Raw genomic sequence first — 144,179 nt, forward strand, 5'->3', positions numbered from 1 at the left:
TCTGTGTTTTTAAAATTTTGATTTCTATTTACTGTTTTAATTGATTTTACCCTTTGAAATAGTTTTTAATCATATTTATTTTATATTGTTTTTAATTGTGTTTAATATTGTTGTGCAGCACTTTGGAAACATTTTGTTGTTTAAATGTGCTATATAAATAAAGTGGATTGGATTGGATTGGATTAAAACGCTACTATGCAAAGCCAAAGCCATTTATCAACAACACCCAGAAACGCCGCCGGCTTCGCTGGGCCCGAGCTCATCTGAGATGGACTGATGCAAAGTGGAAAAGTGTTCTGTGGTCTGACGAGTCCACATTTCAAATTGTTTTTGGAAACTGTGGACGTCGTGTCCTCCGGACCAAAGAGGAAAAAGAACCATCTGGATTGTTCTAGGCGCAAAGTTCAACAGCCAGCATCTGTGATGGTATGGGGGTGTATTAGTGCCCAAGGCATGGGTAACTTACACATCTGTGAAGGCACCACTAATGCTGAAATGTACATACAGGTTTTGGAGCAACATATGTTGCCATCCAAGCAATGTTATCATTTCAGCAAGACAATGCCAAGCCACGTGTTACAACAGTGTGGCTTCATAGTAAAAGAGTGTTCTAGGCTGGCCTGCCTGTAGTCCAGACCTGTCCCCCATTGAAAATGTGTGGCGCAATATGAAGCCTAAAATACCACAACGGAGACCCCCGGACTGTTGAACAATTTAAGCTGTACATCAAGCAAGAATAGGAAAGAATTCCACCAAAAAAGCTTGAAACATTGCTCTCCTCAGTTTCCAAATGTTTACTGAGTGTTGTTAAAAGGAAAGGCCATGTAACACAGTGGTAAAAATGCCCCCATGCCAACTTTTTTGCACTGTGTTGCTGCCATTAAAGTCTAAGTTAATTTGATTGATTGATTAAAACTTTTATTAGTAGATTGCACAGTACAGTACACTAAATGGTAACACCCGAATAGGTTTTTCAACTTGTTTAAGTCGGGGTCCACGTTAATCAATTCATGGTACAAATATATACTATCATCATAATACAGTCATCACACAAGTTAATCATCAGAGTATGTACATTGAATTATTTACATTATTTACAATACGGGGGTGGGATGAGGAGGGTTTGGTTGATACCGAAGTACATGTCAAACTACTTCCTTAACGTAAATGACCGCCATAACCACAACACCAGGGGGAGCTCCACTAACCACTTTAAACCCAGATTCCGATCTAACAAAGGTCTTAACTCATTCTCCTTCTATGCCACATCAATATGGAATGCACTCCCAACAGGTGTAAAAGAAAATACATCTCTATCCTCCTTCAAAACCGCACTAAAAGAACACCTCCAGGCAACTTCAACCCTTGACTAACACCCTCCCCTCTCCACATCCCACCTACCCGGATAGTAAATAATCAAATGTATGTACTTGTTCTTATGCTTTCTGAACTCACTATGTTCTCTGCTCGCTGTACATATCCTACCAAGTCAGACCTACACTGTTTCAATGTCCATTTCTCTGATAATGCAATTGTTGATGACTGAAGTGCTGATATCAACTAAACCCTCCTCATCCCACCCCCCGGATTGTAAATATTGTACATAATGTAAATAATTCAATGTATATACTCTGATGATTAACTTGTGTGATGACTGTATTATGATGATCGTATATATTTGTACCATGAATTGACTTACGTGGAAAAACGTATTCGGGTGTTACCATTTAGTGGTCAATTGTACGGAATATGTACTGTACTGTGCAATCTACTAATAAAAGTTTCAATCAATCAATCAATATCAGCACTTCAGTATGATTATTTGCAACAAAAAAAAAATGAAGTTTCTTAGTTGGAACATTAAATATCTTGTTTTTGCAGTCTATTCAATTCAATATCATTTGAAAAGGATTTGCAAATCATTGTATTCTGTTTTTATTTACGAATTTCACAACGTGCCTATAAAAGTGGGTGACATTGTTATCACCAGGAAAGATGAGGTCACCTACCTAGGTTCCATTCTAGAGGCTAATCTTTCCTGTGATAAAATTGCAACCAAGATAATCAAAAAGGTCAACCAACGAACAAGATTTCTCTATAGAATCTCCTCTCTGGTCAACAAAAGCACCATGAGGATTCTAGCGGGAACTCTCATTCAACCCTTTTTTGATTACGCATGCACCTCCTGGTACCCTAGCACCTCCAAAACCCTCAAATCTAGACTCCAAACATCCCAGAACAAGCTAGTCAGATTACTTCTAGACCTCCACCCCAGATCACACCTCACTCCTACCCACTTCTTCGAAGTGGGCTGGCTCAGGGTGGAGGACAGAGTAAAACAACTTGCACTGAGCCTAGTCTATAACATCCGCTACACCTCCCTGATACCGAAGTACATGTCAAACTACTTCCTTAACGTAAATGACCGCCATAACCACAACACCAGGGGGAGCTCCACTACCCACGTTAAACCCAGATTCCGATCTAACAAAGGTCTTAACTCATTCTCTTTCTATGCCACATTAATGTGGAATGCGCTCCCAACAGGTGTAAAAGAAAGGGCATCTCTATCCTCCTTCAAAACCGCACTAAAAAAACACCTCCAGGCAACTTCAACCCTAAACTAACACCCTCCTTTCCACATCCCTCCTCCCCGGATTGTTAATAATCAAATGTAGATACTTTTTCTTATGCTTTCTGATCTCTCTCTTTCTCTTTATGTCCACTACTTGCTGTACATATCCTACCAAGTCAGAACTACACTGTTTCAATGTCCATCTCTCTGTTCTCAATTGTTGATGACTGAAGTGATGATAACAACCAAACCTAACCCCACCCCTCCACATCCCACACCCCGGGTTGTAAATAATGTAAATAATTCAATGTATATACTCTGATGATTATCTTGTGTGATGACTGTATTATGATGATAGTATATATCAGATAGTATATATCTGTATCATGAATCAATTTGGACCCCGACTTAAACAAGTTGAAAAACTTATTTGGGTGTTACCATTTAGTGGTCAATTGTACGGAATATGTACTTCACTGTGCAATCTACTAATAAAAGTCTCAATGCCAACTTCACTGGTTTTGGGTTTTGTAATTAGTATTAAATATGATTATTTCCTTGTTGTTGTAGACTTAAAGCACAAACTTTCGCATCCTACAACAATCCCTATGTATCAAGCTAAACATCATTTCCTAAACAACAGTGATGGCCTTGAGGTAGTGTCATATGTCTACATGAACTCTGTAGAACATGCACCTGGCTCGCTGACAACAAGCTATCCATACACTTGGGTAAAACGGAATCCATCCTATTTGGGTCCCACATCAACCTTAAGGAAGTCAATGACTTCACTATAAAAGCGGGTGACATTGTTATCACCAGGAAAGATGAGGTCACCTACCTAGGTTCCATTCTAGAGGCTAATCTTTCCTGTGATAAAGTTGCAACCAAGGTAATCAAAAAGGTCAACCAAGGAACGAGATTTCTCTATAGAATCACCTCTCTGGTCAACAAAAGCACCATGAGGATTCTAGCGGGAACTCTCATTCAACCCTTTTTTGATTACGCATGCACCTCCTGGTACCCTAGCACCTCCAAAACCCTCAAATCTAGACTCCAAACATCCCAGAACAAGCTAGTCAGGTTACTTCTAGACCTCCACCCCAGATCACACCTCACTCCTACCCACTTCTTCGAAGTGGGCTGGCTCAGGGTGGAGGACAGAGTGAAACAACTTGCACTGAGCCTAGTCTATAAAATCCGCTACACCTCCCTGATACCGAAGTACATGTCAAACTACTTCCTTAATGACCGCCATAACCACAACACCACTAACTAATTAAACCCAGAGTCCAATCTAACAAAGGTCTTAACTCATTCTCTTTCTATGCCACATCAATGTGGAATGCGCTCCCAACAGGTGTAAAAGAAAGGGCATCTCTATCCTCCTTCAAAACCGCACTAAAAGAACACCTTCAGACAACTTCAACCCTAAACTAACACCCTCCCCCTTCCACAGCCCTCCTCCCCGGATTGTTAATAATCAAATGTAGATACTTTTTCTTATGCTTTCTGATCTCTCTCTCTCTCTATGTCCACTACTTGCTGTACATATCCTACCAAGTCAGTACTACACTGTTTCAATGTCCATTTCTCTGTTCTCAATTGTTGACATACCTGCCAACTTTTGAAATCATAAAAACCTAGTAGCCAGGGTCCAGGGGCCGCAGGCCCTGGTAGGTCCAGGACAAAGTCCTGGTGGGGGGTTCAGGGGCCCGACGCAAAATGATTATTAGCATTCCGACATGTTAAAATGTTACTAAAACCATCACTTTTCTATCAGTCTATCATATATGTTGAAACTTTCAACAACTTGAAAGAATAAGATTTTTGAGAGTATTTGGTTCAAATTACACAATTTAAATAAGACATGTCATTATTGATATTGCAGACATTATTGTAACAAGAAACTTCAGGTCGAAATTTTGGTTTATGAAAGAAATATAAATAAATATAAATATAAAACTTCATGACATTTTTCAAATTAATAAAGAGTAATAGAATAGTATGATAGTCACAGTGTCGATTGTCATTGTTGTTACGCGATTTCGTGAATAAAACGTAAATTTTTTTTATTTTTTTTAATGAATGAAAAACCGTATTTTTTATCACTGCAACCATAACCCGGAATAGGTTGATGAAAACCGTACTAATTACGGGAAAACCGGAGTAGTTGGCAGGTATGTGTTGATGACTGAAGTGATGATAACAACCAAACCTAACCCCCCCGCCCCCTCCACATCCCACACCCCGGGTTGTAAATAATGTAAATAATTCAATGTACATAGTCTGATGATTATCTTGTGTGATGACTGTATTATGATGATAGTATATATCAGATAGTATATATCTGTATCATAAATCAATTTAAGTGGACCCCGACTTAAACAAGTTGAAAAACTTATTGGGGTGTTATCATTTAGTGGTCAATTGTACGGAATATGTACTTCACTGTGCAATCTACTAATAAAAGTCTCAATGCCAACTTCACTGGTTTTGGGTTTTGTAATTAGTATTAAATATGATTATTTCCTTGTTGTTGTAGACTTAAAGCACAAACTTTCGCATCCTAAAACAATCCCTATGTATCAAGCTAAACATAATTTCCTAAACAACAGTGATTGCCTTGAGGTAGTGTCATATGTCTACATGAACTCTGTAGAACATGCACCTGGCTCGCTGACAACAAGCTATCCATACACTTGGGTAAAACGGAATCCATCCTATTTGGGTCCCACATCAACCTTAAGAAAGTCAATGACTTCACTATAAAAGTGGGTGACATTGTTATCACCAGGAAAGATGAGGTCACCTACCTAGGTTCCATTCTAGAGGCTAATCTTTCCTGTGATAACGTTGCAACCAAGGTAATCAAAAAGGTCAACCAAGGAACGAGATTTCTCTATAGAATCTCCTCTCTGGTCAACAAAAGCACCATGAGGATTCTAGCGGGAACTCTCATTCAACCCTTTTTTGATTACGCATGCACCTCCTGGTACCCTAGCACCTCCAAAACCCTCAAATCTAGACTCCAAACATCCCAGAACAAGCTAGTCAGGTTACTTCTAGACCTCCACCCCAGATCACACCTCACTCCTACCCACTTCTTCAAAGTGGGCTGGCTCAGGGTGGAGGACAGAGTAAAACAACTTGCACTGAGCCTAGTCTATAACATCCGCTACACCTCCCTGATACCGAAGTACATGTCAAACTACTTCCTTAATGACCGCCATAACCACAACACCACTAACTAATTAAACCCAGAGTCCAATCTAACAAAGGTCTTAACTCATTCTCTTTCTATGCCACATCAATGTGGAATGCGCTCCCAACAGGTGTAAAAGAAAGGGCATCTCTATCCTCCTTCAAAACCGCACTAAAAGAACACCTTCAGACAACTTCAACCCTAAACTAACACCCTCCCCCTTCCACAGCCCTCCTCCCCGGATTGTTAATAATCAAATGTAGATACTTTTTCTTATGCTTTCTGATCTCTCTCTCTCTCTATGTCCACTACTTGCTGTACATATCCTACCAAGTCAGTACTACACTGTTTCAATGTCCATTTCTCTGTTCTCAATTGTTGACATACCTGCCAACTTTTGAAATCATAAAAACCTAGTAGCCAGGGTCCAGGGGCCGCAGGCCCTGGTAGGTCCAGGACAAAGTCCTGGTGGGGGGTTCAGGGGCCCGACGCAAAATGATTATTAGCATTCCGACATGTTAAAATGTTACTAAAACCATCACTTTTCTATCAGTCTATCATATATGTTGAAACTTTCAACAACTTGAAAGAATAAGATTTTTGAGAGTATTTGGTTCAAATTACACAATTTAAATAAGACATGTCATTATTGATATTGCAGACATTATTGTAACAAGAAACTTCAGGTCGAAATTTTGGTTTATGAAAGAAATATAAATAAATATAAATATAAAACTTCATGACATTTTTCAAATTAATAAAGAGTAATAGAATAGTATGATAGTCACAGTGTCGATTGTCATTGTTGTTACGCGATTTCGTGAATAAAACGTAAATTTTTTTTATTTTTTTTAATGAATGAAAAACCGTATTTTTTATCACTGCAACCATAACCCGGAATAGGTTGATGAAAACCGTACTAATTACGGGAAAACCGGAGTAGTTGGCAGGTATGTGTTGATGACTGAAGTGATGATAACAACCAAACCTAACCCCCCCGCCCCCTCCACATCCCACACCCCGGGTTGTAAATAATGTAAATAATTCAATGTACATAGTCTGATGATTATCTTGTGTGATGACTGTATTATGATGATAGTATATATCAGATAGTATATATCTGTATCATAAATCAATTTAAGTGGACCCCGACTTAAACAAGTTGAAAAACTTATTGGGGTGTTATCATTTAGTGGTCAATTGTACGGAATATGTACTTCACTGTGCAATCTACTAATAAAAGTCTCAATGCCAACTTCACTGGTTTTGGGTTTTGTAATTAGTATTAAATATGATTATTTCCTTGTTGTTGTAGACTTAAAGCACAAACTTTCGCATCCTAAAACAATCCCTATGTATCAAGCTAAACATAATTTCCTAAACAACAGTGATTGCCTTGAGGTAGTGTCATATGTCTACATGAACTCTGTAGAACATGCACCTGGCTCGCTGACAACAAGCTATCCATACACTTGGGTAAAACGGAATCCATCCTATTTGGGTCCCACATCAACCTTAAGAAAGTCAATGACTTCACTATAAAAGTGGGTGACATTGTTATCACCAGGAAAGATGAGGTCACCTACCTAGGTTCCATTCTAGAGGCTAATCTTTCCTGTGATAACGTTGCAACCAAGGTAATCAAAAAGGTCAACCAAGGAACGAGATTTCTCTATAGAATCTCCTCTCTGGTCAACAAAAGCACCATGAGGATTCTAGCGGGAACTCTCATTCAACCCTTTTTTGATTACGCATGCACCTCCTGGTACCCTAGCACCTCCAAAACCCTCAAATCTAGACTCCAAACATCCCAGAACAAGCTAGTCAGGTTACTTCTAGACCTCCACCCCAGATCACACCTCACTCCTACCCACTTCTTCAAAGTGGGCTGGCTCAGGGTGGAGGACAGAGTAAAACAACTTGCACTGAGCCTAGTCTATAACATCCGCTACACCTCCCTGATACCGAAGTACATGTCAAACTACTTCCTTAATGACCGCCATAACCACAACACCACTAACTAATTAAACCCAGAGTCCAATCTAACAAAGGTCTTAACTCATTCTCTTTCTATGCCACATCAATGTGGAATGCGCTCCCAACAGGTGTAAAAGAAAGGGCATCTCTATCCTCCTTCAAAACCGCACTAAAAGAACACCTTCAGACAACTTCAACCCTAAACTAACACCCTCCCCCTTCCACAGCCCTCCTCCCCGGATTGTTAATAATCAAATGTAGATACTTTTTCTTATGCTTTCTGATCTCTCTCTCTCTCTATGTCCACTACTTGCTGTACATATCCTACCAAGTCAGTACTACACTGTTTCAATGTCCATTTCTCTGTTCTCAATTGTTGACATACCTGCCAACTTTTGAAATCATAAAAACCTAGTAGCCAGGGTCCAGGGGCCGCAGGCCCTGGTAGGTCCAGGACAAAGTCCTGGTGGGGGGTTCAGGGGCCCGACGCAAAATGATTATTAGCATTCAGACATGTTAAAATGTTACTAAAACCATCACTTTTCTATCAGTCTATCATATATGTTGAAACTTTCAACAACTTGAAAGAATAAGATTTTTGAGAGTATTTGGTTCAAATTACACAATTTAAATAAGACATGTCATTATTGATATTGCAGACATTATTGTAACAAGAAACTTCAAGAAATATAAATAAATATAAATATAAAACTTCATGACATTTTTCAAATTAATAAAGAGTAATAGAATAGTATGATAGTCACAGTGTCGATTGTCATTGTTGTTACGCGATTTCGTGAATAAAACTTAAAAAAAAAAAAAAAAATTAAATTAATGAAAAAACGTATTTTTTATCACTGCAACCGTAACCCGGAATAGGTTGATGAAAACCGTACTAATTACGGGAAAACCGGAGTAGTTGGCAGGTATGTGTTGATGACTGAAGTGATGATAACAACCAAACCTAACCCCCCCGCCCCCTCCACATCCCACACCCCGGGTTGTAAATAATGGAAATAATTCAATGTATATACTCTGATGATTATCTTGTGTGATGACTGTATTATGATGATAGTATATATCTGATAGTATATATCTGTATCATGAATCAATTTAAGTAGACCCCGACTTAAACAAGTTGAAAAACTTATTGGGGTGTTACCATTTAGTGGTCAATTGTATGGAATATGTACTTCACTGTGCAATCTACTAATAAAAGTCTCAATCAATCAATCAATCAATGCCAACTTCACTGCTTTTGGGTTTTGTAATTAGTATTAAACAGAGGTAGGTAGTAACGCGCTACATTTACTCCGTTACATCTACTTGAGTAACTTTTGGGATAAATTGTACTTCTAAGAGTAGTTTTAATGCAACATACTTTTACTTTTACTTGAGTATATTTATAGAGAAGAAACGCTACTTTTACTCCGCTACTTTTATCTACATTCAGCTCACTACTCGCTACTAATTTTTATCGATCTGTTAATGCACGCTTTGTTTGTTTTGGTCTGTCAAACAGACCTTCATAGTGCCTGCGTTTCAACAAATGCAGTCACTGGTGACGTTCACTCCGTTCCACCAATCAGATGCAGTCACTGGTGACGTTGGACCAATCAAACAGAGCCAGGCGGTCACATGACCTGACTTAAACAAGTTGAAAAACGTATTCGGGTGTTACCATTTAGTAGTCAATCGTACGGAATATGTACTGTACTGTGCAATCTACTAATAAAAGTTCCAATCAATCAATCAAAAGTGTGAAGGAAAAAAGACCATTTTTTTATTTTAACCGTACATCCCGTCAAAAGCCTAAAGACTGACTGCACAGTTCCTGTCTTCACAATAAAAGTGCCGCTCCATCGCGCCTGCGCTTTCAAAATAAGAGTCTCCGAAAGCCAGTGCAAACAAGCTAGCAAGCTAGCAAGCTACGGAGTTTGCCGCCAATGTATTTCTTGTAAAGTGTATAAAAACGAATATGGAAGCTGGACAAATAAGAAGCCAAAAACCAACCACTTTCATGTGGTATTAGACAGAAAGGAGGAACTTTTTTTCTCCTCCATTTGAAAACGTGGACGTTATCATCACTACTGTCTGATTACAATCAATGCAAGTCATCAGAATCAGGTAAATACACCAACTTATATTCTTGTTTTCATGAAAGAAAGGAATATATATGTGTTAAACATGCATGTATATTCATTAAAACACCTTTAACATGTAAACAAAAACGGCAAAATAAATAAATATAAATTATATACTGTATATATCAATGTATGTATACATATATATATATATGTGTGTATATATATATATATATATATATATATATATATATATATATATATATATATATATATATATATATATGTGTGTGTATATGTTACTCATCAGTTACTCAGTACTTGAGTAGTTTTTTCACAACATACTTTTTACTTTTACTCAAGTAAATATTTGGGTGACTACTCCTTACTTTTACTTGAGTAATAAATCTCTAAAGTAACAGTACTCTTACTTGAGTACAATTTCTGGCTACTCTACCCACCTCTGGTATTAAATATGATTATTTCCTTGTTGTTGTAGGCTTAAAGCACAAACTTTTGCATCCTACAACAATCCCTATGTATCAAGCTAAATATAATTTCCTAAACAACAGTGATTGCCTTGAGTTAGTGTCATATAAAAAAGGGGGAAATATAGTGGGTCAGATGAAGCAAAACAAGAGCCTCAACCTAACTTAACGGCGCCAACACCCACGTAATCCTGCTTTCCCATTGGCTGCCACGCGATGCGGGCCCGCCTCCAAGCCCGTCCGATTGGCCGCCGCTGCCGTCAGGGCTACTCGCTGCTACAAAATAAAGAGCCCGTGTTCAAGCTAGGTTGAGGTTGAAGATAAACAAGTTGGAGGCCTCCACGGCGGGTGGCCTAAATACAAACACCGAAAAGCGTTTTAGCGACTCAAAAACAACGTCCACCATCCACCAAACATCCACTTAACGTGCGCCAGCAGCCGCCTGCGTGCTGGCTGTTAGCTGTTTGCACCAACGATGACACACTTTCAACTAATGGCCACATAGCTAATGGCTAGCCTCGCCAGCTAGTCGTTTGACGTAAAACGTAAGTATAACTTTAAAACATGTCTTTAATGAAGGTTTTGTGCTTCTTTTTGTATTTATTTAACAACAACAACGAGGGGGGAATACCCGAAGGAATGTTCTAGTCGTGTGTGTTGGGGGGCGTGTACCTGCTGGGGAAAAAAAAAAAAAAAAAAAAAGTCAACGTTTTTGCTTCACTTTAAACGAAAGCAACCCACTTTCACGCACACGTGGTGACTACACGAGTGTTTATGTGCCGTGGGAATTGTTTTGCGTTGTTGATAGTTTAAAGTGGCCAAGTCGCTTCTTACATAAGCGCTATTTTGAACGCAGGAATTAAAGACGGCGCGAAAGTGCTAATGGAAGCAATGATGATTAAGCACTATTAAAAAAAAAAAAAAGAACAAAAATGTGCTTATTTGGAGTGCGTAAGTAAAAGATAACACGCCAAAAAAACCAACAACAACAACAACGGACACGCAACACGCTGTTGTGTTGTTGTATCCACGGTGGACGTTTTTAATGCGGAAATAAGAGGAGCTCGGCTCTGCTCGGCTCAGCTCGGAATGGCCTCTTCCTCGTCCGAGCCGCGCTAACCTCGCGAGCTAACCCACTTCATTAAAACGGTGTGGACCAAAGTGTCGCCAGAGCGACCACTCACCTCCAGGCGGGCGCCGTCGGCGTCTCTCAGCGTGCAAGAAAAGCTCTTTTAAAAAGAAAAAAAAAAAAGTCTTGTTTTTTTTTTTGGTATCGCAGCTTCCAGGCTTTTAGTCCTCACGCTGTCACTGCTCGCAGGGCTTTGTTTTGTTTTTCCTTCTTCCTCCACCACTTCCTGGAAAGCGCGTGACTGCCCCCACCACGTGGTACGCGGCTCGGCCAATGGGAGCGAGGCAGCCTCGGCGACCACTGTAACATTGCAACAGCGAACATCACCGCATGATACAACATGGAGGGGGGCGTGTGTGCGTGTGTGGAGGGGAAATTACTGCCCAAATTCCACAAACACATAAAAATGTTAAAAAAAAAAAAAAAAATTCTTCAATTAAAAAAAGAAAACGGTTCGCAAGTATAATTTTTTTTCTGCAATTAAATTTTTAAAAAAATCCACAAGTATGACAATAATTGTACCGTTGCCGAATTACTCGCTCTTAACTGCATATATGAATGCTAAACAGGAACAACATTGTCATAATAATAATAATAATAATACATTTTATTTGTGGGCTCTCCTATTTCTGGGGCTGAGGTTGCTGAGGTAGTTAAAAAGCTCCTCGGTGGCAAGGCCCCGGGGGTGGATGAGATCTGCCCGGAGTTCCTTAAGGCTCTGGATGCTGTAGGGCTGTCTTGGTTGACAAGACTCTGCAGCATCGCGTGGACATCGGGGGCAGTACCTCTGGATTGGCAGACCGGGGTGGTGGTTCCTCTCTTTAAGAAGGGGAACCGGAGGGTGTGTTCTAACTATCGTGGGATCACACTCCTCAGCCTTCCCGGTAAGGTCTATTCAGGTGTACTGGAGAGGAGGCTACGCCGGATAGTCGAACCTCGGATTCAGGAGGAACAGTGTGGTTTTCGTCCTGGTCGTGGAACTGTGGACCAGCTCTATACTCTCGGCAGGGTCCTTGAGGGTGCATGGGAGTTTGCCCAACCAGTCTACATGTGCTTTGTGGACTTGGAGAAGGCATTCGACCGTGTCCCTCGGGAAGTCCTGTGGGGAGTGCTCAGAGAGTATGGGGTTTCGGACTGTCTGATTGTGGCGGTCCGCTCCCTGTATGATCAGTGTCAGAGCTTGGTTCGCATTGCCGGCAGTAAGTCGGACACGTTTCCAGTGAGGGTTGGACTCCGCCAAGGCTGCCCTTTGTCACCGATTCTGTTCATAACTTTTATGGACAGAATTTCTGAGCGCAGTCAAGGCGTTGAGGGGATCTGGTTTGGTGGCTGCAGGATTAGGTCTCTGCTTTTTGCAGATGATTTGGTCCTGATGGCTTCATCTGGCCAGGATCTTCAGCTCTCACTGGATCGGTTCGCAGCTGAGTGTGAAGCGACTGGGATGAGAATCAGCACCTCCAAGTCCGAGTCCATGGTTCTCGCCCGGAAAAGGGTGGAGTGCCATCTCCGGGTTGGGGAGGAGATCTTGCCCCAAGTGGAGGAGTTCAGGTACCTCGGAGTCTTGTTCACGAGTGAGGGAAGAGTGGATCGTGAGATCGACAGGCGGATCGGTGCGGCGTCTTCAGTAATGCGGACGCTGTATCGATCCGTTGTGGTGAAGAAGAAGCTGAGCCGGAAGGCAAAGCTCTCAATTTACCGGTCGATCTACGTTCCCATCCTCACCTATGGTCATGAGCTTTGGGTTATGACCGAAAGGACAAGATCACGGGTACAAGCGGCCGAAATGAGTTTCCTCCGCCGGGTGGCGGGGCTCTCCCTTAGAGATAGGGTGAGAAGCTCTGTCATCCGGGAGGAGCTCAAAGTAAAGCCGCTGCTCCTCCACATCGAGAGGAGCCAGATGAGGTGGTTCGGACATCTGGTCAGGATGCCACCCGAACGCCTCCCTAGGGAGGTGTTTAGGGCACGTCCGACCGGTAGGAGGCCGCGGGGAAGACCCAGGACACGTTGGGAAGACTATGTCTCCCGGCTGGCCTGGGAACGCCTCGGGGTCCCACAGGAAGAGCTGGACGAAGTGGCTGGGGAGAGGGACGTCTGGGCTTCCCTGCTTAGGCTGCTGCCCCCGCGACCCGACCTCGGATAAGCGGAAGAAGATGGATGGATGGATGGATAATACATTTTATTTGTAAAAAGCACTTTATATTGAGTAAACAATCTCAAAGTGATACAATGTATTAAAAAAATAAATAAATAAAAAGTAGGGATGTCCGATAATGGCTGTTTGCCGATATTCCGGTATTAACCAAACCCTTAATTACCGATACCGATATCAACCAGAGGTGGGTAGAGTAGCCAGAAATTGTACTCAAGTAAGAGTACTGTTACTTTAGAGATGTATTACTCAAGTAAAAGTAAGGAGTAGTCACCCAAATATTTACTTGAGTAAAAGTAAAAAGTATGTTGTGAAAAAACTACTCAAGTACTGAGTAACTGATGAGTAACATACACACTCATATCATATATATATATATATATATATATATATATATATATATATATATATATATATATACATACATACATATACATTGATATATACAGTATATAATTTATATGTATTTATTTTTGCTGTTTTTGTTTACATGTTAAAGGTGTTTTAATGAATATACATGCATGTTTAACATATAGATTCCTTTCTTTCATGAAGACTAGAATATAAGTTGGTGTATTACCTGATTCTGATGACTTGCGTTGATTGTAATCAGACAGTAGTGATGATAACGTCCACGTTTTCAAATGGAGGAGAAGAAAAGTTCCTCCTTTCTGTCTAATACCACATGAAAGTGGTGGGTTTTTGGCATCTTATTTGTCCAGCTTCCATATTCGTTTTTATACACTTTACAATAAATATATTGGCGTCAAACTCCGTAGCTTGCTAGCTTGTTTGCGCTGGCTTTCGGAGACTCTTGTTTTGAAAGCGCAGGCGCGATGGAGCGGCACTTTTATTGTGAAGACAGGAACGTCCTCATGTGCGGTCAGTCTTTAGGCTTTTGACGGGATGTACGGTTGAAATAAAAAAAGTATCTTTTTTCCTTCACACTTTTGATTGATTGATTGGAACTTTTATGATTAGATTGCACAGTACAGTACACATTCCGTACAATTGACCACTAAATGGTAACACCCCAATAAGTTTTTCAACTTGTTTAAGTCAGGTCATGTGACCACCTGGCTCTGTTTGATTGGTCCAACGTCACCAGTGACTGCATCTGATTGGTGGAACGAAGTGAAACGTCACCAGTAACGCAGGCACTTTGAAGGTCTGTCTGACAGACCAAAACAAACAAAGCGTGCATTAACAGATCGATAAAAATTAGTAGCGAGTAGCGAGCTGAATGTAGATAAAAGTAGCGGAGTAAAAGTAGCGTTCCTTCTCTATAAATATACTTAAGTAAAAGTAAAAGTATGTTGCATTAAAACTACTCTTAGAAGTACAATTTATCCCAAAAGTTACTCAAGTAGATGTAACGGAGTAAATGTAGCGCGTTACTACCCACCTCTGATATCAACCGATACCAATATATACAGTCGTGGAATCAACACATTATTATGCCTAATTTGGACAACCAGGTATGGTGAAGATAAGGTCCTTTTAAAAAATAAATAAATAAATAAAATAAGATAAATAAATTAAAAACATTTTCTTGAATAAAAAAGAAAGTAAAACAATATAAAAACAGTTACATAGAAACTAGTAATTCATGAAAATGAGTAAAATTAACTGTTAAAGGTTAGGACTATTAGTGGACCAGCAGCACGCACAATCATGTGTGCTTACGGACTGTATCCCTTGCAGACTGTATTGATATATATTGATATATAATGTAGGAACCACAATATTAATAACAGAAAGAAACAACACTTTTGTGTGAATGAGTGTAGGGGGAGGGAGGTTTTTTGGGTTGGTGTACTAATTGTAAGTGTATCTTGTGTTTTTTATGTTGATTTAATTAAAAAAAAACAAAAAAAAAACGATAACGATAATTTAAAAAAACGATACTGATAATTTACGATATTACATTCTAAAGCATTTATCGGCCGATAATATCGACAGGCCGATATTATCGGACATCTCTAACAAAAAGATAATAAAGAAATAAATAAAGATAAAAACTAGAACAGCCAAATAGCTATAACTAGTATGTATATATCTAAAAAAAAAAAAGGGCTTTTAAGCCTTTTTTTTAAAAAGCATCCACAGTCTGTGCACAATCGAACAGTGCAGTGAATGATGATGACAAAGTCAAGTAACAGGTGTGGTAAATTATGTCCTTAAATCAACCGCTACAGTATGCAATTAAAAAAAGATTCACAAGGAAGAAAATCAATTAAAAAAACAAACAACGTACAAATATAATAACAATTTACTTCTGTTAAGAAAATGATTCGCAAGCATAAAAAAACAACTACAATTTTGTTCAATAAAATTAATTTGCAAGTAAAAAAAAAAAAAGAAAAAAAAAACATTTTCTTCAATTAAAAACGATTCGCAGGTAAAAAGAAACAACTATTTTATTAAATTAAGAAAACAATTCGCAGGTATAAAACAATTGTTTACAAGTAAAAAAAAAAAAAAATGCAAATATGCAAACAGTTTTCTTCAATTAAGAAAACGATTCTCAAGCTGAGATAGGCTCCAGCGCCCCCCGCGACCCCGAAGGGAATAAGCGGTAGAAAATGGATGGATGGATGGATTCGCAAGTAAAAAAAACAAAAAAAACATCCATCCATCCATCCATTTTTCTACCGCTTATTCCCTTCGGGGGCGCTGGAGCCTATCTCAGCTGCATTCGGGCAACAATTTTCTTTAATCAGGAAAACGACTCGCAAGTATATAAGCAATTTTCTGCAATTAAATAAAACAATTCACCAGTATAACAATACTTGTATGCAATTAAAAAACGATTCACAAGGAAGAAAATCAAATAAAAAAAAACTACGTACAAGTATAATAACAATTTTCTTCTGTCGAGAAAATGATTCGCAAGCATAAAAACAAAATTCTGCAAGTAAAAAAAACATTTGCAAGTATGCAAACAATTTTTTTTAATTAAGAAAACGATTCGCAAGTAAAAAAAAAGAAAAAAAAAGTTCAATTAAAATAAATTCGCAAGTACAAAAACAAAACTATTTTCTTCAATTAAGAAAACGATTCGCAAGTAAAAAAAAAAAAAAAAAAATACATTTTCTTCAATTAAAAACGATTCGCAAGTAAAAAGAAACAACTATTTTATTAAATCAAGAAAATAATTCGCAGAAATAAAAAAAAATTTTACAAGTAAAAAAAATAAAAAATTGCAAGTATGCAAACAGTTTTCTTCAATTAAGAAAACGATTCGCAAGTAAAACAAAAACTTTTTTTTTTCTTTAATCAGAAAAATGATTCGCAAGTATAAAAAACGAAATTTTCTTCAATTAAAATCAATTCGCAAGTAAAAAAAAACAACTATTTTTTTCAATTAAGAAAGCGATTCGCAAGTAAAAAAACAACAAACAATTTCTTCAATTAAAAATGATTCGCAAGTAAAAAGAAACAACTATTTTATTAAATTAAGAAAACAATTTGCAGGTATAAAACATTTTTTTACAAGTAAAAAAAATAATTTGCAAGTATGCAAACGGTTTTCTTTAATTAAGAAAACGATTCGCAGGTAAAAAAAAAAATACAATAAAAAATTCCTCAATTAAAAATGATTCGCAAGTAAAAAAAAATGAAATAAAAAATTCCTCAATTAAAAATGATTCGTAAGTAAAAAAAACCAACTATTTTATTAAATTAAGAACTGTTCACAGGTATAAAACTAAGGAAAAAAACAAAACTTTGCAAGTACGCAAACGGTTTTCTTCAATTAAGAAAACAATTCGCAAATAAAAAAAAAGCAAAAACAATTTTCTTTAATCAGGAAAACGATTCGCAAGTAAAAAACAAAACAAAAACAAATTTTCTTCAATTGAAAACGATTCGCAAGTAAAAAGAAACAACTATTTTATTAAATTAAGAAAACAATTCGCAGGTATAAAACTATTTTTTACAAGTAAAAAAATAAATTTTCAAGTATGCAAACAATTTTCTTCAATTAAGAAAACGATTCGCAAGTAAAACAAAAAACTAATTTCTTTAATCAGGAAAAGGTGATGGGGCGGTTGGGAGAGTGGCCGTGCCAGCAACCTGAGGGTTCCTGGTTCAATCCCCACCTTCTACCAACCTCGTCACGTCCGTTGTTTCCTTGAGCAAGACACTTCACCCTTGCTCCTGATGGGTCGTGGTTAGCGCCTTGCATGGCAGCTCCCGCCATAAGTGTGTGAATGTGTGTGTGAATGGGTGAATGTGGAAAGAGATTGTGAGTTCAAACCCCGGCCGAGTCATACCAAAGACTATAAAAATGGGAGCCATTACCTCCCTGTTTGGCACTCAGCATCAATGGTTGGAATTGGGGGTTAAATCACCAAAAATGATTCCCGGGCGAAATGAGAAAAAGAAATGATTCTCACTGCTCCCCTCACCTCTCAGGGGGTGATCAAGGGTGATGGGTCAAATGCAGAGAATAATCTCGCCACACCTAGTGTGTGTGTGACTATAATTGGTACTTTAACTTTAACTTAAATAGTGTCAAAGCGCTTTGAGTACTTTGAAGGTAGAAAAGCACTATACAAGTATAACCCATAACCCATAAAAACATTCACAAGTATAACAAAAATTGTATTCAATTAAAAAACGATTCACAAGTAAGAAAAGCAATTTCCTGCAAATAAAGAAACAATTTACAAGTATAATAACAATTTCCTTCAATTATGAAAACGATTCGCAAGTAAAGAAAACTAACAATTTTCTTAAATTTAGAAAACAAATTACAGGTATAAAACAATTTTTTGCAAGTACAACATTTATCCGCAAGTGGAAAAAACAAACAATTGTCTTCAATTAATAAAATATTTCGCAAGGCCATCAGAGCTACTATTATTTGCGCATTGTGCCGTCCGCCAAAAATAACAAAGAAGAAGAAGCAGAGTGGGGAGTAAAATGGAGAGAGGGGTAAGAAGCTTAACCTGTACGTTTCCCCTCTCTTCTGTCCGCCATTTTACTCCCCGCCCACCCTGCTTTTTCTTCATTGCTATTTTTGGCAGACGGCACAATGCGGAAATAAAAAAAAAATGTTTTTAATTAAAGAACATTTTTACATTCATCCATCAATTTTCTACTGCTTTTCAAATATATATTTTTTTATTTAAAAAAAAAGTTTTTTTAAATTAATTTTTCGAATTAGTGATTGTACTAGTGATTGTATTGCTTAAAAAAAATAAAAATAAAAATAAAGATTACTCCCTATATATGTATATATATATATATATATATATATATATATATATATATATATATATATATATACTGTTTATATATTTTTTATTTTATTTCTGATTATTGTTATTATTAATGTATTATTATTTCTTTTTTGTTTATTTAATTGATGTATTTGTAGATACTACTTTTTTTTGTTGCGGTTTCTTTCTTTTTGGGGAGGGGGGTGGTATGGTTGGGATATAAACAAAAAATATTTTGACATTTAGGGCAGACAACAGATATATGATGTAATGGATAGGAATATATGATGCTGGATGTCAATATGAAAATTAAAAATTAAAACAAATGTTTTTTTTACTTGCAAATCGTTGGCTGTGAGTATGAATTTAACGGCCCACAGCCAATTTTTTAACACATACTATTTAAAAATAAATAAATAAATTGCAAGAAAAGATCAAACTGGTGAAATGTAACTAGAAAAAGCCACACTGCTGACACTAATAAAACATTTTTTCTTTAAAACTGTTGTTGAAAAAAAAAAATTAGTAATTCAAAATCAAAGTTGTTATGAATTATTGACCTATTCAAAGCTCTAATTACTTTGCATCAAATATTCATTTTTGAAATATTTTTGGGGAAAGTATTACACGTTTTGTGCGTTTGCCATATAAAAAACAAAGTTTTCCATGACAAAAAAGGCATAAAACAAACACATAAAAAGAACAACTATAAACATTTAAAATTGACGGATACATTTTAAGTTGACCTAGACAGAGAAAAATGTTGAAAGTAAAAAAAAAAAAAGTAACTTATGTTTAACACCCCATGATATTTTGTGGGACTTTGTTAACTGTAACTTTAAAAAAAAAAAGAATCAAAATCAATGTTTTTATTAATTATTGATCTATTTAAGCACACTGGCCAGATCGCTTCAAGAATAAAAAAATATAAACAAAATGACCTGGAAAAAAAAGCTACCATGCTAACATGATAGCAACAGCAAGCTTACAGTTAGCATTAGTGAAATATATGACACTGAGGTGTGTACCTGCTAAATTGGCTAAAAAAAGCTAACATGCTAATGTTAGCATGCTTAAATGCTAACCTAACCTGCGTCAAGTACCAACATATATTATTCTAAGGTGTATAATTCGTTTAAAATGTTAGACTGCTAACGTTAGCATGCATGAAATACCAAAACAGGACTTAAGTGTATACCTACAAAAAAAGCTAGCATACTAACGTTAACATGCTAACAGGAATCATTTGTCGAGTAACAAAATATTTGACACTGAGGAATATACCTGCAAAATTAACAAAAAAGCTAGCACGCTAACAGTATTATGCTAACATGCTATCAATAACAAGCTTACAGTTAGCATTAGTGAAATACAAAAATATAGGACACTGCTAAATTGGCCAAAAAAAAGCTAACATGCTAAAGTTATCTTTTTTTAACTGTAACCTCCGTCAAGTACCAACATATATTACTCTAATGTGTGTAATTTGTTTAAAATGTTAGTTGCATCAAGTACCAAAACATGACTGAAGTGTATACCTACAAAATAAAAGCTAGCATACTAACGTTAACATGCTATCAAGGTAAAATTTGCCGAGTAACAAAATATTTGACACGGAGGAATGTACCTGCAAAATTAACAAAAAAGCTAGCATGCTAATGCTAATGATTGTGTTAAAAAACTAGCTACGGGCCGCTATCCCTGCTTTAGCCACGCTAGCATTAAAGGCTCCCCATAATGTAACATTTTCAAGGTTTTAATGTCCTCCGGCACTTATCTTTTTTTTTTGCAATCACAGCCTAAAATAAATAATTGGGGGATGGGAGAGTATGCCCAGGAAACACAAACAGAAAGTAAAACCAAATTCAGGAATCATTTTTTCATTGTTGCGCGAAGATAACAAGAGTTACATTTGCAAATATGATGTGCATCAATCATCACATGGATCATTGTGTCACTTACAAAATGTCATCCACTCCACTTAAATAAATAAATACATGGGGACTGAAAAATATGACAAAATTAAACAATTAAGACCTTCATTGCACATCTGTAATCTATTACTAGTCCATGTAGCTGTCGTTCAAAGTAATCTATTACAGAGGTGTAACTTTAGCAATCAAGCCAAAACTACAGAACATTCATGCTTTCTGTTCGAATATTATTGTAAATTTACATTTAAATATATTATATACTGTTTATTTTTACTTCAAATGACTTCAGCTCTGTCCTCACTTCTCAATATGTGAGTAATGGACTACTAGAGTAATAGAATACTCAAGTAATGGACCACTGCATTAATGGGATTAGGGAGTAATGACCTACTGCAGTAATTAAACACTGGAGTTATGAGGTAATGGATTACTGGAGTAATGAACTACTAGTAGAGTGGACCTCTGGAGTAATAGAATACTAACGTAATGGACCACTGGGGTAATGGACTACTATAGTAATGGATTACTGGAGTAATGCCGAAATGGACCACTGGACTACTATAGTAATGTGTTACTGGAGTAATAAACCACTGGGGAAATGGAGTAATGGATTACTGGAGTAATGAACGACTGGTACAGTGGATCACTGGAGTAATAGAATACTAAAGTTAAAGATTAATGGAGCACTGGAGTAATGGACTACTATAGTAATTGATTACTGGAGTAATAAACCACTGGATAAATGGATTAATTGACCGCCAAAATAATGGATTACTGGAGTATTAAACGACCGGTACAGTGAATAACTGGAGTAATAGAATACTAAAGTTATAGACTAATGGAACACTGAAGTCATGGACTACTTTCGTAATGGCTTATTGGAGTAATGGACCACTGAAGTAATAGATTACTGGAGTAATGAACAACTGGTAGAGTGAATCACTGGAGTAATAGAATACTAAAGTTATAGACTAACGGAGCACTGGAGTAATATACTACTATAGTAATGGATTACTGGAGTAATGGACCACTGAAGTAATGGATTACTGGAGTAATGAACGACTGGTACAGTGAATCACTGGAGTAGTAGAATACTAAAGTTATAGACTAACAGAGCACTGGAGTAATGGACTACTATAGTAATGATTACCGTAGTAATGGATTACTGGAGTATTGAACTACTGGTACAGGGGATCACTGGAGTAATAGAATACTAAAGTTATAGACTAACAGAGCACTGGAGTAATGGACTACTATAGTAATGTAATTCTGGAGTAATGAACCATTAAGGAGCAGTGTTGGGACGTTATTTTCGGCGGTAACTAGTAGTCTAACGCGTTATTTTTTTAAATTTAGTAACTCAGTTCCCGTTACTACATGATGCGTTATTTTACGTTATTTCTTGTGTAGTATCGGCTAAAAACAGAAGATCTGAGTGTGTTTTATTGGAGAGTTGCAGTGTCGTCCTTCTGAATCTTCTTGTGTCACAAGGGAGAGAAGAGGCGCGCTCTGTGTGTGGGTGTGGGGAGGGGGCGTGTCGAGTTTCTTAACATGGAGATATTCTCACTACTTTTCTTTTGTCGAGCACAAAGAAAAGAACATTTTAGTTAAATGTAGGTTGTGTCTTGGATCAAAGATCTTGTCTACTGCCCAAAACAGCAATTCAAATCTGCTGAAACAGCTACAAAAGCAACACGCTTCGACGAAGCTAGTAAAGAGAGACACAGACTCCAATGCCACTTCACCTCCACCTAAGGATTTTAACGGAGGGACTGCTAGCCAGGGCAACATTGATAGAGCCATTGCAGCGTATGTGCTAGAAGACATGCAGGCTATTTCTACAGTGGAGTCACCCGCTTTCAGGCAGCTAATTAGCATGATACCGGCGTCAAACAGCAAATGGCACGGAAAACATTTTCACGTACCTGGACAGTGAGGACATAAACATGGAGAGCGAGCTAAAGAAAACACTCCAAACTCTGCCTCTGCTCATCATTCGGCACTGAAGGTACACACTTGCTCTTTCATTCTAGACTTCTAGAGTGTTGGATTATCACATCACTCTAAATGTATGGACTATAAAGTTCACAAACATAAAGAGGCATCCTAGTGGGTCAGGTCAATCTTTCCTTATCTCTAAACTAAAACTGGGGAAATGTGTAGTGTTCTGGCCTTCAGTACAGTGTTGATCTCCTGAAGACATGATTTTATTTCACAATTCCTTGAGAGAAAAAAATGCCTGGTTAGGCTTTGTGTATGTCATGTGTGCCTTCCTTGGGTGAAGCCAGGTTTACAGCTATGTTGTTATTATGCTGTTTGTTACTTATATATGTTTTGTTGCAGCTATTTAAAATAGTTTTGTCAATTTGTTCTGGCCTGAAATAAATTGGCCCTTTGAAACATATCTTTGTCTTTGTGTGTTGTATGTAGATTGCATGTCAAGTTGATCAACAGGTTGTATTATTCTCGTATTATTCTCCAGTGCGATAACAGTACTGAAATGAAGGCCAAAAGGGCATTAATGGGAGCTTTAAAAAAAAGAAGAAGAAAAAAATAAGTAACTAAATAGTTACTTTTCACAGTAACGCATTCATTTTTGGTGTAAGTAACTGAGTTAGTAATTGAGTTACTTTTGAAATAAAGTAACTAGTAACTGTAACTAGTTACTGGTTTTCAGTAACTAACCCAACACTGTTAAGGAGTAATGGATTACTTGAGTAATGAACTATTGACATACTGGACCACTGCAGTAACGGACAACTGAAGTAATGGACCACTCATGTAATGGTATACTGAATAATAAACTACTAGAGTAATAGATTACTGAAGTAATGGACCACTCGTGTAATGGAATGGAATACTAAAATAATAAACTACTAGAGTAATAGACTACTGAAGTAATAGACTACTGAAGTAATGGACCACTCGTGTAATGGAATACTGAAATAATAAACTACGAGAGTAATAGACTACTGAAGTAATGGACCACTCGTGTAATGGAATACTGAAATAATAAACTACTAGAGTAATAGAATACTGAAGTAATGGACCACTTGTGTAATGGAATACTAAAATAATAAACTACTAGAGTAATAGACTACTGAAGTAATGGACCACTCATGTAATGGAATACTGAAATAATAAACTACTAGAGTAATAGAATACTGAAGTAATGGACCACTTGTGTAATGGAATACTGAAATAATAAACTACTGAAGTAATGGACCACTTGTGTAATGGAATACTGAAATAATAATCTATAAGAGTAATAGACTACTGAAGTAATGGACCACTCGTGTAATGGAATACTGAAATAATAAACTACGAGAGTAATAGAATACTGAAGTAATGGACCACTTGTGTAATGGAATACTAAAATAATAAACTACTAGAGTAATAGACTACTGAAGTAATGGACCACTCATGTAATGGAATACTGAAATAATAAACTACTAGAGTAATAGAATACTGAAGTAATGGACCACTTGTGTAATGGAATACTAAAATAATAAACTACTAGAGTAATAGACTACTGAAGTAATGGACCACTCGTGTAATGGAATACTGAAATAATAAACTACGAGAGTAATAGACTACTGAAGTAATGGACCACTCGTGTAATGGAATACTGAAATAATAAACTACTGAAGTAATGGACCACTCGTGTAATGGAATACTGAAATAATAATCTATAAGAGTAATAGACTACTGAAGTAATGGACCACTCGTGTAATGGAATACTGAAATAATAAACTACTAGAGTAATAGACTACTGAAGTAATGGACCACTCGTGTAATGGAATACTGAAATAATTATCTATAAGAGTAATAGACTACTGTAGTAATGGGCCACTCGTGTAATGGAATACTGAAATAATAACCTACTCGAGTAATAGACTACTGAAGTAATGGACCACTTGTGTAATTAAATACTGAAATAATAAACTACTTGAGTAATGGACCAGTGGAGAAATTGATCACTGGAGTTTTTGACTACTGGAGTAATAGATTACTGGGGCAATAAACCACTCAAGTAATGGACTACTGGAGTAATAGATTACTGGGGCAATAAACCACTCAGGTAATAGATTACTGGAGTATTGGACTACTGGAGTAATAGCTTACTGGGGCAATAAACCACTCAAATAATGGATTACGGGAGTATTGGACTACTGGAGTAATAGATTACTGGGGCAGTAAACCACTCAAATAATGGATTACTAGAGTATTGGACTACTGGAGTAATAGATTACTGGGGCAGTAAACCACTCAAGTAATGGATTACTGGAGTATTGGACTACTGGAGTAAGAGATTACTGGGGCAATAAACCACTCAAGTAATGGATTACTGGAGTATTGGACTACTGGAGTAATAAACCACTCAAGTAATGGACTACTGGAGTATTGGACTACTAGAGTAATAGATTACTGGGGCAATAAGCCACTCAAATAATGGATTACTAGAGTATTGGACTACTGGAGTAATAGACTACTTGGGCAATAAACCACTCAAGTAATGGATTACTGGAGTATTGGACTACTGCAGTAACAGATTACTGGGGCAGTAAACCACTCAAGTAATGGATTACTGGAGTATTGGACTAATGGATTACTGGAGTATTGGACTACTGGAGTAATGAACCACTCAAGTAATGGACTACTGGAGTATTGGACTACTAGAGTAATAGATTACTGGGGCAATAAACCACTCAAGTAATGGATTACTGGAGTATTGGATTACTGGAAAAACACTTCTGTACCTCCTTGATGGAGTTTTGAAAAGTGAGCGATAAAGTGTCCTGCTGGAGGTCAAAGTTCAGTCTTGACGCTGTGCATGAGGTCCTTCTGGTCCACCATGTCCGGTTGTCGGTTCCAGCGGTGGTACGCCAGCAGAGCGATGTTCTTGGCCGCCACCGAGCTCATCTCCATGGCGCTGCCGACCCACTCGATGCCATTGAGGTAGTAGAGGTTGGGCTGCAGTTCCACGGGGGGCAGGGCGGGGCTGCTGCCGTAGCGAGGGTACGCCTGCCACTCCGTCACCTGCACCGAGTAGTAGGACCTGAGGACCACCGGCGGCGTTAGCACGGCGGCCGGCGTGCTGGCACGAGCGTGGAGGACACTGACCTGAAGAGCGTCTTCAGCTGAGCTTTGGTCAGCGGCTGCAGGGAGAAGACTTTATAGACGCCCGCCTCTTGCGCTTGTTTCCGCCGGAAGCCCAGCGAGATGTTGACGGGACAAACGCTGGCCACGCTGGTGAAGAACAGGCCGGGCGCCTCCGTGGTCAGGACGCAGGCGTAGGGGAAGAGGCGGGGGTCCGGGAAGCCAAAGAGCGAAGTGTTGAGGTAACCGTGGACGACGGTGGCCACCGTGCTGTGATAGTCGCCCGCCGGCTGGTCCATCGGTGGCGCGAAGCCTCGGAAAGAAATCCCAGAACCCACGCTGTCCTGGAGCGGCGTCGCCAGGACAACGATGTCGTACAACTCCGACCTGGTCTCCCCCGCCCCTGTGAAGCTCAGTCGGTACTGAAGGGTGTCCCCTGCTGGACAAAGGTGGACATTACAGCTCATGTGAGCGCTGATGGCCACGAGGAAGTTGACTTTACAGGCACAGGAAGTTGACAACGCAATGACAGGAAGTTAACGGCATTGGCACAGGAAGTTGACTTCACAGTGACAGGAAGCTGACTTCACAGGCAGTTGACTTCAAAGGCACAGGAAGTTAACTTCACAGGCACAGGAAGTTAGCTACACAGGCACAGGAAGGTGACTTTACAGGCACAGGAAGTTGACAACGCAATGACAGGAAATTAATGTCACAGGGACAGGAAGTTATCGTCATTGGCACAGGAAGTTGACTTCACAGGGACAGGAAGTTGACTTCACAGGCACAGGAAGTTAACTTCACAGGCACAGGAAGTTAGCTACACAGGCACAGGAAGTTGACAACGCAATGACAGGAAATTAATGTCACAGGGACAGGAAGTTATCGTCATTGGCACAGGAAGTTAGCTTCACAGGCACAGGAAGTTGACTTCACAGGCACAGGAAGTCGACTTCACAGGCACAGGAAGTTAGCTTCACAGGCACAGGAAGTTGACTTCACAGGCACAGGAAGTTAGCTTCACAGGCACAGGAAGTTAGCTTCACAGGCACAGGAAGTTGACTTCACAGGCACAGGAAGTCGACTTTACAGGCACAGGTAGTTAGCTTCACAGGCACAGGAAGTTGACGTCACAGGCACAGGAAGTTAGCTTCACAGGCACAGGAAGTTGACTTCACAGGCACAGGAAGTCGACTTCACAGGCACAGGAAGTTAGCTTCACAGGCACAGGAAGTTGACTTCACAGGCACAGGAAGTTAGCTTCACAGGCACAGGAAGTTGACTTCACAGGCACAGGAAGTTAGCTTCACAGGCACAGGTAGTTAGCTTCACAGGCACAGGTAGTTAGCTTCACAGGCACAGGAAGTTGACGTCACAGGCACAGGAAGTTGACGTCACAGGCACAGGAAGTTGACAACGCAATGACAGGAAGTTGACTTTACAGGCACAAGAAGTTGACAACGCAATGACAGGAAGTTGACTTTACAGGCACAGGAAGTTGACAACGCAATGACAGGAAGTTAATGTCACAGGGACAGGAAGTTAACGTCATTGGCACAGGAAGTTGACTTCACAAAGACAAGAAGTTGACTTCACAGGCACAGGAAGTTAGCTTCACAGGCACAGGTAGTTAGCTTCACAGGCACAGGTAGTTAGCTTCACAGGCACAGGAAGTTGACGTCACAGGCACAGGAAGTTGACGTCACAGGCACAGGAAGTTAGCTTCACAGGCACAGGAAGTTGACTTCACAGGCACAGGAAGTTAGCTTCACAGGCACAGGAAGTTAGCTTCACAGGCACAGGTAGTTAGCTTCACAGGCACAGGAAGTTGACGTCACAGGCACAGGAAGTTGACGTCACAGGCACAGGAAGTTAGCTTCACAGGCACAGGAAGTTGACTTCACAGGCACAGGAAGTCGACTTCACAGGCACAGGAAGTCGACTTCACAGGCACAGGAAGTTAGCTTCACAGGCACAGGAAGTTGACTTCACAGGCACAGGAAGTTAGCTTCACAGGCACAGGAAGTTGACTTCACAGGCACAGGAAGTTAGCTTCACAGGCACAGGTAGTTAGCTTCACAGGCACAGGAAGTTGACATCACAGGCACAGGAAGTTGACGTCACAGGCACAGGAAGTTGACAACGCAATGACAGGAAGTTGACTTTACAGGCACAAGAAGTTGACAACGCAATGACAGGAAGTTGACTTTACAGGCACAGGAAGTTGACAACGCAATGACAGGAAGTTAATGTCACAGGGACAGGAAGTTAACGTCATTGGCACAGGAAGTTGACTTCACAAAGACAAGAAGTTGACTTCACAGGCACAGGAAGTTAGCTTCACAGGCACAGGTAGTTAGCTTCACAGGCACAGGAAGTTGACGTCACAGGCACAGGAAGTTGACGTCACAGGCACAGGAAGTTAGCTTCACAGGCACAGGAAGTTGACTTCACAGGCACAGGAAGTTGACTTCACAGGCACAGGAAGTCGACTTCACAGGCACAGGAAGTTAGCTTCACAGGCACAGGAAGTTGACTTCACAGGCACAGGAAGTTAGCTTCACAGGCACAGGAAGTTGACTTCACAGGCACAGGAAGTTAGCTTCACAGGCACAGGAATGTGACAACGCAATGACAGGAAGTTGACTTCACAGGCACAGGAAGTTGACTTCACAGGCACAGGAAGTTGACTTCACAGGCACAGGAAGTTGACTTCACAGGCACAGGAAGTTGACTTCACAGGCACAGGAAGTTGACTTCACAGGCACAGGAAGTTGACTTCACAGGCACAGGAAGTTAGCTTCACAGGCACAGGAAGTTAGCTTCACAGGTACAGGAAGTTGACTTCACAGGCACAGGAAGTTAGCTTCACAGGCACAGGAAGTTGACTTCACAGGCACAGGAAGTTAGTTTCACAGGCACAGGAATGTGACAACGCAATGACAGGAAGTTGACTTTACAGGCACAGGAAGTTGACTGTACGGGCACAGGAAGTTGGCTTCACAGGGACAGGAAGTTGACAACGCAATGACAGGAAGTTAATGTCACAGGGACAGGAAGTTAACGTCATTGGCACAGGAAGTTGACTCCACGGGGACAAGAAGTTGACTTCACAGTGACAGGAGGCTGACTTCATAGGGACAGGAAGTTGACAACACAGGGACAGGAAGTTAACTTCACAATGATAGGAAGTTAACTTTACAGGCACAGGAGGGTGACTTCAAAGGCACAGGAAGTTAACTTCAAAAGCACAGGAAGTTGACTTCACAGGCACAGGAAGTTGACAACGCAATGACAGGAAGTTGACTTCACAGGCACAGGAAGTTGACTTCACAGGCACTGGAAGTTGACTTCACAGGCACTGGAAGTTGACTTCACAGGCACAGGAAGTTGACTTCACAGGCACAGGAAGTTAGCTGCACAGGCACAGGAAGTTAGCTGCACAGGCACAGGAAGTTGACTTCACAGGCACAGGAAGTTAGCTTCACAGGCACAGGAAGTTGACTTCACAGGCACAGGAAGTTGACTTCACAGGCACAGGAAGTTGACTTCACAGGCACAGGAAGTTGACTTCACAGGCACAGGAAGTTGACTTCACAGGCACAGGAAGTTGACTTCACAGGCACAGGAAGTTGACTTCACAGGCACAGGAAGTTGACTTCACAGGCACTGGAAGTTGACTTCACAGGCACTGGAAGTTGACTTCACAGGCACTGGAAGTTGACTTCACAGGCACTGGAAGTTGACTTCACAGGCACAGGAAGTTGACTTCACAGGCACAGGAAGTTAGTTTCACAGGCACAGGAATGTGACAACGCAATGACAGGAAGTTGACTTTACAGGCACAGGAAGTTGACTGTACGGGCACAGGAAGTTGGCTTCACAGGGACAGGAAGTTGACAACGCAATGACAGGAAGTTAATGTCACAGGGACAGGAAGTTAACGTCATTGGCACAGGAAGTTGACTCCACGGGGACAAGAAGTTGACTTCACAGTGACAGGAGGCTGACTTCATAGGGACAGGAAGTTGACAACACAGGGACAGGAAGTTAACTTCACAATGATAGGAAGTTAACTTTACAGGCACAGGAGGGTGACTTCAAAGGCACAGGAAGTTAACTTCAAAAGCACAGGAAGTTGACTTCACAGGCACAGGAAGTTGACAACGCAATGACAGGAAGTTGACTTCACAGGCACAGGAAGTTGACTTCACAGGCACTGGAAGTTGACTTCACAGGCACTGGAAGTTGACTTCACAGGCACAGGAAGTTGACTTCACAGGCACAGGAAGTTAGCTGCACAGGCACAGGAAGTTAGCTGCACAGGCACAGGAAGTTGACTTCACAGGCACAGGAAGTTAGCTTCACAGGCACAGGAAGTTGACTTCACAGGCACAGGAAGTTGACTTCACAGGCACAGGAAGTTGACTTCACAGGCACAGGAAGTTGACTTCACAGGCACAGGAAGTTGACTTCACAGGCACAGGAAGTTGACTTCACAGGCACAGGAAGTTGACTTCACAGGCACAGGAAGTTGACTTCACAGGCACTGGAAGTTGACTTCACAGGCACTGGAAGTTGACTTCACAGGCACTGGAAGTTGACTTCACAGGCACTGGAAGTTGACTTCACAGGCACTGGAAGTTGACTTCACAGGCACTGAAAGTTAGCTTCACAGGCACTGGAAGTTAGCTTCACAGGCACTGGAAGTTAGCTGCACAGGAAGTTAGCTTCACAGGCACAGGAAGTTAGCTTCACAGGCACAGGAAGTTGACTTCACAGGAACAGGAAGTTGACTTCACAGGCACAGGAAGTTGACTTCACAGGCACAGGAAGTTGACTTCACAGGCACAGGAAGTTAGCTTCACAGGCACAGAAAGTTAGCTTCACAGGCACAGGAAGTTAGCTTCACAGGCACAGGAATGTGACAACGCAATGACAGGAAGTTGACTTTACAGGCACAGGAAGTTGACTGTACGGGCACAGGAAGTTGGCTTCACAGGGACAGGAAGTTGACAACGCAATTACAGGAAGTTAATGTCACAGGGACAGGAAGTTAACGTCACAATGAAAGGAAGTTGACGTCACAATGAAAGGAAGTTGACGTCACAATGACAGGAAGTTGACGTCACAATGAAAGGAAGTTGACGTCACAATGAAAGGAAGTTCACGTCACAATGAAAGGAAGTTCACGTCACAATGACAGGAAGTTGACGTCACAATGAAAGGAAGTTGACGTCACAATGAAAGGAAGTTGACGTCACAATGACAGGAAGTTAACGTCACAATGACAGGAAGTTGATGTCACAATGAAAGGAAGTTGACACCACAGTGACAGGTAGTTGATGCCACAATGACAGGAAGTTGACGTCCCAATGACAGGTAATTGATGCCACAATGACAGGAAGTTGATTCCACGGCGACAGGTAGTTGATGCCACAATGACAGGAAGTCGTCATCACAATTACAAGAAGTTGACGTCACATTTACAGGAAGATAACATCACAGTAACACAAAGTTGACTTCCCAGTGACAGGAAGTAAATGTCACAATGACAATAATTGACATCACAATAACACAATGACAGGAAGTTGAAATGGACAAACGAAGCTGAGCAAGGTCAAAGTTCGTACCAGAGTGCAGCGGCTCCACAGACGTGACATGCGCTGGCAGCAGGTTGGCGTTGGCCATCCTCAGAAGACCCGAACACACCAACTTGTTCCCGCCCTCCACCGCCCACAGGTTGTTCTGAGCGCTCGCCAAGGACACGGCGCCTGCAGCAAACACGAGCGCTCGTTACACAGCGCCGAGCCCCTCGAACCAATCGGAAAACGCTCCTCTTACCTACGAAGGCGGGAATGCTGACATTCTGGCAATAGTTGACCCTCATGATGGGCGCGATGACCTCGTCGATGAAGCGCTGAGACACGCCCAGCTCCAGCAGCGAATCGGAGAGCGGCCTGCGCGTCATGTTGATGAAGCCACTCCCCCCCAGAGAGTCCAGGAGCTCCTCCACGGAGCTGAAGGCGTAGCCGTGGGCCTGGTACTTGTAGATCCTGCAAGGCGCACACGCTCAGCACCATCGTTCTGGCGAGGGGCGGCACGTGCGCGGACGCACCTCATGAACTTCTCCATGATCTCCTCCACCCACATCTGCAGGCGGATGAAACTGATGCCGTAGCGCCACCACAAGCGGGAGAGGTCCAGCAGGTACCAGTCGGTCTCCTCCAGGATCACCTCCTCGCTGTTGAACACCGCCGTCTTCCCCGCCACGCTGCGGCGGTACTTCAGGCCTGGAGGGGAGCAAAGACGAGAAACGTGCACGCGTGCGTGTCACCACCTGTGTGTGCACGTGCGCGCGCACGTGCACGTGAGCTCACCCAGCTGCTTGACAAAGTCCTGCATGTGGAGGTTGAGCGAGTGGATGATGGAACCTCCCGACTCGTAGTCGTTGTGGTTGACGGTGACCGTGGCCAGGCGACCTCCGACCTCGCCCTTCTCGTACACGTCCACTTGCACCTCGGGGCCAAAGTGCTGACGCAGGAAATGGGCGGTGGCGCTGCCTCCGATGCCGGCCCCCACCACCGCTGGAGCCAAATGGAATCATCAATGAACACATTCATGTACGTTCTATAGCGTAAAATACTTATGCCATTCATTTCTAATTCTGGTTTCTTTCCATTACAGCAGTGGTCCCCAACCACCGGACCGGGGACCGGTACCGGTCCGTGACGCATTTTCTATCGGGCCGGAGTGAAACATTAAATAATTTATAAAGGACTGCATTTTCTCCATGGGCAACACGGTGGGAGAGAGGTTAGTGCAGGGGTCGGCAACCCGCGGCTCCGGAGCCGCATGCGGCTCTTTGATCACTCTGATGCGGCTCAGCAGCTTACTTGCTGAACCCCCCAATTTTCCTGTGAGACTTCCGGATTTCAGTGCCTCTCGCAGAAAACTCCCGGGATTAATATTCACCGATTTTCACCCTTACGGCTATAATAAGGGCGTGCCATGATGGTACAACATTTGGCGCCCTCTACAATCTGTATTAACAGCGTGCCAGCCCAACACTTGTTATACAATATACATCTTCTGTTTGCACACGTACGTGACAGCAAGGCATACTTGGTCAACAGCCACACAGGTTACACTGACGGTGGTCATATAAAACAACTTTAACACTCTTACTAATAATGCGCCACACTTTGAACCAAAATCAAACAAGAATGACAAACACATTTCGGGAGAACATCTGCACCTTAACACAACATAAACACAACAGAACAAACACCCAGAATCCCATGCAGCCCTGACTCTTCCGGGCTACATTATACACCCTTGCTACCACCAAACCCCGCCCCCACCCCAACTCTGCTCCCTCACACATGTGGGGTGTATAATGTATCCCGGAAGAGTTAGGGCTGCATGGGATTCTGGGTATTTGTCCTGTTGTGTTTATGTTGTGTTACAATGCAGATGTTCTCCCGAAATTTGTTTGTCATTCTTGTTTGGTGTGGGTTCACAGTGTGGCGCATTATTAGTAAGAGTGTTAAAGTTTGTTTTTTTTATACGGCCACCGTCAGTGTGACCTGTGTGGTTGTTGACCAAGTATGCCTTGCTGTTACCTACGTGAGCAAACGGAAGCCCCGTACAACGTGTGGCTGATCAGGCACGCTGACTGTGGTGGGTGCTATATACTGTACCAACACGGTACGCATGACGCTGACAAGCGTCATTCATTTAAAACCCGCGTGCCACACCAGCTTTCAAATTCCACATAAAGGTGTGGGCAGCGTGTCTGAGACCCCTGGTTTATACATAGCACAAAGCAAAAAAAATAATTTGTATGCAGTGTTATTTCATTTAAAATGTAAAAAAATGTTTGCGGCTCCCATTGTTTTCTATAATTTGTGAAACTGGTCAAAATGGCTCTTTGACTGGTAAAGGTTGCCGACCCCTGGGTTAGTGCATCTGCCTCACAATACGAAGGTCCTGAGTAGTCCTGAGTTCAATCCTGGGCTCGGGATCTTTCTGTGTGGAGTTTGCATGTTCTCCCCGTGACTGCGTGGGTTCCCTCCGGGTACTCCGGCTTCCTCCCACCTCCAAAGACATGCACCTGGGGATAGGTTGATTGGCAACACTAAAAATGGTCCCTAGTGTGTGAATGTTGTCTGTCTATCTGTGTTGGCCCTGCGATGAGGTGGCGACTTGTCCAGGGTGTACCCCGCCTTCCGCCCGAATGCAGCTGAGATAGGCTCCAGCGACCCCAGAAAGGGACAAGCGGTAGAAAAATGGATGGATGCATTTTCTCCGACTTAACTTTGGCCTGTCCCACCAGACCAGGGGTGTCAAACTTGCTGTCATTGAGTCATGGCTGCCATTAAAACAGGGTTTTTCACCCTGTTTTGAGCCAAGGCACATTTTTTTCATTGACAAAATGCGGAGGCACACCACCAGCAGAAAACTTTAAAAAATTAAACTCAGCAGCCGATATTGACAGTAAAATTTACTTCTGGCAATTGTTGGATATGAATTTAAACCATAACCAAGTATGCATGACTGTAGCTCTTGTCTCAAAGTAGGTGTACTGTCACCACCTGTCCAATCACACCCTGACTTATTTGGAGTTTTTCGCTGTTTTCCTGTTTTAGTTCTTGTCTTGCGCTCCTATTTTGGTGGCTTTTCTTGTTTTGTTGGTATTTTCCTGTAGCAGTTTCATGTCTTCCCTGAGCGCTATTCCCCGCACCTGCTTTGTTTTAGCAATCAAGAACATTTCAGTTGTGTGGACGCTATCCTTTTTTGTGTGGACATTGTTGATTGTCATGTCATGTTCGGACGTACTTTGTGGACGCCATCTCTGCGCCACAGTTAAGTCTTTGCTGTCGTCCAGCATTCTGTTTTTGTTTACTTTGTAGCCAGTTCAGTTTTTAGTTTCGTTCTGCATAGCCATCCCTAAACTTCAATGCCTTTTCTTAGCGGCACTCGCCTTCTGTTTATTTTTGGTTTAAGCATTAGATACCTTTTGACCCGCACGCTGCCTCCAGCATATTGTGATCATAACCAGGCAATTAGCTACCTGCTGCCACCTACTGATATGGAAGAGTATTAAACGGTTACTCTGCCGAGCTCTAGACAGCACCGACACTCAACAACGGCACATTATTTGCGGATTATAATTACTGGTTTGCAAAAAATATTTTTAACCCAATTAGGTGAAATGACATCATCTCCCACGGCACACCACATTGTGGTTGAAAAACAATGCATTAGAGGGCCGCTTGTAACAGTAAATAATTAACGAATTTGCCTATGAATTTAAGTATTTTACTTCTTTTTTTTTTTCAGTAAAGAGTAAAAAAAAAATCTGCCGATTTTACCACTGTTTTTTACAGAAAGAAACTGTCAGCTTAGTTGCCAGTAAAATATTGTACTGTAAAATATATGGTCCTTTTTTTTTTTTTTATATTATTTTTACAACATATTACCGTAAACAGAAATACAGTACCACTCTTTAAATTTATTTGGGCAACTCAGATGCCAGTTTTTCACCGTAATAAAATGTGGTACCATAAAATCATCAACTGTAGATTTTACAGTAAAAAACAAACAAAAAACTGACAGCTCAGTCGACAGAATTTCACTACAAAAAAACAAACATCAGTCGTTTTTTTTTTCCAACTTACAGTAATATGCTGTAAAAAAAACCTTCCTGAATTTTACAGTAAAATCTATTTGTCATTTAAAGTGTACAATTTGATGGATAACGTGCTTCGAAATTGTAAGTTAAGCAGATATTTAAGTATTTATTTGGATTTTAACCAACAAAGTTAGATAATATAATATTTCTTGCAATATTGGACACTATTTTTTCCCCCAGTCAAACTAGAAAAAAAAACCTAATACCTTTAGTAAGAAAATAAGAAAGTAGACACAGAAAATATAAGGTATTTTATTGAAACATATTATTTCCAGGCCATACCAGACCAGGGGTGTCAAACTTGTTTTAATTGAGGGCCACACCGCAGTCATGGCTGCCATGAGAGGGCCGCTTGTAACAGTAAATAATTAACAAATTTGCCTATGAATTAAAATATTTTACTTTTTTTTTTTTCAGTAAAGAGTAAAAAAAAAAAATCTGCCGATTTTACCACTGTTTTTTACAGAAAGAAACTGTCAGCTTAAAATACTGTACTGTAAAATATATGGTGCTTTTTTTTAAATTATTATTATTTTTACAACATATTACTGTAAATAAAAAATACAGTACCGCTGTTTAATTGTATTTTGGCAACCACGCCCCCCCCCCCCCACCCCCCCACCTCCCGAAATCGTAGGTCTCAAGGTTGGCAAGTATGCCTGTACTCATACTTGCCAACCTTGAGACCTACGATTTTGGGAGGTCAATATACTCCTCCCCTCTTAACCACGCCCCCGCCCTCAACCACGCCCCCGTCCCACCCCCGACCACGCCCCCCACCCCCTGAAATCGGAGGTCTCAAGGTTGGCAAGTATGAGTACAGGCAGACCTCCGATTTCGGGAGGTGGGGGGCGTGGTCGGGGGCGTGGTTGAGGGCGGGGGCGTGGTTAAGAGGGGAGGAGTATATTGACAGCTAGAATTCACCAAGTCAAGTATTTCATTATATATATATATACATACATACATATACATACACACATATATATATATATATATATATATATATATATATATATATATATATATATATATATATATATATATATATATATATATATATGTATATATATATATATATATACATACATCCTGAAAGTATGCAAACAAAACTGTGTTTAGATAATTGATACTTCAAACTTGCATAAATAAATCTTAAGGAATATAACATAACATGGCTTCTGAGAGCTTCAAAATGTAATGAATAAAATGCTAAAGTTGTTGATAAGCAAGTAATTATTTTAATAATTAAATATGGTCATTTTAAATGGACTATTATGATCATTTAAAATTAATGATTTCAAATATGTTTATTTTAATGTATAATTCTATGGCTGGATGTAATAAGGAGTCAGAAAAAATAAATAAAAATACAATTAATTTTGATGTTTTTAGCATAATATAGTAAAAAAAAAAAAGTTTAATTTTTGAATTAATAAATATGTTTATTTTTAGGTAAGATAAACATAATAATACAATGTATCTCTAGTCTGGATGATTTAGTTCTTTCACCCCTGTTGTCATAAAGAAAAGGCTGTCCTCACTCAGGTCCGCATGGAGCTGGAGGGGGCGTGGCCTCTAGCTCCGGCTGAAAATCGGGAGATTTTCGGGAGAATATTTGTCCCGGGAGGTTTTCGGGAGAGGCGCTGAATTTCAGGAGTCTCCCGGAAAATTCGGGAGGGTTGGCAACATTGGCGTTGTTAGGCCTAAAATATTCTTAAGCCCCCCTAAATAATTTGGTGTTATATATATATATATATTTTTTTAATTTAATTTTTTTTACAAATATATCCTGTCATATTCATTATAAAGTGGCCCGAATATGAGTTTAAATAAATAATCATATAACCTGTCATTATTCACTCAGTTTCCCCTCACTTCATAGCGTAAATCACCAAAAATGATTCCCGGGCGCGGCACCGCTGTTGCCCACTGCTCCCCTCACCTCCCAGGGGGTGAACAAGGGGATGGGTCAAATGCAGAGGACAAATTTCACCACACCGAGTGTGTGTGTAACACTCATTGGTACTTTAAGGTAGAGAGCCCCTTTAGTGTGTCGGTATCCAATCCATTCCACTTGTTCATGTAGAAAATGCCCACATCACTCAAAATCCAGTCCGCATGTTCTCTGCGACCTTGCTTGCGGTCCTTGGACTTGTTCATATAGAAAATGCCCACATCACTCTTGTAGAATCTATATAAAGTAATATACATTAGCCTAATGTTAAAATAATGAAAAAAAAATAATTAAATATATTTGTTTTATTGTATTGTTACATTAATAGCTGTTGTATTATTATAGGATGGCTTGTTAAACATTTCATAGGATTTTCAGAGGGAGGAAAAACCAAGACATTTAATATAAAATGTAAAATGAAGGAAAAAAATGGTTAAAAGCCATCGTCCCGGGGAGCAGTTTATTTCGTCCCGTGCATTTTTAAAAATAATAATAATAACAATGAATAATTTTTAGTCTTTGTTAGCCGTTTGTGAAGTTTTTTCGCTTGCGTCCTGTGCATCTCCTGGGGGCTAAGCCCCCCCCTGTCCTTAAAAGCTAGTGACGCCCCTGGTTGGCAAGTATGCCTGTACTTGGTATCATTACAGTGGATGTGACATGATACAATGCACACTAATGAACATATCGGACAGAAAAGTGACTAGAGATGCGCGGATAGGCAATTATTTCATCCGCAACCGCATCAGAAAGTCGTCAACCATCCGCCATCCACCCGATCTAACATTTGATCAGAACCGCACCCGCCCGTTGTTATATATCTAATATAGACGATGCAAGGCATTAGTGAGGTTATAAAGCTTTTGCCTGTTAAAGAAAGGAGACTGATCCAATGCAGCACAGACATTCGCGTGCCACGCTGTCACGACCCAGACGCACACCAGTGCGCAATCATATGGGAGCCGCGCTGAGCGCACCTCCAAGCGCGTCTCGCTGCCGGCGACGGCCGGGTATGGGCCCGACGCTCCAGCGCCATCCATTTTCAGGGCTAGTTGATTCGGCAGGTGGGTTGTTACAGGGGCGGCATGGCGTAGTGGGTAGAGCAACTGTGCCAGAAACCTGAGGGTTGCAGGTTCGCTCCCCGCCTCTTACCATCCAAAAAAAAAAAATCGCTGCCGTTGTGTCCTTGGGCGGGACACTTCACCCTTTGCCCCCGGTGCCACTCACACCGGTGAATTGAATGATGAATGATAGGTGGTGGTCGCAGGGGCCGTTGGCGCAAATTGCAGCCACGCTTCCGTCAGTCTACCCCAGGGCAGCTGTGGCTATGAAAGTAGCTTACCACCACCAGGTGTGAATAAATGATGGGTTCTACATGTAAAGCGACTTTGGGTACTTAGAAAAGCGCTATATAAATCTCAGGTATTATATAAATCTCAGGTATTATTTGATCAGAACCGCACCCGCCCGTTGTTATATATCTAATATAGACGATGCAAGGCATTAGTGAGTTTATAAAGCTTTTGCCTGTTAAATAAAGGAGACTGATCCAATGCAGCACAGACATTCGCGTGCCACGCTGTCACGACCCAGACGCACACCAGTGCGCAATCATATGGGAGCCGCGCTGAGCGCACCTCCAAGCGCGTCTCGCTGCCGGCGACGGCCGGGTATGGGCCCGACGCTCCAGCGCCATCCATTTTCAGGGCTAGTTGATTCGGCAGGTGGGTTGTTACTAGAGATGCGCGGTTTGCGGGCACAACCGCGGAGTCCGCGGATTATCCGCGGATCGGGCGGATGAAATTTAAAAAAATTAGATTTTATCCGCGGGTCGGGTCGGGCGGTTGAAAAAAATAAAAAATAGATTTTAAATAGATTCAGGCGGGTGGCAGTTAAACCAATTCGGAAATATATATACATAGTTAAATGTTGTTACCCACATACGAAAAACGAGCAGGCACCTGCAGCATATGCCACAACAGAAGAAAAAAAAAAGAAGAGATGGACACTTTTACGGAGCGGAGAAGGGACGCCTCGCCGGGGTCCGGGACCGAGGCCCCTTCCCCCGAGAGGGCCCCACCGGGAGCCGTAGCTGAGGCGATCCGCGAGAAGGGCCCGACGCACGTCCAGGGTCACCACTGCACCGACACCCCGCCTCGTCCGCCTTCGCCGCGGCCGGCGTCACGCGCAGCAGGTAAGCAGCTTACCTGCCCGCCACCCCTGTTGCCGGGGGCGCGTAACAGGGGTCACTCCGCGCGCAGTGCGCTCACGAAAGGGGTGGGGCTCACCCTGGTTGATATAGACAGCAGGACGGTGGCCATGTAAGTCGGAACCTGCTAAGGAGTGTGTAACAACCCACCTGCCGAATCAACTAGCCCTGAAAATGGATGGCGCTGGAGCGTCGGGCCCATATACCCGGCCGTCGCCGGCAGCGAGACGCGCTTGGAGGTGCGCTCAGCGCGGCTCCCATATGATTGCGCACTGGTGTGCGTCTGGGTCGTGACAGCGTGGCACGCGAATGTCTGTGCTGCATTGGATCAGTCTCCTTTCTTTAACAGGCAAAAGCTTTATAACCTCACTAATGCCTTGCATCGTCTATATTAGATATATAACAACGGGCGGATGCCGGCGGATGCGGTTCTGATCAAATGTTAGATCGGGTGGATTGCGGATGGTTGACGACTTTCAGATGCGGTTGCGGATGAAATAATTGCCTATCCGCGCATCTCTACTATGTATATATATTTCCGAATTGGTTTAACTGCCACCCGCCTGAATCTATTTAAAATCTTTTTTTTTTTTATTTCAACCGCCCGACCCGACCCGACCCGCGGATAAAATCTAATTTTTTTTAATTTCATCCGCCCGATCCGCGGATAATCCGCGGTTGCGCATCTCTAAAAGTGACAGATTGTAGCCAAAGGCTGATTTCCATCTGCATCTTATTGCAAAGAAACACTAATTCAGCTTCATAGTGACTTGCATTTTTCATGCACTTATTCACAAGTGGAAAGCCAGGTCCCTGAAAATAATGCCTACATTAAAACCGGTCCGTGGCGCAAAAAAGGACTGCATTATAGGACACAAAATACCCCAACAGCTGGTAATAAAGATGTGAAAAAATATATATTTGTTTGTCTTGCCTATTTTAGAGGGCGGAGCTCCATCCACCTGAGCCGACGCCGCGGCGGAGCAGAGCGCCATGAGGCCGGCCAGCAGCAGCCTGGGAGGACCGCCCATGACGCCGGGAGAGCGGCGGGAACTTTCTTCACCGGGCTTACAAAACAAAACAAAAAAAAGACAACGGCGCTCGTTCGCCGCTAACTGCTCGGTAAACGGAGCATTTAAACGGATTCGGGAGGCCCGGCCACCGTGTTTGGTCTCCGTGAGCCTAGCATTGTGTGACTTGCGCAGCGGCAACATCCGGCAATATCACGTGACCCGGAAATCTGGCTCACACTGCCCAATTGCGGTCCGCTAAATGTATGACGTCACACGTGTTTACATCAGTTTGCCTGACATGACTAAACATGCAATTTGATACGAGATGTAACTTCTTTTTTTTTTTTAGCTACAAAACATAGGATATGATTGTAATGTTGTACGACGTCACAATATGAGGGACTGTCACTAAATAAACGTGTTTTTGATTACGTCCACAATGTATGGGTTCTTGCCGCCTGAATGCATACATACTACACCTGACACTTTGAAAAGTATACCTGTGTAGTGAGTAGTGATGGGTCCGGCAACACCGATGCATCGGCGCATGCGTCGAGCTCATAGAGCAAAACCCTGTGTCGGTTTTTAGAAAGTCACGTGACCGATCATGAGCTGTTTTGGTCACGTGACCGATACGCCAACTGTGTCGCACTGACGCCTCCTCTGTGCCCTGTGAGCGGGTCTTTTCTACAGCCGGAGAAATAATAACTAAGAAGAGAAATCGTCTAAAATGTAATACGTCGGAAAAACTTTTTTTTTTTTTTTTTTTAATAAAAATGTGTAAAAAAAATTAAATTAAAACAATTCCCAGTCCACAATCATCCACAACACGTTCTCTTAGATTTCCATGTTATGATACATGTTCACATTATTTATTGACTGTATCTAAAAAAGATCAAAGTATATTTTTTATTTAAATGAAGATATGAAATAATCCTAAATGAAATACAATGACTTGGTTTATATTATTGTATATACTAGGGCAGGGGTCACCAACGCGGTGCCCGCGGGCACCAGGTCGCCCGTAAGGACCAGATGAGTTGCCCGCTTGCCTGTTCTAAAAATAGCTCAAATAGCAGCACTTACCAGTGAGCTGCCTTTATTTTTTAAATTGTATTTATTTACTGGCAAGCTGGTCTCGCTTTGCTCGACATTTTTAATTCTAAAAGAGACAAAACTCAAATAGAATTTGAAAATCCAAGAAAATATTTTAAAGACTTGGTCTTCACTTGGAATAAGCGGTAGAAAATGGATGGATGGATGGGTCTTCACTTGTTTAAATAAATTCATTTATTTTTTACTTTGCTTCTTATTACTTTTAGAAATACAATTTTAGAGAAAAAATACAACCTTAAAAATTGTTTTAGGATTTTTAAACAAATATACCTTTTTACCTTTTAAATTTCTTCCTCTTCTTTCCTGACAATTTAAATCAATGTTCAAGTAAATTTTTTTATTGTAAAGAATAATAAATATTTTAGCTTCTGGTTTTTCGACGAAGAATATTTGTGAAATATTTCTTCAAACTTACTATGATTAAAATTCAAAGAAATTATTCTGGCAAATCTAGAAAATCTGTAGAATCAAATTTAAATCTTATTTCAAAGTATTTTGAATTTATTTTAAAATTTTTGTTCTGGAAAATCTAGAAGAAATACTGATTTGTCTTTGTTAGAAATATAGCTTGGTCCAATTTGTTAAATATTCTAACAAAGTGCAGATTGGATTTTAACCAATTTAAAACATGTCATCAAAATTCTAAAATGTATCTTAATCAGGAAAAATGACCAATGATGTTCCACAAATTATTTTTTTAATTTTTTCCAAAAGACTCAAATGAGCTAGTTTTTCTCTTCTTTTTGTCGATTGAATTTTGAATTTTAAAGAGTCGAAATTGAAAATAAACTGTTTCAAAATTTTATTTTAATTTTTTTCGTGTTTTCTCCTCTTTTAAACCGTTCAATTAAGTGTTTTTTTTCATCATTTATTCTCTACAAAAAACCTTCCGTAAAAGGAAAAAAAAATGTACGACAGAATGACAGACAGAAATACCCATTTTTTTATATATATAAATGTATTTATTTAGCTATTCTTGTTTAAATCACACTTACGTGTAACTTACAAATGACAATATATTTATTTATTTAAGTGTGTATCAAACTGGTAGCCCTTCGCATTAATCAGTACCCAAGAAGTAGTTTTTGGTTTCAAAAAGGTTGGTGACCCCTGTACTAGGGCATCAAATCAGTGTCAGTTGAGTCGGTCCATAGGTTGCCTGTAGGGATTTTTAATGTCCAGCAGATGTCAGTATTTAGTGACACAGTATCGACACAGTATCAATACAGTTTTGCAATGTGTCGAAACGCTTCATGACGCCTCTTCAACCCATCACTAAAAGACACTTCACCATGCCGTCGGTTCAGTATTTATTGGCAACCTGTGTTGGAAACACGAAACAACACATACACAGGTCTCAACTTTCTGCTCCTTCTCATTCAAAAGTCCGAAGGAAGAGGAAGTAAAGTAATCGAAAAAAAACAGCAACGACACTTCCCGCACCGGACATCCGGTTCTTCAAAATAAAAGCGATACTTCAAAATAAAATATAACACCCTGTCGAGTTCATAATATAGCGCAACAACATCACACTATTACACTTGCACTTGTCACTTTCAAAAAACAAACACAATTAAAGCTGCAAGCAGCATTGGTCGGGCCCGCGTATTTGGCAGGTGCTAGTCCTAACTGTCCCAATACTTTTGTCCAGTGATAGTCCTAAGTGTCCCAATACTTTTGTCTACTTTTAGTCTGAAGTGTCCCAAGACTTTTGTCTAGTGTACCTACCTTGTCTGCATTGTGTGGGCACGTTGGTGCTTCCTGCTTTTAAGCAGCCATCTTAAAAAAAACAGCAGCGCAGCAGCATCAGCGCAGCGGGTCTTTGAAGGGTCATAAAATCAAAACCGGAGCAGTTAGAAAAAAAAGCGCTTCCGTCATTGTAATCACAAGGGTTCAATCTCTCTCCTGTGTTAGTTTGAAGGCGAAACGACAAACGCGCTCAGAGGAGTTCGTTTTTGAAGGAAGGTGACCGGTTTTTACAAAAAATTTGTTTTGAAGGGGGAATAGCAAACTTCCTGTTGATTTTTGCTGGGGGTTGTCAATTTATGAAATGTAGGTCTAAGTGAGACCTACATAGAGGTTTTGGTTTCATGTCTCTCCGACCTTCCCAGTGGGAGTTACAGGCAGTTTTGTCATTTTTTTCTTCCGAGGAGCTGTTTTTTTTTGCGTTTTATTAAAAAATTGCAGTAGAGCGCAATTTTGAGATTTGGGGTTAGGTTTTTTTTTTAGATCGCAATGTTTGCCAGTCCTGATGTGTGCGTTCAGTTTGGTGAGTTTTGAAGCATGTTAAAGGGGTCAAATTACAGCTCAAAGAGGCAAAAGTGACTGTTTTTAGTACTTTTTTGTCTTGAAGGGGGAATTGCCAACTTCCTGTTGATTTTAGCCCGAGAACGAGAATGTACTATTATCAAATCTAGATCTGAGTCAGACCTACATAGAGGTTTTTGTTTCATGTCTCTCCGACCTTCCTAGTGGGAGTTACAGGCAGTGTAGTTTTTTTTTTTCTTCCTAGGGGGCGCTAGAGCGCAATTTTGAGTTTTGAGGTTTGGTTTTTTGATAAAAAGTTTTGCCGTATATTACTGATGTGGTGAGTTTTGAAGTATGTTAAGGGGGTCAAATTACAGCGCAAAGTTGCGGAAGAATAATAATAATAAAACCTTACAAATTCAATAGGTCCTTATGTCCCATTGCAAAAGGACTCCCTTTGGGAGTCCTTTTGCAATGGGCCATGCGGGCCCTAATTATGGCTAGTTGAGCAACAATCGTGTTCCCATGTTTAGTTTTTACTAATTGTTTTTGATCTAGTCTGCACTTTGTCTGTGCTATTATTATTATTGGCTTTTATCTCGTTTGCACTTTGCATGATTTCTATTATCATTATTATCGACTCATCTTTGCCTTGTTCTATTTTTTATTTTCCTATTTGAATGATGTTGGATCTGTGTTGTTGTTGTGGACAAGTGTTGTAAATTAGCTTTGGCTACAAACATATGATGCATACATTGGAGAACTGTTTCAGATGTCTATGTTTTCGTATCTGTCCCTATTTCAAATAAACCTCTATAATAATAATACTGTATGTAATGCATAACAAACTACACTTACATACTGTATACACATATATATATATATATGCACACACATATAAATGATATGTATATATATATATACACAAACAAATTGTACATATTTATATACAGGTGAAACTCCAAAAATTAGAATGATGCAAAAGTTCATGCTAGTCAGCAATTTTACTTAAAATGCGAAACTGTGATGTGACCTCATTACATGCAAAGTGAGATTTGTTGTAATTTGGATAAAAAGCATAATCATCTAAATGAGCTTTGTTTCACTCCGTAAATCTAATTGCTGGAATAAACAAGCCTTTGCACAATATTTACATTTGACCTTTGTTACTGTATGTACAAATACACACTGCAACCACATCATTTCCCCATTGTGGGATTTGTCTATCCTTTACGTACACACTGTGTATATATATATATATATATATATAAATAATCATACTGTACATACAGTACACACAGACACATATCTACATACATACATATACACATACATACATATATATGGTGTACATACATTTATATATATATATATAAATAAAGGCAGATATTTACATATATCCGAATTTAAGTTGTACTTCTTTCATTTCTTAGTCATATTTGAAAACAGCTCGTGTTTTCCATTTCTTCTCTTGATGCTCTGTCAGCAAGTATACTGTGTGTGTTAACCTTGAGTTCTTCGGAATGTGTTTTGACTAGCATTTGTTTTGTCTACAGAGATGGGACGAGAGAGAGGGTGGTGGGATCGGGAAGACAGACCATTTTGGGAGGCGCAATAGAATGTTCTAGGGTTAGACTGGTCTCAAAATGTATATTGGCAAAGCTTTGAGAATATACAACAAAATACCTATTCTGTCTCTGGTGGTTTTTCAACTCAGCTTTAAAGTGTCGTAAAGAGCTTGGGAGCGAATTGTGACTTGAATTCCCTGGGAGGAACAACTGGTCCAAAACGCAACACACACACACATATTTATGGTGTACTTACACACATACATATATATATATATATATATAATCATACTGTACATACAGTACACACAGACATATCTACATACATATATATGGTGTACATACATCTATATATACATACACACATACATATATTTATGGTGTACTTACATACACATATATATATATATATATACACACACATGTATGGTGTACTTACATACACACATACATATACTATATATGGTGTACATACATATATATATATATACACACACACACATATATATGGTGTACATACAAACATACATATACTGTATATATATATATACACGTGTACATACATACATTACCGTATATATGGTGAACATACATACAAATATACACACATATATATGTGTACATACATATATTATATATGGTGTACATACATACAAATATACCGGTACACACATTATATATGTGTACATACATACATATATTATATATGGTGTACATACATACAAATATACACACATGTGTACATACATACATACATACATATATACACATACATATATTATATATGGTGTACATACATACAAATATACACACATATATGTGTACATACATACAAATATACACACATATATGTGTACATACATACATACATACATATATTATAAACATAGAGAGATGCATGCCGCGAGAAAGACAAGAAGGTGACAATCAGCTGAGAAAACATTGGAACTTGTTTATTTGGACGTGGAGACAAATGGCTGCTTTAGTGGAGCAGCGAGGAACATTCCAGACTTTGAGCGGCACCTTGGATCTGTAAGGCTTCAGCACGCCTCACACACGTGCACGCAACTCACACGCACGCACTCACACACTAAAGTTGATTTACATGGTCTATGATACACGTGCAGCTGCTTGGGAGGCAGCCTTCATCATCATCATCATCCCTCTGCTAGGTAGAGGCGATGGGTCAAAGGTCACCCCTTGGCACGGTGACCTGGTTTCCCCGCGTGTGCCACAAAGCGCTTGGCGATGGCGAAAAAGAGACTCGCTTGAAGGGGGCCGGGGGATCGGGGGGCGTCGTCATGCTCTCGGCCCGCTGAGGAGGTCACTTGGTGGAGCGCCGCGTGGGCTCCGATGCCGTGGGCGGAGGGGGCGGTCCGCGGCGGTCCAGGTCTTCGATGTAGAACATGATGAGCTTCCTGCGCTCGTCGGGGACGCACTCCAGGACCAGGTAGCGCTTGTCGTTCTGCAGGATCTTCTCCACATCCTTCAGGTGCTGATCTGACTCGTGGATCAGCTTTCTGGACCTGATGGAGGACGTATTACTACCTTCATCTTCTCACCGGGAACCTCCTACAAGGTGAAGTGTGGTACTCACCTGTAGGTGATGAACTTGGTCTCCTTCAGGAGCGTTCGGAAGTCTGCTTTGGCAGTGATGAACTTGTCTTTGATGTAGTCATCAAACTCACGCTGTCTCTTCTGCCACACAAGGAGAACATCAGCAAAACATGGAGAGGATGAGAAGAACATGAAGAGAAAACAAGAGAACACAGGGAGAACATAAAGACAACAAGAAAACAAGAGAATTTGAAGACAAGAGAACATGACAAGAAAACAAAGAAGGCAAAAACATGAGGAGAACAAAAACAACAGGATAATAGAACATGAAGAGAAAACAAAGAAGGCAAGAGAACATTAAGACCACACGAAGACAACAAGAATATATGAAGACAAGAGAACATAAAGGCAAAACAAAGAAGGCAAAAACATGAGGAGAACACAAAGACAACAAGAGAATATGAAGACAAGAGAACATGACAAGAAAACAAAGAAGGCAAAAACATGAGAACAAAAACAACAGGATAATAGAACATGAAGAGAAAACAAAGAAGGCAAGAGAACATTAAGACCACACGAAGACAACAAGAATATATGAAGACAAGAGAACATAAAGGCAAAACAAAGAAGGCAAAAACATGAGGAGAACACAAAGACAACAAGAGAATATGAAGACAAGAGAACAAGAAGAGAAAACAAAGAAAGCAAAAACATGAGAACATAAAGACAACAAGAAAACATGAGAACATGAAGAGAACAAGATAACATGAAGAGAAAACGAAGGCAAAAACAAGAACACGAAGACAAGAGAATATGAAGAGAAAACAAAGAAGACAAAAACATGAGGAGAACACGAAGACAACAAGAAAATATGAAGACAAGAGAACATGACAAGAAAACAAAGAAGGCAAAAACATGAGGAGAACAAAAACAATAGGATAATAGAACATGAAGAGAAAACAAAGAAGGCAAGAGAACATTAAGACCACACAAAGACAACAAGAGAATATGAAGATAAGAGAATATGAAAACCACACGAAGACAACAAGAAAATATGAAGACAAGAGAACATTAAGGCAAAACAAAGAAGGCAAAAACATGAGAACACGAAGACAACAAGAGAATATGAAGACAAGAGAACAAGAAGAGAAAACAAAGAAAGCAAAAACATGAGGAGAACATAAAGACAACAAGAAAACATGAGAACATGAAGAGAACAAGAGAACATGAAGAGAAAACGAAGGCAAAAACAAGAACACGAAGACAAGAGAATATGAAGAGAAAACAAAGAAGACAAAAACATGAGGAGAACACGAAGACAAGAGAACATGACAAGAAAACAAAGAAGGCAAAAACATGAGGAGAACAAAAACAACAGGATAATAGAACATGAAGAGAAAACAAAGAAGGCAAGAGAACATTAAGACCACACAAAGACAACAAGAGAATATGAAGATAAGAGAATATGAAAACCACACGAAGACAACAAGAAAATATGAAGACAAGAGAACATTAAGGCAAAACAAAGAAGGCAAAAACATGAGGAGAACACGAAGACAAGAGAATATGAAGACAAGAGAACAAGAAGAGAAAACAAAGAAAGCAAAAACATGAGGAGAACATAAAGACAACAAGAAAACATGAAGAGAACAAGAGAACATGAAGAGAAAACGAAGGCAAAAACATGAGAACACGAAGACAAGAGAATATGAAGAGAAAACAAAGAAGACAAAAACATGAGGAAAAAAAAGACAACAAGAAAACACGAAGACAAGAGAACATGACAAGAACATGACGAGAAAACAAAGAAGGCAAAAACATGAGGAGAACATAAAGACAACAGGATAATAAAGACAAGAGAACATGTGGAGAACATGAAGAGAAAACAAAGAAGGCAAAAACATGAGAAGAACATAAAGACAAGAGAACATGTGGAGAACATGAAGAGAAAACAAAGAAGGCAAAAACATGAGAACAAAGACAACAGGATACTATGAAGAAAAGAGAACATATGGAGAACATGAAGAGAAAACAAGGAAGGCAAAAACATGAGAACATAAAGACAACAGGATAATATGAAGAAAAGAGAACATGTGGAGAACACGAGGAGAAAACAAAGAAGGCAAAAACATGAGAAGAACATAAAGACAAGAGAACATGTGGAGAACATGAAGAGAAAACAAAGAAGGCAAAAACATGAGAACATAAAGACAACAGGATAATATGAAGAAAAGAGAACCTGTGGAGAACATGAAGAGAAAACAAAGAAGGCAAAAACATGAGAACATAAAGACAACAGGATAATATGAAGAAAAGAGAACATGTGGAGAACATGAAAAGAAAACAAAGAAGGCAAAAACATGAGAACATAAAGACCACAGGATAATATAAAGACAAGAGAACATGAGGAGAACACGAAAACAAGAGAATATGAAGACAAGAGAACATAAAGAGAACATGAAGAGAAAACAAAGAGGACAAAAACGTGAGGAAAACATAAAGACAACAAGAAAACATGAGAACATGAAGATAACAAGAGAAGATGTGGAGAACATGAAGAGAAAACCAAGAGGGCCAAAACATGAGGAACACACGAAGACAACAAGAGAATATGAAGAAAAGAGAACATGAAGAGAAAACAATGAGGACAAAAACATGAGGAAAACATAAAGACAACAAGGAAACATGAAGATGACAAGAGAAGATGTGAAGAACATGAAGAGAAAACAAAGAAGGCAAAAACATGAGGAGAACACAAAGAAGGCAAGAGAACATGAAGACCACATGAAGACAACAAGAGAATATGAAGACAAGAGAACATGAAGAGAAAACCAAGAAGGCAAAAACATGAGAATAAAACAAGAAAATATGAGAACATGACGAGAACAAGAAGAGAAAACAAAGAAGGCAAAAACATGAGGAAGACATAAAGACAACAAGAAAACATGAGAACATGAAGATAACAAGAGAAGATGTGGAGAACGTGAAGAGAAAACGAAGAAGGCCAAAACATAAAGAGAACACAAAGACAACAAGAGAACATGAAGAAAAGAGAACATGCAGAGAAAACAAAGAGGGCAAAAACATGAGGAGAACACAAAGACAACAAGAGAACATGAAGACCACATGTAGACAACAAGAGAATATGAAGAGAAAGCCAAGACGGCAAAAACATGAGAACACGAAAACAAAAGTACATGAAGAGAAAACAAAGAAGGCAAGAGAACATGAAGACCACACAAAGACAACAAGAGAATATGAAGATAAGAGAACATGTGGAGAACATGAAGAGAAAACAAAGAAGGCAAGAGAACATGAAGACTACAAGAAGACAACAAGAGAATATGAAGACAAGAGAACATTAAGGCAAAACAAAGAAGGCAAGAGAGCATGAAGACAGCAAGAGCACATGAGGAGAACATGAGGAGCACATGAAGACAACAGGAGAACATGAAGGGCATATGAAGGGAACATGAGGAGAACATGAAGGGTACAAAGAAAACACAAGGATAACACAAAGAACACAAGGAGAACATTAGGAAAACACAAGTAGAACATGATAACATGAAGACCACACAAGAACATGAAAAGAACACATCGAGAACATGAAGATAATAGGAGAATATAAAAAGAAAATGACAACATAAAGACAAAATGAGGAGACCATAAAAAGAACATGTAAAGAACAAAGAACACAAAGAGAACAATTTAGGAACATGTAGAGAAAATAGCAAACAATGAAGAGAACATGAGGAGAACATGAGGAAAACAAAGAACACGAGGAGAACAAAAAGGGAACATGAAGAGAAATAAGCAAACAATGAAGAGAACATGAGGAAAACAAAGAACATGAGGAGAACAAAAAGGGACCATGAAGAGAAAATAAGCAAACAATGAAGAGAACATGAGGAGAACATGAGGAAAACAAAGAACACGAGGAGAACAAAAAGGGAACATGAAGAGAAAACAAGGAGAACATGAAGAGAACATGAGGAGAATACAAAGAAACATGTGAAGAACAGGAGGAGCACACAAAGATAAGATGAGGAGAGTACAAAGATAAGATGAGGAGAATACAAAGAGAAGATGAGGAGAATACAAAGAGAAGATGAGGAGAATACAAAGAGAAGATGAGGAGAATACAAAGGGAAGATGAGGAGAATACAAAGGGAAGATGAGGAGAATACAAAGATAAGATGAGGAGAATACAAAGATAAGATGAGGCGAGTACAAAGATAAGATGAGGCGAGTACAAAGATAAGATGAGGCGAATACAAAGGAAAGATGAGGAGAATACAAAGGGAAGATGAGGAGAATACAAAGATAAGATGAGGAGAATACAAAGAGAAGATGAGGAGAATACAAAGAGAAGATGAGGAGAATACAAAGGGAAGATGAGGAGAATACAAAGATAAGATGAGGAGAATACGAAGGGAAGATGAGGAGAATACGAAGGGAAGATGAGGAGAATACAAAGATAAGATGAGGAGCACACAAAGATAAGATGAGGAGAATACAAAGATAAGATGAGGAGAATACAAAGATAAGATGAGGAGCACACAAAGATAAGATGAGGAGAATACAAAGATAAGATGAGGAGAATACAAAGATAAGATGAGGAGAATACAAAGATAAGATGAGGAGAATACAAAGATAAGATGAGGAGAATACAAAGGGAAGATGAGGAGAATACAAAGATAAGATGAGGAGAATACAAAGATAAGATGAGGAGAATACAAAGATAAGATGAGGAGAATACAAAGATAAGATGAGGAGAATACAAAGATAAGATGAGGAGAATACAAAGAGAAGATGAGGAGAATACAAAGAGAAGATGAGGAGAATACAAAGATAAGATGAGGAGAATACGAAGGGAAGATGAGGAGCACACAAAGATAAGATGAGGAGAATACAAAGATAAGATGAGGAGAATACAAAGATAAGATGAGGAGAATACAAAGATAAGATGAGGAGAATACAAAGATAAGATGAGGAGAATACAAAGATAAGATGAGGAGAATACAAAGATAAGATGAGGAGAATACAAAGATAAGATGAGGAGAATACAAAGATAAGATGAGGAGAATACAAAGATAAGATGAGGAGAATACGAAGGGAAGATGAGGAGCACACAAAGATAAGATGAGGAGAATACAAAGATAAGATGAGGAGAATACAAAGATAAGATGAGGAGAATACAAAGATAAGATGAGGAGAATACAAAGATAAGATGAGGAGAATACAAAGATAAGATGAGGAGAATACAAAGATAAAATGAGGAGAATACAAAGGGAAGATGAGGAGAACATGATGATGCTGTCATGGTGGAGTGGTCTTACTCTGTCGCTGGAGGAGAACTTGATACAGCGAGGGTCCTCCTTGATGACCTTCTTGACTTCCTTCCAGGTGGTGGTGAGCGTGATCTAGAAGACAGACGTACGGCGATGGCACCCTGCTGTGTTTTAGTGCTAGTTCCAAACTCACCATGGTGGTCTCGTCCAGCAGCTGCCTGAAGTGTTCCTTCTTCTTCTTGGTCAGCGCCTCCACGTGCTCGTTGAACAGCTTCTCCTTCTCCTCCCGCTCCAACAACGAGGCCGACTCCCAGCGGTGGTCCTTGCGCAGGTTCCTCCGCGTGTCCGACCACATGACGTCCGAGGAGCGCACCTGGGGGAGCAGGGAGCAGGACGTGTGAGCGTGGCGGGCGCTGGGCGGCCACAGAGAAGGTCCTCACCATGTCCGACATGAGAGCTTTGAAGTGCTGGATGGCTTCTTCTCGCTTGTGCTGCTCTCTCTCTCGGTCGATCTCCTTGGTCTGCTCCGATCGCGCCTTCTGGACCTCACGCTCGCGCTCCCTCAGACTGGCCTCGATACGAGCCTGGCGCTCCAGCTCGCGCTCCTTGTCCAGGTCCAGATTCTGCAGGAGATCAAGGTCAATATTACAAACCCTGTTTCCATATGAGTTGGGAAATTGTGTTAGATGTAAATATAAACGGAATACAATGATTTGCAAATCATTTTCAACCCATATTCAGTTGAATATGCTACAAAGACAACATATTTGATGTTCAAACTGATAAACATTTTTTTTTTTTTGTGCAAATAATCATTACCGTATTTTCCGCACTATAAGGCGCACCTAAAAACCACAAATTTTCTCAAAAGCTGACAGTGCGCCTTATAACCCGGTGCGCTTTATATATGGATAAATATTAAGATTCATTTTCATAAAGTTTCGGTCTCGCAACTTCGGTAAACAGCCGCCATCTTTTTTCCCGGTAGAACAGGAAGCGCTTCTTCTTCTACGCAAGCAACCGCCAAGGTAAGCACCTGCCCCCATAGAACAGGAAGCGCTTCTTCTTCTACTGTAAGCAACCACCCGCCCGCGTAGAAGAAGAAAAGCGCGCGGATATTATCATTTCCTTTGTGTGTTTACATCTGTAAAGACCACAAAATGGCTCCTACAAAGCGACAGGGATCCGGTTCATGAAAATACGCAATCTCTCCATCCGCACACGGATTACTATTTCACAGCAACTGATATTCCTGTGAACCGCACTGTGGATACAACGGGAGCACGTACGGTGAATATTCGCACCACAGGGAATGAGAAGTCATCCTTCACTGTGGTTCTAGCTTGCCATGCTAATGGCCAGAAACTTCCACCCATGGTGATATTCAAAAGGAAGACCTTGCCAAAAGAGACCTTTCCAGCCGGCGTCATCATAAAAGCTAACTCGAAGGGATGGATGAAGAAAAGATGAGCGAGTGGTTAAAGTAAGTTTAAGTTTACGCGAAGAGGCCGGGTGGCTTTTTTCACGCAGCTTCGTCCATGTTGATATACGATTCCATGCGCGCCCACATCACGCTGGTTTTAATATATTATTAAAGTTTGACTGACCTATTTGACTGTTTTTTTGACATTCCTTTAGCGCAGTTAGATGCGGCTTATAACACGGGGCGGCTTATAGGTGGACAAAGTTTTGAAATATGCCGTTCATTGAAGGCGCGGCTTATAACCCAGGGCGCCTTATGGTGCGGAAAATACGGTAACTTTAGAATTTGATGCCAGCAACACGTGACAAAGAAGTTGGGAAAGGTGGCAATAAATACTGATAAAGTTGAGGAATCCTCATCAAACACTTATTTGGAACATCCCACAGGTGAACAGGCAAATTGGGAACAGGTGGGTGCCATGATTGGGTATAAAAGTAGATTCCATGAAATGCTCAGTCATTCACAAACAAGGACGGGGCGAGGGTCACCACTTTGTCAACAAATGCGTGAGCAAATTGTTGAACAGTTTAAGAAAAACCTTTCTCAACCAAGGAATTTAGGGATTTCACCATCTACGGTCCGTAATATCATCAAAGGGTTCAGAGAATCTGGAGAAATCACTGCACGTAAGCGGCTAAGCCCGTGACCTTCGATCCCTCAGGCTGTACTGCATCAACAAGCGACATCAGTGTGTAAAGGATATCACCACATGGGCTCAGGAACACTTCAGAAACCCACTGTCAGTAAATACAGTTGGTCGCTACATCTGCAAGTGCAAGTTAAAACTCTCCTATGCAAGGTTGAAAACCGTTTATCAACAACACCCAGAAACGCCGTCGGCTTCGCTGGGCCTGAGCTCATCTAAGATGGACTGATACAAAGTGGAAAAGTGTTCTGTGGTCTAACGAGTCCACATTTCAAGTTGTTTTTGGAAACTGTGGACGTCGTGTCCTCCGGACCAAAGAGGAAAAGAACCATCCGGATTGTTAAAAAGCGCAAAGTTGAAAAGCCAGCATCTGTGATGGTATGGGGGTGTATTAGTGCCCAGGACATGGGTAACTTACACATCTGTGAAGGCGCATTTAATGCTGAAAGGTACATACAGGTTTTGGAGCAACATTACCATGGACGCCCCTGCTTATTTCAGCAAGACAATGCCAAGCCACGTGTTGCATCAACGTGGCTTCATAGTAAAAGAGTGCGGGTACTAGACTGGCCTGCCTGTATTCCAGACCTGTCTCCCATTGAAAATGTGTGGCGCATTATGAAGCCTAAAATAGCACAACCGAGACCCCCGGACTGTTGAACTGTACATCAAGCAAGAATGGGAAAGAATTCCACCTGAGAAGCTTCAAAAATGTGTCTCCTCAGTTCCCAAACGTTTACTGAGTGTTGTTAAAAGGAAAGGTCATGAAATCTATCAAAATTAGGGTGGTCCCAAAAAATAGGAATTTTTCAAATTGACTGTGTGTCGGTTTTAAAAGTGCTCCTCCTATGGTCAACATATGAAATAACAAGTGTTCATAAACATTTGAAGTGCTCCCCCTCTGGCCAACATATGTAATAAATATGTGTAATAAATTGAAATGCGCCCCCTTTGGCCCAACTTAATAAAATAAATATGTATATAGAGACATACTGTCATAACATGAAGTAAATAATGAAGAGCAACGTTACCATGGACGCCCCTGCTTATTTCAGCAAAAACGTGGCTTAATAGTAAAAGAGTGCGGGTACTAGACTGGCCTGCCTGTAGTCCAGACCTATGTGTGGCGCATTATGAAGCCTAAAATAGCACAACGGAGACCCCCGGACTGTTGAACAACTTAAGCTGTACATCAAGCAAGAATGGGAAAGAATTCCACCTGAGAAGCTTCAAAAATGTGTCTCCTCAGTTCCCAAACCTTTACTGAGTGTTGTTAAAAGGAAAGGCGATGTAACACAGTGGTGAACATGCCCTTTCCCAACTACTTTGGCACGTGTTGCAGCCATGAAATTCTAAGTTAATTATTATTTGCAAAAAAAAAAAAAAGTTTATGAGTTTGAACATCAAATATGTTGTCTTTGTAGTGCATTCAATTGAATATGGGTTGAAAATGATTTGCAAATCATTGTATTCCGTTTATATTTACATCTAACACAATTTCCCAACTCATATGGAAACGGGGTTATTAGTAGGACACAGCCGGCGACCGACCTTAGCCTGCTTCTCCAGGTAATGCTTGAAGAGTTCCTCTCGGTGGGCGGAGCTGTCCACGGCCTTGTACCGCGGGTCCGTCTCCATCCTCTCCTTCACTTTGCTCCAGCGCTGGCCTCCTTCCACGTGCTGGTCGCTGAGGAGCTCAAAGAAGTCCAGCCTCACCTGCAAGAAGAGAACGTTAGCTGGACGGTGGGCGTGGGGTGTGTTGTCCGCCTGACCTTCTCTCCTCTGGACTTGGAGTCCTCCTTGTCCCGCTTCTTTAAGGCGCTCATGAACTCCACAAAGATGGCTTCCCTGTCCTTCATCTTGTCGATGCTCTTGAACCGAGGGTCTCGGCTGTGTTTGACGGCAAACTCGCTGAAGGTGGTCCTGTTCAGACATGGGGGCGACATACTTGACACGTGTGTGTGTTCTTGTATTTCTACCCTTCTTGAGACATCAACAAGGAAAATAACCTTCCATATGAGGAGGTGTGAACAAGTTAGTCATGGTCCCAATACAGAAAACCATTGCATCTAATAGGGAATGTCTCATTTGCACCCCTGGTGGTGAAATCTATCAAAATGACGATAGTCCCAAAAACGAGCGATTTTTCAAATTGACTGTGTCGGTTTTAAAAGTGCTACCCCTCTGCTCAACATATGAAATAACAAGTGTGTGTAAAAAATTGAAGTGCTCCCCCTCTGGTCAACATATGTAATAATAAGTGTGTGTAAAAATTTGAAGTGCTCCCCCTCTGGTCAACATATGAAATAACAAGGGTGTGTAAATATTTGAAGTGCTCCCCTTCTGGTCAACATATGTAATAACAAATGTGTGTAAGAAATTGAAATGTGCCCCCTTTAGCCAAAATTAATAAAAAAAAAAAATATATATGTATATAGAGACAAACTGTAATAACTTAACGTGAATAATGAAGATTAAAAACCAATCACAAAAAAAATAAATAAATAAATGAAAAATTACTAAAAGCTTACCTTTTTTATATTTACATAGTATGTATATATTATTATTTTTGTAAATACAAATCTTTATATATCTAGAAAGGGTGGTCCTAAAGAGGCAGGCATTTTTTTTTGGAGGTCTCAAGAAGGTAACAAATACAAGTATGTGTGTGTGCGTGTTCTCTTGTATTTCTACCCTTCTTGAGGAAAAGTAGCTTCCATGAGGACCGGTGAACAAGTGATGACATAAATCATGGTCCCAATACGAAAAACCATTGCATCTAATAAAGAATGTCTCATTTGCACCCCTGGTGGTGAAATCTATCACAATTAGGGTGGTCCCATAAAATAGGATTTTTTCAAATTGACTGTGTGTCGGTTTTAAAAGGGCTACCCCTCTGGTCAACATATGAAATAACAAGTGTTATTAAAAATTTGAAGTGCTCCCCCTCTGGCCAACATATGTAATAACAAGTATGTGTAAGAAATTGAAATGCGCCCCCTTTGGCCCAAATTAATAAAATAAATATGTATATAGAGACATACTGTCATAACATGAAGTAAATAATGAAGATTAAGAACCAATTACAAACAAAAATGAATAAATAAATTCACTAAATGTTTACCTTTTTTATATTTGCATAGTATGTATATATTATGAATGTTGTAAATAAAAATCTTCATATATCTAGAAAGGGTGGCATTTTTTTGGGAGGTTTCATGAAGTAACAAATACAAGTATGTGTGTGTTCTTGTATTTCTACCCTTATTGAGACATCAACAAGGAAAAGTACCTTTCATATGAGGACCGGTGAACAAGTTAGGACCCAAATCATGGTCCCAAGACGAAAAACCATTGCATCTAATAGAGGATATCTCATTTGCACCCCTGGTGGTGAAATCTATCAAAATTAGGGCGGTCCCAATAAATGGGAATTTTTCAAATTGACTGTGTGTCGGTTTTAAAAGTGCTCCCCCTCTGGTCAACATATGAAATAACAAGTGTGAAGTGCTCCCCCTCTGGCCAACATATGTAATAACAAGTATGTGTAAGAAATTGAAATGCGCCCCCTTTGGCCCAAATTAATAAAATAAATATGTATATAGAGACATACTGTCATAACATGAAGTAAATAATGAAGATTAAGAACCAATTACAAACAAAAATAAATAAATAAATTCACTAAATGTTTACCTTTTTTATATTTGCATAGTATGTATATATTATGAATGTTGTAAATAAAAATCTTCATATATCTAGAAAGGGTGGCATTTTTTTGGGAGGTTTCATGAAGTAACAAATACAAGTATGTGTGTGTTCTTGTATTTCTACCCTTATTGAGACATCAACAAGGAAAAGTACCTTTCATATGAGGACCGGTGAACAAGTTAGGACCCAAATCATGGTCCCAAGACGAAAAACCATTGCATCTAATAGAGGATATCTCATTTGCACCCCTGGTGGTGAAATCTATCAAAATTAGGGCGGTCCCAAAAAATAGGAATTTTTCAAATTGACTGTGTCGGTTTTAAAAGTGCTCCCCCTCTGGTCAACATATGAAATAACAAGTGTGAAGTGCTCCCCCTCTGGCCAACATATGTAATAAGTGTGTGTAAGAAATTGAAATGCGCCCCCTTTGACTAAAATGTATTTAAAAAAATAAAAATAAATATGTATATTGATACATACTGTAATAACTTGAAGTAAATATTGATCCATCCATTCATTTTCTACCGTTTGTCCCTTTCTGGGTCACGGGGGGCTTGGAGCTTGTCTCAGCTTGATTCGTAATGAAGATTAAAAACTAATTACAAACAAAGATTAACTAAAAGCTTACCTTTTTTTTATATTTGCATAGTATATATATATATATATTATTAATGTTGTAAATACAAATCTTTATATATCTAGAAAGGGTTGTCCTAAAGAGGCAGGCATTTTTTCGGAGGTTTCAAGAAAGTGACAAATACAAAAGGTGTGTGTGTGTGAGAGAGACAAGAGCATCACCTGGCCGTCAGCCTGGCCTCCTCCATCATCCTCCTGAACTCGTCTTTGGCCTGCATCAGCTTGCTCTTCTTCTCCTTCCTCTCCTCCTCCGCCCGCGTCTTCACGTACTGGTCGTACACCTGCAAGCCCACAGAACCGCTTTAGAGCCACGCCCGCTTTTTGCGTGCACGCGCAAAAGCACGAAAGGAAGACCTGTTTGCGCTCCTTGGGGTTGAGCAGAAGGTAACGAGGGTCAAACACGATCTTGTGAAGCTCCTTGTCCCACGTGGAGAAAGCGGACACCTGCACATACAGACATGCAATAATTACATGCTGGCACGTAACGTTTTCGAAAGGGACAAAAAAAAAAGATGTGAAATGAAATAAATGAATACCCCTCGCTCCAGCAGCATGTCCTTGAATTGGGTCATGCGGGCCTCAAGCGGCACCACTGCTCGCTCTTTGGCGGCTCTCAGCTCCGCCTCCATCACGGCTTCCTTCTCAGAGTCCGCCTCCTTGCCGTCGTCCTTCCTGTGTAGCAAAATGTAAAGATTGACACCGATATCAGCATTTCTTTTTATCAGTCCTTTATTTTTCCCCCAACTACAACAGAACTACATCAACAGATCCAATATGTACCGTATTTTCCGCACTATAAGGCGCACCGGATTATTAGCCGCACCTTCTATGAATTACATATTTCATAATTTTGTCCACCAATAAGCCGCCCCGGACTAAAAGCCGCGCCTACGCTGCGCTAAAGTGAATGTCAAAAAAACGCTGCGCTAAAGTGAATGTCAAAAAAACAGTCAGATAGTTCAGTCAAACTTTAATAATATATTGAAAACCAGCGTTCTAACAACTCTGTCCCAAAATGTACGCAAATGTGCAATCACAAACATAGTAAAATTCAAAATGGTGTAGAGCAATAAATAGCAACATAATGTTGCTCGAACGTTAATGTCACAACACACAAAATAAACATAGCGCTCACCTTCTGAAGTTATTCTTCATTCGTAAATCCTTCGAATTCTTCGTCTTCGGTGTCCGAATTGAAAAGTTGCGCAAGCGTGGGATCCAAAAATGGCCGGTTCCGTCTCGTAGAAGTCATCGGGAGTCAGTGTCGCTGTTGTTGTGCAGCAGTTCTGTGAATCCTGCCTTCCGGAAAGCTCGGACCACAGTTGTGACCGAAACTATCTGCCCAGGCATTTACGATCCACTGGCAGATGTTGGCGTATGTCGACCGGCGCTATCTGCCCGTCTTAGTGAAGGTGTGTTCGCCTTCGGAGCTGTGTGAAAAAAGCCACCCGGCCTCTTCGCGTAAACTTCCCTTAACCACTCGCTCATCTTTTCTTCATCCATCCATCCCTTCGAGTTAGCTTTTATGATGACGCCGGCTGGAAAGGTCTCTTTTGGATGGGTGGAAGTTAGCATGGCAAGCTAGAACCACAGTGAAGGATGACTCCTCATTCCCTGTGGTGCGAATATTCACCGTACGTGCTCCCGTTCCACAGTGCAGTTCACAGGAATATCAGTTGCTGTGAAATACGGTAGTAATCCGTGTGCGGATGGAGAGATTGCGTCTTTTTATGATCCGGATCCTTGTCGCGTAGTAGGAGCCATTTTGTGGTCTTTACAGATGTAAACAGGAAATGAAACGTACGGTGATATCCGCGCGTTTTTTCTTCTTCTTCCGGGGGCGGGTGAAGCGCTTCCTGTTCTATGGGGGCGGGTGCTTTCCTTGGCGGTTGCTTGTGTAGAAGAAGAAGCGCTTCCTGTTCTACCGGGAAAAAAGATGGCGGCTGTTTACCGAAGTTGCGAGACCGAAACTTTATGAAAATGAATCGTAATAAAGCGCACCGGGTTATTAGGCGCACTGTCAGCTTTTGAGAAAAATTGTGGTTTTTAGGTGCGCCTTATAGTGCGGAAAATACGGTACTCACGATACCAAAACTTTTTATTAAAAAAAACCCAAAACTAGTGAAGTACCGTATTTGTCGGACTATAAGTCGCACTGGCCGAAAATGCATAATAAAGAAGGAAAAAACATATATAAGTCAGTCGCACTGGAGTATAAGTCGCATTTTTGGGGGAAATTTATTTGATAAAAGCCAACACCAAGAATAGACATTTGAAAGGCAATTTAAAATAAATAAAGAATAGTGAACAACAGGCTGAATAAGTGTACGTTATATGAGGCATAAATAACCAACTGAGAACGTGCCTGGTATGTTAACGTAACATATTATGGTAAGAGTCATTCAAATAACTATAACATATAGAACATGCTATACGTTTACCAAACAATCTGTTACTCCTAATTGCTAAATCCCATGAAATCTTATACGTCTAGTCCAGGGGTCGGCAACCCGTGGCACCGGAGCCGCATGCGGCTCTTTGATCACTCTGATGCGGCTCAGCAGCTTACCCCAATTTTCCCGTGAGACGTCCGGATTTCAGTGCCTCTCGCAGAAATAATAATATTCACCGATTTTCACCCTTACGGCTATAATAAGGGCGAGCCATGATGGTACAACATTTGGCGCCCTCTACAATCTGTATTAACAGCGTGCCAGCCCAACACTTGTTGTTCAATATACATCTTCTGCTTGCACACGTACGTGACAGCAAGGCATACTTGTTCAACAGCCACACATGTTACACTGACGGTGGTCATATAAAACAACTTTAACACTCTTACTAATAATGCGCCACACTTTGAACCAAAACCAAACAAGAATGACAAACACATTTCGGGAGAACATCTGCACCTTAACACAACATAAACACAACAGAACAAACACCCAGAATCCCATGCAGCCCTGACTCTTCCGGGCTACTATCACCAAACCCCGCCCACACCCCAACCCTGCTCCCTCACACATCAACCCCCCCCCCCGCCCCCCCTCTCTGTGCGTCGGTTGAGGTGGGCGGGGTTTGGTAGCGGGGGTGTATAATGTATCCCGGAAGAGTTAGGGCTGCATGGGATTCTGGGTATTTGTCCTGTTGTGTTTATGTTGTGTTACGGTGCAGATGTTCTCCCGAAATTTGTTTGTCATTCTTGTTTGGTGTGGGTTCACAGTGTGGCGCATTATTAGTAAGAGTGTTAAAGTTTTTTGTTTTTTTTATACCACCACCGTCAGTGTGACCTGTGTGGTTGTTGACCAAGTATGCCTTGCTGTCACCTACGTGAGCAAGCGGAAGCCCCATACAACGTGTGGCTGATCGGGCACGCTGGCTGTAGTGGGTGCTATATGCTGTACCATTACGGCACGCATGACGCTGACAAACGCCATTCATTTAAAACCCGCGTGCCGCACCAGCAATCAAATTCCACATAAAGGTGTGGGCAGCGTGTCTGAGACCCCTGGTTTATACATAGCACAAAGCAAAAAAAAAGCTTTGTATGCAGAGTTATTTCATTTAAAATTTCCAAAATTTTTTGCGGCTCCCATTGTTTTCTATAATTTGTGAAACTGGTCAAAATGGCTCTTTGACTGGTAAAGGTTGCCGACCCCTGGTCTAGTCTCTTACGTGAATGAGCTAAATAATATTATTTGATATTTTACAGTAATGTGTTAATAATTTCACACATGAGTCGCTCCTGAGTATAAGTCGCACCCCTGGCCAAATTATGAAAAAAACTGCGACTTATAGTCCGGAAAATACGATAATTGACTGTATTATGCTGATAGTAAATATTTGACTGTATTATGCTGATAGTATATATTTGACTGTATTATGCTGATAGTATTTATTTGACTGTATTATGCTGATAGTATATATTTGTACCATGAATTGATTAACGTGGACCCCGACTTAAACAAGTTGAAAAACTTATTCGGGTGTTACCATTTAGTGGTCAATTGTACGGAAAATGTACTGTACTGTGCAATCTACTAATAAAAGTTTCAAAAAACATAAGACATTATGGTCCGACGTTTCCTGAAAAAAATTATGTTAAAAAAAACTAAAGCCTTGTGCAGCTGCTTACTGACATATACTTTTCATGTTTAAATAACCTTGACCACAAATGAATATCGGCCTCCTTGATTACTAATAGAAAAAAGGATCGGTCGATGTCTAGTCAATTGTCACACACACGACTCACTTTCTCTTTTTGGCTTTGGTATGTTCCTCGTCGTGCATGTCGTCAGCACCAATGGCGAGCTCATGGTCCTCCTTGTTGAAACCTGTATACACACACACACACTTTTAATCACATGTCCATCAAAGTGACAAAGTAGTGACGCGGCGGCGGCGTCACCTGTCTTCTTGCCGTCATCCAGGCCTCTCTTATGCGGCGGCTCCTGGATGTGCTTGTCCACGTCGGTGCGGCCCACCAGCTCCTCGGGCCGGTCCCACATGGAGAGTCGCGTGGTGGGGTTGTAGAAAAAGACGCGGTCGTCACCTGTCCACACCACACACCTGCGGCGAGGCGCGCACACAGAAAAGAGGAGTAATGAGCTTTGTGCGGACGAGAGGTCGGCTCAGCCGTTAGCGAGCAGGCGCACCATGGCGTTCCCGGGATGGGGTTGGTGGCCACAGGTCTGGCTTTCTGTGCCGCCTTCTCTTCCTCTGTCATTTCTTCTTCTTTGCGCTCCTTCGTGAAAAACACAAGCGTTGAATGTTGCAGAAATGTCGCGACAAGGCAGCAAATGTGATGCCTCCTACCTGCTTGTCGTTGTTCATGTTTATGATCTTTAAGTCTTCATCCTCCATCTCCATGGCTTCAGCTTCCTCCTGTGCAAGACGCTCTTTTACCCTCTCTGCTTCTTTTTCTGCACAAACACACACAATACAACATTAATAATTAGTATACAGTGGAAGCTCGATTTACGAACCCCTCTATTTGCGAACTTTTTGGTTTACTAACTTTTAGACCGCGCTAGGGTTGTACGGTATACCGGTATTGGTATAGTACAGCGATACTAATGAATCATATTCTGTACTATACCGCCTCTCAAAAGTACCGGTCCCCCAATCCCCGCTCCCCCCGTCCTCGTCACGTCGTGTCATTGTTGGTTTTACGAGCAGAGGAGCATGTACGGCAGCGCACTACCACGGAGTACTTACAAGCAGACACAGTGTGTAGACAGAAAAGGTAGAACGGACGCATTTTGACCTAAGAACTAAAGATAAAGGTGAAGTTATAACACTGAAACGCCCTCAGGAAGAGGTGCTTTAAGACATGGCTAGCTAGCTAGCGCATACTTGTCAACCTTGAGACCTCCAATTTTGGGAGGTGTGGGGGTGGGGGGGTTGAGGGGGCGTGGTTAAGAGGGGAGGAGTATATTGACAGCTAGAATTCACCAAGTCAAGTATTTCATTATATATATATATATATATATATATATATATATATATATATATATATATATATATATATATATACATATATATATCTACATCCTGAAAATATGCAAACAAAACTGTGTTTAGATAATTGATACTTCAAACTTGCATAAATAAATATTAAGGAATATAACATAACTTGGCTTCTGAGAGCTTCAAAATTTAATGAATAAAATGTTAAAGTTGTTGATAAACAAGCAATTATTTTAATAATTAAATATGGTCATTGTAAATGAATTATTATGATCATTTAAAATTAATTATTTCAAATATGTTTATTTTAATGTATAATTCTATGGCTGAGTGTAATAAGGAGTCAGAAAAAATACAAATAAAAATATAATTAATTTTGATGTTTTTAGCAAAATATAGTCAATTTTTTTTTTTTTTTTTAAATTAATATATATATTTATTTTTAGGTAAGATAAACATAATAATACAATTTATCTGTAGTCTGGATGATTTAGTTCTTGTCACCCTATTGTCCTCCCGTCATGAAAAAAGGCTGTCCTCACTCAGGTCGCATGGAGCTGGAGGGGGCGTGGCCTCCAGCTCCGGCTGAAAATCGGGAGATTTTTGGGAGAATATTTGTCCCGGGAGGTTTTCGGGAGTCTCCCGGAAAATTCGGGAGGGTTGGCAAGTATGAGCTAGCGGCTAAAGTCCAGCCGCAGTCTGCAGTGTTTTAGCAACTTCTAAATCACTAATCCTCGCCTCCATGGCGACAAAGTAAGTTTCTTACAAGGATCATCCCTGCAGGACGAGGAATTGCTAAACATGCTTCACTACACACCGTAGCTCACTGGCGTCATAATGTAAACAAACGCCATGGGTGGATCTACACCTAACATCCACTGTCATGATACCAAGTATAGGAGCGTATCTAGTCGATACTACTATTATTACATGAATATTTTCTTTCTTTCGTTTGTAAAAAAATTATATTATGTTTATAAACTCAGGAAATATGTCCCTAGACACATGAGGACTTTGAATATGACCAATGTATGATCCTGTAACGACTTGGTATCGTATTGATACCTAAATTTGTGGTATCATCCAAAACTAATGTAAAGCATCCAATCAACAGAAGAATGAGTGATTATTACATTTTAACAGAAGTGTAGATAGAACATGTTAAAAGAGAAAGTAAGCAGATATTAACAGTAAACAAGTAGATTAATAATTCACTTTCTACCACTTGTCCTTAATCATTTTGAAAAAACAATAGAATGGAGTTGCGGCTGCGCTCCTCCTGTTTGTACATTAATGTTACATCAATGATGTCGTTCACAACAACACTAGCATGAGATGTGTTGTGGGCGTATGGATTGTTCTTGTTAGCTTTAGCTTTGTAGTTTAGCCGCTGTTTCAAGTGACCGTCTTAACATTGTTTTAAGTTTCGGGGCTGAATTAGCGTTCGACAAATCCCAAACAAATGTTACTTCTTCTTACAATGACAGCATTTCAGTCACATTTTTGTGGATTTTTCTGATATTCCCCGAATTCTGTTTTATTGGCCAATTATGTGACTCCGCCTGCGGTTACTTCAACGCGGAAATCATACGCCTTTAGTTTAGTGATTATTAAGTAGCGCTGTGTCAAATAAAAAGTAGTAACCACGGTGAGATACCAAGCTTGTAGACGTCTTTCTTTCACTCATCCGCTCACTCATCCGTTTCTCCGTCACAAGCTCCTGAATTTGCATGCACGTTGCCCGGCCCAATAATCGACTTTTGTATTTTCATTTTCAAATTTTCTCAAAAGCTGACAGTGCGGCTTATAACCCGGTGCGCCTTATATATAGGCACCGTTTAAAAAACTCGAGCCGTTCAAAAACGTCACATCTCAACTAAGCAAAGACCCACCACTTGAGAATCGCTGTCTTATACCTCCCTTGTCACTTTGATCCTAGCTGTTAAATCTGAGTAATTACAAGGCCTTCGGGCCAGACACAGTGAGAAGTCGAGAGGGTCAACTCAGTAAAGAATCTGGGTATTATCTTCGACCCAACTCTCTCGTTTGAGTCACACATTAAGAGTGTTACTAAAACGGCCTTCTTTCATCTCCGTAATATCGCTAAAATTCGTTCTATTTTATCCACTAGCGACGCTGAGATCATTATTCATGTGTTCGTTACGTCTCGTCTCGATTACTGTAACGTATTATTTTCGGGTCTCCCTATGTCTAGCATTAAAAGACTACAATTGGTACAAAATGCGGCTGCTATACTTTTGACAAGAACAAGAAAGTTTGATCATATTACGCCTATACTGGCTCACCTGCACTGGCTTCCTGTGCACTTAAGATGTGACTTTAAGGTTTTACTACTTACGTATAAAATACTACACGGTCTAGCTCCGTCCTATCTTGTCGATTGCATTGTACCATATGTCCCGGCAAGAAATCTGCGTTCAAAGAACTCCGGCTTATTAGTGATTCCCAGAGCCCAAAAAAAGTCTGCGGGCTATAGAGCGTTTTCTATTGGGCCTCCAGTACTATGGAATGCCCTCCCGGTAACAATTAGAGATGCTACCTCAGTAGAAGCATTTAAGTCCCATCTTAAAACTCATTTGTATACTCTAGCCTTTAAATAGCCCCCCTGTTAGACCAGTTGATCTGCCGTTTCTTTTCTTTTCTCCTCTGCTCCCCTATTCCTTGTGGAGGGGGGGGGGGCACAGGTCCGGTGGCCATGGATGAAGTGCTGGCTGTCCAGAGTCGGGACCCGGGGTGGACCGCTCGCCTGTGCATCGGCTGGGAACATCTCTGCGCTGCTGACCCGTCTCCGCTCGGGATGGTGTCCTGCTGGCCCCACTATGGACTGGACTCTTACTATTATGTTGGATCCACTATGGACTGGACTCTCACAATATTATGTCAGACCCACTCGACATCCATTGCTTTCGGTCTCCCCTAGAGGGGGGGGGGTTACCCACATATGCGGTCCTCTCCAAGGTTTCTCATAGTCATTCACATCGACGTCCCACTGGGGTGAGTTTTTCCTTGCCCTTATGTGGGCTTTGTACCGAGGATGTCGTTGTGGCTTGTGCAGCTCTTTGAGACACTTGTGATTTAGGGCTATATAAATAAACATTGATTGATTGATTGATTGACTCTGATGACTTCGACGAGACGGAGCCGGCCATTTTGGATGCCGTATTCGCCCAACTTTTTAATTCAGACACCGAAGACGAAGAATTCGAGGGATTTATGGATGAGGAATAACTTCAGAAAGTGAGCTTTAAATGTTTATTTTGTGTGTTGTGTGACATTAACGTTCGAGCAACGTTGAGTTATTGATGTTGCTATTGCTCTGCACTATTTTGAGTGTTACTATTTTTGTGATTGCACATTTGCACATTACATTTTGGGAGAGAACAGAGTTGTTAGAACGCTGGTTTGTAATATATTATTAAAGTTTGACTGACCTATCGGACTGTTTTTTTGACATTCCCTTTAGCGCAGCGTAGGTGCGGCTTATAGGTGAACAAAGTTTTGAAATATGCCATTCATTGAAGGTGCGGCTTATAACCCGGTGCGGTTTATAGTGCGGAAAATACGGTAATTGTAAGTGTATCTTGTGTTTTTTATGTTGATTTAAAAAAAAAACAACAACAAAAAAAAAAAATTTTTTTTTTTTAAATTTCATGTGCGGCCCGGTACCAATCGATCCACGGACCGGTACCGGGCCGCGGCCCGGTGGTTGGGGACCACTGTACTAGAGCATACTTGCCAACCTTGAGACCTCTAAATTCGGGAGATGGGGGTTGGGGGGGTCGGGGTTTGGTGGTCGCGGGGGGGGGTATATTGTAGTGTACTGGAAGAGTTAGTGCTGCAAGGGGATCTGGGTATTTGTTCTGTTGTGTTTGTTGTGTTACGGTGCGGATGTTCTCCCGAAATGTGTTTGTCATTCTTGTTTGATGTGGGTTCACAGTGTGGCGCATATTTGTAACAGTGTTAAAGTTGTTTATACGGCCAGCCTCAGTGTCACCTGTATGGCTGTTGATCAAGTATGCTTTGCATTCACTCGTGTGTGTGTAAAAGCCGCATATATTATGTGACTGGGCCGGCACGCTGTTTGTATGGAGGAAAAGCGGACGTGACGACAGGTTGTAGAGAACGCTAAAGGCAGTGCCTTTAAGGCACGCCCCATATAATGTTGTCCGGGTGGAAATCGGGAGAAATTCGGGAGAATGGTTGCCCCGGGAGATTTTCGGGAGGGGCACTGAAATTCGGGAGTCTCCCGGGAATATCAGGAGGTTAAACCGATATTACATTTTAAAGCATTTATCAGCCGATATTATCGGACATCTCTAATGAAAACATGAGTTGTGTACTTGTACCCACCTCTCTCCAGCAGTGTCAGCGGCTTCTCCCAGGTGGACGCCAGCGTGCGATTGTTGTAGTAGTACGTCTTCCCGTCGGCCGTCTTGTACTCGGACCACTCGGGGAGCTGCAGAGCTCCGGCCATGGAGGCGGAAGCGGCCGAGAGCGCCAGCTGAGGGTGCATCATGGAGACCAAAGGCGGGCCCATGCCGGGCAGCATTCCTGTGCAGAGGAGACGAAACACAAAGTTTATGTTTTTTTTGTTGTATTTTTCCCCACAACAACAGACGTGTCCAGTCACATCCAATGATGATCGTATATTGCCTGGCAGAAACACAAAGAAATCCGAAAGAAACATACAAAGCAGTGAAGAGACACACACATCGCACATCCATGCTTCAACAACAGATCAGCGAGTGTAGAGCGACACGCCTTTTAACAGGTGGCCGAAATGTCTTTTTTGTGCCGCTCTCCACGCACACACACCGCTGCTGCTCTGCTGGCGGCCGGTGCGTAGAAACCGCCTAGAGAACGTCAGTAAACACTAAATGTCGTGGCTTGTGTGTCGATGCAGACTGTGTGTGCTGAAGAGAGACAGCGGATGGATCATTCAGCACCAAAAGACTGCTGTGGACATCAGACACGAACATGCCATCTAGTGGGCGACTGAGAGGCGAGCGGCCGGGTGTGTTTACCGTTGGCGCCAGGGCCCGCCTTTACACAGGGTGCGCCTACTATCTGCATCATTGCTACACCTGCAAGAACAACATACAAGCAAGCATGTGGTTGGACACAGCAGGACACTGGATACATCTGCTACCTCTGTGTGTGTGTGTGTGTGTGTGTGTGTGTTTGAGTCCCACTCTGTCAGACTGGGCATCGGCGGTCAGGATATGGACTTCACACATTGTCCTCAGAGAAGAGTGAGACAGAAATAAGAAGCAAAGGGGAGCAGCAAAGCAACACAATTTACCGTTTGCCAAAAGCAGTGATAGCAAATTAGAAGTACCACAAAGTACACTAATTGGGTCCTTCTGCTGCTATCACTGTGTGATGTATTTCATCTACACAGTACACCAGGGGTGCTCACACTTTTTCTGCAGGTGAGCTACTTTTCAATTGATCAAGTCGTGGGGATCTACCTCATTCATATATATAATTTATATTTACTTATTTATGTTTTTGTTAACAAGTTAAAGGTGTTTAATGATAATACAAGCATGTTTAACACATAGTTAATATTGTTAATAAATTAAAGGTGTTTAATGATAATACAAGAATGTTTAATACATATAGTTAATATTAACAACTTAAAGGTGTTTAAAGATAATACAAGCATGTTTAACACAGTTAATATTGTTAACAAGTTAAAGGTGTTTAAAGATAATACAAGAATGTTTAACACATATAGTTAATATTGTTAACAAGTTAAAGGTGTTTAATGATAATACAAGCATGTTTAACACATATAATTAATATTGTTAACAAGTTAAAGGTGTTTAAAGATAATACAAGCATGTTTAACACATAGTTAATATTGTTAATAAGTTAAAGGTGTTTAAAGATAATACAAGCATGTTTAACACATATAGATTCCTTTCTTTCATGAAGACAAGAATATAAGTTGGTGTATTACCTGATTCTGACGACTTGCATTGATTGGAATCAGACAGTAGTGCTGATAACGACTGCATTTTCGAATGGAGGAGAAAACAAGTCCTCCTTTCTGTCCAATACCACATGAAAGTGGTTGGTTTTTGGCATCTTATTTGTCCAGCCTCCGTACTCCTTTGTATACACTTTACAAGAAATACATTGTCGGCAAACTCCGTAGCTTGCTAGCTTGTGCACGCCAGCTTTCTGAGACTCTTATTGTGTTAGCGCAACTGTGCAGTCGGTCTTTGGAGTTTTGACGACAGGTACGGCGCCAGAGTCTGTTGAAATAAGGTGTTTCTCGCCTTCCAGTCGGTAATTTTAATGAGCTGGCAGGAGCCAGCGTCATCTCAGAAGACCCTCGGGTGCCGTGAATGTCAATCAAGTGACGAAAGTGACGTCATAGTGAAGATTTATGATCGCTCATTTTTAGAACTATTTTTTTAATGCCTGGCTGGTGATCGACTGACACACCCTCCGAGATCGACCGGTAGCTCGCGATCGACGTAATGAGCACCCCTGCAGTACACACTTTCATATTTATTCTGATGCAACAGTGGAACCTGTTAATGTTGACAGCTTGACGCCCCTAAGACTGACTGACACACGAGAGTGTAACCGAATCTCTAAATAGCCGGTGCTTGCACATTTACTTGCGCCAGAGACGTAACGGTATGAAAATTTCATATCACAGTTATCGTGACAAAAATGAAGACGGGTTATCATTATTATTGTGGTATTGTTGAATGTGCTCAAAAAGTACGAGTACACACTGAAATCTTTTGACTAAGTACTTTTTTTTTCTTTTTAAATAACTAAAATAGAAACTTGGATAGAAAAGCCACTGTTTTGTGTTTCTTATGCTTCACTGATAGTGTTTTAGTCTTAGTGATTTATACTTTTTATAGGCTACATATTGATTTGCATTGCATGCATGCAATATTAAATGTATTTGAATTAAAAGTGTGCAACAAAAAAAACATTAATTGTTATTATTTATTATTATTATTTCTGTTGGGCGTTGTGGCGACCTAATCTGTTAAGCGGTCCTTGAACGCACCTTAAAAACACCTCCCTCTCGTATTCCTGAGTACAAATCACTCTGTCATATGAGATCACAGCTTGTAGGGTAGCAGGGGGTGTATATTGTAGCGTCCGGAAGAGTTAGTGCTGCAAGGGGTTCTGGGTATTTGTTCTGTTGTATTACGGTGCGGATGTTCTCCCGAAATGTGTTTGTCATTCTTGGTTGGTGTGGGTTCACAGTGTGGCGCATATTTGTAACAGTGCTAAAGTTGTTTATACGGCCACCCTCAGTGTGACCTGTATGGCTGTTGACCAATAATGCCTTGTATTCACTTGTGTGTGTGTTAAAAGCCATAGATATTGTGTGACTGGGCCAGCACACAAAGGAAGTGCCTTTAAGGTTTATTGGCGCTCTGTACTTCTCCCTACGTCCGTGTACAAAGCGGCGTTTTAAAAAGTCATACATTTTACTTTTTGAACCGATACCGATAATTATGAAACAGATACTGATCATTTCTGATATTACATTTTAAAGCATTTATCGGCGGGTATTATCGGACATCCCTAGTTAGAATGCATAAAGAAAAGAAAAACATATGTTTTCTTGTGTTACATAAGGATTGTGAATGATACACAAAATTCCCAAAAAACTGCAGTTCCCCTTAAAGTGGGCACTTTTTAGTAATAAGGTCATGTTGGTGGACATCGATGGGTGATCAGCCTTTATGGAAACTACTTAAGAGGGTTCCAAGATACGTTGTTTTTAAGTGCAAGACATCAGTATCTATGGACTCCAACTTGTATCTATTTGCGAGTAAATGTGTGCGCACACTAGGGCATTCGTAGCGCTTTGGACGATGGTCTCACCTGGCAGGGGGATGTGCATGCCCGGTAAGGGCACCCTGAAAGGCGGTACCATGACAGGGGGGAAGGCAGAGATGGTTGCGGTGGGCTGGGCCACACTGTGAGGCAGGGCGGCGGGCAAGAGCGGGACGGTCTGCACCGCTGTGACCTGTGATGGCATCGTGGACACCGTCACCACGGTGACTGGAGACACGGCAACCGATGATGTCACCGTGACAACGGGGGAGAGGTCTGCTACAATATTGGCTTTTGGGACACAGGGAGATATTTGTGTTTAGTGTGAGTATTTACTGTGTGTGTGTGTGTGTGTGTGTGTTCGCACCTGCATTGGTCACACAGGGGGACATTGTAGTGATGGTGGCAGGGCTGGAGGTGAGCGTGCACAACGACGGCGTGCTGCTGGGGGCAGGAGTGGGCATGGCATCAACCGCCGTGCTAGCTGTCGTGTTGATGCCGCTTGAGGTGACAGCCGCCGCCACCACGCCCACACCGGTGCTCGCTGCTGCAGTGGCGGCCCCCGCCACAAGTAGAGGGTTGAGCTCAGCCTGCTGGATGATTTTGACGTTTTCTGGTTTTGTCCACGCCGACTGTCTGGTGCGAGCGTTGTAGTAATACGCCTGGGGAGCAGGGACGGCGAGCTAAGTGATGTAGCAACTTACAAAACCCCGTTTCCATATGAGTTGGGAAATTGTGTTAGATGTAAATATAAACGGAATACAATGATTTGCAAATCATTTTCAACCCATATTCAGTTGAATATGCTACAAAGACAACATATTTGATGTTCAAATAATCATTAACTTTAGAATTTGATGCCAGCAACACGTGACAAAGAAGTTGGGAAAGGTGGCAATAAATACTGATAAAGTTGAGGAATGCTCATCAACACTTTTTTGGAACATCCCACAGGTGAGCAGGCAAATTGGGAACAGGTGGGTGCCATGATTGGGTATAAAAGTAGATTCCATGAAATGCTCAGTCATTCACAAACAAGGACGGGGCGAGGGTCACCACTTTGTCAACAAATGCGTGAGCAAATTGTTGAACAGTTTAAGAAAAACCTTTCTCAACCAGCAAGGAATTTAGGGATTTCACCATCTACTGTTCGTAATATCATCAAAGGGTTCAGAGAATCTGGAGAAATCACTGCACGTAAGCAGCTAAGCCCGTGACCTTCGATCCCTCAGGCTGTACTGCATCAACAAGCGACATCAGTGTGTAAAGGATATCACCACATGGGCTCAGGAACACTTCAGAAACCCACTGTCAGTAACTACAGTTGGTTGCTACATCTGTAAGTGCAAGTTAAAACTCTCCTATGCAAGGCGAAAACCTTTTATCAACAACACCCAGAAACGCCGTCGGCTTCGCTGGCATCTAAGATGGACTGATACAAAGTGGAAAAGTGTTCTGTGGTCTGACGAGTCCACATTTCAAATTGTTTTTGAAAACTGTGGACGTCGTATCCTCCGGACCAAAGAGGAAAAGAACCATCCGGATTGTTATAGGCGCAAAGTTGAAAAGCCAGCATCTGTGATGGTATGGTGGTGTATTAGTGCCCAAGACATGGGTAACTTACACATTTGTGAAGGCGCCATTAATGCTGAAAGGTACATACAGGTTTTGGAGCAACATATGTGCCATCCAAGCAACGTTACCATGGACGCCCCTGCTTATTTCAGCAAGACAATGCCAAGCCACGTGTTACATCAACGTGGCGGGTACTAGACTGGCCTGCCTGTAGTCCAGACCTGTCTCCCATTGAAAATGTGTGGCGCATTTGAAGCCTAAAATACCACAACGGAGACCCCCGGACTGTTGAACAACTTAAGCTGTACATCAAGCAAGAATGGGAAAGAATTCCACCTGAGAAGCTTAAAAAATGTGTCTTCTCAGTTCCCAAACGTTTACTGAGTGTTGTTAAAAGGAAAGGCCATGTAACACAGTGGTGAACATGCCCTTTCCCAACTACTTTGGCACGTGTTGCAGCCATGAAATTCTAAGTTAATTATTATTTGCAAAAAAAATTAAAGTTTTTGAGTTCGAACATCAAATATCTTGTCTTTGTAGTGCATTCAACTGAATATGCATTGAAAAGGATTTGCAAATCATTGTATTCCGTTTATATTTACATCTAACACAACTCATATGGAAACGGGGTTTGTACAATTGTGCGGCAATGTTGTACGAGAGGAAGAATGGAAGCACCAAGTGCATTAGAATATTACCTTGCCCTCAGGTGTCTTGTTCTCCACCCAGATCTCCTCAGCAGGGTTGATGGCGGGGCTACTAGCTGCAGAAACTGGGGGCATACCAGGGGGAAAGAGCATCCCCGGAGGGGGTGGGAGGTTGCCGATAGGAGGGGGAAGAAATGGAGGTCTCTGCAACAAAGAGAACAGAGGCTTTAATTTAATAAGGGAATCTAAAAAAAATCCCCTAATTTGACTTTGATGAATGAAGGGGTCACCTGCAGGTGGGGAGGTCCAATAGGGGGTGGCATGCCTCCTGGCGGTGGGATGGGTGGCATGTTGGGGTCAAAGGGTGGACGTGCAAATGGGGGACGAGGCGGCGGGGGCCCCCTCATCATACCAAAAGGAGGCGGCGGCGGCCTAAGTAGAGGCGGCGGGCCGCGTAACACGGGAGTCTGAACAGGAGCAGGCACTACAGAGGGCGCGGGGGCAGGCGCAGGGCCGCGAAAGCGCACGGCCTGCTGTGCCATTCTGCAACACAGGAATCAAACCGGTATCATTCATAAATGTGAACGGCCCAACATCAACAATCAAATAGTCAAGTTCATGTTTTTAAGTATTGATATGCAAGAAATGTGCAGTAACAAACCATTAAACAACGCAAATATTTATGGCCGTGAATCTTTGGGCACCACACGATTTGATTCAGAATCAATTCTTGATTCAAAACCATTCTCGATTTAAATTTTTTTTAATAACATTGGGTGCCAGTTGTATGATTAACTGCACTCCTCCATAAAATAGACAAACAGCTCTAATACATTTCTATATTACTTAAAATAAAACTGGTTGTGTTTAAAAAAATTCAACAAAAACATTTAATAAACTCAAAAACAAATTAAAGCTGCAAGCAGCGATGGACGGGACCGACTTTGACGGCACATAAAATCCAAACCGGAGCAGTAATTAAAACTCTTTCGTCAACTTTTAATCAGAAGGGTACAATCTCTCTCCTGTGCTAGTTTGAAGCCGACACGACAAACGAGGAGATAATGTTTAAAAAAAGGTGACTGTTTTTAACCCAACTTTTATTTTGAAGGGGGAATTGCAAACTTCCTGTTGATTTTTGCTGGGGGTTCTCAATGAATGAAATGTAGGTCTAAGGGAGACGTACGTAGAGGTTTTTGTTTCATGTCTCTACGACATTCCTACTGGAAGTTACAGGCAGTTTTGTCTGTTTTCTTCCAAGAGCAGCTTTGTCTGTTTTATTCCTAGGGGACGCTAGCGCGCAATTTTGAGTTTTGGGGTTTGCTTTTTTTTTTTATTATTAGATCGCAATTATCGCCAGTCCTGATGTGTGTGTCCAGTTTGGTGAGTTTTGAAGCATGTTAAGGGGGTCAAATTACAGCTCAAAAAGGCAAAAGTGACTGTTTTTAGGAACTTTTTGTTTTGAAAGGGGAATTGCCAACTTCCTGTTGATTTTTGCTGAAAGATGTCAGTGTATGAAATCTAGGTCTAAGTGAGACCTACATAGATGTTTGTGTTTCATGTCTCTACGACATTCCTACTGGAAGTTACAGGCAGTTTTGTCTGTGTTTTTTCCGAGGGAGCGCGAGAGCGCAATTTTGAGTTTTGGGGTTTGGTTTTTTGATTAGATTGCAATTCTCACCAGTCCTGATGTGTGTGTCAAATTTGGTGAGTTTTGAAGCATGTTAAGGGGGTCAAATTACAGCTCAAAGAGGCGGCCGGTATAATAATAATAATAAAACCTTACAATTACAATAGGGTCCTCTGTCCCAAAGGGACATTGCGGTCCCTAATAAGGCAACAAGAGAAGTATCCCACACTTCTCTTTCTTAAATTAAATCTGTACAGCAGATATGGGCATCTTTATCAACAATATTAATTGCCTTAGTGAAAAAAAATAAAAATACTAAAAAAATAAATCGTGTTATAATTATTTTTATTGATCAAGAATCGTCACATAATAACAGCGAATAACTCCATTTTTTTAATAACCTTAAAAATAATAAAGCTAACGATAAAAGAAACTGCGGGTGAAAAAAAATATCGATACGACAATACATCACAATTAGGGCTGCCAAAATTAACAAGTTAACTTGTTAATTAATCACAAAAAATATTGCATTAATCATGAACACACTTAGATTAATCATGCAATTTATTTTGACTGTACAAGCTCTTTTACCTTAAGCGCTATGTGGTCAGTGATCAGATCAATGCATACGTCAGTACAAAAACGAGACGCCGACTGGTGTGCTCGCTGGCAAATCTCACTCCAAAATACAGCCTGAAAGAACTTTAGATTAAACTGTTACCAAGTTGTGTGCAAATAAATGACATGCATTCAAGTAAAAAAACGTTTAAAAACATTCCTGGATGACATTCTGACTAAGAAATTGCATTTGTGTACAAATATTGGACTCTTTTCCATTCATCCATCCAATTTTCTACCGCTTGTCCCTTTTAGGGTCGCGGGGGGTGCTGGAGCCTCTCTCAGCTGCATTCGGGCGGAAGGCGGGGTACACCCTGGACAAGTCGCCATCTCATCACAGGGCCAACACAGATAGACAGACCACATTCACACTCTCATTCACACACTAGGGCCAATTTAGTGTTGCCAATCAACCTATCCCCAGGTGCATGTTTTTGGAGGCGGGAGGAAGCCGGAGTACCCGGAGGGAACCCACGCAGTCACGGGGAGAACATGCAAACTCCACACAGAAAGATCCCGAGCCCGGGATTGAACTCAGGACTACTCAGGACCTTCGTATTGTGAGGCACATGCACTGACCCCTGTTCCACCGTGCTGCCCATAGGGGTCTTTTATTAAGCACATTTTATGCAAGCAAGTAATCACATGTGATTCGTCATGATCAATGCAAATTTCAAAATGTGATTAATCTGGTTTAAAAGAATAATCATTTGACAGCCCCAAATCACAATATTTTTTCCAATCAAATAACATTGATTTCTAGCATTTTAATTGGGACTGCACAATAAAATCCCATTATAATCACGATCAGGATTTTGGCTGCCACAATTAAATGAGTGTGACTGTCCATCCATCCATCCATTTTCTACCGCTTATCCCTTTCGGGGTCACAGGGGGTGCTGGATCCTATATGGCGTCACATTAGTGCCAAAAATCCGAGCGCATAAAAACTGTTATCGCGTGCTGATTCTCCACTTCGTGCGCGCGACACCCTTTTGCGTGCGCGAGGTGCTTTTTTGCGCGCGCGCGGTGCCTTTCTGTGCGCGCGCGGTGCCTTTTTGCGCGCGCGCGACGCCTTTCTGCGCGCTCTCTGTGTACTCCTGGCATCTCTCCTCGCGCTGTCATGTTTCTTTTTGGCACTTTGGGGGCGGGTATGCTTAGACGGCCCCTATCGCCCAGCCCTAGTTGCGCCTTCCAAACTTCCAAATGGAAGCAAAATCAGACATGATTCTTCTCAGCACTTGGACAAATGCGTCTATCTCCAATATAGTCCGCACCTGTCGCCATCAAATAACAAGCCTTAAGGTCTTAAACGCACGCCAAGTCTCCATGGAAGTGAAGCTAGTGAAATTAACTTTGAACTTGAAGTAAAACGAAGCAATCGGCTGCAGCAACCCCGGGAAAATGTATTTAATGTTAATAATATTAATAATGTGGATGTTTCCTCTCGGAATGGTGATGGAGTTTTGTGTTCATACTAGAGCTGGGTGATATGGCCTTTTATTAATATCTCGATATTTTAAGGCCATGTCACGATACACGATATATATCTCCATATTTTGCCTTAGCCTTGAATGAACACTTGATGCATATAATCACAGCAGTGTGATGATTCTATGTGTCGACATTAAAACATTATTCTTCATACTGCATTAATATATGCTAATTTAAAACTTTCATGCAGAGAAGGAAATCACAACTAAAAAAAATCACTATTTTTTTTCATACGGTGTTGATCTGGAAATGTTTGCCTCGGCATTTTGATGGTGTGGGCATGTGGCACCGAACGGAGATTCGCACCTTCTCTCTCTCGTATTACCACTTACATGGCTGCGCTAGCATCACAGCTAACGTTACCCATGCTGCTACCTCTTTGCAGCGTGAGGGCGTGTACGTTTTTGACGTATGTTGTGACAGTATGTGACGTGTGTAAGAAGGTGCGCTTGTCTGTCTGTGAGAAGGAGACACAGGAAAGAGCGAGGAGAGCATGTAGTGTAATGCCAGCAGCTAAAAGCAACTGCGTGAGAACGTATACTCGAATATCCCGATATAGTAATTTTTTAAATCGCACAGAGACAAACCCGCAATATATCACGTATATCGATATATCGCCAAGCCCTAGGCGCAACACAGCGTTGTGTCACTATTAGGGATGTCCCGATCCGATATTTGGATCGGATCGGCTGCCGATATTTGCCAAAAATTGCGTATCGGCAAGGCATGGGAAAATGCCGATCCAGATCCAGTTTAAAAAAAAAACTCCGGTCCGTGTTTTCCAACGCACCTATTTAAATAATACATTCCACTTTTCTGCTGCTCCGTAATTTCCGTTCCGTATTTTCCAGCACACCTTCAACACATCCACAATTCTCACGCAGTTGCTTTTAGCTGCTGGCATTACACGACAGGCTCTTCTCACTCTTTCCTGTCTCCCTCTCACAGACAGCGAGCGCACCTTCTTACACACGTCACATACTGTCACGTCATACGTCACACGTCACATACGTATACGCCCTCTCCCAGCAGAGAGCGAGGTAGCGGCATGGCTAACGTTAGCTGTGATGCTAGCGCAGCCGCTAAGGTGCGCGCCTGCTCAAGCGTCCTCTGCGCACGGCAAATCTATGCCACGCACAAAATCAAATAAAAAAATAAGCGCATAACAATTTTCGACACACGGACACGACAGAGACAACAGTTTTCGTCATCATTGTTCAAATATTGTGACGTCTGTCGAGACGCTTATCTCCATTCGGTGCCACACGTCCACACCATCAAAATGGCAAACATTTCCACATCAACACCGTATGAAAAAATTAGTGATTTTTTTAGTTGTGATTTTTTACTTCACTGTGCAACCTACTAATAAAAGTCTCAATCAATCAATCAAAACACATATAATCATCATACTGCTGTGATTATATGCATCAAGTGTTCATTCAAGGCTAAGGCAAAAATATCGAGATATATATTGTGTATCGCAATATGGCCTTAAAATATCGCAATATTAAAAAAAGGCCATATCGCCCAGCCCTAGTTCAATGATGCCATTTCTGTTTGTCATGTATAATTTTGTCTATTTTGTGTTTATCCTTGAATAAACAGGTCAGTTTCTTGTTACCAACCATTGTGTATTATTCAAACTCCCCTAATTCAGCTGGCTAGTTGTTATCAAGAGTAAAAAAAAAACCTTTTCAACATGATTCTGACAACTAAGTAGGCTAAATAACTTTAAACTTTAATACATGCTCTGATAGGCCAGTATCGGTCAGTATCGGTATCGGTCAGTATCGGTATCGGATCGGAAATGCAAAAACAATATCGGTATCGGATCGGAAGTGCAAAAACCTGGATCGGGACATCCCTAGTCACTGGTAGGGTTGTACGGTATACCCGTATTAGTATAGTACCGCGATACTAATAAATCATATTCGGTGCTATATTGCTTCTAAAAAATACCGGTCCCCCAACCCTCCGCCGTCGTCACGTCGTGTCATTGCTGGTTTACGAGCAGAGGAGCATGTTCGGCAGCGCACAATCACGGAGTACTTACAAACAGACAATGTGTGTAGACAGAAAAGGTACATTGGTGGATCTACACCTAACATCCACTGTAATGATACCAAAAACAGGAGCGTATCTAGTCGATACTACTGTGATTACATCGATATTTTTTGGCATCGTTTATTCATATTATGTTTATAAACCAGGAAATACGTCCCTGGACACATGAGGACTTTGAAAATGACCGATGTATGATCCTGTAACGACTTGGTATCGGATTGATACCCAAATTTGTGGTATCATCCAAAACTAATGTAAAGTATCAAACAACAGAAGAATAAGTGTGTATTAGTTTTAACAGACGTGTAGATAGAACATGTTGAAACGGAAAATAACCAGATATTAACAGTAAATGTACAAGTAGATTAATAATAATTTTTACAGCTTGTTCTTTATAATTTAAATAATAAGGGTGTAACGGTACGTGTATTTGTATTGAACCGTTACGGTACGGGGGTTCCGGTTCGGAGGTGTACCGAACGAGTTTCCACACGGACATATTAAGTAGCATAACGTACGTTGTGTAAACAATGCACACCGAGGCACAACACACGGCATGCTAGCAGCTAACGGGCTAGGATAGACTGACCAAACGTCCTCTTTTCACCGGACATGTCCTCTTTTGCGGAGCTGTCAGGGCGGAGTTTCTTAAATGCCTCAAATGTCCAGCATTTTGAGTTAGGGTTGCATGTATTTTCAATGTACGTTCAGGGTTAAGAAGGGGTTAAAAACAAAACAAATTGTGCGCGCAGCAGCATTGGTGAGGGAGGGGCAGAGACAGAGAGAGAGAGAGTGAGAGAGAGTTATGATAAACGCGCATGCCTCGCCAGGCTCTGCTTTTTATCCATAGATTTATCACATTTAATTTTTTATTATCTATAGCAGGGGTGTCAAAAGTGTGCCCCGGAGGCCATTTGCGGCCCACAGCTAATGTTTTAAAGGCCCACGGCACATTCTAAAAATACTATTACCGGTAAAACAAATAAAAACATTAAAAAAGTGAGATAAAAAAGCTTAAAGGTGAAATGTAATTTAGAAAAAGTTGCAATGTTGACTAATAAAACAAAGCTGTTTTTTTTTCTTTCAAACTGTCTTTGCTCAAAACATAATATTGAATCAAAATCAATGTTATTATGAATTATTGACCTATCCAAGGTTCCCATTACTTCACATCAAATACTCCACTAAGAAAAACATTTTTGGTGGAAGATTTTGCAAATTTGGTAAATAAATAACCCAAAAATGTATATTTTGTTGTTTTCTTACTGTACCGAAAATGAACCGAACCGTGACCTCTAAACCGAGGTACAGTGGGGCAAAAAAGTATTTAGTCAGCCACCAATTGTGCAAGTTCTCCCACTTAAAATGATGACAGAGGTCTGTAATTTTCATCATAGGTACACTTCAACTGTGAGAGACAGAATGTGAAAGAAAAATCCAGAAATTCACATTGTAGGATTTTTAAAGAATTTATTTGTAAATTATGGTGGAAAATAAGTATTTGGACAATAACAAAATTTCAACTCAATACTTTGTAATATAACCTTTGATGGCAATAACAGAGGTCAAACGATTACTATAGGTCTTTACCAGATTTGCACACACAGTAGCTGGTATTTTGGCCCATTCCTCCATGCAGATCTTCTCGAGAGCAGTGATGTTTTGGGGCTGTTGCCGAGCAACACGGACTTTCAACTCCCTCCACAGATTTTCTATGGGGTTAAGGTCTGGAGACTGGCTAGGCCACTCCAGGACTTTCAAATGCTTCTTACGGAGCCACTCCTTCGTTGCCCGGGCGGTGTGTTTGGGATCATTGTCATGCTGGAAGACCCAGCCACGTTTCATCTTCAAAGCTCTCACTGATGGAAGGAGGTTTTGGCTCAAAATCTCTCTATACATGGCCCCATTCATTCTTTCCTTAACACGGATCAGTCGGCCTGTCCCCTTAGCAGAAAAACAGTCCCAAAGCATGATGTTTCCACCCCTATGCTTCACAGTAGGTATGGTGTTCTTGGGATGTAACTCAGTATTTTTCTTCCTCCAAACACGACGAGTTGAGTTTATACCAAAAAGTTCTATTTTGGTTTCATCTGACCACATGACATTCTCCCAATCCTCTGCTGTATCATCCATGTGCTCTCTGGCAAACTTCAGACGGGCCTGGACATGCACTGGCTTAAGCAAGGGGACACGTCTGGCACTGCAGGATTTGATTCCTTGTCGGCGTAGTGTGTTACTGATGGTAACCTTTGTTACTTTGGTACCAGCTCTCTGCAGGTCATTGACCAGGTCCCCCCGTGTGGTTCTGGGATTTTTACTCACCGTTCTCATGATCATTTTGATCCCACGGGATGAGATCTTGCGTGGAGCCCCAGATCGAGGGAGATTATCAGTGGTCTTGTATGTCTTCCATTTTCTGATAATTGCTCCCACAGTTGATTTTTTCACACCAAGCTGCTTGCCTATTGTAGATTCACTCTTCACAATCTGGTGCAGGTCTACAATTATTTTCCTGGTGTCCTTCGACAGCTCTTTGGTCTTGGCCATAGTGGAGTTTGGAGTCTGACTGTTTGAGGCTGTGGACAGGTGTCTTTTATACAGATAACGAGTTCAAACAGGTGCCATTAATACAGGTAACGAGTGGAGGACAGAAGAGCTTCTTAAAGAAGTTACAGGTCTGTGAGAGCCAGAGATCTTCCTTGTTTGAAGTGACCAAATACTTATTTTCCACCATAATTTACAAATAAATTCTTTAAAATTCCTACAATGTGAATTCCTGTGATTTTTTTTTCACATTCTGTCTCTCACAGTTGAAGTGTACCTATGATGAAAATTACAGACCTTTGTCATCATTTTAAGTGGGAGAACTTGCACAATCGGTGGCTGACTAAATACTTTTTTGCCCCACTGTATGTACCGAACCGACATTTTTGTGTACCGCTACACCCCTACAAAATAATAGAATGAGAAATGACACAATATGTTAATGCATACGTCAGCAGACTAACTAGGAGCCTTTGTTTGCTTACTTACTAATAAAAGACAAGTTGTCTACTATGTTCACTATTTTATTTAAGGACAAAATTGTTCTTCGATTGCAATAAAAAACATATGTTTAATGTACCCTAAGATTTTTTGTTAAAATAAAGCCAATAATGCAATTTTTTGTAGTCCCCTTTATTTACAAAAGTATCGAAATACATTTTGATACCGGTACCAAAATATTGGAATCGAGACAACCCTAATGCACACTGACACTTAATTCTGTGCGCGAGGCTACGGATCGCATTACGAGCGCATTCGTGCGCCTGGAATGACTCAAATGAAATTTTTTTTTAATGGATATAGAAAGACGTCTTTTCATGCAGGACCTATATTATAGTAATATATTTCCTAAATACAAAAACAAACGACATAAAAAGGGCCAACAGACACCAAAAGGCATCAATTAAATTAATTTTAATTGGTCCCTTAAGTCAGTGGTCCCCAACCACCGCTCCGGGGACCGGTAACGGTCCGTGACGCATTTGCTACCGGGCCGCAGAGAAACATTAAATAATTTATAAACGACTGCAAACGACTTAACTTTCTGTCCCACTAGACACACCAATAAGCTTGTTTATAGATGTATATTAAAACTCCTCATAGGAAGTTGCCATTTGATACAATGCACATTGATGAACATATACAAAATAAATGTGACATGAAATGTGCTACTAAAATAATAGTAATTTCCACCCTTTACATATTTAAATAAAAATAACAGACCAAATTAAAAGTTACAACCCTAACTTTCTGGCACTAAACCTGCAAAAAATAGTTCTCCAAGTTTACATTTTCAAACTTTGCCATTTTTTGTTACACTTTAAGCTTTTTTTTTTTTTTAACATACTCTATTTTGCACCGTAATTTCAAGAGGTTATTGCTAAGTGTTTGATGTGAGTGTAAAAGTTTGTTCATATTGTGTTTTTTCCACTGTTCTGTTGACATTTCCTTTCTTTTCTGCCTTGATAGCAGAGCGGATTATAACCAGAGGAAGGTTACATTTGAAACTAAAGTGTTTACATTTAATATGTTTCTCCTGGTCCTTATTGATTTGTCATAAAAAATATCAATAATTATCAATATCGACCTATATTAAACGCTTATATCGTGATACAGTTTTCAGCCTTATCGCTCAGGCCTAATCGCAATACATCCCAATATCGCATTACTGTGTTGTATCGTGATACATATCGTACAGTAAGGTTCTTGCCAATAAACTTATCTTTTTATTTCTAGGAAGCAAGGTTGGTTGCATGAACAAAGACACTCGTGCTCTGGTAACCTAGCAAAACAGGAAGTGACCACAGAGCAATGGGAGGGACACGCTAACAGCCAATCACGTAACAGTATCATGTTTGGTGGTGCCATATTGCTGTTGATTCTTTGCATGGAGTAAGAAGAGAAACTAAAATGAGTGCTGCAGAGAGTGAAGAACTTGTCAATAAAACAGGAAATGTCACTTCGACAATATGCCAGTTGTTTTTTTGTTTAAAATAGACTGTAGTACCGCACTCACCTAATTAATTTTCAAGCTTTGTCCGTTGTCTTATCGGGTACACAAAACCAGGCAGGAACTAATGTGAAGGACTGTATGAATAAAATGAATTAAAATACATAACAAATGTGCTACAAAAATAATAGTAATTTCCACCCATCCATTTTTTTACCGCTTGTCTCTACCGCTGGAGTTTATCCCAGTATATATTTTGTATATATTGTTTTTCAAATCACCTGACATGTGTACTGTGTATATGTACATAATTAATCATTATTTAACATATTTTTTTATATACATGTTACAGGTTATATATATTTTATTATTGAATGTATCACATGTGATGAATATTTAATGGACCGCAATGGAAACAAGCCTTTTGGCGCCATCCATTGGCCTTTTTAAAACATGACATGGATTAAATTCTTTAAGATGTCAATAAACTTCTCAATCAATCAAAGCTGCACTCGGGCGGAAGGCAGGGTGCACGCTGGGCAAGTCGCCACCTCATTGCAGGGCCAACGCAGATAAACAAGCATTCACACTCACAGACAAGGTTATTTAAATAATAATTACTGTAATACATATATTTATTACATACTTAAATAATAACAGACCAAATTAAAAGTTACAACAATGTAACTTTCTGACACTAAACCTACAAAAAATAGTGACATTTTCAAACTTTGCAATATTTTGTTGCACTTTAAGGTTGTTTTTTTACATACTCTATTTTGCACCTTAATTTTAAGAGGTTATTGTTAAGTGTTTGTTGTGATTGTAAAAACTTTGTTCATATTGTGTGTTTTTCCACGGTTGTGTTAACATTTCCTTTCTTTCCTGCCTTGATAGCAGAGGGGATCATAATCAGAGGAAGATTACATTTGAAACTAAAGTGTTTACATTTAATAAGTTTCTCCCGGGCATAAAAAATATCAATAATTATCAATATCGACCCAGTTTTCAGCCTTAACGCTCAGGCCTAATCGTAAAATATTGCATTACCGCGTTGTATCAACCTTAAGAAAGTCAATGACTTCACTATAAAAGTGGGTGACATTGTTATCACCAGGAAAGATGAGGTCACCTACCGAGGTTCCATTCTAGAGGCTAATTTTTCCTGTGATAAAATGGCAACCAAGATAATCAAAAAGGTCAACCAACGAACGAGATTTCTCTACAGAATCTCCTCTCTGGTCAACAAAAGCACCATGAGGATTCTAGCGGGAACTCTCGTTCAACCTTTTTTCGATTACGCATGCACCTCCTGGTACCCTAGCACCTCCAAAACCCTCAAATCTAGACTCCAAACATCCCAGAACAAGCTAGTCAGGTTACTTCTAGACCTCCACCCCAGATCACACCTCACTCCTACCCACTTCTTCAAGGTGGGCTGGCTCAGGGTGGAGGACAGAGTAAAACAACTTGCACTGAGCCTAGTCTATAAAATCCGCTACACCTCCCTGATACCGAAGTACATGTCAAACTACTTCCTTAACGTAAATGACCGCCATAACCACAACACCGGGGGGAGCTCCACTAACCACGTTAAACCCAGATTCCGATCTAACAAAGGTCTTAACTCATTCTCTTTCTATGCCACATCAATATGGAATGCGCTCCCAACAGGTGTAAAAGGAAGGGCATCTCTATCCTCCTTCAAAACCGCACTAAAAGAACACCTCCAGGCAACTTCAACCCTAAACTAACACCCTCCCCGGATTGTTAATAATCAAATGTAAATAATCAAATGTAGATACTTTTTCTTATGCTTTCTGATCTCTCTTTTTCTATGTCCACTACTTGCTGTACATATCCTACCAAGTCAGACCTACACTGTTTCAATGTCCATTTCTCTGATGATACAATTGTTCAGTGTTTCCCACACATTCATTTATTTGTGGCGACCCGCCACGAAAGAATTACGTCCGCCACAAATGGATTTTTCGGCTTTTGACTCGCTCGACCGCTCATAAAAGCAATGGGACTCTGTCTGTGAATGTACCTTGTAGTTACAACTCTGGTGCAGTAGGTGGCAGTAGCCTACTATGCATTGTAACTCCGCCAATAGCACTTAATTCACCTGGTGGGCCAGAAGAAGAAAAAGACAAAGATGAAGAAGACGAAGACGGACGGACGGGATCAAAATACGAGGGTAATATAGGTTATGGTAGATAGGTTATAGCTGCATCGCTCGCGGCTCGTCATATATTTAACGTTAATCCGCGATTTCACCGAGCGTTTTACTGACGGGGTCCGGGGCAGACGGACGTAACAATCATCTGTTTTCATACCGACGAGCTAACGTGTCCAGGTTATAACCCTGTTGTCAATAAATACGTGGAGACGGTGCTTCAGATACTACATTAATACTCAAGCTAAAATGTCCACTGTCCACTGCAGCATGTGAATGCAATGAAAATAATAAAATCTGAGCCAACCAGCTGTTAAAATGTTGTCCAGGTTAATGTTTTGGCCATTAAAGGCCCTTCATTTCAAGATTTCAACTGTGATCGGGCTTTAAACAGGTGGCTGACCTGTTCAGATGGGTGTAACTGCTACTGGTCAAATAATGTGAAATAGCATTTAATTTTACATGTATGCAATGCCATTTAAATGTAATTATAGATAATAATAATAATAATAAATACTGTGTAGTGTTGTAAATAGTCAACGGGAAGGATTTTAGTAAGATATAAGCCATGAGCACTAAACAGCCAAAAAAAAACCTAGGCAGGACAAGTAAAAATATTGGGGCAAGTAGATTTGAGAAGTCGGGCAAGTAGAAAAATTAGGGCGGAGGGAACAGGTGAGACTCAGCAAACACTGAAAAATAAAGCAGGGTCAGATCAGAAATGCACTTTTCTCATGAAAAGGGTCCTAATTTATATTCTTATGTGCCTTATAGAGAGGACCACGACAAAACATACACCTCTGCCTCTGTTTCACTTTATGTTGCTGGTAAATAATATGGTTGTAGTAGTAGGCTAAAGTTAAATTATTTAGTATGCACTAATTAAAGGGGCAGAGCTTTAAGAGACATTTTAGCGTTTATATTTTATAAGATATATTTTTTGTAAGAACCACAATTAATAAATATATTTCAGTGAATAACTAATTGTTCAAATCTGTATATAAATATGTACATAAATTGTTGTAATTATATTCCAACTCCGCGTTCTTCTTGGTCATCGCCGCTGCCGCCGGCACCCCCCTCCCCCCCCGACCACACCACCACAAATAGATGCCTGCCCTGTGGGAAACACTGTTGTTGATAACTGAAGTGATGATAACAACCAAGCCTAACCCCCCACCCCCACATCCCAGATTGTAAATAATGTAAATAATTCAATGTATATACTCTTATGATGATTATCTTGTGTGATGACTGTATTATGATGATAGTATATACCGTATTTTCCGCACTATTAGCCGCACCTAAAAACCACAAATTTACTCAAAAGCTGACAGTGCGGCTTTTAACCCGGTGCGCTTTATATATGGATTAATATTACGATTCATTTTCATAAAGTTTCGATCTCGCAACTACGGTAAACAGCCGCCATCTTTTTTCCCGGTAGAACAGGAAGCGCTTCTTCTTCTACGCAAGCAACCGCCAAGGTAAGCACCCGCCCCCATAGAACAGGAAGCGCTTCTTCTTCTACTGTAAGCAACCACCCGTCCGCGTAGAAGAAGCAAAAGTGCGCGGATATTACCGTACCGGTACGTTTCATTTCCTTTGTGTGTTTACATCTGTAAAGACCACAAAATGGCTCCTACTAAGCGTCAGGGATCCGGTTCATGAAAAGACGCAATCTCTCCATCCGCACACGGATTACTATTTCACAGCAACTGATATTCCTGTGAACCGCACTGTGGATACAACGGGAGCACGTACGGTGAATATTCGCACCACAGGGAATGAGAAGTCATCCTTCACTGTGGTTCTAGCTTGCCATGCTAATGGCCAGAAACTTCCACCCATGGTGATATTCAAAAGGAAGACCTTGCCAAAAGAGACCTTTCCAGCCGGCGTCATCATAAAAGCTAACTCGAAGGGATGGATGAAGAAAAGATGAGCGAGTGGTTAAGGTAAGTTTAAGTTTACGCGAAGAGGCCGGGTGGCTTTTTTCACGCAGCTTCGTCCATGTTGATATACGATTCCATGCGCGCCCACATCACGCTGGTTTTAATATATTATTAAAGTTTGACTGACCTATTTGACTGTTTTTTTGACATTCCTTTAGCGCAGTTAGATGCGGCTTACAACACGGGGCGGCTTATAGGTGGACAAAGTTTTGAAATATGCCGTTCATTGAAGGCGCGGCTTATAACCCAGGGCGCCTTATGGTGCGGAAAATACGGTATCTGATAGTATATATCTGTATCATGAATCAGTGGACCCCGACTTAAACAAGTTGAAAAACTTATTGGGTTGTTACCATTTAGTGGTCAATTGTACGGAATATGTACTGTACTGTGCAATCTACTAATAAAAGTCTGAATCAATCCCAAAAAAAATCGTGATACACATCGTACCGTGAGGTTCTTGCCAATAAAATTGTTTTTTATTTTTATTTCTAGGAATCGTCACAATTAAGCTGCAAGCCTTTACTCGTTATGGGCGGGTTTATTTGTTATAAAATCCGTGATTTAGCAGCATAATAGGACCGATTTCAAGCAGGCTAACACTTAGCAGGTCTTCCCATTCAAAACATTGCCTCTGCTAACAAACGTGAGTAGCATACTGAAGCTAGTGGGCTTAAAAACGGAGGCAGTCCAGCCTGGTTGGACACAAAATAGGGTCACGGAGGCTCTAATAATGTCAACATTTCCTTAAATTAGAGGCTATAATTTGACTATTGATGTTTACCGCGTGCGACGAGCGATGCTAGCTAGCGAGCTAAAAGCACACTAGCTTCCGTGGCTACAAAACATAAATAGTGCCTTTGTTTATTAAACTCTCGCTCCAAGCAGCGTCTGGTGGGTAAGTTTCCGGGACGCCAGCGTTCTCCATGTATAACAATGAGCTAGTTTTCCTAAAAAACACTTAATTCATCATTTTCTGACCTGTTATCGCTGAAGCCGATTCCTTCAGTCTCCGCCTGGTCCGCCATTACAAGATCATGTAAAAGGAGTCTCTTCCTGGAAACGCCCCTAAATGTTTGTTAGGTTTTTCTATTGGGTGAACACACTGTCAATCACGTGCAGTGGGAGCGCTGATTGGTCGACGGAGTCCTATCCGGTTGAACATTGGCTCAAACGTGTTCACGGCGTCTTTGTTTAGTCCAGGGGTCAGCAACCCGCGGTTCTTGAGCAGTGGTTCTTAACCTGGGTTCGATGGAACCCGAGGGGTTCGGTGAGTCGGCCTCAGGGGTTCGGCCGGTTTGCAGGTGTGTAATTTGTTGTGAGTTAGTTTATGCACTGTGTTGGTTTTGTTGTTTGAACATTAAAACATTAACGAGATTGTTGCGTTCAAATGTCTAATAAGTACATCGATAATAAGAATGTTACGTTCAAGTGTTTACCAAGTAAAATAATAGTGGGAGTGTTGCGTTCAAATGTCTATTAAGTACAACAATAGTAAAAATGTTGCGTTCAAGTGTTTACCAGGTAAAACATATACGAGAGTGTTGCGTTCAAATGTCTACTAAGTACATCGATAATAAGAATGTTGTGTTCAAGTGTTTACCATGTAAAATACCGGTAATAGTGGGAGTGTTGCGTTTAAATGTCTATTAAGTACAACAATAGTACGGATGGTGTGTTCAAGTGTTTACCAAGTAAAATAATAGTGTTGCATTCAAATGTCTACTAAGTACATTAAAAGTAAGAATGTTGTGTTCAAATGTTTACCAAGTAAAACATAAACGAGAGTGTTGCGTTCAAATGTCTACTAAGTAGATCAATAGTAAGAATGTTGCGTTCAAGTGTTTACCAAGTAAAACATAAAGAGGAGTGTTGCTTTCATATGTCTATTAAGTACATCAATAGTAAGAATGTTGCGTTCAAGTGTTTACCAAGTAAAACATAAACAGGAGTGTTGCGTTCAAATGTCTATTAAATACATTAATTGTAAGAATGTCGTGTTCAAGTGTTTACCAAGTAAAATAATAGTGGGAGTGTTGCGTTCAAATGTCTACTAAGTACATCAATAGTAAGGATGGTGTGTTCAAGTGTTTACCAAGTAAAATAATAGTGTTGCATTCAAATGTCTACTAAGTACATTAAAAGTAAGAATGTTGTGTTCAAACGTTTACCAAGTAAAACATAAACGAGAGTGTTGCGTTCAAATGTCTACTAAGTAGATCAATAGTAAGAATGTTGCGTTCAAGTGTTTACCAAGTAAAACATAAAGAGGAGTGTTGCTTTCATATGTCTATTAAGTACATCAATAGTAAGAATGTTGTGTTCAAGTGTTTACCATGTAAAATAATAGTGGGAGTGTTGCGTTCAAATGTCTATTAAGTACATAAATAGTAAGTATGGTGTGTTCAAGTGTTTACCAAGTAAAACATTAACGAGATTGTTGCGTTCAAATGTCTATTAAGTAGATCAATAGTAAGAATGTTGCGTTCAAGTGTTTACCAAGTAAAACATTAACGAGATTGTTGCGTTCAAATGTCTATTAAGTACATCAATAGTAAAAATGTTGCGTTCAAGTGTTTACCAAGTAAAACATAAACGAGAGTGTTGCGTTCAAATGTCTACTAAGTACATCGATAATAAGAATGTTACGTTCAAGTGTTTACCAAGTAAAATAATAGTGGGAGTGTTGTGTTCAGATGTCTACCATTTACCGTACATCAATAGTAAGGATGGTGTGTTCAAGTGTTTATCAAGTAAAATAAAAGTGTTGCATTCAAATGTCTAAGTACATTAAAAGGAAGAATGTTGTGTTCAAATGTTTACCAAGTAAAACATAAACGAGAGTGTTGCGTTCAAATGTCTACTAAGTAGATCAATAGTAAGAATGTTGCGTTCAAGTGTTTACCAAGTAAAACATAAACAGGAGTGTTGCGTTCAAATGTCTATTAAGTACATTAATAGTAAGAATGTTGTGTTCAAGTGTTTACCAAGTAAAACATTAACGAGAGTGTTGCGTTCAAATGTCTACTAAGTAGATCAATAGTAAGAATGTTATGTTCAAGTGTTTACCAAGTAAAATAATAGTGGGAGTGTTGCGTTCAGATGTCTACCATTTACATCAATAGTAAGGATGGTGTGTTCAAGTGTTTATCAAGTAAAATAATAGTGTTGCATTCAAATGTCTACTAAGTACATTAAAAGTAAGAATGTTGTGTTCAAATGTCTACTAAGTAGATCAATAGTAAGAATGTTGCGTTCAAGTGTTTACCAAGTAAAACATTAACAAGATTGTTGCGTTCAAATGTCTATTAAGTACATCAATAGTAAGAATGTTGCGTTCAAGTGTTTACCAAGTAAAACATAAACAGGAGTGTTGCGTTCAAATGTCTATTAAATACATTAATTGTAAGAATGTCGTGTTCAAGTGTTTACCAAGTAAAATAATAGTGGGAGTGTTGCGTTCAAATGTCTACTAAGTACATCAATAGTAAGGATGGTGTGTTCAAGTGTTTACCTAGTAAAATAATAGTGTTGCATTCAAATGTCTACTAAGTACATTAAAAGTAAGAATGCTGTGTTCAAACATTTACCAAGTAAAACATAAACGAGAGTGTTGCGTTCAAATGTCTAAGTAGATCAATAGTAAGAATGTTGCATTCAAGTGTTTACCAAGTAAAACATAAACAGGAGTGTTGCGTTCATATGTCTATTAAGTACATCAATAGTAAGAATGTTGTGTTCAAGTGTTTACCATGTAAAATAATAGTGGGAGTGTTGCATTCAAATGTCTATTAAGTACATAAATAGTAAGTATGGTGTGTTCAAGTGTTTACCAAGTAAAACATTAACGAGATTGTTGCGTTCAAATGTCTATTAAGTACATCAATAGTAAGAATGTTGTGTTCAAGTGTTTACTAAGTAAAACAAACAGGAGTGTTGCGTTCAAATGTATATTAAGTACATCAATAGTAAGAATGTTGTGTTCAAGTGTTTACCATGTAAAATAATAGTGGGAGTGTTGCGATCAAATGTCTATTAAGTACATCAATAGTAAGGATGGTGTGTTCAAGTGTTTACCAAGTAAAATAATAGTGTTGCATTCAAATGTCTATTAAGTGCATTAAAAGTAAGAATGTTGTGTTCAAGTGTTTACCAAGTAAAATAATAGTGTTGCATTCAAATGTCTACTAAGTACATTAAAAGTAAGAATGTTGTGTTCAAGTGTTTACCGAGTAAAACATTAACAAGATTGTTGCATTCAAATGTCTACTAAGTACATCAATAGTAAAAACATTGTGTTCAAATGTTTACCAAGTAAAACATAAACAAGAGTGTTACGTTCAAATGTCTACTAAGTAGATCAATAGTAAGAATGTTGCGTTCAAGTGTTTACCAAGTAAAACATAAACAGGAGTGTTGCGTTCAAATGTCTATTAAGTACATCAACAGTAAGAATGTTGTGTTCAAGTGTTTACCAAGTAAAACATAAACAGGAGTGTTGCGTTCAAATGTCTATTAGAGTACATCAATAGTAAGGATGGTGTGTTCAAGTGTTTACCAAGTAAAATAATAGTGTTGCATTCAAATGTCTACTAAGTACATTAAAAGTAAGAATGTTGTGTTCAAGTGTTTACCAAGTAAAATAATAGTGTTGCATTCAAATGTCTACTAAGTACATTAAAAGTAAGAATGTTGTGTTCAAGTGTTTACCGAGTAAAACATTAACAAGATTGTTGCATTCAAATGTCTACTAAGTACATCAATAGTAAAAACGTTGTGTTCAAATGTTTACCAAGTAAAACATAAACAAGAGTGTTACGTTCAAATGTCTACTAAGTAGATCAATAGTAAGAATGTTGCGTTCAAGTGTTTACCAAGTAAAACATAAACAGGAGTGTTGCGTTCAAATGTCTATTAAGTACATCAACAGTAAGAATGTTGTGTTCAAGTGTTTACCAAGTAAAACATAAACAGGAGTGTTGCGTTCAAATGTCTATTAGAGTACATCAATAGTAAGGATGGTGTGTTCAAGTGTTTACCAAGTAAAATAATAGTGTTGCATTCAAATGTCTACTAAGTACATTAAAAGTAAGAATGTTGTGTTCAAATGTTTACCAAGTAAAACATGAACGAGAGTGTTGCGTTCAAATGTCTACTAAGTAGATCAATAGTAAGAATGTTGCGTTCAAGTGTTACCAAGTAAAACATTAACGAGATTGTTGCGTTCAAATGTCTATTAAGTACATCAATAGTAAGAATGTTGCGTTCAAGTGTTTACCAAGTAAAACATAAACAGGAGTGTTGCGTTCAAATGTCTACTAAGTACATCGATAATAAGAATGTTATGTTCAAGTGTTTACCAAGTAAAATAATAGTGGGAGTGTTGCGTTCAGATGTCTACCATTTACATCAATAGTAAGGATGGTGTGTTCAAGTGTTTATCAAGTAAAATAATAGTGTTGCATTCAAATGCCTACTAAGTACATTAAAAGTAAGAATGTTGTGTTCAAATGTTTACCAAGTAAAACATAAACGAGAGTGTTGCGTTCAAATGTCTATTAAGTAGATCAATAGTAAGAATGTTGCGTTCAAGTGTTTACCAAGTAAAACATTAACCAGATTGTTGCGTTCAAATGTCTATTAAGTTCATCAATAGTAAGAATGTTGTGTTCAAGTGTTTACCAAGTAAAACATAAACAGGAGTGTTCCGTTCAAATGTCTATTAAGTACATCAATAGTAAGAATGTTGTGTTCAAGTGTTTACCATGTAAAATAATAGTGGGAGTGTTGCGTTCAAATGTCTATTAAGTACATCAATAGTAAGGATGGTGTGTTCAAGTGTTTACCAAGTAAAATAATAGTGTTGCATTCAAATGTCTACTAAGTACATTAAAAGTAAGAATGTTGTGTTCAAGTGTTTACCAAGTAAAACATTAACGAGTTTGTTGCGTTCAAATGTCTATTAAGTACATCAATAGTAAGAATGTTGTGTTCAAGTGTTTACCATGTAAAATAATAGTTGGAGTGTTGCGTTCAAATGTCTATTAAGTACATCAATAGTAAGTATAGTGTGTTCAAGTGTTTACCAAGTAAAATAATAGTGTTGCATTCAAATGTCTACTAAGTACATTAACAGTAAGAATGTTGTGTTCAAGTGTTTACCAAGTAAAACATTAACAGGAGTGTTGCGTTCAAATGTCTATTAAGTACATCAATAGTAAGAGTGTTGTGTTCAAGTGTTTACCATGTAAAATAATAGTGGGAGTATTGCGTTCAAATGTCTATTAAGTACATCAATAGTAAAAATGTTGCGTTCAAGTGTTTACCAAGTACTTATTAATGCCTTATTTGGCATGGCCTTATTATAACCCTAACCCTCTAACCCTGACCCTAACAAATAACTCTAAATTAAGTCTTTATTACTTAGAATATGTTCCCCTAGTGTCCAAATAACTCTAAATTAAGTCTTTGTTACTTAGAATATGTTCCCCATACTAAAGTGTTACCAAAAACATATAACTTTGTCTTGAATTTGAAAAAAAATAACATTTTATTTTTCACCAAAGAAGGGTTGGGTGAATGCGCATATGAAACTGGTGGGGTTTGGTACCTCCAACAAGGTTAAGAACCACTGATCGAGAGCCACAGGCGGCTCTTTAGCGCCGCCCCGGTGGCTCCATGGAGCTTTTTCAAGAATGTATGGAATTGGACAAAAAATGGGGTGTAAAATGTTTTTTATTGCGACATGGTTTCTGTAGAAGGACAAAAACGACACACACCTTCCTAGTTGTTAGAAAGCCCACTGTTTAATGTTTGTGTTCATGCTTCACTGATGACAGTATTTGGCGAGCGCCGTTTTGTCTTACTAATTTCAGCAGCCCTTGAACTCACCGATATGTGGACTGTGAGTCAACAGTTTATGTGTATGACTTTCTCCGATGCTGTCACAGAAAGACGTGTTTTATGCCACTCCTTCTTTGTCTGATTTTGTCCACCAAACGTTTTATGCTGTGCGTGAATGCACAGAGGTTGATGTTATTGACTTGTTGGAGTGCTAATCGGGCATATTTGGTCACTGCGTGAATGCAAGTTAATAGATGCTAACATGCTATTTAGTCTAGCTGTATGTACATCATTATGCCTAGTTTGTAGGTATATTTGAGCTCATTTAATTTCCTTTACTTATGTCCTCGGTGTATTTAATTGATTTTTCCATGCCTCATGACACATTATCTGTATGTAATATTGGCTGCATTTCTCATAGTTGTTTGTGCGCCATGTTGTTCCAGACCACAGCAAACTACTCGTCTTGCAAAGATTGTAATAAATCCATTAGAAGAAGACGGCCTGTCGTTTCCTTTAACTTGGACAAAAACATCTATACCTTTGGCCATTTTAAGACAGTGATTTCCAGGAGTTATCTCACCCTCTGAGAAGTTTTACTAATGTTTTCCAATGTTGTAAAAATGTGTAGAATAAATATTAAACGTCAACATTTCTGTCAACAAAGATTTGTGTCAGCCTGCGACACATAGTGATTTTGATAGTAGGCTAACATAGCTAATTAGCCACTTACATCATGTGTTGCCATCATTATAACACTTATATACATACTTGCCAACACTCTCGGATTTTCCGGGAGACTCCCGAAATTCAGCGCCTCTCCCGAAAACCTCCCGGGACAAATTTTCTCCCGAAAATCTCGGAAAAAATTCAGGCGGAGCTGGAGGCCACGCCCCCTCCAGCTCCATGCGGACCTGAGTCCGCTTTCCCACAATATAAAGAACGTCTACAGTAAAGCAGTCCGTCTGCCGTAAACAGCAATGTTGTGACACTCTTAAACAGGACAATACTGCCATCTAGTGCATTTGATGAAAGCACTTTTGTGCGTGCCACACAGCAATGCATAATCAGAGTGTTCAGCATGGTTAGAAAGATAGTGACATAATAGAACAAGGATGGACAATTCAATCCTTAACTCAACAATGAGTAGATGAGTGTTATGTGTGTGTATAAGTGTAAATAAATGAACACTGAAATTCAAGTATTTCTTTTATTTATATATATATATGTATATATATATATATATATCCATCCATCCATCCATCTATTTTCTACCGCTTATTCCCTTCGGGGTCGCGGGGATATATACAGGTAAAAGCCAGTAAATTAGAATATTTTGAAAAACTTGATTTATTTCAGTAATTGCATTCAAAAGGTGTAACTTGTACATTATATTTATTCATTGCACACAGACTGATGCATTCAAATGTTTATTTCATTTAATTTTGATGATTTGAAGTGGCAACAAATGAAAATCCAAAATTCCATGTGTCACAAAATTAGATTACTTAAGGCTAATACAAAAAAGGGATTTTTAGAAATGTTGGCCAACTGAAAAGTATGAAAATGAAAAATATGAGCATGTACAATACTCAATACTTGGTTGGAGCTCCTTTTGCCTCAATTACTGCGTTAATGCGGCGTGGCATGGAGTCGATGAGTTTCTGGCACTGCTCAGGTGTTATGAGAGCCCAGGTTGCTCTGATAGTGGCCTTCAACTCTTCTGCGTTTTTGGGTCTGGCATTCTGCATCTTCCTTTTCACAATACCCCACAGATTTTCTATGGGGCTAAGGTCAGGGGAGTTGGCGGGCCAATTTAGAACAGAAATACCATGGTCCGTAAACCAGGCACGGGTAGATTTTGCGCTGTGTGCAGGCGCCAAGTCCTGTTGGAACTTGAAATCTCCATCTCCATAGAGCAGGTCAGCAGCAGGAAGCATGAAGTGCTCTAAAACTTGCTGGTAGACGGCTGCGTTGACCCTGGATCTCAGGAAACAGAGTGGACCGACACCAGCAGATGACATGGCACCCCAAACCATCACCCAACCATGCAAATTTTGCATTTCCTTTGGAAATCGAGGTCCCAGAGTCTGGAGGAAGACAGGAGAGGCACAGGATCCACGTTGCCTGAAGTCTAGTGTAAAGTTTCCACCATCAGTGATGGTTTGGGGTGCCATGTCATCTGCTGGTGTCGGTCCACTCTGTTTCCTGAGATCCAGGGTCAACGCAGCCGTCTACCAGCAAGTTTTAGAGCACTTCATGCTTCCTGCTGCTGACCTGCTCTATGGAGATGGAGATTTCAAGTTCCAACAGGACTTGGCGCCTGCACACAGCGCAAAATCTACCCGTGCCTGGTTTACGGACCATGGTATTTCTGTTCTAAATTGGCCCGCCAACTCCCCTGACCTTAGCCCCATAGAAAATCTGTGGGGTATTGTGGAAAGGAAGATGCAGAATGCCAGACCCAAAAACGCAGAAGAGTTGAAGGCCACTATCAGAGCAACCTGGGCTCTCATAACACCTGAGCAGTGCCAGAAACTCATCGACTCCATGCCACGCCGCATTAACGCAGTAATTGAGGCAAAAGGAGCTCCAACCAAGTATTGAGTATTGTACATGCTCATATTTTTCATTTTCATACTTTTCAGTTGGCCAACATTTCTAAAAATCCCTTTTTTGTATTAGCCTTAAGTAATATTCTAATTTTGTGACACACGGAATTTTGGATTTTCATTTGTTGCCACTTCAAATCATCAAAATTAAATGAAATAAACATTTGAATGCATCAGTCTGTGTGCAATGAATAAATATAATGTACAAGTTACACCTTTTGAATGCAATTACTGAAATAAATCAAGTTTTTCAAAATATTCTAATTTACTGGCTTTTACCTGTGTATATATATGAAATACTTGACTTGGTGAATTCTAGCTGTAAATATACTCCTCCCCTCTTAACCACGCCCCCGCCCCAACCACGCCCCCCCGCACCCACCCCCCGAAATTGGAGGTCTCAAGGTTGGCAAGTATGCTTATATAAGTCTTAATTTTTTGTGGCTCCAGGCTGATTACTTTTTTGTGTTTGTGGTCCAATATGGCTCTTTCAACATTTTGGGTTGCCGACCCTCGGTTTAGTCAGTTTACCTTTGTCTCTCTTTTCATTAATGATTCAAAAATAAACAATACTGACTTCTTATTGTTATAATTTAATACAACGGAGGGACAAACTACAGAAAATAGACAATAAAGAAAAAAAACAAACATGATTGTGTCAACTGAACAATGTAATCAGTAGCGCTCCTGTATGAAGAGAAGTAAATTAATACGAAACTAAAATCTATGGAGTCATTTTTTTTTGAGAGTAACAAAATAAAGATTTGGTCATTTTGGAGCACTTTGTCTCAAGAGTGACAACAAGCTCTGCTTAGTTGTGTCCACGTCAAAGTCAGACTACACACATACACTTTAATACACACACTCATGCACTCGTACAGCACACACCAATCTCCTTTGGGTCCATGCCTCAAAAAATCGAATCACGATTCTTAATTCATCCCGATTCTAAATCCATTTATAATTTTCAAAAATCGATTAAAAAATGCCATCTTTATGCAACCGGAAGGAGCATTTCTAGCCTGTTTTGAAAAAGTTTCATTATAATTATATTAAATAATAAATTGCAAAAATCAGTTTAAATCGAGAATCGTGTTGAATTGCGAATCGATTCTCAATCAAATAGTCACCCCAGAAATGGGAATCGAATCGAAAGGTGCCCAAAATATTCACAGCCCTATTGTCTGTTTTTGAGTGCAACATCCGGGTACTGACAATAGGGGTGCACAAAAAAAAAAAATCACGATTGTTATTTATCCTGATTTTAAATCAATTTACTACTTTTAAAAATCTAATTAAATTAATAACAAATCATTTTGAAAAATACAAAATATATATATTGAAAACCATGTTAAATTGAAATCGATTCTGAATCAAAACAGAACCCCAGGAATCGAATCGTAACGTTAGGTGCCTAAAGATTCCCAGCTCTAGTCTATGTTTTTGAGTGCAAAAAAAATAAAAAAAATAAAATAAAAAAAAATAAAAAAAATCGATTCACATCCAAATCCCAATTCTTATGTATCCTGATTCTAAATCAATTTACTATTTCCAAACATCTAATTAAATTGATGACAATTAATTTTGAAAAATTAAAAAAAATATATCGAAAATCATGCTAAATTGAGAATCGATTCTGAGTCAAATCGGCAACGCAGGAATCGGATCATACAGTAGATACAGTAACGGACCGACTCAAAGATTCCCACCCCTAATGTCTGTTTTTGAGTGCAACATCTGGGTACTGACAGTAGGGGTCCATCCATCCATCCATTTCCTACCGCTTTTCCCTTATGGGGTCTCTGGAGCCTATCTCAGCTGCATTCGGGCGGTAGGCGGGATACACCCTGGACAAGTCGCCTCCTCATCGCAGGGCCAGTAGGGGTGCACAAAAAAAAAAAAAAAAAAAATCGACTCCCATCCAAATCGCGATTCTAAATCAATTTATTATTTAGAAAAATCTAATTCAAACAAAGACTTTTTTTTTTAATTGAATTGAATATCAGATTAAATGGAGAATCGACTCTGAATAAAATCATCACCCCCGAGAAAACAAACCGACTTGTTGGGTGTCCAACGATTCACACCCTTAATGTCTATGTTTTTGAGTGCAACATTCGGGTACTGACAGTAGAGTGCACAAAAAAATTTAAATAATCAATTCCCGTCCGAATCGCGATTCTTAGTCATCCCGATCCTAAATCAATTTATTTTCAAAAATCAAATTCAAATAAATAATTTTTTTTTCCATTAAATTGAAAATCATGTTAAATGGAGAATCGACTCGGAATCAAATCATCATCCACGAGAAAACGGACCGACTTGTTACGTGCCCAAAGATTCACACCCTAAATGTCGATGTTTTTGAGTGCAACATTCGGGTACTGACAGTAGGGTGCACAAAAAAAATTAAATAATCAATTCCCGTCCGAATCGCGATTCTTAGTCATCCCGATCCTAAATCCATTTATTTTCAAAAATCAAATTCAAATATTTATATATTTTTTCCATTAAATTGAAAATCATGTTAAATCGAGAATCGACTCGGAATCAAATCATCACCCCCGAGAAAACAAACCGACTTGTTGGGTGTCCAACGATTCACACCCTTAATGTCTCTGTTTTTGAGTGCAACATTCGGGTACTGACAGTAGAGTGCACAAAAAAAATTAAATAATCAATTCCCGTCCGAATCGCGATTCTTAGTCATCCCGATACTAAATCAATTTATTTTCAAAAATCAAATTCAAATATTTATATATTTTTTCCATTAAATTGAAAATCATGTTAAATCGAGAATCGACTCGGAATCAAATCATCACCCACGAGAAAACCAACCGACTTGTTACGTGCCCAAAGATTCACACCCTTAATGTCGATGTTTTTGAGTGCAACTTTCGGGTACTGACAGTAGGGTGCACAAAAAGAATTAAATAATCAATTCCCGTCCGAATCGCGATTCTTAGTCATCCCGATCCTAAATCAATTTATTTTCAAAAATCAAATTCGAATATTTATATATTTTTTCCATTAAATTGAAAATCATGTTAAATGGAGAATCGACTCGGAATCAAATCATCACCCACGAGAAAACGGACCGACTTGTTACGTGCCCAAAGATTCACACCCTTAATGTCGATGTTTTTGAGTGCAACATTCGGGTACTGACAGTAGGGTGCACACAAAAAATTTAATAATCAATTCCCGTCCGAATCGCGATTCTTAGTCATCCCGATCCTAAATCAATGTTATTTTCAAAAATCAAATTCAAATAATTTTTTTTTTCATTAAATTGAAAATCATGTTAAATCGAGAATCGACTCGGAATCAAATCATCACCCACGAGAAAACAAACCGACTTGTTGGGTGTCCAATGATTCACACCCTTAATGTCTATGTTTTTGAGTGCAACATTCGGGTACTGACAGTAGTGTGCACAAAAATAAATAAATAATCAATTCCCGTCCGAATCGCGATTCCTAGTCATCCCGATCCTAAATCAATTTATTTTCAAAAATCAAATTCAAATATTTATATATTTTTTCCATTAAATTGAAAATCATGTTAAATCAAGAATCGACTCGGAATCAAATCATCACCCACGAGAAAACAAACCGACTTGTTGGGTGTCCAATGATTCACACCCTTAATGTCTATGTTTTTGAGTGCAACATTCGGGTACTGACAGTAGTGTGCACAAAAATAAATAAATAATCAATTCCCGTCCGAATCGCGATTCCTAGTCATCCCGATCCGAAATCAATTTATTTTCAAAAATCAAATTCAAATATTTATATATTTTTTTCCATTAAATTGAAAATCATGTTAAATGGAGAATCGACTCGGAATCAAATCATCACCCACGAGAAAACGGACCGACTTGTTACGTGCCCAAAGATTCACACCCTTAATGTCGATGTTTTTGAGTGCAACATCTTGTGCACAAAAAAAATTAAATATTCCCATCAGAATCGCGATTCTTATTAATCTCGATCCTAAATCAATTTGTTATTGTGAAAAATCTCATTCAAAAAAAGAAAATAATCCAAATATGTGTTAAATTGAGACCAGAATCTAAATTGGAACATTACTCCAGGAATCGGATCGAATCGTTAGAGGCCCAAAAATTCCCACCTCCGAGTCGCTGATCCACATCATGATGTCCACGGTCTTTCCTGGTGCAGGTTGTCTGTGTGGTTCTGCCGAGTCCGCAGTGAGGAGGGAAACCGGCAAAGTGTTTGTAGCAAAGTCTGAACACGTCCGAGTGGGAGCAGCAGCCGTTCAGAAAATACTCAGACGTGTTCATGATGGAGCGGCATTTGAAATGTGGTTCTGGAACACGGACTGGTACTCACCATTATGGTCCGCTGTACGCCCCGGGACCTCCACCAGAGATACATGCAAGTCCTGACTGCAGACACGCACACACACACACACTTGTTCATTTTCCGAAATTGCCAAAGCTAGAAAAGGCATCTTGTTTGGCTGGAACAATGCCCGGCGTTCCCACGCCGTTCATCCCGCCCATCATGGCGGGAGCAGACACGCCCATATTCATGCTCATGTTCATTCCCATCATGCCGGCGTTAACCGGAAACGTGCCCATTCCGACGGGCACGTGACCGGCCAGAGGTCCGACGGGGGTCACCTGCGGCGGCGAGCTGAGGTTGAGTCCCCCAAAGTTCTGGGCCATCAGGGCGACGGGAGGCGCTCCTGCAAAGACGCACAACGGGATGGGAGGAGTCGCCACTCTGCCGGAGGCCTAGAAGCTAGCAGCTGGTTGCCTAGCAACACCCGGGACACGTTACCTTGTGGCTGGAGGATGTTGTTGAGCGTGGCCTGGGACTTTGCGGGAGGGTGGCTGGATGATAAGAAGTCCAGGCTGATGTTGACCGACGGGTCGGACCAGGTGGACCCCAATGACCCCGGACCCGCCATCCCGACCTGCTGCTTAAGCCCGGCGGGCAGCTGCTGACACACGAGACCTCCCAAACTCTGAGGGGAAACACGTTGAAGTTTCATACCTGCCAACTTTTTAAATCAGAAAAACCTAGTAGCCAGGGTCCAGGGGCCGCAGGCCCCCGTAGGTCCAGGACAAAGTCCTGGTGGGGGGTTCAGGCTTCGCCCCCCGACGCAAAATGATTATTAGCATTCAGACAGGTTAAAATGTTGCTAAAACCATCACTTTTCTATCAGTCACAGTGACTTTTCAAAACAAAAATATTACAGCAAAAATCATATGGGTTGATTGACATGTTTATTCTGTAAGCTAACTTCAATAGTTTGAAATTATTTTGACAGTTAATGCCAGTTATCCTGTCAACCTTTCACAAGACTTCAATTTGTTCATTGAAAGTATAAACAGTATAAACACTTTTTACAGTAAACAAATGGTAAAACAGTACTAAACAATTCCTTAAAAAAAAAATTGGTGTCATTATTAACTTTCTGTCCAAGCTTGTATAATCTACTGCCTTGTTCAATTGTAAAAAATATTCTGTGCCTAAAATTCACATTTCTATCACAATTATCATACTGTAAACATGGTAAGTTAAAAGTTAAAGTAAAAAGTTAAAGTACCAATGATTGTCACACACACACTAGGTGTGGCGAAATTATTCTCTGCATTTGACCCATCACCCTTGATCACCCCCTGGGAGGTGAGGGGAGCAGCAGTGGGCAGCAGCGGTGGCTGCGCCCGGGAATCATTTTGGTGATTTAACCCCCAATTCCAACCCTTGATGCTGAGTGCCAAGCAGGGAGGTAATGGGTCCCATTTTTATAGTCTTTGGTATGACTCGGCCGGGATTTGAACTCCCAACCTACCGATCTCAGGACGGACAATAGTCCTGTCAATAGCATGGAATTACAATTCAAATGTAGTTTTTTTGCAAGCCTTTCAAAAGAATTCAAAATATGAAAAATTAATGAAAATTAATTCAAGCCATCAGACACTTGAAAAGTGGCACATCACATCTCTAATGTAATCATTTGAACTTTTCAACAGAAATAGCACTGCAAAAATATTAAGGACATACTTCTGTATTTTGGTAGTTATGCTGTCAACATTTAACAAGATTTCTACAACTTGGACTTGAAAGCATAAATAGTATAAACACTTTTAACAGTATAACAGTACTAAACAATTCCAATAGATAACATTGGTGTCATTACCTTTTTGTGGCTAAAATCCGAAAAACGTTGAAAGTTTTCCACTTGTATCGCTAGCAACGGCATTAGACTTGTGTTTTTTTTTTTTGTCCCAACGTGGTCTTTTACATCGCTAATTCCTCCGTGTCCGATCGAAAAATCTTGTCTGCACAAGGTGCAATTCGCGTAGTTTTCACCCTTTTTGGAACGGATAATTATTCCCGGATAGGCTTTTGAATATTCTTCACGGAATGACTGCAGTTTTCTTTTCGGTTTAAGACTCGTTTGCGATTTTTCTCCGGCTGATTCCATGATCGTTCGCTCGTTTGGAAACAATGGCAACAGGTGCCTCGTGCTTGGCAGCGGTGCTATAAATAGCCTCGCGCATTTAAAAATTTTTTTTTTTTTTAATTAATGAAAAAACGTATTTTTTATCACTGCAACCGTAACCCAGAATAGGTTGATGAAAACCGTACTAATTACGGGAAAACCGGAGTAGTTGGCAGGTATGAAGTTTTACAGCATAGAACAGGCGTGTCTAAACTTTTTCCACCAATGGCCGCATTTTGTAAAGTCAAAGTATGCAGGGGCCATTAGATATTTTTTAATTTTGTAAAAAAAAATAAAAAAAAATGCTATATATATTTAAAGAAAACTGTTTATCAGCTCTGTGTTATAGGTGACCAAGTACCGTATATTATTATTAATTGGAACATTTCAGCTTTTTCTCATTCCTGTAATATTCCATTTTCCTTTTATTACATATAAATATTTTTATCATATTTATCATTTTCTCTCTTGCTGCATCATGCTGTATGCTCATTTTGATTGTTTTTTTTAACTAGGGATATCCGATAATGGCTTTTTTTGCCGATATCCGATATTCCGATATTGTCCAACTCTTAATTACCGATACCGATATCAACCGATACCGATATATACAGTCGTGGAATTAACACATTATTATGCCTAATTTGGACAACCAGGTATGGTGAAGATAAGGTCCTTTTTTTTTTTAAATTAATAAAATAAAATAAGATAAATAAATTAAAAACATTTTCTTGAGTAAAAAAGAAAGTAAAACAATATAAAAACAGTTACATATAAACTCGTAATTAATGAAAATGGGTAAAATTAAGTGTTAAAGGTTAGTAATATTAGTGGACCAGCAGCACGCACAATCATGTGTGCTTACGGACTGTATCCCTTGCAGACTGTATTGATATATATTGATATATAATGTAGGAACCAGAATATTAATAACAGAAAGAAACAACCCTTTTGTGTGAATGAGTGTGAATGGGGGAGGGAGTTTTTTTGGGTTGGTGCACTAATTGTAAGTGTATCTTGTGTTTTTTATGTTGATTTAATAATTTAAAAAAACCTAAAATAAACAAACTGATACCGATAATAAAAAAACCGATACCGATAATTTCCGATATTACATTTTAAAGCATTTATCGGCCGATAATATCGGCCTGCCGATATTATCGGACATCTCTAATTTTAACCATGTGAAGCACTCTCTCTGTGAGAAGTATAATACAAATAAAAATTTACTTTATTTACATTCAGATCTTTTGCTCTTTTTTTTTTTTTTTTACATTTTTACTGTTATTTTTCCCCCGAAAATATGCTGCGGGCCCCTACTGTCAAATAAAATAATAATAATAGCAATAAAAATAATAGTACAATTTTGTCTGTCCAAAAATATTAATGTTCAGTTACACATTTAACAGTGTTTATTATTGTTGTAATTTTTCAAACTAATTAACATACTTTTAACATAATAGTATTATTTATATTTTTTAATTAACTAAACTTTGTTTACATTTTCTATCAATTTAATTTTAATTTTGAAAGCTTCTAATATTTTAGATTAGAGGTGTCTGAACCTATTTCCACCATATTGAAAAGTCGAAGTATGTTGGGGCCATTTTTATATTTTTTATTTTGTAAAAAAAAAATATATATATATATACAGTATATATTTAAAGACAAAACTGAGCATCCACTCTGTTATAGGTATTTTAGTATATATATATATATATATATATACATACATACATATATACATATATATATGTGTATATGTATATATATATATATATATATATATAGATATATAGATATATATACATACATATATATATATTATATTAGTATATTATTATTAATTGGAACATTTCAGCTTTTTCTCATTCCTGTAATATTCCATTTTCCTTTTATTACATATAAATATTATCATATTTATCATTTTCTCTCTTGTTGCATCATGCTGTATGCTCGTTTTGATTGTGGCGTTTATATTTTAACCATGTGAAGCACTCTCTCTGTGAGAAGTATAATACAAATAAAAATTTACTTCATTTATATTCAGAACTTTTGCTCTTTTTTTTTCTTCTTTTTTTTTTTACATTTTTACTGTTATTTTCCCCCCGAAAATATGCTGCGGGCCCCTACTGTCAAATAAAATAATAATAATAGCAATAAAAATAATAGTACAATTTTGTCTGTCCAAAAATATTAATGTTCAGTTACACATTTAAAAGTGTTTATTATTGTTGTAATTGTTCAAACTAATTAACATACTGTTAACATAATAGTATTATTTATATTTTTTAATTAACTAAACTTTGTTTACATTTTCTATCAATTTAATTTGAATTTTGAAAGCTTCTAATATTTTAGATTAGAGGTGTCTGAACCTATTTCCACCATATTGAAAAGTCGAAGTATGTTGGGGCCATTTTTACATTTTTTATTTTGTAAAAAAAAAATATATATATATATACAGTATATATTTAAAGACAAAACTGAGCATCCACTCTGTTATAGGTATTTTAGTATGTATATATATATATATATATATACCGGTATATATATATATATATATATATATATATATACATACATATATATATATATATACATACACACATATATATATATGTGTATGTGTATATATATATATATATATAGATATATATATATATACATACATAGATACATACATATATATATATATTATATTAGTATATTATTATTAATTGGAACATTTCAGCTTTTTCTCATTCCTGTAATATTCCATTTTCCTTTTACTACATATAAATATTGTTATCATATTTATCATTTTCTCTCTTGTTGCATCATGCTGTATGCTCGTTTTGATTGTGGCGTTTATATTTTAACCATGTGAAGCACTTTCTCTGTGAGAAGTATAATACAAATAAAAATTTACTTTATTTATATTCAGAACTTTTGCTTTTTTTTTTTTTTTTTTTACATTTTTACTGTTATTTTTCCCCCGGAAATATGCTGCGGGCCCCTACTGTCAAATAAAATAATAATAATAGCAATAAAAATAATAGTACAATTTTGTCTGTCCAAAAATATTAATGTTCAGTTACACATTTAACAGTGTTTATTATTGTTGTAATTTTTCAAACTAATTAACATACTTTTAACATAATAGTATTATTTATATTTTTTAATTAACTAAACTTTGTTTACATTTTCTATCAATTTAATTTTAATTTTGAAAGCTTCTAATATTTTAGATTAGAGGTGTCTGAACCTATTTCCACCAAGAGCCGCATGTTGAAAAGTCGAAGTATGTTGGGGCCATTTTTATATTTTTTATTTTGTAAAAAAAAAAGAAGTTATATATACAGTATATATTTAAAGACAAAACTGAGCATCCACTCTGTTATAGGTATTTTAGTATATGTGTATATATATATATATATATATATATATATATATATATATATATATATATATATATATATATACATACATACATACATACATACATACATACATACATATATATATATATATATATATATATATATATATATATATATATATATATATATACATACATACATACATACATACATATATATATATATACATACATACATACATACATACATATATATATATATATATATATATATATATATATATACATACATACATATATATATTATATTAGTATATTATTATTAATTGGAACATTTCAGCTTTTTCTCATTCCTGTAATATTCCATTTTCCTTTTATTACATATAAATATTTTTATCATATTTATCATTTTCTCTCTTGTTGCATCATGCTGTATGCTCGTTTTGATTGTGGCGTTTATATTTTAACCATGTGAAGCACTCTCTCTGTGAGAAGTATAATACAAATAAAAATTTACTTTATTTTCAGATCTTTTGCTCTTTTTTTTTTTTTTTTTACATTTTTACTGTTATTTTTCCCCCGAAAATATGCTGCGGGCCCCTACTGTCAAATAAAATAATAATAATAGCAATAAAAATAATAGTACAATTTTGTCTGTCCAAAAACATTAATGTTCAGTTACACATTTAACAGTGTTTATTATTGTTGTAATTTTTCAAACTAATTAACATACTGTTAACATAATAGTATTATTTATATTTTTTAATTAATTAAACTTTGCTTACATTTTTAATCAATTTAATTTAAATTTTGAAAGCTTCTATTTTAGATTAGAGGTGTCTGAACCTATTTCCACCAAGAGCCGCATATTGAAAAGTCGAAGTATGTTGGGGCCATTTTTATATTTTTTATTTTGTAAAAAAAAAAAGAAGTTATATATACAGTATATATTTAAAGACAAAACTGAGCATCCACTCTGTTATAGGTATATTAGTATATATATATATATATATATATATATATATATATATATATATATATATATATATACATATACATACATACATACATATATATACATACGGTACATATATATATTATATTAGTATATTATTATTAATTGGAACATTTGATCTTTTTCTCATTCCTGTAATATTCCATTTTTATAGTTTTATTTGCAATGTCTCTGTTGTGAGGCACTTTGCGAGCTCGCTTTGTGAGAAAAGCAATATAAATAAAATTGACTTTACCTACATTTAGAATTTTTGCTCTTTTTCAAGGGGTCCATTTAGATAATAAAACAAATAAAGAACCTATAAACAGATATAAATATTTAAAGACAACTTAGTGTTGTAAGTGACTAAGTGTAATATTATTAGTTTGAAAATGTTAGCTTTTTGTCGTTATATTCCTACTTTTTTATCTTTTTCCTTACATAGTCACCAAATGGCCCCCGGGACGCACTTTGGACACCTACCGGCATAGAAGTTCAAACACGAGAGGACTCACCTGCTGGGAGCGAGAGAGCGGCATGGTCGACATAGCAACAGATGCCCCGCCCACAGAGAAGGTCAAACTCTGAGAGGCGCTCAGCGCGGCGTTGCTCAGCGGCGGGTTGACTCCGCCCATCAGGTCAAAGAGCTCAGCCGAGGGAGGGACAGGGGCAGGGCTGGAGCCAGGTGCCGACTGGATGCTGCCAAACAGGTTGGATACCGGCTGGGAGGAGGCGGAGCTTGATGAAGGCGGGGGGTTGGAGAAGGCGCTCCAGTCTCCAAATTCAGCGTTACCATTGGCCGGCGCCGCAGCTAGTCACGTGACAGGCGTCAGGAGTTTGTGAAAAGTTACGTTAAAGAATCGTACGAGTCAAGAAAAGTCTTTACTGGCCGACGCTGCTGGCGACGAGAAGTCGGCGAAGGCGTCGATGAGGTCGGAGCTTCCACCTGGCGACGCGTGCACACGGTCACACACTTTGCTAGAAGACACTCTCTTTCTGTTGTTACCTGCTGCAGAGCCCTGATTGGACGACGGATCGATGACCAGCAGGTCGGCCAGACCGCCGCCGGGCGACTTCCTCGCAGATGACTTGAGGAAGGACCAGAGAGAGGGCGGGGTTAAAGGCGACTGAGGGGAAGGGAAAAGAGCGAGCGTGCGGCGAGTACCTCTTCCTCAGAGCTCCTGTCTCCGGTGTAGTGGGCGGCCGCGCCAAGGTCCAAAGTCTTGGTGCCGGTGCCGCCGCTGCGCTTGCGTGTGGTAGTTGTGGTGGTCTCCGTGGCCTGCGTGATCTGGATGCTCTTGGTCGTCACCGTCTCCTCCTCGTCTTTAAACTCCAGGGCGTCCTGGCGACCGTTTCTGGACGCCCTGTCCTCCTCGTTGTCGCTACGGCAACCACAGGAAGCGACATGTAGGACTCGGCGCCGGAAGGAGCCGCGCGGGAGAAATGCGCTTACCTGATCCTGTCGGGGGACTCGTCTCGCTCCTTCTTGCGGAACTTGCTGAGCGTGTCGTCGATGGTGCTGCCGATCTTCTCGCTGATCTCGCCCAGCTTCTCGCTGAAGGGGAACGCCGCCCGGCTCTTGTCCCAGTCCTCGTCCCACTTGCTGCGCTCCGGCTCCGTGGCTGTGGGGAGGGGGACACACACGAGGAGACGTGATGAGGCGGCGATGCACTGCAAAAACTGAAATCTAAGATTAAATATCTCAAATAAGGGTGATATTTGCTTATTTTCTGTCTGATAAGATAATTCTTCTCACTAAGCAGATTTTATGTTAGAGTGTTTTACTTGTTTTAAGGGTTATGGTCCTAAATGATCTCAGTAAGATGTTACAGCTTGTAGCTGATATTTGATGACCTATATTGAGTAAAACATGCTTGAAACTAGAATATCAACTGTTGCAAAGTTGTGTCATTAACACTCACAAGTATAAAACTGCTTTTTTAAAGTAATCATTTCTTACTTCAAGCATGAAAAAAAAATCATGATGCCGAGTGCATATTACAGTGTTTCCCACAGGACAGGCATCTATTTGTGGTGGTGTGGTCGGGGGGCGGGGGGTGACGGCGGCAGCGGTGATGACCAAGAAGAACGCGGAGTTGGAATATAAGTACAACACTTTATGTACATATTTAGCTCATTAAAATTACCGCCAGGAAGGCGAGAAACACTTTATTTCAACAGACTCTGGCGCCGTACCTGTCGTCAAAACTCCAAAGACCGAATGCACAGTTGCGCTAACAAAATAAGAGTCTCAGAAAGCTGGCGTGCACAAGCTAGCAAGCTACGGAGTTTGCCGACAATGTATTTCTTGTAAAGTGTATACAAAGGAGTACAGAAGCTGGACAAATAAGATGCCAAAAACCAACCACCTTCTTGTGGTATTGGACAGAAAGGATGACTTTTTTTCTCCTCCATTCGAAAATGCGGATGTTATCAGCACCACTGTCTGATTCCAATCAATGCAAGTCATCAGAATCAGGTAATACACCAACTTATATTCTTGTCTTCATGAAAGAAAGGAATCTATATGTGTTAAACATGCTTGTATTATCTTTAAACACCTTTAACTTGTTAACAATATTAACTATATGTGTTAAACATGCTTGTATTATCTTTAAACACCTTTAACTTGTTAACAATATTAACTATATGTGTTAAACATGCTTGTATTGTCATTAAACACCTTTAACTTGTAAACAATATTAACTATATGTATTAAACATACTTGTATTATCATTAAACACCTTTAATTTATTAACAATGTGTTAAACATGCTTGTATTATCTTTAAACACCTTTAACTTGTTAACAATATTAACTATATGTATTAAACATACTTGTATTATCATTAAACACCTTTAATTTATTAACAATATTAACTATATGTGTTAAACATGCTTGCATTATCATTAAACACCTTTAACTTGTTAACAAAAACATATATTTCATAAATAAGTAAATATAAATTATATATATGAATGAGGTAGATCCCCACGACTTGATCAATTGAAAAGTAGCTCGCCTGCAGAAAAAGTGTGAGCACCCCTGAGTTACACCCATCTGAACAGGTCAGCCACCTGTTTAAAGCCTAATCACAGTTGAAATCTTGAAATGAAGGGCCTTTAATGGCCAAAACATTAACCTGGACAACATTTTAACAGCTGGTTGGCTCAGATTTTATTCTTTTCATTGCATTCACATGCTGCAGTGGACAGTGGACAATTTAGCTTCATTATTAATGCAGTATCTGAAGCACCGTCTCCACGTGTGTTTATTGACAACAGGGTTATAACCTGGACACGTTAGCTCGTCGGTATTGTAACACGTGACGTGACAACAGCGGCGGTGTTAATGAAGCAGCGTCAGGCTGCTCACCGTCAGTGAAACGCTCGGTGAAATCGCGGATTAACGTTGAATATATGAGCGATGCAGCTATAACTTATCTACCTACAACCTATATTACCCTCGTATTTTGATCCGGTCGGTCCATTCTTTTACTCCGCCGTCTTCTTCTTCTGGCCCACCAGGTGAATTAAGTGCTATTGGCGGAGTTACAATGCATAGTAGGCTACCGCCACCTACTGCACCGGAGTTGTAACTACAAGGTACATTCACAGACAGAGTCCCATTGCTTTTATGAGCGGTCGAGCGAGTCAAAAGCCGAAAAATCCTTTTGTGGCGGACGTAATTCTTTCGTGGCGGGCCGCCACAAATAAATGAATGTGTGGGAAACACTGTATTATTATGTCAAGACAGTGGCAATAGCATTTACTTAATTTAAGAATATTTTTCAACATATTGAGCAAAAAGGTCTCCTTTTTTTTTCTACCAAGAAAAGTGCACTTGTTATTAGTGAGAATTAGGGCTGCAACAACTAATCGATTAAATCGATTATAAAAATAGTTGGCGATTAATTTAGTCATCGATTTGTTGGATCTATGCTATTCTAAGTTAATTATTATTTGCAAAAAAAAAAAAAAGTTTATGAGTTTGAACATCAAATATCTTGTCTTTGTAGTGCATTCAATTGAATATGGGAGGCAATTTTTTTTTTTTTTATAAACCTTTATTCATAAACTGCAACATGTACAAACAGCTGAGAAACAATAATCAAAATAAGTATGGTGCCAGTATGCTGTTTTTTCCCCCCAATAAAATACTGTAAAGGATAGAAATGTAGTTTGTCTCTTTTATCCGATTATTAATCGATTAATCGAAGTAATAATAGACAGATTAATCGATTATCAAATTAATCGTTAGTTGCAGCCCTAGTGAGAATATACTTATTTTAAAGGTATTTTGGGGTTCATTGAGGTTAGCTAAATTTACTTGTTTTGGGAAGTCTTGACAAGCCGAATTTTCTTTTTCTATTGGCAGATCATTTTGCTTAGATTTTAAACTTAAGTTTTTAAAATCCTTTTATTTGTTTTTAAATGTCTAAACAACCTCGCGCCAACTTATCTCTCCGACCTCCTTCAGCCTTACTGCCCCACCCGATCCTTAAGATCAGCCGATCAGCTGCTGTTGACGGTCCCTGACAGAAGGCTGAAGCTTAGAGGTGACAGAGCTTTCGCCGTTGCTGCTCCCAAGCTCTGGAACGACCTACCTCTGAGAGTTAGACACGCCTCCTCTCTTCCTGTTTTTATATCTCTCTTAAAAACATACTTTTATTCCGTGGCTTTTAACACTGAGTCAGGCCCGGCCCTAACCAATCTGGCGCCCTAGGCAAGATTTTAGGTGGCACCCCCCCACATCGGCAGTGAAGTGTATATACTCACAAGAAACCGAATAGCTTTGTCTTTGACCTTTTTTTTACTTAAAGAAAGCAAATTAACAATCAGAATAGTTAACAAGATTTTAAAAAAATATGAATAAATAAATGAATGCAAAAAATAAAAAATGAATATATGAAATACAATATTTTTTACATACATATTGCTTAATTAACATTAATGATGTGCACTTTAACAACTAGGCTTACAACTATACCTAATATATAAAGGGGTGGAAAAGTGACTATTACCTGCAGGGCAAACATTAGCTAACCAGAAGGCAATAACAATGTAAACAAAAAACACCTGCTTAAAAGATCTAATACAAATGTCCCTGAGGAATGTAAGGTGGGAGTACTGTAATTACCTAACGTTACATTATTATTTTCCATAACAATTTAGCCCCCTCCACAATATTAACCCGACGTTAAAACAGAACTAGCTATTTATTGATTAGCAATTGCCGAATCATGTAACATTAGCTTAATGCTAAAAAGCCAGGTTACTAGCACATTCTGTAACAGACAAATAATTTCATGTAGGCTAACGTTACCTACCTGCTACCTCTGTCTTTTTCTCGTTTCTCCTCCTCTTCTTTTCTCTTTTTTCTTCCCTGGGCACCTGACAGTTTTCGCCGTTTTGACATCTTGTGTTGATTTTTTGATGTGGTGACGTCCAAAAAGAGTCATGATACGGGAAGGGAGGGGGCGCACCGTGCGAAGGGGGGGCGGGGGTGGGGGGGCGTTATGTTGTAACAAATAATATTTCTGTTATATAGGCTTTACTTTGCATTTTAATTAACGTGGGATTATTTTTTGTATTTAGAAATAATAGTACCAACTTTTTTTTTCTTTTTTCTCCAAGATTTGTGGCACTGGCGTGGCGCCCCCTGATGGACGGCGCCCTTAGCATTTGCCTATACGGCCTATGCCACGGGCCGGCCCTGCACTGAGTGATATCCATCCTGCAATGGCGCCCCATAATACACCTGCTGTGAACCTGTTTTTATGTTTTTATTTATTCTATTTTATTTATTTATTTTTTATCGTGTTCTGTTTGTGTTGTGTTTGCTCGGTACTCGTTTTATCTTTTAACCTGCCCATTGTACATCACCTTGGCTACCCCTGTGGTAAATTTTAAATGTGCTTTATAAATAAAGTTGATTTGATTTGATTTGATAGTTCAAATAAAATACCCCTAATTTTTCTTTTTTTTTTCTTGGTTTTGAACACTGACTTTTTGCAGTGTGGGTGATGGAGGAGACGCACACTCACAGTTCTTGAAGCTTCCTCCTCCTCCCATGCTGTCGCAGGACACACCGATGTATTTGTCCTTGTTCTTCTTGGCCTTTTTCCGCTCCTCCCGGAGTCGGTCGTCATCCTGGACGAACTCCACCATCTCCTTCACCTTCTGCCGCACGTTGATGCCTTGGTCTTTACCGCTCTCGTCTGTGCACAGTTTGGAGTGAGCGGTTTCTTGCCAGCGTTCGCTCCCGAAGCTGGCCGAGACTCACCAAGGAAGTGGTAGTTCTCCAAAGATCTCAGGTCGTAGATGTGTTCTCTCGCGCTGGTCACCACTCTCTCGGACCCGTTCCTGATCAGGTAGGCCAGCAGCAGCAACGCCTGGCACGTCACAACAGAGCAAAAAGGTCCCCGTCATCCAGCTACCGGATCTCATCGGGCGGTGTTCCTAATGAAATGGCCGCACCTTGTAGACGCGCCTCCAGTTCTTCTTGTTGTCTTTCAGCATCCTCGTCCACAGCATGTTCATCACCTCGGGGAACTGCTCGTACATGAAGGTGGATCTGCTCACATTCAGGTGACATGGACACTTTTTTTTAACGTATCATCATTTGTGAAGTTGCAGCGCAAGTGTGTTAGTGTCTGTGTGTGTTTTCACGAGGGTTGTCCCAAAACTAGAGATTAGAGATGCGCGGTTTGCGGACACAACCGTGGAGTCCGCGGATTATCCGCGGGTCGGGCGGTTGAAATAAAAAATGTTTTGATTTTATCCGCGGGTCGGGCGGTTGAAATAAAAAAAAAATTAGATTGTATCCGCGGGTCGGGTCGGGCGGTTGAATTAAAAAAAATTAGATTTTAAATAGATTCAGGCGGGTGGCAGTTAAACCAATTCGGAAATATATATACATAGTTAAATGTTGTTACCCACATACGAAAAACGAGCAGGCACCTGCAGCATGCCACAACAGAAGAAGAAGAAAAAAAAAGAGATGGCAACGCCGGCAGCAAACGTGGTACGCAACAAACTAAAAAAGGGAATACTAAAGACCAGGGGAAAAAAAGGCCAGAAAAGTTCAGCGTGGACTCGTTTTTATGAGGTTGTAAATCAGGATGATAGTAATGCTGGCTACGTGATTTGCAAGAGCTGCGACGCTGTTTGTCTACGACAGTCACAAAACCGGGACGTCTAACATGGTGCATCACATTTGTGCAAAACCCCAAACCTCCACAAACACCCTGAGCATGAGCAGTTTCGTCCGCCGTGATCCCAGAAGAGTGCCACAGGATGTTAAAACAAGATAGAACGCAGCTGCCTGCAGCAGTTTGAGTGGCGCGAGCGCGCTTGGAGGTGCGCTCAGCGCGGCTCCCAGATGATTGCGCACTGGTGTGCGTCTGGGCCGTGACAGCGTGGCACGCATTGAATGTCTCTGCTGCATTGGATCAGTCTCCTTTCTTTAACAGGTAAAAGCTTTATAACCTCACTAATGCCTTGCATCATCTATATTAGATACAGTCAAGAAAATAAGTATTTGAACACCCTGCTATTTTGCAAGTTCTCCCACTTCGAAATCATGGAGGGGTCTGAAATTTTGACGGTAGGTGCATGTCCACTGTATGAGAGATAACCTAAAAAGAAAAATTCAGAAATCACAATCTATGATTTTTTAACAATTTATTCGTGTGATACAGCTGAAAATAAGTATTTGAACACCTGTCTATCAGCTAGAATTCTGACCCTCAAAGACCTGTTAGTCCGCCTTTAAAAGTCCTCCTCCACTCCACTGTATTGTCCTGAATCAGATGAATCTGTGTGAGGTCGTTAGCTGCATAAAGACACCAGTCCACCCCATACAATCAGTAAGACCCAAACATTCAGCATGGCTAAGAGCAAAGAGCTGTCCAAAGACACCAGAGACAAAATTGTACAACTCCACAAGGATGGAAAGGGCTACGGAGAAATTGCCAAGCAGCTTGGTGAAAAAAGGTCCACTGTTGGAGCAATCATTAGAAAATGGAAGAAGCTAAACATGACGGTCAATCTCAATCGGAGTGGAGCCCCATGCAAGATATCACCTCGTGGGGTCTCAATGATGCTAAGAAAGGTGAGGAATCAGCCCAGGACTACACGGCAGGACTTGGTCAATGACCTGAAAAGAGCTGGGACCACTGTTTCCATGGTCACTGTTGGTAATACACTAAGACGTCATGCTTTGAAATCATGCATGGCACGGAAGGTTCCCCTGCTTAAACCAGCACATGTTAAGGCCTGTCTTAAGTTTGACAATGACCATTTGGATGATCCAGAGGAGTCATGGGAGAAAGTTTTGTGGACAGATGAGACCAAAATTGACCTTTTTGGTCATAATTCCACTATGCGTGTTTGGAGGAAGAAGAATGATGCGTACCATCCCAAGAACACCATCCCTACTGGGAAGCATGGGGGTGGTAGCATCATGCTTTGGGGGTGTTTTTCTGCTCATGGGACAGGACGACTGAACTGTATTAAGGAGAGGATGACTGCAGCCATGTATTGTGAGATTTTGGCCAAAAACCTCCTTCCCTCAGTCAGATCATTAAAGATGAGTCGTGGCTGGATCTTCCAACATGACAATGACCCAAAGCACACAGCCAGGAAAACCAAGAAGTGGCTTCGTAAGAACCATATCAAGGTTCTGGAGTGGCCTAGCCAGTCTCCAGACCTACATCCAATTGAAAATCTTTGGAGGGAGCTGAAAGTCTGTGTTACTCAGCGACAGCCCAGAAACCTGACTGATCTAGAGAAGATCTGTGTGGAGGAGTGGGCCAAAATCCCTCCTGCAGTCTGTGCAAACCTGGTGAAGAACTACAGGAAACGTTTGACCTCTGTAATTGCAAACAAAGGCTACTCTACCAAATATTAATGTTGGTGTTCAAATACTTATTTTCAGCTGTATCACACAAATAAATTGTTAACAAATCATAGATTGTGATTTCCGTATCTTTCTTTTTAGGTTATCTCTCATACAGTGGACATGCACCTACCATGGAAATTTCAGACCCCTCCATGATTTCTAAGTGGGAGAACTTGCAAAATAGCAGGGTGTTCAAATACTTATTTTCTTGACTGTATATAACAACGGGCGGTTGGCGGGCGGGTGCGGTTTTGATTAAATGTTAGTTCGGGTGGATGGCGGATGGTTGACGACTTTTGTGATGCGGTTGCGGATGAAATAATTGCCTATCCGCGCATCTCTACTAGAGATGTTATCGGCCGATAAATGCAATAAAATGTAATATCGGAAATTATCGGTATCGATTTCAAAAAGTAAAATTAATGACTTTTTTAAAACGCAGCTGTACATATCCGGTAAAACGCGGACGTTGCGTCTCCCAGTCAGCAGCCCCTCCCCTCTCCCCTCTCCCACACACAACACAGGAGTTGCAGCACAACTGCAGCATGAGAGGTTTACTGGCGACTAGGGATGATGTTTGATAAGAAATTATCGAGTTCGAGCCCATTATCGAATCCTCTTATCGAACCGATTCCTTATCGATTCTCTTATCGAGTCCAGATAGGTAGTTGTATATGGAAAAAAGACCACAATATTTGGTTTAACAAAAGCTCACTTTTATTATATAAGAAAAAAATAAAATCTAATAAATAAATAAATATTGACTGTTACCCCCCTAAAAAAATAAAATAAAATAAATAAATATTGACTGTTGTTACCCAAAGTATATTAAGTGGGATTTTTCAGAAAAACAAATATATACAGTAACACAAAAACAACCTGTCTCTGTGATCACTATAGGTGTACAAATAAATCAGTCCCTTGGGCACAAAACTTAAAATAATACAGCTCTCCAAAAAGTGCACTTCTGCTGCTATTTGACATAACTGTTTGTTATGATGCTTTGACATTTTTGCACTTTATTTCTTTATTGAAAGAAAATTCTATGAAGAGAAAAGTTGTTTGCAAATGTGGTTACAATGCTAAAAAAATGAAAAGTTAAAGCTAAAAAAATAAATACACTTTATTGAGTTAACATTATTTCTTTATAGAGGGAAAGATGTGATGTTATGAGCTAGGAATATAACAACTACACTACCCAGCATGCAACGGGAGTGACGAGCATGCGCGGTAGCCCCGAAAAGTGCTAAGAATGAGGTTATGAGCACGCTGTGAAAGTAAACGTCAAGAACTCAGCCAACACGCCTAGTCTGCATTATTTATAATTAGACAGACAACACATATACAGTGTGATTTTGTTATGTTTACAAGGAAAGAAAAACAAAAGTTAAAAAGGGGAGATCTCATATATGTATGTGCTGCGGTTGCTTTAAGAACGTTGCGACAGCTGCCGTAAAGGAGGTGCGTTGCTAGCCTGGTTGCTATGTTTCCGGTTGGTCGTAAAAGTGTTCATCATGTGTTTGTACCCTGCTCAAATCTCTCAGTAAAGTTATTCATTGGATTATACCTTTTGTTTTGAACTTTATTACACCTTGGAGCGCTTTGTCCGGTCCATTGTCTTTCCTGCTTTCCCTATCTGCGCCTAATGACTGAGCTACGAGCTACGTGACGTCATTTATTGTGATGTCTCACGGGGCATTTCTGGCCGGGACGGGATTCGTTCCCAGGGATTCGAATAAAGAACCAACTCTTTTTCTTTACTATAGTGGTCTCGATAACGGGTACCGGTTCTCAAAAAGGGATTCGAGTCCGAGGACTCTGTTCTTTTCTTATCAAACAACCGGTTTCGAGTATCATCCCTACTGGCGACTCTTGATGACCTCATCAAACCGCCGCGAGCGCAGCATAACAACAACAAGAGTGTGTTGTTGCCGGTGCTGTAGCCGTGGCTAACAAGCGAGCTCCCTCGGTGACTGAATAACGACACCATGTCTATGGTTTGGGATAGGGCTGGGCGATATATCGATATACTCGATATATCGCGGGTTTGTCTCTGTGCGATATAGAAAATGACTATATCGTGATATTCGAGTATGCGTTCTCACGCAGTTGCTTTTAGCTGCTGGCATTACACTGCAGGCTTTTCTCACTGTTTCCTGTCTCTCCCTCTCACAGACAGCAAGCGCACCTTCTTACATATGTCACATACTGACGCGCGTGCAACGTCAAACGCTCTCGCGGAGCAGAGAGGTAGCAGCTTGGGTAACGTTAGCTGTGATGCTGGCGAAGAGGTGCGAGTGGTAAAACGAGAGAAAGAAGGTGTGAATCTGGTAACAAATGAAAGAAGAAATCATTCCCAATAAAAACGCACGGGGTCCATCGTCTGGCGGTGGTTTGGATTCAAGCGCGAAGATGTTGAACAAGTATGCGGCAAAACCGTCAGCAACTTAGCAGCACTGCTAATTTGTAGCATCATTTCAAAAGTCACCCGCTAGAGAATGAAGAGTGCTTGAAACTGCATGTCAACATCTCCGTTCGGTGCCACACCAACAAAATGCAGGAGCAACAAGTACTGACCCAATTGAGCCTGGCGTCTTCCATTTCCACATCAACACCGTATGAAAAAAATAGTCAACAACAGAAGGAGATAACGTCCGCAGGAACCTACCACATAGCGAAGGACATACGCTATTTGACTTCCTATTATGCAGCTCATTTTTATTTGACACTTATTGAAATATCTTGTGTGACATCATGCACAAAAGTGCACTTTATTTGTTTTAAAATATTGTAGTGGCGTTCTGTACAAAAAGTACCCTTTATTTTAGTGTTGTTTTGATATGTCATTTTGGTGACATCATTCACAAAAGTTAATCTGAGGCTGAGTTGACTTGAAACTGTTTAATGTTGCACTTTTTACATGTCGAAGACAAGTTTTGTCAATTTATTTAATCTGAGCAACAACTTGAGGCAGTTTAATGTTGATTAACGTGGACCCCGACTTAAACAAGTTGAAAAACTTATTCAGGTGTTACCATTTAGTGGTCAATTGTACGGAATATGTACTGTACTGTGCAATCTACTAATAAAAGTCTCAATCAATCAATCAAAAAAAGCACTTTATATGTAGAAAGGTTTTGTTAAGAAACCATTCTGAGCCTTATCTTATTTAGTTTTTATTTTATATATGTTGACCACATTAACCCTGGCAATGGACCCTGTGTGTATATGTATTAGGGCTGCGAATCTTTGGGTGTCCACGATTCGATTCAATATCGATTCTTGGGGTCACGATTCGATTCAAAATCGATTTTTTTCTGATACAACTCGATTCAAAAACGAGATTTTCCCGATTCAAAAGGATTCTCTATTCATTCAATACATAGGATTTCAGCAGGATCTACCCCAGTCTGCTGACATGCAAGCAGAGTAGTAGATTTTTGTAAAAATAAAACAATGTTTTATCAACGGATTGCAATAATGTCAATTTGTTTTAACTATTAAATTAACCAAAAATATGACTTATTTTATCTTTGTGAAAATATTGGACACAGTGTGTTGTCAAGCTTATAAGATGCGATGCAAGTGTAAGCCACTGTGACACTATTGTTCTTTTTTTTTTATATTTTTTTTTTATAAATGTCTTATGATAATGTCAATGAGGGATTTTTAATCACTGCTATGTTGAAATTGTAACTAATATTGATACTGTTGTTGATAATATTAATTTTTGTTTCACTTCTTTTGGTTTGTTCTGTGTCGTGTTTGTGTCTCCTCTCAATTGCTCTGTTTATTGCTGTTCTGGGTGTTGCTGGGCCGGGCATACTTGCCAACCCTCCCGGATTTTCGGGGAGACTCCCGAAATTCAGCGCCTCTCCCGAAAACCTCCAGGGACAAATTTTCTCCTGAAAATCTCCCGAAATTCAGGCGGACTCAGGTCCTCCACAATATAAAAAAGCGTACCTGCCCAATCACGTTATAACTATAGAATGATGGAGGGCGAGTTCTTGGTTTCTTATGTGGGTTTATTGTTAGGCAGTTTCATTAACGTCCTCCCAGCGTGGCAACAACACACAACAACAGCTGTCACTTTTTTGTATACCGTAAAGCAGTTCGTCTGCCGTAAACAGCAATGTTGTGACACTCTTAAACAGGACAATACTGCCATCTAGTGCATTTGATGAAAGCACTTTTGTGCGTGCCACACATCAATGCATCATCAGAGAGGGTGTTCAGCATGTTTCAAAAAATAGTGACAGAGAATAGAACAAGGATGGACAATTCAACCCTTAACTCAACAATGAGTAGATGAGTGTTATGTGTGTGGAAATGTGTAAATAAATGAACACTGAAATTCAAGTATTTATTTTATATGTATATATATATATATTATATATATATATACAATAAAATATATATATATATGTATATAATAAAATAAATGTATATATATATATATATATATATATATAGCTAGAATTCACTGAACATCAAGTACCGGTATTTATTTTATATATATATATATATATATATATATATATATATATGAAATACTTGACTTGGTGAATTCTAGCTGTAAATATACTCCTCCCCTTTTAGCCACGCCCCCAACCACGCCCCCGTCCCACCCCCACCTCCCGAAATCGGAGGTCTCAAGGTTGGCAAGTATGGGGTGTTTGGTTTTGGAATTGGATTGCATTGTTATGGTATTGCTGTGTATTGTTTTGTTGGATTTGGAATTGGATTGCATTGTTATGGTATTGCTGTGTATTGTTTTGTTGGATTGATTAATTAAAAATAAATAAATAAATAGATTTTTTAAAAATGAGAATCGATTCTGAATCGCACAACGTGAGAATCACGATTCGAAATCGAATCGATTTTTTCCCACACCCCTGATATGTATGTTATGCCATTGTTTACAAATTTGGTAAATAAATAACCAAAAAATGTATATTAGAATCAGCACCTCCAAGTCCGAGTCCATGGTTCTCGCCCGGAAAAGGGTGTAGTGCCATCTCCGGGTTGGGGAGGAGATCTTTCCCCAAGTGGAGGAGTTCAAGTACCTCGTAGTCTTGTTCACGAGTGAGGGAAGAGTGGATCGTGAGATCGACAGGCGGATCGGTGCGGCGTCTTCAGTAATGCGGACGCTGTATCGATCCGTTGTGGTGAAGAAGGAGCTGAGCCGGAAGGCAAAGCTCTCAAATTACCGGTCGATCTACGTTCCCATCCTCACCTATGGTCATGAGCTTTGGGTTATGACCGAAAGGACAAGATCACGGGTACAAGCGGCCCAAATGAGTTTCCTCCGCCGGGTGGCGGGGCTCTCCCTTAGAGATAGGGTGAGAAGCTCTGCCATCCGGGAGGGGCTCAAAGTAAAGCCGCTGCTCCTCCACATCGAGAGGAGCCAGATGAGGTGGTTCGAGCATCTGGTCAGGATGCCACCCGAACGCCTCCCTTAGGCAGAGGTGGGTAGAGTAGCCAGAAATTGTACTCAAGTAAGAGTACTGTTACTTTAGAGATTTATTACTCAAGTAAAAGTAAGGAGTAGTCACCCAAATATTTACTTGAGTAAAAGTAAAAAGTATGTTGTGAAAAAACTACTCAAGTACTGAGTAACTGATGAGTAACATACACACTCATATAATATATATATATATATACATTTATATGTATTTATTTTGCTGTTTTTGTTTACATGTTAAAGGTGTTTTAATGAATATACATGCATGTTTAACACATATAGATTCCTTTCTTTCATGAAGACAAGAATATAAGTTGGTGTATTACCTGATTCTGATGACTTGCGTTGATTGTAATCAGACAGTAGTGATGATAACGTCCACGTTTTCAAATGGAGGAGAAGAAAAGTTCCTCCTTTCTGTCTAATACCACATGAAAGTGGTGGGTTTTTGGCATCTTATTTGTCCAGCTTCCATATTCGTTTTTATACACTTTACAAGAAATATATTGGCGGCAAACTCCGTAGCTTGCTAGCTTGTTTGCGCTGGCTTTCGGAGACTCTTGTTTTGAAAGCGCAGGCGCGATGGAGCGGCACTTTTATTGTGAAGACAGGAACGTCCTCATGTGCGATCAGTCTTTAGGCTTTTGACAGGATGCACGGTTGAAATAAATAAGTATATTTTTTCCTTCACACTTTTGATTGATTGATTGGAACTTTTATTAGTAGATTGCACAGTACAGTTCACATTCCGTACAATTGACCACTAAATGGCAACACCCCAATAAGTTTTTCAACTTGTTTAAGTCAGGTCATGTGACCACCTGGCTCTGTTTGATTGGTCCAAAGTCACCAGTGACTGCATCTGATTGGTGGAACGAAGTGAAACGTCACCAGTAAGGCAGACACTTTGAAGGTCTGTCTGACAGACCAAAACAAACAAAGCGTGCATTAACAGATCGATAAAAATTAGTAGCGAGTAGCGAGCTGAATGTAGATAAAAGTAGCGGAGTAAAAGTAGCGGAGTAAAAGTAGCGTTCCTTCTCTATAAATATACTTAAGTAAAAGTAAAAGTATGTTGCATTAAAACTACTCTTAGAAGTACAATTTATCCCAAAAGTTACTCAAGTAGATGTAACGGAGTAAATGTAGCGCGTTACTACCCACATCTGCCCTTAGGGCACGTCCGACCGGTAGGAGGCCGCGGGGAAGACCCAGGACACGTTGGGAAGACTATGTCTCCCGGCTGGCCTGGGAACGCCTCGGGGTCCCACAGGAAGAGCTGGACGAAGTGGCTGGGGAGAGGGAAGTCTGGGCTTCCCTGCTTAGGCTGCTGCCCCCGCGACCCGACCTCGGATAAGCGGAAGAGGATGGATGGATGGATGGATGTTTTGTTGTTTTCTTACCGTACCGAAAATGAACCGAACCGTGACCTCTAAACCGAGGTACGTATCGAACCGAAATTTTAGTGTACCGTTACACCCCTAATACATCGTGTATCGTGACATGGCCTAAAAATATTGAGATATTAATAAAAGACCATATCGCCCAGCCCTAGTTGGAACCCAATAATCATATGTACATCGTTTCGATTAAGACATTTGCTTCTCTGTCGAAACTTTTCCATTTAGGAACCACGTTCAAGAGCCAACAAAGTTCGTAAACGGACCGCACGCACCTGGCTATGTCTCCCATCAGCTGACCAGAAGGTCCCCAGGGGTCGTCATTGGTGGCCTCTCTCACCTTGGACTCGATATCAGAGTAGTTCATCACCACATTGGTGCTGGTGGTGCACACACACACATAAACACAATTAAATGTCTGCAAGGGAAGCAATTTAAACGCACATGCCTGCACGCACACTTCATCCACATTGTTATATTAGTGTTCTCTGCAAGGAATGTGTTACAGATGAGCCTGCTAAAGTCCTGTTGGTTTTGTTTGCTAACTATAAGCTCTTTTGTGTGATGGGGGGGAAGAGAGGGCCTTGTTTGGAGCGTCAGGGATTAGTGAGGACATTGTGGAGAACACGCAAAAATGCACACTTTGTGAATGTTCGCATGTTTCCACACATATTTCCATGCATGCCCTGCGGGCGCAAACATGGGCGTGATGCTGCAGATAACGGTTTTATGCTATGCTATGCTATGCTAAGCTATGCTAGCACCGTTAGCTTAGACTAAAAAGGACAAAAAGCATTTCAAGCCAGCTAAGCCACATTATATGGCACTAGTATGCGACATTGTGACATTTGAATCATTAAAAGACTCGCTGTTCACCAAGAAGCGGCACGTTTTACAGCAAGGTTGTAATAATTAAAAAAAGAGCTAAGCAGCATGCTAACGGCGGCTATGACGTCACGCAGCAACCTCGCCGGTTAGCTTAGCATAGCTCAGCCTCGACTACTCACGCTTTGTCCACCAGCTCTCGAACTTTCCACATGTTTAGCATCTTCTCCTCATGGAAGCTCCACGATGCGTCCGCCCGCACACGCACACACGCTCGCCAGCAACCGTCCCAGCTTTTTCCCCCCCACCACCACCACCACGGCCCAGTTGCTACGGGAACGTCAACGTGACGTCACCGCGACGTATGCACGTGCCCGTCTCAGCCTCTCGCGTGGTACGAAACCCCAAACCAGTGAAGTTGGCACGTTGTGTAATTCGTAAATAAAAACAGAATACAATCCATCCGTTTTTCTACCGCTTGTCCCTTTTTGGGGGTCGCGAATCCCGTCCCGACCAGAAATGCCCCGTGAGACATCACAAGAAATGACGTCACGTAGCTCAGTCATTAGGCGCAGATAGGGAAAGCAGGAAAAACAATGGACCGGGAAAAAGCGCTCCAAGGTGTAATAAAGTTCAAAACAAAACAATCATTTGCAAATCTTTTTCAACTTATATTCATACTTGCCAACCTTGAGACCTCCGATTTCGGGAGGTGGGGGGTGGGGGCGTGGTCGGGGGTGGGGCGGGGGGGCGTGGTTAATATATATATATATATATATATATATATATATATATATATATATATATATATATATATATATATATAAGAAATACTTGACTTTCAGTGAATTCTAGCTATATATATATATATATATATATATATATATATATATATATATATATATATATAAGAAATACTTGACTTTCAGTGAATTCTAGCTATATATATATATATATATATATATATATAAGAAATACTTGACTTTCAGTGAATTCTAGCTATATATATATATATATATATATATATATATATATATAAGAAATACTTGACTTTCAGTGAATTCTAGCTATATATATATATATATATATATATATACATATATATATATATATATATACACATATATACATATATATATATATATATACATACATATGTATATATATATATATATATATATATATATATATATATATATATATATATATATATATATATATATATATATATATATATATATAAATAAAATAAATACTTGAATTTCAGTGTTCATTTACAAATACAACTCACAAACACTTTAGAGTTAGGCTCCACCATCAGAATATGTACTTAAACTTATAAAGATCACATGGATATTATTCAGTGAGGTGATTCACCAAAACTAACCTGTTATACAGAAGGAAAAAGCACACAGGACGTTTCAATTGTTCACAGACTGGTCGCGCTCATCAGAATGACAAGACACTTCCGGTCTGCAGGTGATAGCATTCAATTGGGAAGAAACGCCCTACTGCCCCCTACTGACCAATGTGAATACTGATAAATGTGTAATGACAGCTCCAAAAACGAATTCAAACCACAAAATAAAATAAATAAATCAACACAAAAATGTGACACATTATGTGTGGGTCACATATGCATGTACAGTAGATGTCAGTATTGTCCTGTTTAAAAGTGTCACAACATTGCTGTTTACGGCAGACGAACTGCTTTACGGTAGACACTGTTGTTGTGTGTTGTCAACACGTCACTCAGGTCCGCCTGAATTTCGGGAGTTTTTCGGGAGAAAATTTGTCCCGGGAGGTTTTCGGGAGAGGCGCTGAATTTCGGGAGTCTCCCGGAAAATCCGGGAGGGTTGGCATGTATGCTTATATTCAATATTGAATAGACTGCAAAGACAAGATACTTAATGTTCCAACTGAGAAACTTTTTTTTTTTTTTTTGCAAATAATCATTAACTTAGAATTTAAAGGCCTACCGAAACCCACTACTACCGACCACGCAGTCTGATAGTTTATATAACAATGATGAAATATTAACATTGCAACACATGCCAATACGGCCGGGTTAGCTTACTAAAGTGCAATTTTAAATTTTGCGCGAAATATCCTGCTGAAAGCGTCTCGGTATGATGACGTCTGCGCGTGACGTCACGGATTGTAGAGGACATTTTGGGACAGCATGGTGGCCAGCTATTAAGCCGTCTGTTTTCATCGCAAAATTCCACAGTATTCTGGACATCTGTGTTGGTGAATCTTTTGCAATTTGTTCAATGAACAATGGAGACAGCAAAGAAGAAAGCTGTAGGTGGGAAGCGGTGTATTGCGGCAGGTGTATTGCACCCCCGCCGTAGAATGCACCCCCTTGACTGTTGTGCCGGATAACACAGCCGGTGTTTCATTGTTTACATTCCCGGAAGATGACAGTCAAGCTTTGTGGAGAACTGGGACAACAAGAGACTCTTACCAGGAGGACTTTGAGTTGGATGCGCAGACGCGGTACCGTGAGTACGCATGCAGCTGCGGCTTCCAAACATTTGATCGCTTGCCCGTACGTGCGTGCCGCTATGTGCATGTCACGTACGTAACTTTGAGGACTTTGGGGAAATATATGTGCTGTATGAACTTTGGGGAGGTGAACGGTACTTTGGGATGTGGGATTGAGTGTGTTGTGCAGGTGTTTGAGTTGTATTGGCGGGTTATATGGACGGGAGGGGGAAGGTGTTTGTTATGCGGGATTAATTTGTGGCATATTAAATATAAGCCTGGTTGTGTTGTGGCTATGTCTTGTGTTCATTTACTCTTTTAGTCATTCCCAGCTAAATATCAAGTCCCACCCGCCTCTCACAGCATCTTCCCTATCTGAATCGCTCCCACTGCCCTCCAGTCCTTCACTCTCACTTTCCTCATCCACAAATCTTTCATCCTCGCTCAAATTAATGGGGAAATCGTCGCTTTCTCGGTCCGAATCGCTCTCGCTGCTGGTGGCCATGATTATAAACAATGTGCGGATGTGAGGAGCTCCACAACCGGTGACGTCACGCTACTCGTCTGCTACTTCCGGTACAGGCAAGGCTTTTTTATCAGCGACCAAAAGTTGCGAACTTTATCGTCGATGTTCTCTACTAAATCCTTTCAGCAAAAATATGTCAATATCGCGGAATGATCAAGTATGACACATAGAATGGACCTGCTATCACCAACTCTCCCGGGAAAGTACCAGATTTCAGTGCCCGTCCCGATAAACGTCACATTTGCTTTTCAGCCAGTTCAACATGTGCTGGCCCAGTCACATAATATGTGCGGCTTCTGCACGCACGCACGCACGCACGCACGCACAAGGGAATGCAACGCATACTTGATCAACAGGGATACAAGTTACACTGAGGGTTGCGCTATAAACAACTATAAGTTTTGTTAGAAATATACGCCACACTGTGAATCCACACCAAACAAGAATGACAAACACATTTCGGGAGAACATCCGCACCGTAACACAACATAAACACAACAGAACAAATACCCAGAACCCTTTGCAGCACTAACTCTTACGGGAGCTACAAGGCGGAGGGTGGGGGGGCGGGGTTTGGTGGTAGCGGGGTGTATATTGTAGCGTCCCGGAGGAGTTAGTGCTGCAAAGGGTTCTGGTTATTTGTTCTGTTGTGTCACGATGCAGATGTTCTCCCGAAATGTGTTTGTCATTCTTGTTTGGTGTGGATTCACAGTGTAGCGTATATTTCTAACATTGTTAAAGTTGTTTATACGGGCACCCTCAGTGTAACCTGTATCACTGTTGATCAAGTATGCGTTGCATTTTCATGTGTGTCTATGCAGAAGCTGAACATATCTTGTGACTGGGCAGGCACGTTGTTAGAATGGATGAAAAGTGGACGTGACGACAGCTCATAGCGGACGTTAAAGGCAGTGCCTCTAAGGCACGCCCCATAGACTGTGGTCCGGGTGGACTACGAGATATAATGACTAATGAACACCATCCATCCATCCATCCATCTTCTTCCGCTTATCCGAAGTCGGGTCGCGGGGGCAGCAGCTTAAGCAGGGAAGCCCAGACTTCCCTCTCCCCAGCCACTTCATCCAGCCCCTCCCGGGGGATCCCGAGGCGTTCCCAGGCCAGCCGGGAGAGATAGTCTTCCCAGCGTGTCCTGGGTCTCTGCCCCGTGGCCTCCTACCGGTCGGACGTGCCCGAAACACCTTCCTAGGGAGGCGTTCGGGTGGCATCCTGACCAGATGCCCGAACCACCTCATCTGGCTTCTCTCGATGTGGAGAAGCAGCGGCTTTACTTTGAGCTCCCCCCTAATGACAGAGCTTCTCACCCTATCTCTAAGGGAGAGCCCCGCCACTCGGCGGAGGAAACTCATTTCGGCCGCTTGTACCCGTGATCTTGTCCTTTCGGTCATGACCCAAAGCTCATGACCATAGGTGAGGATGGGAACGTAGATCGACCGGTAAATCGAGAGCTTTGCCTTCCGGCTCAGCTCCTTCTTCACCACAACGGATCGATACAGCGTCCGCATTACTGAAGACGCCGCACCGATCCGCCTGTCGATCTCACGATCCACTCTTCCCCCACTCGTGAACAAGACTCCGAGGTACTTGAACTCCTCCAATTGGGGCAAGATCTCCTCCCCAACCCGGAGATGGCACTCCACCCTTTTCCGGGAGAGAACCATGGACTCGGACTTGGAGGTGCTGATTCCCATCCCAGTCGCTTCACACTCGGCTGCGAACCGATCCAGTGAGAGCTGAAGATCTTGGCCGGATGAACACCTTCGTTGGATAATGAAGGTTACCTCAGCTCAAAGCCTAAATCCGAACATTAATGAACTAGCATCCAAGAAAAGATGGCAGGTATCTGGCTTGGGCACATCAGATTAGATCAGTGTGTTGCAAACTGAGCAGTTTAAAGTCCTGAATGATTGGTTTATTCATTGTTATTTTATTTTGAAATGTATTAGCCTGTGGAAAAAGTTAATGTTGATATTTACCTCAGAAGGCTGCAAATAGAAAAGAGGCATTCAATTTTTATTTAAATTGTATTTGATATGCCATTGATATTTTTTAATTATTATTATTATTATTTGAAACTGGATTTTGCATGTCACTATAAAGTTAAATAAGCCTTGCTTGTTCAATATTTAATGCAAAACTTGTTTGGGTCCCTGTTAAAAGGTTAATTTGTTCAACCTTGGCCCGCGGCTTTGTTCAGTTTTAAATTTTGGCCCACTCTGTATTTGAGTTTGACACCCCTGGTATAGACTGTATTACTTGCAGTGATCGCCAACTGGCGACTAGATGACGCTATAGCTCTGCTGGATCCATTGGGACGTTTCTTCAGCAACGGGGCGGAGCGTGTAGAGGTGGGCGGGGCTTAGAGAGAATATGCGTGTGTGTGTGTGTGTGTGTGTGATCATGGTGCACATGTCTTGGGAAAGAGACCTCTGGACCCGCCTGAGGTCTGACTTCCCGCCAAGAACAGCAAGACTGATATAGTGCAGGACGGGACATGGCGCGGACATGGGAGGGGGGCGGGGCCTAAGACACGGACACAAAGACTATGGGGCAAATAAAAACATTCACACGGCGATGATTGGAAGCACATGTTGACGGGGAACAATGGCGGAGTGTCTTCGTTTTGTGTTGTCATCTCGGGGGCGACGTGGGCGGCGTGACCATAACGATGATGAAGGACGGCGAGGCCTGGGAAGAGAAGGTCCAGGACAGACAAGGCCCCGCCCCGTCAACATCTGCGTCGCTTCATCACGTGACTGACGGCAGCGCACACCTGTGTGGTGCGCGCGTGTCTGTGCGCGTGCGCGTGTGCGTCAGACGCCAACAACAGCAGGGGAGCGAAGAGAGGAAGTGAGTGAGTGGGAGACGGAAGAGAAGGAGGTGAAGGAGGGGAGAGGCTGATGAGATGCAGATGCTCCACTCCGATGGGAAAAAAAAAAAAAAAGCACAAAACTGCGTTTATTAGCTCCGCCAAGCACAGTCCACTCATTGTCGTGACCTTCGGTGCTGGGGTCGCTTCCTGTAAAGGGTCACGTGACCACGTGTGCCTGCTGAATAAAACGACGACCATCACCAAGCGCTGACTTTTTCCGCAATCCAAGCCCGACGTGCTTTTGTCGGGCCGCCGTGTTGCGTACCTGATCCGTCAAAGGTTTGCGTGCGCTAAAAAAAACGAGCAAACCTGATCCGCTAAACTTGTGAGCAGAGAGTTGCGATCCATGTGAATACGCCGAACATATCAGAACGCCCGCAATACTGGGAGGAGAAGATGCAAATATGGTTAATCAGCGCGTTAAGTGCGATTTATCAAGACTTAAACTGTTCTGCGGGCCCCATTTTGCGTCTGTGTTTAGCACGCCGGAAACATGTGCAAAGTTGGGGGATCGTGCACCGTCCTACGTGTGCTTGTCAACATATATGGACCGTCCAAAATAAAAATGTGACGTGAATTTTATTTATGTAGCAATTTTCTATAGAGACTTAGCGCACTTTACATTGTGAAACCCATTATCTACATTTTTAAGCTATGTTTAAACCAGTGTGGGTGGCACTGGAAGCAGGAAGGGTCTATTCAGCAATATTATTTTATAATTTTATAGCAGCTGGGTGATTTAAGGGGCAGATTAAAACAAATAAAATAAAAATGTGAAGTGAATTATTTTTATATAGCACTTTTCTATAGAGACTTAGCGCACTTTACGTAGTGAAACCCATTATCTACATTTTTAAGCGACGTTTAAACCAGTGTGGGTGGCACTGTGAGCAGGTGGGTCTATTCAGCAATAGTATTTTATAATTTTATGGCAGCTGGGTGACTTAAGGGGCAGATTAAAACAAATAAAATAAAAATGTGAAGTGAATTATATTTATATAGCACTTTTCTATAGAGACTTTACGCACTTTACGTAGTGAAACCCATTATCTACATTTTGAAGTTATGTTTAACCCAGTGTGGGTGGCACTGGGAGCAGGTGGGTCTATTCAGCAATATTATTTTATAATTGTATAGCAGCTGGGTGATTTAAGGGGCAGATTAAAACAAATAAAATAAAAATGTGAAGTGAATTATTTTTATATAGCACTTTTCTATAGAGACTTAGCGCACTTTACGTAGTGAAACCCATTATCTACATTTTTAAGCGACGTTTAAACCAGTGTGGGTGGCACTGGGAGCAGGTGGGTCTATTCAGCAATATTATTTTATAATTTTATAGCAGCTGGATGACTTAAGGGGCAGATTAAAACAAATAAAATAAAAATGTGAAGTGAACAATATTTATATAGCTCTTTTCTATAGAGACTTAATGCACTTTACGTAGTGAAACCCATTATCTACATTTGTAAGCTATGTTTAAACCAGTGTGGGTGGCACTAGGAGCAGGTGGGTCTATTCAGCAATAGTATTTTATAATTTTATAGCAGCTGGATGAATTAAGGGGCAGATTAAAACAAATAAAATAAAAATGTGAAGTTAATTTTATTTATCTAGCACATTTCTATAGAGACTTAGCGCACTTTATGTGGTGAAGCCCATTATCTACATTTTGAAGCTATGTTTAAACCAGTGTGGGTGGCACTGGGAGCAGGTGGGTCTATTCAGCAATATTATTGTATAATTCTATAGCAGCTGGATGATTTAAGGGGCAGATTAAAACAAATAAAACATAAATGTGAAGTGAATTATATTTATATAGCGCTTTTCTATAGAGACTTAACGCACTTTACGTAGTGAAACCCATTATCTACATTTTGAAGTTATGTATAAACCAGTGTGGGTGGCACTGGGAGCAGGTGGGTCTATTGAGCAATATTATTTTATAATTTTATAGCAGCTGGATGACTTAAGGGGCAGATTAAAACTAATAAAATAAAAATTTGAAGTGAATTATATTTATATAGCGCTTTTCTATAGAGACTTAACGCACTTTACGTAGTGAAACCCATTATCTACATTTTGAAGTTATGTTTAAACCAGTGTGGGTGGCACTGGGAGCAGGTGGGTCTATTCAGCAATATTATTTTATAATTCTATAGCAGCTGGATGACTTAAGGGGCAGATTAAAACAAATAAAATAAAAATGTGAAGTGAATTATTTTTATATAGCACTTTTCTATAGAGACTTAACGCACTTTACGTAGTGAAACCCATTATCTACATTTTTAAGCTATGTTTAAACCAGTGTGGGTGGCACTCGGAGCAGGTGGGTCTATTCAGCAATATACTTTTATAATTTTATAGCAGCTGGATGATTTAAGGGGCAGATTAAAACAAATAAAATAAAAATGTGAAGTGAATTATATTTATATAGCGCTTTTCTATAGAGACTTAGCGCACTTTACGTAGTGAAACCCATTATCTACATTTTGAAGCTACGTTTAAACCAGTGTGGGTGGCACTGGGAGCAGGTGGGTCTATTCAGCAATATTATTTTATAATTTTATGGCTGCTGGGTGACTTAAGGGGCAGATTAAAACAAATAAAATAAAAACGTGAAGTGAATTATTTTTATATAGCACTTTTCTATAGAGACTTAACGCACTTTACGTAGTGAAACCCATTATCTACATTTTTAAGCTATGTTTAAACCAGTGTGGGTGGCACTCGGAGCAGGTGGGTCTATTCAGCAATATAATTTTATAATTTTATAGCAGCTGGATGATTTAAGGGGCAGATTAAAACAAATAAAATAAAAATGTGAAGTGAATTATTTTTATATAGCACTTTTTTATAGAGACTTAACGCACGTTATGTAGTGAAACCCATTATCTAAATTTTTAAGCTATGTTTAAACCAGTGTGGGTGGCACTAGGAGCAGGTGGGTCTATTCAGCAGTATTATTTTATAATTTTATAGCAGCTGGATGACCTAAGGGGCAGATTAAAACAAATAAAATAAAAATGTGAAGTTAATTTTATTTATATAGCACTTTTCTATAGAGACTTAGCGCACTTTATGTGGTGAAGCCCATTATCTACATTTTTAAACTATGTTTAAACCAGTGTGGGTGGCACTGGGAGCAGGTGGGTCTATTCAGCAATATTATTTTATAATTGTATAGCAGCTGGATGACTTCAATTCAATTAATTCAATTTTGTGTCAGCTGGCGTTTTTTATTGATTTTTAATGACATTCATTTTTTCAAATATAAAAAAGGTAAATTGCAATCATTTCACCTTAAAATTGAGTGTATATTACTGTAAATGGAAAAACAGTACTGCTGTTTTTATGGTAAAAAAACCCCAAAAAAACTAAAATTAATTTTTGGAGGGGGGAGGGCGTGACAAAAATTCTGTCCCCTCAGGGGACATTTAAAAAACTAAAATGTAAAAAAAATATGGTAAGTTGCAATCATTTCACCTTAAAATTGAGTGTATATTACTGTAAATGGAAAAACAGTACTGCTGTTTTTATGGTAAAAAACCCCCAAAAAAACTAAAATTAATTTTTGGAGGGGGGAGGGCGTGACAAAAATTCTGTCCCCTCAGGGGACATTTAAAAAACTAAAATGTAAAAAAAATATGGTAAGTTGCAATAATTACACCTTAACATCGAGTGTATATTACTGTAAATGGAAAAACAATACTGCTGTTTTTAGGTAAAAAATAAATAAATAAATTTTTGGAGGGGGGAGGGCGTGACAAAAATGTTGTCCCCTCAGAGGACATTTTAAAAACTAAAATGTAAAAAAAGCAAGGTAAGTTGCAATAATTTCACCTTAAAATTGAGTGATTATTACTGTAAATGGAAAAAGTTTTTATGGTGGAAAAAAAAAAAAAAAAATACTAAAATTAATTTTCGGAGGGGGGAGGGCGTGACATAAATTCTGTCCCCTCAGAGGACAATTTAAAAACTAAAATGTAAAAAAAACAAGGTAAGTTGCAATAATTTCATCTTAAAATTGAGAGTAATTACTGTAAATGGAAAAACAGTACTGCTGTTTTTATGGTAATATATATATATATATATATATATATATACTAAAAGTAATTTTCGGAGGGGGGAGGGCGTGACAAAAATTCTGTCCCCTCAGAGGACATTTTAAAAACTAAAATGTAAAAAAAACAAGGTAAGTTGCAATAATTTCATCTTAAAATTGAGAGTATATTACTGTAAATGGAAAAACAGTACTGCTGTTTTTATGGTAAAATATATATATATATATATATATATATATATATATATATATATATATACTAAAAGTAATTTTCGGAGGGGGGAGGGCGTGACAAAAATTCTGTCCCCTCAGGGGACATTTTAAAAACTAAAATGTAAAAAAAATATGGTAAGTTGCAATAATTTCACCTTAAAATTGAGTGTATATTACTGTAAATGGAAAAACAATATATACTGCTGTTTTTATGGTTAAAAAAAATAAAAAAAAATTCGGAGGGGGGAAGGCGTGACAAAAATTCTGTCCCTTCAGGGGACATTTTAAAAACTAAAATGTAAAAAAAATATGGTAAGTTGCAATAATTTCATCTTTAAATTGAGTGTATATTACTGTAAATGGAAAAAACAATACCGCTGTTTTTATGGTAAAAAAACCCCCAAAAAACTGAAATTTATTTTCGGAGGGGGGAGGGCATGACAAAAATTCTGACCCCTCAGGGGACATTTTAAAAACTAAAATGTAAAAAAAATATGGTGAGTTGCAATAATTTCACCTTAAAATTGAGTGTATATTACTGTAAATGGAAAAACAATACTGCTGTTTTTATGGTAAAAATTTTTAAAACAATAACTAAAATACATTTTCGGAGGGGGGAGGGCGTGACAAAAAATCTGTCCCCTCAGGGGACATTTTAAAAACTAAAATGTAAAAAAAATATGGTAAGTTGCAATAATTTCACCTTAAAATTGAGTGTATATTACTGTAAATGGAAAAACAATATATACGGTACTGCTGTTTTTATGGTTAAAAAAATAAAAAAAATTCGGAAGGGGAAGGGCATGACAAAAATTCTGTCCCCTCAGGGGACATTTTAAAAACTAAAATGTAAAAAAAAATATGGTAAGTTGCAATAATTTCACCTTAAAATTGAATGACTATTACTGTAAATGGAAAAACAGTACTGCTGTTTTTATGTTAAAAAACCCCAAAAAACTAAAATTAATTTTCGGAGGGGGGAGGGCGTGACAAAAATTCTGTCCCCTCAGGGGACATTTTAAAAACTAAAATTTAAAAAAATATATGGTAAATTGCAATAATTTCACCTTAAAATTGAGTGTATATTACTGTAAATGGAAAAACAGTACTGCTGTTTTTATGGTAAAAAAAAAAAATATATATATACTAAAATTAATTTTCGGAGGGGGGAGGGCGTGATAAAAATTATGTCCCCTAAGGGGACATTTTAAAAATTAAAATGTAAAAAAGATATGGTAAATTGCAATAATTTCACCTTAAAATTGAGTGTATGTTACTGTAAATGGAAAAACAATACTGCTGTTTTTATGGTAAAAAATAAATTAATTAATTTTCAGAGGGGGGAGGGCGTGACAAAAATTCTGTCCCCTCAGGGGACATTTTAAAAACTAAAATGTAAAAAAAATATGGTAAGTTGCAATAATTTCATCTTAAAATTGAGTGTAAGTTGATTGGCAACACTAAATTGGCCCTAGTGTGTGGATGTGAGTGTGAATGTTGTCTGTCTATCTGTGTTGGCCCTGCGATGAGGTGGCGACTTGTCCAGGGTGTACGACGCCTTCCGCCCGATTGTAGCTGAGATAGGCTCCAGCGCCCCCCGCGACCCCAAAGGGAATAAGCGGTAGGAAATGGATGGATGGATGGATGGAAAAAACAATACTGCTGTTTTTATGGTAAAAAAATAAAAAAATAAAAAATAAAAATAAAAATATTTTCGTAGCAGGGAGGGCGTGACAATAATTCTGTCCCCTCAAAGGACATTTTAAAAACTAAAATGTAAAAAAACAAGGTAAGTTGCAATAATTTCATCTTAAAATTGAGAGTATATTACTGTAAATGGAAAAACAGTACTGCTGTTTTTATGGTAAAAAAAAATAAATATATATATATATATATATACTAAAAGTAATTTTCAGAGGGGGGAGGGCGTGACAAAAATTCTGTCCCCTCAGGGGACATTTTAAAAACTAAAATGTAAAAAAAATATGGTAAGTTGCAATCATTTCACCTTAAAATTGAGTGTATATTACTGTAAATGGAAAAACAATATATACTGCTGTTTTTATGGTTAAAAAAATAAAAAAAATTCGGAGGGGGAAGGGCGTGACAAAAATTCTGTCCCTTCAGGGGACATTTTAAAAACTAAAATGTAAAAAAAATATGGTAAGTTGCAATAATTTCACCTTAAAATTGAGTGACTATTACTGTAAATGGAAAAACAGTACTGCTGTTTTTATGTTAAAAAAAACCCCAAAAAACTAAAATTAATTTTCGGAGGGGGGAGGGCATGACAAAAATTCTGTCCCCTCAGGGGACATTTTAAAAACTAAAATGTAAAAAAAATATGGTAAATTGCAATAATTTCATCTTTAAATTGAGTGTATATTACTGTAAATGAAAAAAAAAAATACTATTATTTTTATGGTAAAAAAACCCCAAAAAAACCAAAAATAAAATACATTTTCGGAGGGGGGAGGGCGTGACAAAAATTCTGTCCCCTCAGGGGACATTTTAAAAACTAAAATGTAAAAAAAATATGGCAAGTTGCAATAATTTCACCTTAAAATTGAGTGTATATTACTGTAAATTGAAAAACAGTACTGCTGTTTTTATGGTAAAAAAAAAAATATATATATATATATATATACTAAAAGTAATTTTCGGAGGGGGGAGGGCGTGACAAAAATTCTGTCCCCTCAAGGGACATTTTAAAAACTAAAATGTAAAAAAAAAATGGTAAGTTGCAGTCATTTCACCTTACAATTGAGTGTATAGTACTGTAAATGGAAAAACAGTACTGCTGTTTTTATGGTAAGAAAAAAAAAAGGGTAGCTCAGTTGCCAAAATTTTACTGTAAATTTAAATTTGTTCTTTTACTGTAAATAAAAAAAATTACAGTAAAATGTTGGCACCTGCGCTGTCCGTTTGTCTTTATCGTTGTTTTTTTAAATGAAAAATGACAGTTTATTACAGTAAAAAAAAAGTACTGTTTTTTTTTTTTAATTTAGAGAAAAATGCTGTAAAAACCACAGTAAATTTCACAATTTCACCATGAAATCTATTGCTACTTTTACATTGCACAATTTGATGGATAACTTTTTTTGAAATCCTTATTATTAATATTTATTTCTATTTTAAAAAAATGGTTTGAATGTTCGATAATGCATTTTTGCATAATTAGACAATACTTAAGTTAACATAATTTGCGATGACATGGAGTGCGTATTTTTTTTCTTCTCCCAAAATAGAAAGAAATAATACATTTAGTAAGAAAAGTTACAGTACTTTATTGATACATACTTTTTTTCCCAGGCTTTTTAAAGCCAAATAAAATGAAGTGGCGGGCCACATCTGGCCCCCGGGCATTGACTTTGACATCTGTGCCCTTAGACTGAATACCCTCTTCATCCTCATGCCACTGGTCTATTCTCATCATGCTAACAGTTGTTGTTGTTGCCAGAACTATTGCGCAACAATGGAAAGACAGCTTGTGGCCTAGCGGAGGAGTGTGTGTGTGTGTGTGTGTGTGTGTGTGTGTGTGTGTTGTTGTTCCATTCTAAAAGTAGAGAGACGTTGTCAGACGCACAAACACCAGCCGCAGTTTATAAAAAGACACAACAGTTGAGCGCTATTTCCAACGCTTTCACTTCTCTGTCAATCTCACACGTGCGCGTGCTAACACCCTAACCCCATCTGCCCCTCCCCCGACGGCACTCGCCTTAATGGCGCATCCACACACAAATGGTCGTTAATCGAGCACTTAACACCGGAACCCACTCGGCCCGCCCGCACGCCTTCCGCCCCAGAGGGACGCCATGCAGACCCCGGGCAGCCTTGACACTTTAGGAGTGGTACTACACGGGGCCCCCCGAGAGGCCCCCCCCCCCCCGAGGAGCCCCGAGGGACAGGCGGGAAGAGACAAAAGACCCCCCCGGACCATCGGGGACGTCCTTAAAGCCTGATTGAAGATGGAGAGCATAATGACGGCGGCCATGGTGGACGCCGTCGATGCCTGCTGATGTCCTCCTCCATTGTTTGTGTTTACCTGTCAGTGTGGAGTATGCTGCCACCCACCACACACACACACACACACACACACACACACACACACACACACACGCGCACACACACTTCTCGCTGATTCAGCAGGAGCGCATCTCTGTGTCGCCTTCTTATCATCTTGTTAAAAATTCAAGTGATTCTTTGTGTCTCATGCTAATGTGCTCCCTGTTGGAGAAATATGCAGATGACATCATGAATAGTGATGAACACACGCTCACACACACACACACGCACACACACACACTTTGTCAGGAAAAGGTAGCCACCAGGTTGTTTTCACACACTGCAATAGTGTCATTGACCAAAAAATTTTTTTTATAAAAAAAACAAAAAAAAAACTGTACCACGCCCATCAGGAAGTCCTCCTCTATTGATTGCAATGCTTGTGCCCACTTCAGTCCCCACGGGGAAGATTGGACCCCACGGAGTGAGTGACATCTCAGGTCCTGGACCCCACTAGGGTATAAAAACAAACACACACACAGGTCAAAGCATTGATTGAGGCTGACAAGGTGTGTGTGATGTGTTATTGACTATAATTGTGTCAGTAGTGTGTCTCTGTTGCGGATGGACAACACACACACACACACACACACACACACACACACACACACACACACACACACACACACACACACACACACACACACTTTGTCAGGAAAAGGTAGCCACCAGGTTGTTTTCACACACTGCAATTGAGTCATTGACCCCCCCCCCCAAAAAAAATAAATATATTTTTTTAAACTACCACAAGTCCATGACTTTGAGTCACTAGAGAAAAGTGCTATATAAATATAATTCACTTCACTTCCTGGACCCCACTAGGGCATTAAAACAAACTCACACACACACAGGTCAAAGCATTGATTGAGGCTGGTCAGGTGTGTGCGTGATGTCATTTTTATTGACTATAATTGTGTCAGACGTGTGTGTCTGCTGCGGATGGACCACACACACACACACACACACACACACACACACACACACACACACACACACACACTTTGTCAAGAAAAGGTCCCCACCAGGTTGTTTCCACACACTGCAATTGAGTCATTGACCGCCCCTCCAAAAAATAAATATATTTTTTTACACTACCACAAGTCCATGACTTTGAGTCACTAGAGAAAAGTGCTATATAAATATAATTCACTTCACTTCACTTCACACTTCACTTCCTGGACCCCACTAGGGCATTAAAACAAACTCACACACACACAGGTCAAAGCATTGATTGAGGCTGGTCAGGTGTGTGTGTGATGTCATTTTTATTGACTATAATTGTGTCAGTAGTGTGTGTCTGCTGCACATAGACAACACACACACACACACACACACACACACACACACACACACACACACACACACACACACACACACACTTTGTCAAGAAAAGGTCCCCACCAGGTTGTTTCCACACACTGCAATTGAGTCATTGACCCCCCCCCTCCAAAAAATAAAAATATATTTTTTTACACTACCACAAGTCCATGACTTTGAGTTACTAGAGAAAAGTGCTATATAAATATAATTCACTTCACTTCACTTCACACTTCACTTCCTGGACCCCACTAGGACATTAAAACAAACTCACACACACACAGGTCAAAGCATTGATTGAGGCTGGTCAGGTGTGTGTGTGATGTCATTTTTATTGACTATAATTGTGTCAGTAGTGTGTGTCTGCTGCACATAGACAACACACACACACACACACACACACACACACACACACACACACTCACACACACACACTTTGTCAAGAAAAGGTCCCTACCAGGTTGTTTCCACACACTGCAATTGAGTCATTGACCCCCCCCCCCCCCCCCCCCCCCCCCCCCCCCCCCAAAAAAAAATATTTTTTTAAACTACCGCAAGTCCATGACTTTGAGTCACTAGAGAAAAGTGCTATATAAATATAATTCACTTCACTTCACTTCACACTTCACTTCCTGGACCCCACTAGGGCATTAAAACAAACACACACACACACAGGTCAAAGCATTGATTGAGGCTGGTCAGGTGTGTGTGTGATGTCATTTTTATTGACTATAATTGTGTCAGTAGTGTGTGTCTGCTGCACATAGACAACACACACACACACACACACACACACACACACACACACACACACACACACACACACACACACACACTTTGTCAAGAAAAGGTCCCCACCAGGTTGTTTCCACACACTGCAATTGAGTCATTGACCCCCCCCCTCCAAAAAATAAAAATATTTTTTTTTACACTACCACAAGTCCATGACTTTGAGTTACTAGAGAAAAGTGCTATATAAATATAATTCACTTCACTTCACTTCACACTTCACTTCCTGGACCCCACTAGGACATTAAAACAAACTCACACACACACAGGTCAAAGCATTGATTGAGGCTGGTCAGGTGTGTGTGTGATGTCATTTTTATTCACTATAATTGTGTCAGTAGTGTGTCTCTGCTGCGGATGGACAACACACACACACACACAGGCACACGCACGCACACACACACACACATGTCTTGCCTACTTTGTGTGGACCCACGACAGGTCAGGAGGTTGTGAGGGCCCCCCTTTCCACTATAGCTAGAAGGATGAAAAATATATATCTAACACACACACACACACACACACACACACACACACACACACACACACACACACACACACACACACACACACACACAGACATCATACATGTCTTGCCTACTTTGTGTGGACCCACATTTGGTAGGTAGGTTGTGAGGGCCCCCCTTTCCACTATAGCTAGAATGATGAACACAATATATCAAGCACTAGATGGGAGTAGAGAGTTGCAACCTCACTTGAGAATGCAAAACACACAAAGTAAAAACAAATATTTCACTTTTGTAGTTGTGAGGACCGACCGCTGTTGCTAGGTAGATTTGACCATACACACGCATAGTAGTAAGTTATGCGAGTTGGCCATCTTTAAGGACAGCAAACACACACACACACACACACACACACACACACACACACACACACACACACACACACACACACACACACACACACACACACACACACACTCACACACACACACACACTTTGTCAAGAAAAGGTCCCCACCAGGTTGTTTCCACACACTGCAATTGAGTCATTGACCCCCCCCCCCCAAAAAAATAAATATATTTTTTTAAACTACCACAAGTCCATGACTTTGAGTCACTAGAGAAAAGTGCTATATAAATATAATTCACTTCACTTCACACTTCACTTCCTGGACCCCACTAGGGCATTAAAACAAACACACACACACACACACAGGTCAAAGCATTGATTGAGGCTGGTCAGGTGTGTGTGTGATGTCATTTTTATTGACTATAATTGTGTCAGTAGTGTGTGTCTGCTGCACATAGACAACACACACACACACACACACACACACACACACACACACACACACTCACACACACACACTTTGTCAAGAAAAGGTCCCTACCAGGTTGTTTCCACACACTGCAATTGAGTCATTGACCCCCCCCCCCCCCCAAAAAATAAAAATATTTTTTTAAACTACCGCAAGTCCATGACTTTGAGTCACTAGAGAAAATTGCTATATAAATATAATTCACTTCACTTCACTTCACACTTCACTTCCTGGACCCCACTAGGGCATCAAAACAAACTCACACACACACAGGTCAAAGCATTGTTTGAGGCTGGTCAGGTGTGTGTGTGATGTCATTTTTATTGACTATAATTGTGTCAGTCGTGTGTCTCTGCCGCAGATGGACAACACACACACACACACACACACACACACACACACACACACACACACTTTGTCAGGAAAAGGTAGCCACCAGGTTGTTTTCACACACTGCAATAGTGTCATTGACCAAAAAGTTTTTTTTATAAAAAACCCCCCAAAAAACTGTACCACGCCCATCAGGAAGTCCTCCTCTATTGATTGTAATGCTTGTGCCCACTTCAGTCCCCACGGGGAAGATTGGACCCCACGGAGTGAGTGACATCTCAGGTCCTGGACCCCACTAGGGTATAAAAACAAACACACACACAGGTCAAAGCATTGATTGAGGCTGGTCAGGTGTGTGTGTGTGATG

The 144,179-nt window shown here is 39.9% G+C and overlaps 4 protein-coding genes across 7 annotated transcripts in view; all 4 read right to left on the minus strand.

Annotated features, from left to right (window-relative positions):
• crebrf (creb3 regulatory factor) overlaps positions 1–11,671 on the minus strand; it is a 57,846-nt gene extending 46,175 nt beyond the window's left edge. The window contains exon 1 of the mRNA XM_061962946.1: positions 11,514–11,671. The gene's annotated coding sequence lies outside the window, so the exon portion shown is untranslated. The remainder of the gene's footprint in view (positions 1–11,513) is intronic.
• A 10,640-nt stretch (positions 11,672–22,311) lies between these two features.
• pcyox1l (prenylcysteine oxidase 1 like) lies at positions 22,312–40,797 on the minus strand. 2 transcript variants are annotated; one of them, XM_061962950.2, is made up of 7 exons: positions 40,661–40,797; positions 32,250–32,456; positions 31,988–32,162; positions 31,714–31,925; positions 31,503–31,643; positions 25,894–26,305; positions 22,312–25,828 (listed from the first exon to the last, which is right to left on the minus strand). In XM_061962950.2, exons 1-7 carry the CDS (start codon positions 40,755–40,757, stop codon positions 25,579–25,581), a joined length of 1,494 nt encoding a protein of 497 aa, XP_061818934.1. In that variant the 5' UTR covers positions 40,758–40,797; the 3' UTR covers positions 22,312–25,578. The 2 variants fall into 2 exon arrangements, with proteins under 2 accessions (XP_061818934.1, XP_061818933.1); XM_061962949.2 differs by having other exon boundaries at positions 25,894–26,308.
• A 5,805-nt stretch (positions 40,798–46,602) lies between these two features.
• Positions 46,603–90,033, minus strand: tcerg1b (transcription elongation regulator 1b (CA150)). 2 transcript variants are annotated; one of them, XM_061962939.1, is made up of 21 exons: positions 89,947–90,033; positions 74,818–75,070; positions 74,579–74,731; positions 72,673–72,967; positions 72,354–72,596; positions 69,506–69,565; positions 68,832–69,032; positions 63,807–63,913; positions 63,647–63,735; positions 63,400–63,560; positions 63,244–63,325; positions 59,528–59,663; positions 59,346–59,435; positions 59,154–59,272; positions 56,420–56,570; positions 56,199–56,363; positions 52,959–53,141; positions 52,712–52,891; positions 52,567–52,650; positions 47,268–47,368; positions 46,603–47,196 (listed from the first exon to the last, which is right to left on the minus strand). In XM_061962939.1, the coding sequence occupies exons 1-21, from the start codon at positions 89,991–89,993 to the stop codon at positions 46,995–46,997; spliced, it is 3,102 nt and encodes a 1,033-aa protein (XP_061818923.1). In that variant the 5' UTR covers positions 89,994–90,033; the 3' UTR covers positions 46,603–46,994. The 2 variants fall into 2 exon arrangements, with proteins under 2 accessions (XP_061818923.1, XP_061818924.1); XM_061962940.1 differs by lacking the exon at positions 69,506–69,565.
• A 10,921-nt stretch (positions 90,034–100,954) lies between these two features.
• LOC133607894 (clathrin interactor 1-like) lies at positions 100,955–126,211 on the minus strand. 2 transcript variants are annotated; one of them, XM_061962948.1, is made up of 12 exons: positions 126,030–126,211; positions 125,298–125,402; positions 115,734–115,830; positions 115,540–115,648; positions 115,301–115,474; positions 110,709–110,877; positions 110,421–110,637; positions 110,262–110,343; positions 110,142–110,201; positions 109,771–110,066; positions 103,229–103,415; positions 100,955–103,133 (listed from the first exon to the last, which is right to left on the minus strand). In XM_061962948.1, exons 1-12 carry the CDS (start codon positions 126,068–126,070, stop codon positions 102,862–102,864), a joined length of 1,809 nt encoding a protein of 602 aa, XP_061818932.1. In that variant the 5' UTR covers positions 126,071–126,211; the 3' UTR covers positions 100,955–102,861. The 2 variants fall into 2 exon arrangements, with proteins under 2 accessions (XP_061818932.1, XP_061818931.1); XM_061962947.1 differs by having other exon boundaries at positions 110,142–110,343.
• Positions 126,212–144,179: the final 17,968 nt, after the last annotated feature.

Source organism: Nerophis lumbriciformis, linkage group LG09 (genome assembly GCF_033978685.3).
Source record: "Nerophis lumbriciformis linkage group LG09, RoL_Nlum_v2.1, whole genome shotgun sequence".
In the NCBI taxonomy this organism is placed as follows: domain Eukaryota; kingdom Metazoa; phylum Chordata; class Actinopteri; order Syngnathiformes; family Syngnathidae; genus Nerophis; species Nerophis lumbriciformis.

Excerpts from the sequence above, each read along its gene's own strand:
- LOC133607894 (XM_061962947.1), bottom strand. The coding sequence starts at position 126,070 with ATGCTAAACATGTGGAAAGTTCGAGAGCTGGTGGACAAAGC. Across the intron at positions 115,475-115,539 it reads GGAGAACTACCACTTCCTTG|ACGAGAGCGGTAAAGACCAA; the intron begins GTGAGTCTCGGC and ends AACTGTGCACAG. Across the intron at positions 103,416-109,770 it reads CGCTCTCTCGCTCCCAGCAG|AGTTTGGGAGGTCTCGTGTG; the intron begins GTGAGTCCTCTC and ends GTTTCCCCTCAG.
- tcerg1b (XM_061962939.1), bottom strand. The coding sequence starts at position 89,993 with ATGGCGGACCAGGCGGAGACTGAAGGAATCGGCTTCAGCGATAACAG. Across the intron at positions 69,033-69,505 it reads GGCGGGCCCTGGCGCCAACG|GAATGCTGCCCGGCATGGGC; the intron begins GTAAACACACCC and ends TCCTCTGCACAG. Across the intron at positions 53,142-56,198 it reads ACCTGGAGAAGCAGGCTAAG|AATCTGGACCTGGACAAGGA; the intron begins GTCGGTCGCCGG and ends GATCTCCTGCAG.
- pcyox1l (XM_061962949.2), bottom strand. The coding sequence starts at position 40,757 with ATGGGCGGTCCTCCCAGGCTGCTGCTGGCCGGCCTCATGGCGCTCTGC. Across the intron at positions 32,163-32,249 it reads GGACTTTGTCAAGCAGCTGG|GCCTGAAGTACCGCCGCAGC; the intron begins GTGAGCTCACGT and ends GCTCCCCTCCAG. Across the intron at positions 26,309-31,502 it reads TGTGGAGCCGCTGCACTCTG|CAGGGGACACCCTTCAGTAC; the intron begins GTACGAACTTTG and ends ACCTTTGTCCAG.